The 138,626-nt window shown below is 50.1% G+C and overlaps 2 protein-coding genes across 3 annotated transcripts; both read left to right on the forward strand.

The window, feature by feature from the left end:
- The first annotated feature begins 29,632 nt into the window (after positions 1–29,632).
- On the forward strand, positions 29,633–62,221 carry LOC119089876 (MFS-type transporter SLC18B1). Its single transcript, XM_037212682.1, has 11 exons — positions 29,633–29,813; positions 41,359–41,498; positions 43,732–43,827; positions 45,543–45,616; positions 46,298–46,445; positions 47,610–47,760; positions 53,755–53,933; positions 54,862–55,052; positions 56,436–56,531; positions 58,477–58,645; positions 61,161–62,221. Exons 1-11 carry the CDS (start codon positions 29,663–29,665, stop codon positions 61,437–61,439), a joined length of 1,674 nt encoding a protein of 557 aa, XP_037068577.1. The 5' UTR covers positions 29,633–29,662; the 3' UTR covers positions 61,440–62,221.
- Positions 62,222–66,564: 4,343 nt separating this feature from the next.
- On the forward strand, positions 66,565–100,020 carry LOC119114857 (corrinoid adenosyltransferase). 2 transcript variants are annotated; one of them, XM_037238906.1, is made up of 5 exons: positions 66,565–66,690; positions 70,086–70,250; positions 75,965–76,199; positions 91,599–91,723; positions 99,707–99,933. In XM_037238906.1, exons 1-5 carry the CDS (start codon positions 66,575–66,577, stop codon positions 99,831–99,833), a joined length of 768 nt encoding a protein of 255 aa, XP_037094801.1. In that variant the 5' UTR covers positions 66,565–66,574; the 3' UTR covers positions 99,834–99,933. The 2 variants fall into 2 exon arrangements, with proteins under 2 accessions (XP_037094801.1, XP_037094802.1); XM_037238907.1 differs by lacking the exon at positions 91,599–91,723 and having other exon boundaries at positions 99,707–100,020.
- Positions 100,021–138,626: the final 38,606 nt, after the last annotated feature.

Below are 138,626 nucleotides of genomic sequence, written 5' to 3' on the forward strand. Positions count from 1 at the left end.
GCATTTTTAAAGACAAATCAAAGCATCTGATTCCAAAAAATAAATCCTGTCAAACCACTTTTCTAGTTGTGCATGAAAATGAATATCATATGTAATACTTACCTTAAATCAGATGTCGGGCAGTGATTGCGCATATATTTTTGCACTGCAGTGCCTATATAGAGTGAAATGTGAAAAATAGGTAATGTGAGGAAGGCAGGCGCCAAGGGTTTCGCTCTTGCTGTGCTATGATCTTCCTAGGTGTTGGTTAACTTGCAGATCTATAATGTTGAATGGGTTAGATAAAAATGGTGCGCAGAGAGTAATACTCCAACCACCCCAAAATATCTCTATTAGACTACTTCGGGCTGAGATGTGGGCCTCGACTCTTTGGCCGGCAGAAATTACAAAACTTGCTAGAAATCGGCCCATTTTACAAGAAGATTATGTTATTTGAACTGAAATGGCGCGCGCTGTATTTAAGCCCCCGGGGTTCACCACTCACTACCCCCATAAGAGTCGGCCAATTCTGCATCCACCATGACAACGCTCTCCCTAAGGCTACAGGATGTGCATTCCGGCTTCTCAATGCACGTCTTAGAGTGCTGCGACCCCATCTGGATCGCCGTATCTCATTTCCACCATATGTTGTTGCTGTTGCTGCATGTTATTCTTTTTTATACGGACTGTTTCTAAGCACACCGGTTAGAGTTCCTCGGGATAAATCACTGGTGAACGGGTAACGCCATCTGTCTGTCGGGGGCAGGCTGGAAGGGCATTTTAGCAATAATGTTGTGGCTCTGTTGCAAACCAACGCCACCTTCCAGCTGAAAATGTTTCATTGAATGTGCTAGGTAAAAAAAATAGGCTTTTGAACATATTTATACAGCCCGCAAAGAACAGCGTTTTCACACCGCCATAGCGTTGCCAAATGACTAAGTCTCATGATGACGTCACATCATCGCTTCCCAGAATGCAGTAGTGCGGGGGATTGCTAGACTACCGGCTGCCTCAAAATTATAGTTCACGTACAACTGCGGGACATGCACTCTCATCCAGCAAAATGAAAAAGTTGCGTCATTTTTGGACCAGACTGCAAAAGAAGGCCAGATGACCCCAGAAGCCCTTCTACTCATGCTGGAAAAATTATTTTTAGTTACAATCGCGCATTGTTCAGCTACACTGAGTTGCATTTACACACTTAAAAACTAATTTTTCAGACAAATATTGAAAATGTGCGCTATTTCGTATCCGTTGTTTGTGCTCAACAAGCAAAGATAGGTACCGTAGGAACTTTTTCGATGGCGCAACGTTTTGGTCATACCATGGAAGGCGTCGTCCGCCGCGAGTGCCTCAAATATAAACAAAGAAACTACCCATATTCACAAAACGTGGTGCAAGAGCCAGGTGCGTTTCGTCCGTCATCCGATATGTCATGGCCGCTGGCGCTTTGGCATGTCATGTATGTGCTAGCCACGTGCCAAGGGTTCTGGTGATAACCCATGCCACTTCATATCTAATCAAATCTTCATTTGAAGCATGAATGGATGGTCTGTGAAGGCAAGTTCACCCACGTTGATTTCCGCGGTCCTTTGCGTTAATTGTCTGAGATCTTCTAAATCATTACAAGAGAATCGGATTCATGCAAATGCATTGTTGGCTTCCAGTAGAATCGTTAAGACACAAATCGAGAAACACCTGCCTAACGCTATTTCTTTCTAGGTGCAGAGTACGTAACTCAAATGAAGCAGCTGACAGCTATGTGAGACAGCTACCTTTGGCTCCTGATTGCGTACAGTACAGCATGATCACGCTTTGAAGTACATACCTGGGGCGGGGAAATAAGGGCGAGGAACAGTCTTCGTTCTGGCGGACACCTAGAGATGGATCAGTTAACGCAGCATACTTAATTTGAAGCTGGTGTTAGGATCATAAATTTGGCTGACTGGTTAAACAAACAGAAACTTAAGTGCTGCGGTTAAGTTTATCTTTTAAGTTTTCTCACACATGAACTTGAATTTCAAAATCGTCTGGTGTGTTCCTACAAGCAAACTTCACTCCAGCCCAGTTTTTCAACTCTAAAATTCAATGCCACCCATCAGGTTTACATGGCATTGCCGACAAGACCAGGAGGAATGGAAATTGTTATCCTAGACAAGGTTAGCAGATCATGAGTCAGTTAGGCTACCGTGACAGGAACGAGACTCTAGCTTTCCATCACAGAATATATCAGTGCAACTCTTTCATATCGAGTTGGCCATATGATGTGTTCATCAGAAATTGTTTTGTGGAATTTGTGACTGAGTCACGTACTATGTAGTTTGATTGTGCATTGCTTGGAATTGAAAGTACTGTATTTTATTGCCTCAAAGGTTCTTTTGAGTTGCTGTCTCCATTGAGAATATCAGGAATCAGGAAGTGACAAGTTACGTTTGACTGTTTTCCAATCCGTTGATTCCGTGTGAGCCGTTCAATTTAAATTGCGGTCCAGTCCCAATCCATGTGTTGGAAACTTCCCATCCGGACCAATCCGGCCCGCGGATGGATCAACAACCCACGGATGGATCCAAACTGCAAAGTGCCCTAATCGCCGTACCGCTTGGTCGTGATAGCGTCTGTTTGCATGCCCCACATAAAGCGAGGCGCTTATTGCCGAGTAAACCCGGAATATTCGGAACAGGTCTTTGTGCGGCGCAGCGCTGCGGGACGACCGCTGAGGGCACGGGTGGACCGTCGTTGGTCAGTTGCCAGATGACCTTTCCATGTAGTCGGGCCGAACAATGCGCCTGGTAACGGCTACGTAGAGACACATTACAGCCTGCCCTGGGACCCTTAACCAATGCCAACGGACAGCAAACCGAGCACCTTTGGCTGATGTGGCGGCCTGAAGGAGAACGCGGTCGAACGAAAATTGCCATAAAAATACCCATTTGAAGTGTTTTTTCCGTCCGTGCCGAAACCTATCAGGGATAAATCCGAACATAATAGAGCGATGGAATGAACACGCTTGCTCGAACGTGTCCTAATACACGCCCATGCAGAGGTGCAGCTTGCGGGCAAATAGCAAAGAAAGGAAAATTGCAATAATGAGCTGCCCAAATGCTTGAAATTACGGAGAAAACGAGCACCTCAAACACGTGACTGTAAGCAAACGAATTAAAACAACCACCGGCGGCGTGGGCAGCTGTTCGGCGCAATAGCACACGAGAGCGTGTGATGTTGGCCGAGTGGGCCGGTAATCGCTGCAAAAAAACGGGATTAGGTTTGAGCGAGCGTGCCGCCGGGTGTTCCGATAATCGAATCAGGTGGTAGCGGCTTTTTCCAGCCCCATCGTCTATTTCCGAAACGTGACTGATCGCTGTTAACGAGGGCACCCTCCGCCTCGCCCCGGGTGCGCTGGGTCCGTGGCCTCCGCAGGCAAACTCGATTGGTCAAGAGCTGCAATCGACCATCTCCCGCCGAGGACGCCCCGATACTCGCGAGTAGAGGAGTCCCCCACGCCAACAGAGCCCTTCTACACCATATTGGTGACGCAGACATTTTCAGCGAGTCCTCCCGCAAGCTCCGTGACACCCACACCTTTTGAGAACAGGCTTGCAGGATCCGAGCGCCGACGAACGCCATCGAGGGCGTAGAACGGTGAAACTTAAGTGATACCATATGCTGCCAAGCATATGGCATCACATATCTATGGCATCTGTCACTTATGCTGTTACGTGATGCCATCCCGAAACGCCACACATGGCATAACGACCATCCACAGCACGATGAACATCAAGTGCGACCAGAATAATCTAATCTAATAATCTTGTTACACGGGTGCGACGTGGATAGTGTCGCAGGTGGCAAACATTGAGTGCGGCCAGCGTTCCTGCGCTCATGAGTTCGGCGCTTGTGTATGCTAATGATTGAAAGTACTCGTCGATGTTTGTCCCACTTTGGTGGCGCTTGTGTGGCTTTGTCCTCATTGATGATTGTGATGTACGCTATCGTTGTGTAAATGCAGCATGAGTTGTCTTATGACATTCATTTGACCGTTTTGACCTCCGCAGCACACCACCCATGAGGGCTATAAGGCTGAGCAGGGAACATGCATGCGTGGTATGGTGCCACTAGTCCTCTTTAGCACCATAGTGCTTAGTACTAGCGTTTTAGTGCCATAGCAGCGAGGAGCAAAGTGCCCAGGCAAAAAGAAGACACTCAGTTTGCCAAATGTTTATTTTTGGCATCTGCCATATGCTTGGGATAATGGCGGCATGCAAATTGTCGACAAGCCAAGAAGTCGAGTTGGCAAAATAGTGCACTGCAAAATGGCGGCATGGAATAAGGGCAACTTGACGGAATGGCAAACTGCCAAATAGCAAACTGCGACGCACAAACAGCGACACACCAAAAAGTCGATGTGCCGAAATGGCGAACGGCTAAATGGTAAACTGCAAAATGGCGACACAAAAATATCGACTTGTTAAATTGGCAAATGCTTAAATATCGGGGAATTGCTTAAGGATCATGTCTAGACAAGGGGCGACAAGGAAAGTGCTGTCATGCTAAGGCAACGAAAAGCAAATGAAAAAATGACATGAAAAATCACAAATCTGTTGGTAACAGCAAAAGCACGAGGCTCGCTAAGGCTTCCTGTGGATGATGCAAAGTGTTGTAATATCCTGCAGATGATGAGCCTGGGTAAACATTGCCACAGAAACACGTTAGAAATAAAGCCAGCAAAGTGGCACCAAAACGTCGCGTAGAAGGCAAGTCGCCTTGCATCACTAGTAGTAGTTACTGCCCATGCACTCATTGACAACAAAGCTAGATTATCTTATAGCTGAATTAAGTTGCAGGCATTCAACTTGACATCCTTGCATGGTTCATCTCGTCTAAAAATCCCGTAGAGAAAATAGGAGAGAGCCGAGCTCATAATATTAACATATTCCTCGCATGATAATGAAGTGACTAGGATGGGGATATAGATACGTTTTGCTAGAAGCATGCAGCTAAAATATACACCCATCTCCCCATTCTTCTGGTAATTCTACAAGGATTAAGGCTATTACTATTGTTACATATGCATGATGTTCTTCGCAATGCACTTCACAACTTACTGAATGTAACTACATTGAAATCAAAGGTCTCATAATGCCTTCAAGTTGCTATCATTCACGCTAAAAAAATGAGCTTCATCGACGTTGCATTGTTAGCTCGCTGCCACGCCACGTGCATCACTTTATGTGATCTTAAGTTCTTCCGGGAAGAAATAAAGCACCTTATTATCGTTATAGTACAGACGGATGAATAAAGATACTTCTAGCATCCCTGAATATCTATTACATTGATCGAGGAAACCGATAAACTGGCATTACGGTGTGATCTTTATAATGCATACACCCTGGTCAAAATCCACCCAGCTCTGCTTGGGATTACTGCTGCCACGTTTTAATATTAAAAATGAAAACATGAATCAAGGGGGCTACAATTGAGAGAAGACAGAAGAAATAGACTTATTCCTGGTAGAAAAAAACTCGTAGACTCTTTCTATTCGTTTGGATAAAGGCATGTTGCCGAAATACCAACACATTTATATCCACTCTCCTGGTTATTCGACGAGGAATAATGCTGATACTGCCGTCCTTTCTAGGTGGATAACGCTCACCGTAAATGCACTTCAAGGAAATGTTCCACCTTTACACGGGGTTTTGAATTAAAATAGCTATCTTGAGGACCCTTTTATGCATCTCAAGGCCACGCCCTTTTTGAGACCCAAAGCCGTCTGGTTCCTGAGTTGTACGCCCGCAAAAGTGCAAAAAGGTTTATTTGGAGCCTATTTCAAAGTTGCATCGGCATTAATGACATATTAGAAACGTTATGCAATCGCGGTCATACTACAAGCTGTTTTCTAGTTATGATCAAAACAGCATGGCCGCTGATACATTTGCAAGAGCGATGTTGTGGCACGTATGGTACAATTTGCGGAAGGTGCTGGCTGTTAGTAAAGATTTCGCTACTGAATGCGTGTCGCGAACGCAAGCCTTAGCATTTTCGGGTTGTGCGGCACTTGTCGCGAATGGGGTATTTTTCCTTTTTTTATAGACCATAGGTCAATGTTATAAGAAGAAAACGCCACTGCCTGCAAAAAAAAAAAATGAACAGCACCATAAAAAGAACGTCACTCTCACAAATGTTATAAAAAAGAAGACGCGACGGCATATCTGTTTTTTTTCTCCTGCTGGCGTTTTTTCTTCTACTGCCGTATTTCTTACATCCAGCTCGGCTGGTGCCTTGTGTATCGGAGCTAAGCACCTTGCAGGGGTTTATGGGTTAGGAAGGCATCGTAAAATTAGGGTCATATTACGATAAGCTTAGCTATATATTTTCCTAAATATTTAGCACACATTGTAGGACAAATTTAAATCTTGAACAAAAAATTGTGTCCTAAAAGGATAGCCTCTTGAGTTGCCTTACCGTGAACCCCCGTTGGGACCTTGTTTGGAAGAAAGCTGAAGGTGAAATGCGGTGCTATAACCGAAAACCTGAGCGAAAATTGCGAGAAACCTGCAATTTGATAGTCTCGCGGGTTGTACAAGTGTGTGGTCACACTTGTTTGACAATAGAGTGGGAATCAGGCGCTTGAAATGGGTGTGATCACTGGTGGTGCGTACCAGTGGCTTGTATTGATGATATTATGGGGAGTGTGCGTGCGAGGTTTGCACTTCTAAGAGAGAACACTGTTTTGGTATTCTTTAAATCTAATGACTCCCAATAAAATGTGATATATTGATACCTGCCTCCATCTCTAGACCTGTATGACAAGGTATTACAAGGACAACATGACAAGGTGTTGATGTCGGCAAAGTAAAAAAACACTAGCAACCGTGCTGGAGGGGTGTTCAAGGGCAACTTGCTACTTCATTTTGGTCTTGCCAACATTTTGAACCTATTGAGGTATCACAGCATGCAGTTATCCATTGCATGCAATTATATTAACAATTCATTTATGCAGTAGGGACGGGTCAACACAGCTCATTAATACGCATGCTTGGTATGCGCTCTCATGATCAGCTTTGCCAAATTGTCTGTCACTTAGAATTCTGGAAATATAGCGCTGTATTATAATGGATGCACACATGACTGACAAATTTTGAAAGGAGGCAAGCATTGCTTGCGAGTCATTATTGTCATAATCACTGCAAGTGGTGTGAGATGCTGGGTGCTGCGAAAGGTGGAGAAGTATTGCTGTTGGTTTATTGGATAGCACTTATACAATATAATTATACATGTGTCTAAAATACGCATGTGCTATTACTTGTGACAACGATATTTTTGAGAGACGCAGCCTGACAGCCGAGCATGTTGCATGTCTGTGGAAGCAGAAGACGTATCTGCATCTTTATCACCTATGTTTTGTGGATTCCCAAAACAGGCTGAGTAGGTGATGTCACTTCTTGGTTGTGTGCTTTGCTGAAAGTGATCTGTATATTGCATGATGTGCTTTTGGTCAGTCATAGGTCAGATGCGGAGTAATATAAGAATGCATGGTTGGCCCATCTTTTCATGGCGAAATTTATTATGCAAGTAGCAGGTATTGCGGTGCAAAAACCGTGTCATTGTTCGTCATGCCATGCCACCGTACAGCACTGGGGTAGTGTCACGATGGCACTGTCGACCTGTGCCGGTATACAACTAGAAAACAGCTTGTAGTATGACCGCGATTGCATGACGTTTCTAATACGTCATTAATGCCGATGCAACTTTGAAATACGCTCCAAATAAACCTACTTGCACTTTTGCGGGCGTACAACTCAGTAACCAGACGGCTTTGGGTCTCAAAAAGGGCATGGCCTTGAGATGCATCAAAGAGGCCTCAAGATAGCTATTTTAATTCAAAACCCCGTGCAAAGGTGCAACATTTCCTTTAAGCGCATTTACATTAAGTACATTGGTTGACTACTCTGTGTCAAGCCTATGAGATAACAGCTTACAATTTATGAATGACGTAACAACCGATTTAACAAAGCCAAAAGACTACCACCAGCGAGAATGCTGTTGCACCACAATGGTTAAATCAGGTTTAACTAGCAATTGTATGAATAATCCCAAGCAATAAAAATATTCTTGGAAGCTCAACCTTACCATCTTTATCATAGAAATAACAATGCTATGGCAATCAATTCAGATAAATATTACGGATTTCTTATTTTCTGCATGAAACTGCACTTCCAGTCACAAATGATAACGGAAGTAACTACCGTGCGCATACAATGATATCAATGTCAGTACTGCAGACAAGCATAAGTCGAAAATACAGTATTGACATTCTCAACAGTCCTGGACAGGTTTCGGTAAGTCATTAATGACGCTATATGACAGTCTTCACAGCATACCGTGCTTTGATACCAATAACCTGCCCTAAAAGCTGGCAGTCGCCACGTGGCGTATGTCAAACAGCCCACCAGACCTTCTGTTACGACCCGTACCAAGACAAAAGATCCACAAACAAGCCATTCACTAATCCATCTCCCAACACAGCGCCCGCGACGAGAACGGCCAGGTAGCGTCAGCTTTTGTACCTTTCGAGGCGTTCTTTAAGTCTGGCTGTCAGACAGTGTCCAAGTACTGCTGTCGTCACAAAAAAACACTCCATAACGCCATCAATGACGTAGCAAGGCGCGCTTAAAAAAAAAACTTCGAAATTTTGCTATTTAAGGTCGTTTTTGAACCTTGAAAGCTTGCCAATAATTACAAGTAAGCTTTCCCATCATATCTGATGCTTGTCTCAATATCTTCAAATGTGGGAAATTCCGTTTCATCGGTCCTGTTTACGCACAAAGAGGTCGTGCTGCATTGTGTTAACTACGACAATTGTCATGTTCAGCGGTGTTTGATAGCTGATCCAATATTCCATGGTGCAACTCAATTTAACTTGTACCAATGTGCTCCTGATGATACGCAACGTATCGAAACGCCGACGACTGCACAAATAATATTGACCGCTGTCCTTACCATTAAACTTCTGCTTCTTTGCTTTTGCTTCTACGCATATTTATCATTGTATCACAATTTCTTATGGACATGATGAAGTCACGTTAGTTAGCGCTGAACTTTTGCTAAACGTAAATAAGGACCCCCAAGATCCTCAAACCTAGGGTCGGATATATGCTGTCCGGGATACTAAAATTGGAAGCCAAAACTGGAATGTCACAAGTAACTGAATGTCCTGGTATGGGGAGGGGTCATGTTTTCACAACAATTTTCCCATTCAGATAGATTTACCTAAATGGTGCCGAATTTAACTGTGCAATTTCCGAAGGGTGGAAGCTATGTAGAATGCCTCACACGAGGAACAACTGAACTCAGCACAGCAGTCGATTGGCAGTATTTAGGTGACCTATCTTCATGGTTGAAGGATCCTGCTGAGAAGAAAGTGACCTGAATAATTTGTTGTTTAAAAATGGAAAGAATTTCGATGGGAAACTGATTAACTCACGTTTGAGGCATTTAGATTGCGGGCCGAAGTACAGCAGAACAAAAACCTTCAAAGGGCCTGGGCGAGAACAGATACTTATATTTGAAGAACCTATGAGTCAATAAATGAATGCTGCTTACGCGGAAACCGTTGTTCCGAAAATACCTCTTTACATGCTCGACTTCAGCATGGAAGAAGTGATTACCAGGGCTGGGATGGCATGACCTAAAGATGGCCCTCCATATGGATGTATGTTTGAAATATTCAGGACTAAAGCTGAAAAAGCCACGTGAACCCCGCAAAAGGCTTTCGGTACACCGAAGTGTGTAGCTGTCACCTTTCTGGACAATGACGCCCAGAAAGGAAATTTTGCCGTGTGACTCCTCTTTCGTCGTAAATCTAATGTTTGAATGCTTACTTTTCAGAAAGTGAAGGAATACAACAGCGTAAAACTGACCTTAAAAAGGAGAAAGCAATCGTCAACATGCCTACGATAAAAGAGGGAATTCGGTCGGGCGGGAACTAAGCCTGACCTATACGCCTGGTGTGTGGTAAGGTCATCTACATATTGCAGTCGGTTGTCAATATCAGTAGCGGCACCGTTAACCATAGCCAGGAAAGCAGCCGGGCTAACTAAGGTGACTTGTGGAGTGCCGCATGCTATGGTTCTCCAACGACTCATGGTTCCATCTGGTATCTTGATCCGCTGCTGTCAGTCCTGCAAAAAAGAGCATAGCCACTTTGCATAGCCGGAGCGAAGTCCCATTGCAAACGTGTTCTGGATAACTGTTGTGTGATCAATGAGGTCAAATCCCTTCTTAAAATCGTACATAACCATAGCAAATAATTTGTTTCGTTTAACTCCGTCAGCGAATCATGCAACAACCTAATTAAATAGTGTGACGTTAAAACACCTTTAATATTTCCGTACTAGTGCTTACCTATGCCTAGTTTTATACCCGCCAGAATTTGCGGAACAATATTTTTTCCAAAGCCTTGCTAAAAGTCGGTGTGAGGCTTAGCCGTCGCAGATCTCCTGGCAACTTGGGCGATGTTTTCATGGGCACAGGGGTTGCTCTCTTCCACACCGATGACACGCACCCTGCATGCGATAATCGGTTGAAAATATGAGTAAGTGGTACGGCCAGTTTCACAGAATATTCCTTTAGTAGCTGCACTGGAAGTTGTCCAGTGGGCACAGCCATATTTTCTCTCAACCGCGATAGCTGAAAGCCAACTTGCCACGACTGTATCTCAGCAGGAATGTTATCGGCAGGCAGATAGCTGGGAAGCTCTTCTGTGCGCAGCGGTCCATACGTCGTGCATATTTCTGCAAAAAACTGATTTACTAATTCCTTTTTGATTTATCGTTATTATCTTCCGCAAGATCCAGGCTCCATGGTTTTGGTTTTCGGTTGGTTAAGCTTGCTACTTGTCTGTACCAACACCCTCTTCGGTCAGAAGCAATTCATTGGATTCGTTTCCTGTGCCATGCCATTTTTGCACCTGCATTTTTCTAGGCATACATTGGCTCTAAGCTTTTATAGTCCGTCCATTTGATAACGACGGTGCGCCCTATTGCGTTTATTTACGAGTTCTTTCAGGCGCTTTGTTGTCCACTGTGGCTCACTTGTCTTGCATTTGTATTTAATTTCAGGGAAGTGCTCCTCAAGCATTTTGAAGTAGTAGTTCTAGTCGAGCAGCAGCTTGGTCTGTATCATTTATTGCTATGATATCTTGCCAGTCCTGGCAGCAGATCCATCTGCCAACACTTTTGATGGATCATTCCTTCAATGGCCGTACAAAACAATAGCCTTGAGATTGTTCTAATCGTTTCGCAGCCAACGATACGACAGTTTTGTGGTCTGTTGTGCCAATGGGTGACAGATTTAGTTGTGCGCTTGGGGAATCAAAATATAGCTTTTCCAGTACGGCTGAACCTCTTGCGGGTTCCGTAACTATTTGCAATAGACCCAGTTGATGCGGTAGCAATTCTGCATCAAAAGCTCCGTTAAAGTCTCCTACAAATACAGTTTTTGCTCTTGTCCTTGAGGGTCGAAGACGATCAAGTGTTTCCAGAAGGTGGTCAGATAGCATTTTCCGGCGACAGACTGATGCATCAGGAGGGAGGTAGACTCCAGCTATTATGATGCTGTCGGGTTGCAAAGGTCGAATGATGCTCCAGCATCTTCCAGCTCGTCCGGGACTTCAATTTTGGGCTCCGTGTATGGTAAGTTATTTATCATGTATATGGCGCCCTTACCTTACCCTTACTTTTGTTACCCTTACTCTACCCTTACTTTTGTTCGCAGCCAATGGGTTTCTGTCACGTCGTAGTACTTCACATCCGGCTTGGAAAATTTGGTTATCATGGACGGTCTTGCCTAAATGGGTTTCCGTGATCAGTGCTACGCCTATCTTCTCCTTGTGCAACATCATGCCAAGTTCAGCTTGCTTAGTGGTTGCATAAAGTTCATTCACGTTGGCTGTAAGAAAACTTAGATTTCCGGAGGGCTTCGAGTCAAGTGATTTGTTCTCATGGAATTGGTCAGAACCAGAGATCAACTTATCATCTAAAAATCCAGCACTTGGCTGATCACATGCTGCGATACGTTTCTGGCGCCTTGAAACGCGTATAAGATACCGGTCTTGTTCAGGCCTCCAAAAACGCAGGACATCACCCTTGGTCGCACATCTATGAATCCTACTCCATGGGTGGCACACAGCTGACTGAGTTCACTGCTGACGGCTTTTGCTGTTTCATAAACCATATTGCCAGCGTCCCGTATTTCTTCAAGCGAACAAATGAAGACTCGTTTGATATTTGTCAAGGACTGTGCATGGTTGAGTGCTGTTCATGCTCTCCAAAACATAATCTGCACGATGATTCAGCGCATCGTCGGCCCCAATATGAACCACAACGTTCACTTCCTTCGCTTTATTTCTTGTGACCACGCTCTTTAAACTCTCATGAAGTTCATCACTTGTCGTCGTAATAAAATATACATTTTGGTCGAAAATAAACTTCCATGACCGCTGCTTTTATCCGGTTCACGTTTCTTCCACCGATCAGAACTGCTCCACATTTTCATATATTCGGTTTCTTTGTCTTTCTATTCACTCTGGGCCATGCACCACCACCATCTGCGTTTCCTATGGCGTCTTCCACCTTTTTCCCCTGCACTAACCATCTTTACGTTTAGTCGATGTCCTTTGCTGCTTTCTTCCCCATAAGTACCTCGAGTGAGTTGGCTGCTTGGTTCCGCTTTTTCAACAACTGGTCTACCACTCCTTTCCTTCTCGCATGTTCTCGTGCCTCCCTCGTCTTTTCCACCTTCGTTTTCCTTTGATTCGAGCTCCACGGCGGAGATCGCTTCTAGTTTTCTTGCAACGTACGGTTCATTGCCGCACTTTGGTGTACCTGCATTGCCTAAATTCATCCTTGCATGTCTTGCCTGCATTTCAGCATCTAGCTTACTCCCAGCAGCTACCATGGTGGCTCCGCATGACACTCCCAGTTCATGAATGGTGTTTCTTTGGTGTTCACAATTTGTGTTGCCGTTTCAGAAAGTCAAGATCGTCGTCAATTTGTTTTACAGGAAACTGAAGGTCTTTCAGTCCTGGGTCTTTGCCATCAACCATCTTTTTCTACTTTTCTGCCTGCATGTCTTAAAATACGATGGCTACTTCGGCTAACTGCATTGTCAGACAGCTAATCATTCCTTCTTGGCTGTTTACTTGGTTTTGCAGCAGTTCAAGCTGGCTGTGCAATTCCACCGTTTCCATTTTGGTCATTATTTGAAGGCTTGCAGTTAACTAAATTGCCCTATCTTAAAAAATGAAGTGGCAACGCCGCGACGGCACGCTTTCTAAATCAATTTTGATCCATTCTTCCCCGGTTAAAAAAGGAGTAGCCTTTCCGTCTAATTTCACAAAGCTCACCGTTTTTTTAATCTTCAAAACCAGTTCAAATATCAAACAGCAATACCATATCCAGCGGCTACTGAGCTAAAATTCATTATTGCGCAATGCTAAACACAAATAACATTACCCGGGTACAAAAGACATTAATTAAACTGCCTCAAACACGGAATCACCCAAAGCTCAACCGTCAGCTGAACTATCGTTAACTGAACTGATGAGTCAGATGTCATATGACATGTCATGATAACATCTGTCAGATGTCGTATGATGGGCGATAACTATCTACCTAACTCTTGTGAATATGTAAAGATTCTATATTTGTGTCTAAGGCACTCACGGAGCATGAGAAATGGTGCACACTGACTAAAACCCTGCGCCAACTAGTGCAATATTCATTGTTACGCTGTTAGGCCGTTGGAAACAAGACAATGGATCCAACGTTACGCACTGTTACGTAAGTTGTTCAGTGCATTAGCGAGAAACATTAGTCACATAGATAAGACAGTAGTATTATCCTTATTCCTCGGAAAAACCAAAACAATAGCAGAAGTCTTGTCACTTCTGCCCTTCTTTCAAGAAAGACATGTTGCCGAAATATCAACCTAACTATATCTCCATTCTCCTGGTTTTTCCGAGGAATAAGTTACTATCTTATCTACGTTACACACTATTCTCAAAATCCGTGGCAAAATTGTTTTTGGACTGCGTGAATGTAATTTCACGTAGCGGTGCAATGTGCGATTACAAACCAAAATAGCTTTCTGATTTTTCCAGATGAGAAAAAGAGATCTGTTAGGATCTGATATTTTAGCCATAGGATTCAAAAATGACGCATCCGTTTCATTCCCCTGAATGAAAGTACACGTACCACATGCATTGGACAGTCGCACACGTTGATTACAATGTTAACGCAGCTGCTAATTTAGTAGGAAATAATTGTCGCGGTTGAGGTTATTTCATTAGTTGGTGCGTCCCAGAATGGACACACACTTCAAGTATTATATGTCAGGTGTGGCGGGCGTTGTCAATACCCAAGGTGTACTAGATGAGCATCGTCCTGCGCTTGTGAACCGGATGCCACTGAAACTGTGAAGTGGCATGTGTGAGTATTTTGCACTTAACCCGGAGTCTGAAGTTAACTGGTAATGCGCTTAGCGTGTAGACTATTGAAGCCAAAAGTGACTTTTTGCCCCTGCGATGTGGTAATAACTGCGAAATATTAGCCGAAACCATTGTGATGATAAAGATGTGATGAGCGCTGTTTGTTCTCATCTCCATGCAAAATCGCGTTCGCAACAGGCGATGAGGTGTGTTGAGTGTCATCACACACTGGCTTATGACAACGCACTGTACCGTTCCCCAATGAAAACATAGGTGTTATCAAAGATGGGGAACTCAGGTCAGCCAGGTTTGCCATGAAATGTTTCAAAAGTTCTGAATGTCGGAGCGGATTGGCACTGATCTGTACCGCCGGAGGGTGTCCGCAGTCTGGTGCTCTGCGGGCTGCCTATGCGTGGGGGCGGCCGGCCGTCTCGTGCTCGCGGGCACCGCTGGGTCCAAGGCGCCGAGCGGGCGACCGGCGGAGCGGGCGAAACTATAGCGATGTGTGTGAAACTATAGCGAGCGGGTGTGATTGACCACGGCTACATATTCAATTTATAATTTTTCTGCAAAGGTGAGCTGGACCGGATTGGATTGGGAAATAATGAAAAAAGCGGAATGGGCTGGGCGGATTGGATCTGGACTAGCCGGATTGGACTGGAACGAATTCTGAAAATTCAATCAGTGAAATGGCCCCGAGGGATCTGAACTGCACCGAATGCTCTTCAAGGTGGCGAGTGCAGTCCAAAAGTAGACACAACTGTGGAACACTCCCTTAAATGCACCCACCATTATACGGTAATTATCGAAAATAATGGCCTCATTCGGGATCTTTAGCGAGCATTAAACGCATTAAATTGGTAAAATATGTCTTCCTTTTCCAAGAACGAAGCGTGCTAAGAATTGTTCTCAGCAATCCCCAACACACATCCGCGAAGCACCTGGATAAGATTCACTGAAATCGTCTGCCTTTGATGCCGCACGTCCTGGGCGCCACACGCGGCATGGTGTAGGGGCTCTGTTCGGGATCTGCCGGATTTCATTGAGGCGGGCATCACGCTCGCTCCCAAACTGCCTCGGAACGCGCGATTTGCGGCACCACTGAAACAAAGTGCCACATGCTCCGGACAATTTGCGAGCGACGTCAAATTGCAGCTGGCCCGATTTACGACCACTTCGCATCGAACCAACTTTGATGGATGAAGAACTTGTGTTTGACGTTGTTCCGCAAAGCGGAGATGTTACGGCGCTGGCGGAGCGGAAGAGCATGTTGCCATACTCCAACAATCCCTCCCTGTCCACTTATGTCAACACAGCTTTCCAGAGTTTCGGGAACGAGAGGGGTAGAGAAGAGAGCAGCTCCTCCAGTATTTGTTACTCTGACTCCGTTGATCAGTGAACATCAGTGAACATCAGTGAACATCGGGATTGGATCAACTCTGAATGGACTGTTACGTGCGTGCTGCGGAAGTGGCCATCTTTATCTATCTATCTATCTATCTATCTATCTATCTATATATCTATCTACACGTGTGGATATACATATATATATATATATATATATATATATGTATATATATATATATCTATATATGAAAATGTACGTATAAATGTATACACGTGGTTGATTTTTGTAATCTTAAATATATCCAATGGTATAAGGATAATGGTGTAATTGGTAGGCAACCATAAGTCTACCATGTGCCTATGCCGATGCCTACCATATATGCTCATGAATCATACCTTTCTTATGCCGTATTAACACTATATCATTAAACCTATTTGACTGATACATATTCCATCAACCACATGCTACTGATAGGCATATGAATGAAAGGGCCACGTAGTAATAATCGGTATGAAATCGGTATGCATAATGCAGCCAGATATAACGTGGGCGTTTGGCGCAGCCTCCACTAGAGAGAGAGAGAGAGAGAGAGAGAGAGAGAGGAAGCGGGAGGCGTAAGTCGAGTCTTCTCACCAAGAACCATAACAAATAAACTAAAGCTGCCCCAGGAAGTTGGCACCACTCACACAATCTTATCGCGCATTCAGGAGAGTAAAATGACACAAACTTTCGTCCTATAAGCTAGTCCTGCTCCAGAAACTGTCAGAACTGTTTAGCCCAAAAGTGGCGTGTTGTTTTGCCTTCAGTCGCAACAACATTTCTGGTTAATTTTTTCCAAAATGCAAATGGCCGAATGACCAAAGTAATCATTTTGGTTGCCAAAGTGTCAAAAAGGAGCATTACGCCGGTATGGTGGGGCGTTTCTGGTTGTAGTTCAAGGAACAAACCGCAGTCAATTTTAACACATCTGGTTTTACCATGATGGAAAGGTCCCCACTCGCCAGAGATGGCTGCGACCTGACTGTGCGACCACCTCTGCGCATGCTCAGTTTTGCAGGCACTGTCTTGAAGGCTTCCAATACTTCTTCTGAAAGACCTGGACTTCCCTTTAAGACTTGAATCAAGTGCATCGCTGAATTAAGTGCATCACGCACTTGAAACGACTGAGAAACACTCGGTCAACGCATGGGGAGCTACTGCGGAGGGATCTTTCTTGTGAGGTGAACAAGGGGAACAAGAATCATTCATCTAAACATCAGGAATCTAACAACTATATATCATAACCTCAAGATTGGTTTCGCCGGCCTTCGCTTGAACAGCTCAGCGTTATTCCGGTGTCTTAGCACGTTTCGTAATAACGAAACGTTACGAAAGCTACATGAAACAATAGCAGTTTGCCATACGGCCAAAGTTCTTTCCAGAATTCTCGAATGACGTCAGACGCTCACGATATATATTTAACTCGGCATACGTATGTGATGCTCATCAAAATCATCACACCAACATATATAAGGTGAACACACACACACACACACACACACACACACACACACACACACACACACACACACACACACACACACATATATATATATATATATATATATATATATATATATATATATCTCGATGTACTCTGTCTAAAACAAAAACGTTTGCAGTATGTGGTCGGGCTACAATGTAAGAGGCACTTTCGTTCCGCCATATGTACATTAATTTTAATAATATAGGTGTCGTTTCATGACACTGGTTTCCATCCAGCAAGTGGATGCGACGCGGTGAAATACGCTGGCGCTTTGTAAGCCTCGGTCTTGTAGTTTGATAGGTTGCATTTATATTTGACTGAACCACAGTGCGTTCCACTAAGTAAGAACCACATAAACGTTGATTCTTATGGTGGCAGCCATTGTGAATAATAAATAATGTAACGATATCCATAATCTGGATGGTAACCAAAAATAGTAATCATCAAAACTTAATTGGAGAATTCCCGTTGACCCAGCTTAAAATATATTCATATCAGTCGGTAGCACACTAATCTCTTTCTAGAATGACTCACAGAAACCCGGCTGTCATTTTTATCTTGCATTTAGGAGTTTGCATGAGTGTGATCTTCATACTATGAATTTAGAGACATAACTGCAGCGGGCCAAAATCACAACAAGTAAAGGTTAGGTATGGATACGATGGTGCATAAGAGACGAAAAATGACATTAACAGGAAACAAATTTGCCTAAAAGCTTCAATTCCGAGCTCACGCATATGTCCAAAAGTGTTTCAGGCATTTCTGTTGCCGACACTAAGCGAAATCAGATTATATCCGCCTTCCCGGCCCTTCCCTTCCGCCCAGGAAAATTCCTAGTGCCTCTCTTAATATTGAATGCATTTGCTGCTGCCTTCTTTGTGGTTGCACACTCAAATATTTTCCTTCCATCGAACTGACCGCTTATACGTTTGAACGGTTTGAAGTAAGCCGTATCTGGACCGCGAGTCCAAAACGGCTTGTGATAGGGTGATAACCATTCCGGGACGCAGTTTGGTGCTGGAATACTTGACCAGCCGCAGCTGTGTAACCCCCGGGTATGACTAGAAATAATACTAACAAACGTTTTTGGACTCATCCAAAACCGAGCTCACTTGAAACCACCAAACATAAACGAAGCTTCACAGAATCTGGACACCTATGGCTGTGTCCTGCCTCACCTATATCTGAATCATGTCTATGTATGCACAGAGCAAGGGCGTCTGGTACCTCCAAGCCCAAGAACCCCAGCGACTCAAGCCGCTTGCACGTATTAAGTTTGGTTTGTGTACAAAATGCATTACAATCGGCAGCCAAATGCAAGGTTTTCACGCATCCCCTATTTTTTCGTCTCACCACCACACCACGAAAGCAGAGCCTGGTGCAAACACCAGCAAGGCCTGGTAGAGAATTTCACTCCACGTAGTTCTTTTTTCCCCAGGAAACTTGACCACTAAATTGCATCACTCCCGAAATGCATGAGCGATAAGTTCAAGAAATGTCTTCTAAATTAAACTTGCAGGATGAATATCACCATTTTATCATTTTATTAACAAATTTTAAGTGAAATCAGCTGATTACAAAATTTTGCGAGAAAAGTACCGGTCTTTATATTCATTTAGCTACTTTTGTTTTTCTTGGTATCATGCCAGTATCATACCACTTTATTCTTCCTTCCTTTTCGATTGTCTTTAGAGGTACCATCTGCTGCTTAAAATGTTGACCAATTTCTCTGAAAGATGCTCCAACAGCAAACTCGCACTATTTAATACATAAATTGGATTAATTCGCCAGCCGCCCAAACATGTTTGATATGCAACCAAGCGTGAATAATTCACAGGGAATGAAGGAGACAATTTGAAGCACGGAACTGATTTTTACCGCCCTTTTTGCCCTCTTCAACCTTCGGTTAACCATTTTCTTCGTTGATGGCGGTGCTCAATAATGATAAACCGAAGCATTTCGAGTGTCTAACTCACCAGGCTACCTGGCAAGGCTATTAAGGCAAGGCAAGGCTGCCATATAGAGCCTTGGGACAGACTTGACGCAGCTAATACAGAAGTGTTTGATGGCGAAATTCTGCCCTCTGATGGAGCTGTTTATCATGAACACCTCTCACTTGTTTCGCATTTTAACCCCGAAGGCTGGTGGGCATGATTGATATTTATATTTGGGGAGTGAGTTTGATGACTCTGTCTTCCAGCAGACCATGCAAAAGGTACTGAATTTTTGTTTTTGGGGGAGCAGGAAGAAGCCAGTAAGTCTTCTGCGGACCAGCAACAGCAAACACCAGGAAGACCTGGTAGATAACTTTACTGCACCCATTTCTTTTTCCTCGAGTAAACTTGGCCATCAAATTGCACCACTCCGAAAATGCAGGAGTTAGGGATCCAAAAATATCTTCCAAATCAAATTTACAAGATGGATGTCACCATTTGACCACCTATTTTAACATATTTTAAGTCAAATCAGCTGATTACAAAATTTTGTCAAAAAAGTGTCAGTCTTTATATTTACTTAACTACTTTTATTTTTCTTCGTATCATACGAGTGTGATACCACTTTATTCGTCCTTTCTTTTGATTTGCCTTTAGATGTACCATCTGTTGCCTAAAATGTTGACCAATTTCTCTGCAAGATTCTCCAACTGCAAACTTGTACGCATTTCATGCATAAATTGAATAAATTGGCCAGCCGCCAAAACATGTTTGATATGCACACAAGAGTGAACAATTCACAGGAAATGAAGAAGACAATTTCAAGCACGGAACTTATTTTTACCGCCATTTCTGCCCTGTTAAACCCCCGTTTAACCGTCTTATTGGTTCATAGCGATGCTCAATAATGATAAATCTAAGCATTTCGAGTGTCTAACTCACCACGCTACCTGACAAGGTCATCATAGTGGTGCCATACGGAGTTTTGGGACAAACCTGACGCAACTAATACAGAAGTGTTTGATGGCGAAATTCTGCCCTCTGGAGATGTTTGCCATGCAGACCTCTTACTTGCTTCGCATTTTAATCTCGTAGGGTGGTGAGCATGATTGATATTTATGTTTGGGGGGGGGGGGGGGTAAGTGGGACGACTTTGTCTTCCAGCAGACCATGCAGAAAGTACTGACTTTTTGTCCTGGGGGAGCAGGAGGAAGCCAGTAAGCCTCCTGTGAACCAAGTAATGGCTTGGCTTGCTTGCTTTCAACACATGATTGGTAACCAGAGTTAGCCATTTTCTGTTTCAATCAATCGAGTTTTGTCTAAGACAAATTATGATGCCACAATGCATGCAATGGGCTTATTTTGTTCCACATTCTTGATCATTTGCCCCAACTTTCTTGAAGTGTTCCCTCATGGTTGCTTTAACCAAATGTTTTCTATAGTTGTCATGGTTTGCTGGCTGGCAAATGACTACTGTTTATGTGAACTATATTGTTTAACACAGGGATACTCGAAGCTACACAGCAATTCTAATATGAGTTAAATATTAGTATGTAACAAATAGTCAGGCCATCTCATTTCAGATGTGAAGCTAGCATGTCAAACTTCGTCATTAAATATTATTAAATCAACCTAAATAGATGCCTTTGCTGCAGCTGAAAAGGCAAGCAGCAATACTGGCATGGTCAACTAAGGGCTACGTTACTTTTGGAGAGGAGAGATTGTTTTGTGGAGCATACCCACTATTGCCCTTTACATAGGTTAACCATGGCAATCAAAATAAGTTATTCAAAGTGATTTAAAGCATTCTGAATTGTGTGTTGTCAACTTTGTCTGATGTCAACAAGCATACACAAATAACCTAAATAAAAATGCACGTTGAAACCAGCCCAAAAATAGCCATAGCATGTTTTTATCACAAGTGCTGTTGTCAACAGATGGGAGGTTGAGATGGTGTACAACATATGGGGTTTTCTAAGTTAGGTTAAGTTGGTTAAATGCATGGCAAGTGACAATAGGAATTGTGCAAGAACCAGTAACCCACAATTGCTTCTGTGATACAAACAGGTTATACAGGATGAGATGATGTAAAGCCTCTTTAGGTTAGGCCTAGGCTACTTTCATGGAAATAAGCATTGGTATTTTGTAAGAAACAGTGACAAAATGTTTGTTTTCCCTGACCCCATCTTAACAGAAGCCAGAAGTATGTCTATTGTGTTTGACTTGGTGATGGGCTGATGTGTAAGAGTCCAAAGTTTTTGTGTTTGAGTGTGTTATGCTTGTTGAATTTTCTGTTGTTAGTTTGTTATTTAATTCCTTTGCTTAGTTTTGTTTTAAAAGTGCTGCGGAAGGGAATTGAAAAGTGCAGCATCAAATTATTGGTGTTGATAAACCTTGAAATATATGTCTTTGCTGAAGCATCAGTCACCAGCTCATAAGTTCCATCTTTTGTGAATTTATTTTTTCACTCCTGCACGGTCTTTTTGCGATGGAATTTTTACTCCCACCTAAGTTCAAAAGCAATTCTAGCACCCTGCATCATATCTGATGCCCACCTCAACATCTTGAAATGTGGAACATTCCCTTTAACGATTAAATGATAATTACTCGGCAATTGGAGGGAATTTTCTTTTAGGTCTTTTTGGGAGAAAGGAAATAGCTTATAAATCTAATAAAAACAGCAGTGAGCAGATGGACTGTGGTTGATAACGCAAGATTTAGGTTGGATGGATAATGCTCAGGATAAGAAAGTTATGTTTGGTTAGTTTATCACAGAACACAGATTGAGCGCCACCCATTAGGTCAGTGTTGAGCTGCACTTGAAGGCAGGGCATGATGCAAAAGTGCTGACCCACGGAGGGCCATTTGTTTATTTGGATCGGGGCAAAGAAATCCACGCCTTCCAATTGAAATACTTTTTCATAAATTTGGACAGAACCCTTTGAATGGATGTATTTCTGGGATCAGCGCTCACGCTAAGCAGCGCTTGTTGTGTGGGCCCTGAGTCCCACCATGCGATCGCGCAATTCCAGGCAACGGCAGAATTTAGTGGCGAAAGCTTTACGCGCCTCAATTGCGGGCACGGCGCGTCCTGTCCTCTGGCGTCAACTGACCTTTAGCGCGACCACTGCCACCGGCCGCAGGCCATACCTGCCAAGGGCAAATAGCGAGCGCCCTAAAGCGACCCGAGCCCGTCCCGCTACGGGTGGGTGGATCGGAATGCAGGCGCGCTAACCAACCAGGAGCCACCGGGACGGACGTTTCTTGTCCATATGTAGAGATTACAACGCTTGCGGCACGCCCGGGTGTCGCTAAATGGGACATTCTTCAAAAAATGAAACGCGCCTATACTCTTTTTTTACACGTCTCCAAAGTAATTTTTGCCGAAAACGACCAATTTACGAGGCATGCGGTAGACTGCTCAAAGGGTAGAGATGGATGCTAGGCGCAGATGAAAATGCGCAATGACGTCAAAAAGTCTATTTTTCATTTTGCTCTAACGGAAGTAGTTTGCGGGGCACGCAGTTTGGAAAAAGGGCAAACGAAATAACTGTAAATTTGGGAACGCGGGCCAAGATAGCAGTGAAGGTCAATGATGTACATACAGTGGTCTAGTTTGGCATTTGCCTCATTATCTAATAAAAAAATGGTGCCTTTGATTTTCTTAAAAGCGATACGCAAATGATGGCCAACTCATCACAATCCAGATTAATAAATAGATCAATAGGATCTCGTCTAGATCCATCGGAAACAAAATTTGAAAACTGGCGGATCACGTACGGCGGTACACAGTGCCAACGGATCGTATCAGGCGGTCAAACGCCACCGGCTCACCGTGTGGGAGATGTGACCGTGACTTCGAAACCATCTGTTTCGGTCTCAGAACCAGCCATTAAGCACTATTCCGGATTTGTAGGATAAGGTATGTCTGATGTCCCTGCTCAGGTAGCTCAGTCGACTAAGGCCCTGCCTTCCGTGTGGCCTTAGGCGCTCGCTGTTTGCCCTTGATATGCATGGACAGCGGCCGGCGGCAGCGGTCACGCTAATTCTGCCGTTGCACTGTATTGCACGATGGGATGGTATGAGTCAGGGCGCCTGCAACTGGGCAGTGTTTAGCAGTGAGCTCTGATGCCAGCCATCTACCCGTTAAAACTATTAGAATTGAAGCTTTAAAAAAGTACGTATATTGCAGACGCGTTTTAATCGACCTGCGTACCTGATCTTTGCGAAACGCGTAGAGGGCAACGGCGAGCCTTCCAAATCTTCTCAGCACATCACTACATAAAACTGAGCTAGAGCTCAACAAGAAAAGAAAGGAACCACTGGTTTTAAACCCCATTTTTCCCAGTCCTGACCGTGAGCCGGAGCAAAGCCGCCTGATGTGTGGCAGCACAGCACGCCTGGAAGAGCACATCTGGAATTCGATGCACCACTTACTCAGTTAGCGCTGGCCCCAGGGAAACCAGGCGAATGCCCGAGAGAGGGTTAGAAGTGCGTAGAACCGCGATGCCGGGAGGTCAGGAAAACGAAGGCCCGCTATTTTGCCGCCTTTAGCAGGGGTCACTGGGGAAAACACACTGGAAGGATACGGTAAAGTTAGTCGGAGGATAACAGAAATGTGGCGTACCGCTATTCCGGCGAGTGCGGTACAAACCATTTGTCATTATCACGAACAAGAAATGTTGGCTTCCTGATTGTAACAGATATGCAGAGCTGTCCTGCAAAACTGCTGGGCTTTGAAACAATTGTCCACTGGCCATGGCCATGGCAGTTTCTGATCATTATTATTTTTTATTGTACACGACGCGGTCCACAGCTACCATTGAGAAAACACTCAAGTAACCTCACATCCATTCACATCATTTAGCTATTCGTCTGAAGTCCGATTTGGGGAATGTCGGGGAATGCCTGAAGCCTCCACCCAGCGGAATATGAAACTAAACCCCTGAACCATACTTAAAATCTCGACCTGAATTTTCAACACCCTTCTTCGCGACCTTTCACGGAAAACACCCAAGCAGCGAGCTGGGAGGTACCGTCAGACGCCTGACAGCACTTCCTCTGAACAGCATTAAGTTCTGATGCCGTAGGACTCAATGCTCCGCTTCTGCTCCGACCACATTACAGGCTAGTGAACAGATGCATCAGGGACACGTTAGGATTATGCAATTTTTACGGAGCACCACACGCAGAAGAAGAAATTTGTGCGTTTCACTCCTTGCTTGTCTGTCATCCGTATACGTCGACACCTTTCTACGAATATTCCTGTAGCTTGTTGAAAAGTGTGTGGCCTTCCCTTTTCATTTCCGCTCGTTTAGGCGTAATCAAGCTTTGTGACAGCTGATGAGTTGGGCATCGCTTGGAAGAGACTTATACATATATATGGAAGATAGCGGCGACGCAGTTGCACAGCACTCACGGTACAGAATAAGAAGTCAAATGTTTGAATCTTTCTGTTTCACCTTTTTGTGCTCACACCAACGCACTTGACCAAATGACCAGTGGCATGTGTGACGACATAGCTACACAATGCTCACGGTGCAGAACAAGCAGCCGAGGCTTTTAATCTTGCTGTTTTACTTTGTTGCATCCACACCAACCAACATGACCTAATGATCAGTGACGGATTTGAGACAAACGAAGCGTTAGTAATTAATTATTTATGGATGCACAAAATGCCGTTATTGCGACTTTGGTGCGCCGAGGCCGCAATATTTTTGCCTAGGTGTAGGAAATTGAATAGTTAATTTTTGTCAAAAAAATGTATGTTTTCCTGGTAAGATCGCTAAACTACGGCAGGTGACAGTCAGGCCATGCCTTTCAGCAAAGGCAATTCCTAGGAAATAGTTCAATTTACTGCAACAATGGAGTTTTAAACGAAGTGATGCATCTTTAGTTTGTTTTTTAGACAATTACACAATTAAATGTAGGATCCCGACCAATTCCACTGACCTTTGGTCAAGTATAAATGTCAGGTCAAGGTCAAAACTAGGCCACTTGTAATAAGTTGTCAACAGGCATCTGAATTTGACTTCATAAAAGTCAGCGGAGGTCACCGACCTAACATGACCCCGACCAATCCTTTGCTTTTAAGAACATTCCGCTTAGGATAGGTCTTGACACTGACTTTAAATTCATCTGTGAAAACAGTATCGGCGGGTTTTTGATCACCTTGACCGTCTTAAGGCCGAACTAGGTCACTTGCCTGTGAAGAAAGACAGTGACCATTGGCTTAGAAAGGCATGTGGGTTAAAAGTCGTAGCATAATGCAGGGGCGGCACCACGACATTTGAGTTTGTGGGTAGGATACGCCGAGGGAGCCTTCTGAAAAAATGGGGCCTCCTCCAAGGGAGGGATCCCGGGTAGGTTTTATGTCCAAGGGCAGAGGCGCCAAAAGCAGTGACCCCTTGTCGAACTGTTGCATGTATTACGCCCAAGTAAGAAATGCCGATAGGTTCAAAATCTAAGCACGGGTGCTTCTCACTGTGCAGCAAATAGCCTTCCTAAGATAAAACAGGTCTTCCTCTTCCAAAAACGGGCCTCCCGATGCATAGAGGGACCTTCTAAGTTCTGACTCAGGACAGGATGCCTCCGATTCACGAAGGGACCCTCAAATATAGCCAAAGGGCTTCGTCATACCTAAACAGGGCATCAAAAGAGAATTTAGATGGCCTCATAATGATTATGTACGTTATATTCGTTAAGGTGGTTGCATCTTTGATGACCTTTGGTGGCGGACCTTGCTCACAGAATCAAAACGTTCCAGCGTAAAGCGGACTTGCTTGCCAGTGTTGACTACGGTATTGCCTAGGTATTGCCCCTAGCATACACGTGATCAAACTGCACCCATTTCCCACACTTTCACGGAACAAATTACAACAAATCACAGGTGGAGGTAAGAAGGACACCTCAATTCTCGTTTAATACTAACCATGCCTTACATGGTAAGCAAAGTAAGCATGTACGCGCGTTGCGGAAGCGTTGTACCATCTCCAAACAGGGCATCATCTTGATCCGGAACCACGGCCATCTGATGGATGAAAGGAACCTCCTGTTCCAGACATAGGGTCTCCTAACCCAGGACAGGGACCTCTTAGTTGTAACGGTGTCCCTCCGATCCAGCAAAGGAACCTCCTTAGGACAACACTGGGCCTCCCAATATAGAACATTGGGCCTCCTCATCTAGATCATTAGCTACCTCGGCCGTAAAGGTGTCCTCATGGTCCAGAAAACGGGTTCCTTTCTGCAGCAAGGTATCTTATGAGCCCGAATGATTGTTCCCTATCTTTGTTATGGTGGCCTCCTTGTTCTGAATTTTGATACTGTACGATGTCGGGTATCAAAACGTAAGAAAAGTTAGTGTACAATGTGCTCTACTCAAATAAGCTACAATGCCAGCTAGCTTCATTGGGTAACTACGATAGGTTTAGCTTGAGGAAAAGGGATCACAGGCTCCTTTTTGGGTGTCCCATTTTTGGGGGGCGGGGGAAACATCCTCCTACTTCCACAGCCGCCGATAGGGGGCACTGTTTGACCTTATTTGACCCAGAAATCCATGACCTAGGAAGCTCAAAATTGGAATCAAATGAGCTCATAGAGAGGTTTATCTACCCTGTGAACATGGTGTCTCTAACTCTTAAGTCTTTAAGATCTCAAGGGGGTCAAGTTAACCCTCCACCTCACAGCTCACCCCACCCCACCAGAGCACATCGCATTCAACCGGCATTCGGAGGCATGTCAATCAACCGTTTTTTTTATCTCGTTTAGTCAAGCACAAATGAAGCTTTTTCAAACAGCAAAGCAAAACCTGCCAGTACGCCGGCCTATTTCAGAACATCGCGGACACTCGCAGGCTGGAAGCCAGCTTGATGAGATCCGTGCTTACAGTTGTGGCGTTTACAGATGGCGGGACGAATGCGTTGTTTTCGTTGCGGCCTGGTCACGAATACACTACAATCTGTAGCTCTGAAAATAAGCCGCGCATATCTCCGGGGCTGACGTCGATCAGTGCGATGATAATGAAGCCATCCATGGAAAGCACAAACCAGTGGGGACCCATATGCAATGCATTAACTGGCTGGGTTGGGTACGGCCATGGTGGAACCTTAGGATGTCGACACGGCCAGGTGCAGTAACCTAAGAAAATCATGCTTGAATATTTGCAGAAATGGCATGCAAGCCTGTTGATTCTGCTGCCGGCGGGGTCGCCTGATCTCGTAGCTGTCAATAGTAGGGTAATGGGAAGAACAGGGAGCCGATATTTTTACCATTCTGATTAAAATTGCCCGACAGATTAAGTGTCCATGCCCGACCAATCACAAACAATTGCCGCCAATCACATGCTCTGAAAAGGTAAAAAGGAACAGAAAGTTAGCCCATAAGTCTTGAATCGTAAAGACGTCATTAGCCTAGCTACGTAAGCGTGCATCCTGCATGAAGCTAAATGAACACATAACGTACCAGTTGTCGGTGCATCACTCAGTTATCAAAGCATCCCTCACACTGATCTTTTTTTCTCCGCCAATTTTTTTTCTCCGCCATCTGTTTCATCAGTGCATTACATGCAGGTCCCATGAAGAAAAAACGGAGCTTTTTTAACCTTGCTTCACCTTTCCAGTGCTGGGCAAGGTCGTTGGCAGCCGCACGACGGCCCCTCTAGGCCTTGTGAAAGTTATTGATTATCCAAAGCCGGCGAGAACACTGCACTGATCAGGTAGCTCCGAAATGGGAGTGAATATGATTCGGGAGGTCGTCTCCGTTGACAGGAGTCAGTGGACGGAGGCTCAGGTGAGATGCGAGCTCTTGCAGGGTCACGGGCAACTCATCGCTCTACAGATGACACTCTTGTTGCGCGACCCTGAGCACATTTGTCGTCACTCCAACGAGGCGCACCCAGAACCTTGCTCACCAGGGGGTATCAATCTCAGGGATGCTGTGGTCGGGACGGACCGCGGCGCTTGTCCAAGCCAAGCACGCAACGGCATGGCGTTGCTGCTGACGATGTGAGAGGGTGTGCCACGGGGCGCGAAGAGGCGTTGCGGTGCGAAGATGACGCCGGCTGCACCTTGGGCTCGACTGGAGACGCGGCTTCCATCCAGGTGGTCAGCCTGTGACCCCCTGGACCCCCTCACGCCCTGACTTAAGTTTATCCAGCCCGCAAAAGCCCACGCTTTGCCTGGCTAACCCGGTCACACCCCGAACATTTTGCAAAGCGCACAGGGTTAGGGTAGCGTATGTCGACTTGCTACCCAAGTTCTTTGAAACCCAGCCAGTTGAATGAAAAGCGATCATTTTCATTTTCAACATAACACACTAACGGCATGAAAGATAAAAAACAAGCTAACAGGAGCATATTCAGATGAAAAATGTCGACATCTCCTGACATATGCCTGTAGCAGCGCCAGGTGGCTGTGACAGGTGAAGCAAATAAATAAGGCGCCAACCACGATGCGTGGTTTTATATCTCGTCCGCCATTTATATTGGCACTATAGAGCAGGCGCATTGAGGAGCCTGAGGACCGAACAGTAAGGACACTCCTTACATCTTCGGCAGGCGAGCCGTGGATAGGACACTACATGATCCGTCACCTTTCCTGCTCAAAGGCTGACAGTTTTTCGTTCCATCTCAAGGTGTTGAACGGCTGCCATTCCGGCGAAACGGGGGCGGAGCCCCCAGGTCGATCCGCAAGCGCTCGTATATGAGGGCTCACATATGAGGGCTAGTGTGGGTATAACTACCCCCGTGGTGTGACCTATAGGTATAGACCGTATGGTGCGAGAACATGCAAGCAGACTGCTGCACTGTGGTCCACTTCGGTCCTGGACCGCTACACTGGGGTCCACTTTGGTCCCGGACCGCTACAGTTGGGTCCACTTCGGTCCCTGACCGCTGCACCGTGCTCCACTTCGGTCCCGGACCGCTGCACTGTGGTCCACTCCGGTCCCGGACCGCTGCACTGTGGTCCACTCCCGTCCCGGACGGTCGCATGGGGTCCGCTTTGGTCCCGCACCAGCTTGGACGCTGTCATCAGAGGAGGCAAAGCATGGCTGACCTTTTTCGTTAGCCGTTCGGCTACGCTTGGTATTGACCATGTTCCGGCTGTTGGATCTGCAGCCTGTTACCCAAAATGGCTTGGAGCAATGCAAGTCACAGGCCATCATCCCAAGCGGCATATTACGCCAATAAGCGAGCTATAATTTGATCTCTGGCATTCTGTCCCGACGGTCAGGTCACAGTTTAGAGGCAAGCGGAATTTTTCCGTTGCGGTGCAGGGCACGCGGCCATTGGCTGGCCAGGTCACGTGACCCCTGGCCTGGGGCACGGCCGGCCAGGTCAACCGCTCAGTGCGCGGGCAGTGGGTGAGGTGGTGGCGGCGGCGGGGTCTGCTGCGATGCCGGGAGCGCGCGAGACCGAGGTGCTGGTGCCAGACGGCACCGGCGGGCGGCGCCCCTCCGGCTACGGCGCCTGCCCAGACGATGACCTCGGCTCGCAGGCCGACACCGAGTCGGGCAGTTCCAGTGAAGACCCGTACTACAAGCCAGGTGGGTGCGCCGCTTGCATGGCTGCTCCGTGATGCACACTGACGTGCATCGTCGGGCTATGGAAACTCCTGAGGTTTTCCAGATGTAATTCATGAGCTGGTGAACGTGCGTGCTGAAATTTTCGGTATTTGGATTTTACCATTTTCACAGCCAATTACCGCCGTTCCGGCGAGTCCCATTAAACCTAGTCTGCGCAGGAGGCGGGGCAGATTGCCCCCTCCCCAGGCCTCTGAGGGTGCTGAACTATTGAGATGATTATGAAAACCAAGTGCCCTTTATTTCTTGTCGCTGAGGCCAATGTTCCTGGAAGTGAAAAACTGATCGAGGCAACGTGGGGCAAAACCCATCATGTCTCTGGGAATTTGTGTACGATGCCGTCGTCCTGCTGTCATGTGACGCCCATGTTGTCGTGTTGTAATGTCAGGTTATTACTTAAAATGTCGCCCACTCGTTTAAGGAATGTCCTTGAGTTCCTTGACGTGCTTTCCACGTAGCAGCGTTTGCATTTCTTTGGACGAACGGCTTTTGCTTGGCAGGTCTTCTGCCCACCCGGTTACACAGTTTCGGAATGCAATTACAGATCGTAGTGTCCTCGGAATTACATGTGACAGTGATTAAGGTCGGGCGTGGAAGGGAATATCGTGCCAGCGGTTTTCTGTTACCATTTTTAGCTCCCGGATACACGGAGATCAATGCTGCTAAAATGGTAAGCTTCCCGAATGAGTTCAGGGCGGCCAACGATAAACCTAATACCACGACTTGTTTGCGGTCCTGAAGCAGCAAAAGGCCAGAACCATGATTAATTTACGACTGCCATTTACGATGCATTACTTATTGCCTCTCCTCCATGTTGTGTCTGGTAAATATCACATTTTGGCCTACATCGCCAGCACGCGTCACATGATATATCATCGGTTAATTAACAAAGCATAATAAATACAAGTTAAATGGTAACTCGTTGCAGTCACGTCGCTAAATGGCCTGTCACACCATAACAGAGATTGGTATAAACCACTTAAGTCTAGCTCTTATTACCTAGATAACTACCTAAGTTACCTAAGCATTACTAAGTTACCTAAGATAACTTGGTCAACAATATTGATACTGAAAATGTTTACCAACGCATGAAAAATTTTGAATGAAATGGACGAAGGCATGGGTGTGGGAACGGGAGGGGGTGGGAGAGGGCAAGAGGCCAAGTTCCCCTACTTTCAGGGTGGGTGGCCTTGTTACATTCATTGTTTCACCCCTGTCTTTCAGAATGTCTCTGTTTCGCTTTTGTTATGCTTGGCCTAGGCGCGTATGTCGCTTCGTCCCAGTCAGTTAGCAATCCCCCTCAATGCTCACTGGATAACATTACGTAATGTTGTAAATGACAAAACAATTTGCTATCATGCACAGCAGACGAATGACGGCATTTTGGGGTAAACTCCGGCACAGTCCAGTAATCAAATATACGCTCTGTCTGTAGTTATAGCCTTAAGTCTTCTGCCCGCCCACTTACTGTGCCTCCAGGCTGGGTTCGTGATGTTCAAGATGCATATTTTGTGGGCGTTTGGCGCGGTCCGGCATTTTAGAGAGAAAGGCTGAGTGCCTCATAAATACCGATGTCTCCAGCATGAATTCATAAAACCACTACGAACCTGAACATTGTGCGCGCCATTACGCTGGATGAAAATACCAGACGTTTGTTGGAATGCTCACGAGGACGCGAGCGTTTTCCGTAGGCACCATTATTCGCACACTTGCCTGGCGGGGGTAATGCAGATGAAAGTAAGCATTGTGTAGTCGTTTATAGTCTGGCTTTTCCGGAAAAAGGTGGGCGCTTCATGGTCATAATGCTGTATATCATTTTTACGCCGTTTGTGAACGTCCATAAAAAGTATGGGGCTTTCAACCCAAGCCTGACTGAACCGAGTATAGATCTTGTGGTGTCATTGCTTTATGCCTGCTGTTCCATGCTGATTGAATAATCGGTACCTTTTGTTCATTGTGATTTTCGCCTCTTCATTGTGCTTATTGCGTCTATCAGTAAAATCGTTTTGAAACCGTATTAGGATCTCAGTCTTGATATTCCGTGTGACCGTAGACTCTAGGGCACTTTCAGTACATACTGGTAAGTGTTTCAGCCTCATCTTTACAGAAAGTGCGTTTATCATCGTCCTTCGCCTTAATTACTTTCAGATATCTGTTGGTTGTAGGGATGCAACTGGTAAGAGTAAAGTAAAAAATTCTGGTAGTGTTGAATGTGTGGCATTTATGACTTTTGTCATGCTGTTCTCCTCGAAACATCCTATGTTCCCTACGAAACATCCTGCGTCCCATTTCTCATCCTGGCGTTCGTTTTCTCGACGTATGCTACTACGTTCAGACCGTATGTATGTATCATACGTTAATCGTGAAAATGCTGGATGGTTCATCACAAGATTTCTTCTGAATGGCAAGACGGGTTTTGCAATCACAGTAGACGATTTTTTTGACACACTGGGGAAGACTTCACATCAAGCCATCTAAGGTTCGCTTTGTATGAAGCTTTTACTTGTTCTCGTCTCCTAGGTCAATCGGGGACCTTTTCGGTCCCAGTCGCTGATAACCGTATGATTACATTTGTGTGGTTAGAGAACCAAATAGTTTCAAAGAAAATTTGTGTCATACGTGGAAAGTAGTCACGGTTGAAACATTTTAATTCGGTGGAAGTCTTTTGCATCTTTTTACCTCCGACACACAATATGTTCTAACAGAACGGTAATTCATTTGCTGCTATGTGTGCCGAGACTGCATTCACAGTAAGTAGTTTCTACAGCCATGTAAGTCTCAAACTGCATTTAAACGCCTATATGCCACCCATGCGCAATCCACCGTGTTCGAAATTTGGAATTACTTCGGCACGTTTTATGGGGTTTTGCTTGCATCCCCACAAAAAGGAATAGAAAAGACGTTGAATGTGCTTCAAAGTTTTAAGGGGTGGGCTTGGTAACGCGGTGAGCAGATGAACTGGGATCGGTTTGATAACGCGGTGAACAAATGAACTTAGAAATACGTAGGGTCTTTACCACCGTAAGCTCTCCTAAAGCAGTGAGCTTTCTCCTACGCCACTGGGTAAGCTCTTTTTCTATATGCAGCAGCTTTGGCCCGATGTTAGTTTGCGTTATGTTAGTGATACTGCCTGAAAACGTTATCCCCTAGACCTCCATCTGGTGCACATACGTAACACCGAGGCTGTTCTCAATGTCCCCTTGTAATGGCGCGTTAATTGTAAAGCATGACATGTTTTGTACGGTTGGCATCAAACTAGAAAACGACAAGTGTTTTTAACGTGTTTAACGCGCCGTCAAGCCAAGCAGATCATATATCAAGAGAATACCGTGTCGTTTGCATACTGCGATATTCATGCTTCAGTGTTCTCTGCTACCTGAATGCCGCTTAGTAGATTAAATTGCAATATTTGGCTGACAAGCACATGACTGCAAGGCTGAAAAGACGGTCCGAGGCTGGGTCTCCCTGTCGTATGTCGCATTTAGGTAGATTTTATCGCCCAGGCATCCCGTGAGAGTTATTCTTGAAAAGTTTTCAGAATTCAAATGCAATAGATTAATCAAAGTTCTGAAATATGCTGCAAAGCCGCATTTTTTGGGCACCGTAGAAACACAATCCCATGATAATGAATCCAACACCACTTCGAAATCAGCTGACATGATCAACCCAGACTACTCTTTTAATGACCATCTGCTAATTACATCAGATATCAAGCGCGTGTTTCTCCAATATATCGTCCCTTGATGTTTGCCGTTTGACATGGATAATATCGTCCCGTTTGACATGGATAAACGAGCGTACCTATGACGCAGCTGCGGCCTGGCTGCAATTGCGGCGGACATAATTTTGAAGTCGACATTTAGCAACGTGATTGGGCTCCACGGTTTTACGTCATCAGGTGGCTTACCAGCTTTCGATCACTGCTATGATGCCCTCTTCGTGAGGCCTCGGTGTGCTATGCGCCTAGGGAAAAGAGCACTAAAGCCTCCACGGAGGAATGGTCCTAATTTGTTCCAGAAGTATTTGAAGAAACATGATGTTTAACCATTCGAACCAGGTTATTTTTCTTTTTCATCTTTTGCAGTGATTCTGTAAACTCCTCAGAGGACGATGGCTGATCTAGGGAGCATGCTCTCTTCGGCATCTAATGATGTGCTTTTTCATCAAGAAATCTATCGAAGTCTTATGGTGTGCGATGCGCCTTGGTGTACTTTTAAAGATCCTAAGAGAAAGGTTTAAGTATTGGTCAGCTTCGTGACATTTTTGTTCACGAATCTCAAGAACAGACACCAATTGTCTCATGACACTTTCTTTTCCAAACTTAGAAAATATTTGGAATGTTTTTCACCATCTTCATGTCACACGGTTCTAGATCTTGCGATGAGCCCATCGATTTTAGGCTCCAGCGTTTTCAAGCTATTTTTCACATTCACGTAAGTGGAATGCATTTGCTTCCGATTTTATGCGGTAATATTTTGCGTGGGCATTGGCCATGCGGATAATGAGTCTTATTCCCTTTCATTCATTTATTTTGCTTTTCGTTTAGAAAACCTTACAGTTTCTCCACAGATCATCATCAGATGTGTTCTGTTAGAATAAATCATTGATGAAAAATTGGACATCTTTACAATTACGAATGTCCGGACAAGGAATTTGTGGAGTAAACGGATAGAGCATAATGTTCTTCTGTTTGTTCGATGCAGTGGCCTGCCACGTTTATGTATTCATCATCATTAAGGAGCGAGTCATTAAATTTTCATGACCCGCGACCTCGCTGCGACTCGCCGGCCTGCAGACTCATTTATGTGGTGCTACGGTCTGTTCGATAGCGAGGAAATAATAATGAACATTATGGCATGGACCTGACAAATGGTAACTAACGAAAAACATCTAATCTGGCTGCCTTGTTGGGAGCTGATTTAGTCCATGTGAATTACCGTTCGTTGGCTTTATGATGCCTCCACAGATTTACAATGTTGTGTTTATCGCAAACTGAAATAAACTTCCGACTGGCGCTAACGCTGTTTTCGCGGACGTAATTAAAGCTGTCTTTTTCTGAATCCATAATAAAGTTGAATTCTCCGCCAATAATAATTTGGTCGCGGGAATTTGCTCAGAATGTCTTCTAAACAGGCATAGAATTGTGGTTCATCCGGATGAGGGCCATATCTGCATCCAAGCACGTAAATATTGGCGCAAAGCTTGCATCCTAAGCTAACATAATTGCCTCTGTCACACGCGAACTGGAACCGAACGTCATGCTGACGATTTCTATAAATAAGAAGGCGTTCCTTCACTGTTGCTTGTATAAAACGCATGGTATGAAACGCCTTTCCAGAGAACATAAAAAGGTTATTTTATCTTTTAAGGAGAGTGTACCTTGAGGGAAGAGGATATCACAATTCATATTTCTCAGGTATCGCACTACGTCTCCACGCTTAAATTAGCCTGCCTAAGCCTCTGACGTTCATGGAAATAACGTTCAAATTAGTAATTTTGATTCCCCAAATTCAGCCGCATAAGCATCAATGTGACAGCACATTTGTAAAGCTGCACTCGTTTTCTTGGCTGTATGAGATTCCACTGTAGCAGTATGGTATATATGCGTGTTTGTGCATGTTTGTGTTAAATGAAATATATGTGCGTGTTTGTGTGCGCACGTGTGATCGTGTGTTGGCGTAGTTGGGTGTATCACGATGTCACGGACGAAAACACGCTTGACCAGCGTTCCTACAATGGCCGTCGGCGGCGACACGTGACTTTTGACCATGAACACGCTATATAAAGACTAAAAGATTAGGTAGATTAAAAGATTAGATAAAGGTGACCTTAGCGTCACGTCAATTGTGGCCTTAGACTTCATGGCCGCCAGAAAGCATACACTTTAGCGCTCTTTATAAATATCATTACTGAACAATTTATTACAACGCAGTGTGCTAAACAAAAATAACGAGGACAACACCACATTCAGGAGAGCTGCAATGAAAGACACAAAAACGTTTCGAGAAATAAGGACGAAATTCCTAGGAGCAATGCATCAGCAACTGTGCTCAATGAAAGTGTACTGATATTTGGCAGAATGGCAGCGACCTGCTACGGCCAGTGCAGGCCACGATCCATGAACGTCCGAGGGAAAAGACTCAACGGAACAGCTGCGCCAGCTGCCGCCACAACGACACATGGCACGGTAGCTAGGTCACTGGAGCTTCCGCAAACTGAAACCGGCGCCGGCAGCCGGCGCAAGCAGTACACAACGACCGTTGGATAATTTTGGACCGCCATGCATCGAAACACTCTATGCCTTTAGCACGGTAGCATGCTTGCTAAATTGGGATATATAGCTCAAGATTGCGTACTGACAGTAATAAAAAACAATACATAAGGAAAGACGAATTACATGTTAAACGACATTTAGAACGGATGAAATAAAGTAGAAAAATGAAGAGGCAGTGCGGGCAAACCTAAGCGTATGTACAGAACACAGCGTTTACACATTGGAAATAATTAAACACTCTTACGAACCAGCAGGCTCCGCTCCAGCCCGCGAAGATCAAGTAGCTGTCGCTGCATGACAGACGCCCCACTCTTGCGACGACCGCCCGCCTAAGTGTGGTGGGCGCATCTCCGGCGGACGTGGTAGCCACCAGCGTCAGGGCAGACGGCGAGCCAACTGCCGACGATCCACCGGCCACCAGCTCCGCAGACATACACCCGCCCAACGAAGAGCCTGCCGCCAGCACAGCAGCAGCGGCCACAGCAACACACGCGGACCCGGGTGACGAGGCTCCAGACCGCAGCGCAGCTGCAGGCACCAGGCGGGCCAGCCGGCGTAGCAGCGGTGGCCGCTGGGCTGGCCGGCGCCAGACCGCAATTATCCTGGGAGCGCGCCTGCAGAGCCAGGCGCCCGGCCGCAGACTGCGCCTGAGGCGTACCACGCGTAATGCTGTTCAGCTGTTCGTAGAGTGGACCCTTACGGGCGAGGAATCCTGGAACCTCTTGAACAGCAGAATGCCGTTCTACATTCAACTTCCCCAGCTTGAGCTGAGGAAATTGATTGTAGATGGCCTGCTTGTTTTTCGTGAGACTCGTTGAGGCTACACCCTTTTCTTGGGGTCGGATTAGTTTTTCATTTTTGTTGGCTGGTCGAATAATTCACTGTGCAGTTTTCCGTTGTTTAAGGCGCAGATCACGGTATTATTTCTCGGCAAGCCATGCATGACAGAGAAATCGTCCTCATTCATAGTCTTGGCCGGGAAACATTTTCGTAACGTTGAAATTGCCATATTCTGAATATCCTCTCCCTGACGCTGCTTACCGAAACGTTCACCCGTCACGATAAGGTTGACAGAACGACTGGCATTCAAGCTCTTCAGCTTGATTGGCGTACGCACCTGGCTGTTTTTTGCACTCATTCAGGTCTTTCTCCAAGCTTTTGATATGCTGGTCCCGTTCAAAGACTGCGCTCTCCAGTTTTTCAAATTTGGTCTCGTATGACGACAGCGTTGTCTCCATTTTACCCCAAAGGCCCAAAGCGCTGCCGATGGATAAATCCATCATTGCCTTGAATTCGTAAAAAATGTACCAGTTCTTTTCACATACATATGACTGTTGCGATGATGTTATTCGCTTTCTCTCGGACTCGGGCGATTTAGTCACTTCACCGACGGAGCGCTGCCGCTTCCGCTCAATGTCTGGTGACTGGTGCACAGGTCCTTCCTCCGTGTCGCTGAATGCAGATTCCGAGGCTGACGTTCTCGTAGATCCGGTGCATTGTCACAGCAACCTCACGCTAAACGTCCCGATCCGTGCACCACGAACTCCGCTAGCCTCGCCGCATCGAACCTGGACCGCCCGGAGCAACGCGGAGCGGGGCGCTGAGCGTCCGACCCGGCCGAGGTCAGAGTCAATACTTCGTTGGTGTCTGTTCGCTTAAGTTTATGTTAGCGGTATGTCCCTGTGTTTTGGTCTTTCTCGTGGTTATCTTGCATGTTTTGCTGCGACAACATATCTTCTTCGTTGAATTTGCCTTCTCGTCTGCGGTACTATTCTTACGTTATTCGATGTTCAGCCTTATGCTCTTCATAACTAGTGGAACCGTCTAAAAACCTGTGCTATGCATCACAAAAGCGATTCATGACGGAGGCATGCAACCAACGCATTACCACTGTGTTAGCCAAGGGCCGTGTGTTGATGCGGCAATGCATGCGGACGCACTCGAGACACGGGAATCCCTTATGTGATATTGTGTTGGCTTTGAACGCAACATGGCCTACTGCGGTGGGAGGTGGTTCAGTAACGATGTACATATCTGGGTAACCAAAAAGGCGGCCAAGAACAAGTTCGACAAGTTCGCGTGCGTCTAGCGAAAAACAAAACACAAGAGGATTTGAAGTCCTAAAAAGGGCATAACTGAACTGCAGGGATTGATATCGAAGTAAGTGATAAAATGAGTTAGGATCCCATAGAAATATGGGATAGTTCCTTTCTAAGGAATGTTTCACATTTGACGATGTTGAAGAAGCATCAGCTATAATGAAATAAACTCAGTTATAACGATTGATATATTTTTAAGTGAGGAACTGCTCCAGACAACACATTTTCCGTTTAGTGAATGTTCCCATCAATACGGCATTGTTTGATTGCATCTTGGAAGGATTGTGTGACTCTGAAGTGCTGCCAAAGTAGCCATTCAAAATTGCTGCCCTAGCGCTTACTTGCAATACTTCGAACTCTTATCAAACTCCTAACTTATGTTAAGTGAGGATGCGTTCCAGGGAAGGATGTTGTTTCTTAATCACATTTGAAAGGAGATTAAGTCGGCCCTCCCTAAACCTGGTCCCTGTACCCCCCTCCCTGTTCCAGCTTCGAAAAGAAAGTGGGTAAAACCCGGGGAAAACCCGTTTGATAACGTATTTTGGAGGTGTCTTGCGACATTTATCACTGCATATCTCCCCAGCACATTTTGCAGCCTTCATACCTGTTTCTGGACATCTCGAAGAAAGAGAAAAGTAATGTTAACAACTCTGGTAGCGTCAATAACCGAACAACACTGCATGTTATCGCAGCAGAATTAGTATAAAATGAGACCCAGGTTAGGAAGAAATGTCAGTTATAGGGAAAAGGCAGATACAATTGATGCTAAATACATGGTGTAACGGTGTAGGTAAACGTACCGTGCACAAACCGCTTAAGAAGATCAACAATAGCCGATCCACAAGCGTGCTTATCATGAAGGAACCAATCGACCAGTCATACTTCTGGATGGTACCACATGCCAATCCTACGGGGCCAGCAAACAATGACTCTCTATGCGATGCGCTGCAGTAAAAAGCGATTTCCAGGACATGGTGACTTGCCACGTGCGTGTAATTAGCACCCTTTTCTGGAGGCTCGTATTTTCAACAAAAAAATATCCGAACCCTTTGAATGGATGGATTTCAGGGATCAGAGCTCACGCCAAGCAGTGCTTGTTGTGTAAGCCCTGACCCCTACCACCCGATCGCGCAATTCCATGTCAACGGTAGACTTTGGTGGCGAAAGCTTAACGTGCCGCGATGCCCGGCACGGCCCGTCCTGCCCTCTGACGTCAACTGACCTTCAGCGCGACCGCTGCCACCGGCCGCAGGCCATACCTGTCAAGGGCAGATAGCGAGCGCCTTAAAGCAACTCGAACACACCCCGCCACGGGTGGGTGGATCAGAAGACAGACGCTTTAACCAACTGAGCCACTGGGAAGGACAAATTATCTGACGAACATTTACTCGGTCAAGTGAAAAATTATCAAAGAGGCCAGAGTACCAGCACAGACGAAGTACCAGTGCCAAAGTGGAGACGGGGCCGCGCTACGAGTTGGCGGGCCAGGTCGTCGCTAAACACTTTCTTCGGTGCTCCAGTCAATAGCGCGACGTCTCCAGGATATTCAGAACTTGGATCTGGTGTAAGTTTGCAAAACTGCAGAAAGCTACCAAAATTATCTGTGGATAATTCCACACTTTAAGCCCGTCGGACAGACTTCACCGGGCATCAATATTCGTTATTTCATTGTCGGTAACATACTCTGTCTAGGTTTTGGTGGCCATAGGATCGGTCAGAAATCACGAAAATGCCAACGAGTGCTGAGCCAAGCTGCAGGCAATCTCGTGTCATTGGCCAGTACGCAAATTTCACCACCAAACCCTGCTGTTCGGCACGCATTGCCTTCTCTGGAACGAACAGTTTTTGAGTATCATGTATCGGACAAGGAGGGCTTTTTAGTGCTCCGTGCCATACGCTCGGAGCATGGGATCGCCAGCAACATGCTTGATAGTTTTTGGCATTCTAGTCGTTTGACGTGCCGAAAGGGCACAGTGGTCTAGATGGGGGATATGAAGCTATGTCAGTGGAAAAGGGTTGATGAGCAGGGCATTGTATGCCACTGGTTGGGAAATCTTGTACATTTCGTAACATTTATGGTTTTCGGTGACCTCTGAGCTAACAGAACTTCAGCACATTGAGGACAGGGCACGCCATTGTTTATCATATAAAGTATGACGCCTTCTTCGGGGCGATCGGTCACTAAGGTGTTACCCACGAACCTGATTTCGGCAGCTTTTGCATTTTTTTGGCGACTCTTGGCCAAACCAAAGGCAACCGGATTTTGGGAAAAAATGATTGTCCAACTACTGTGCATCGGGTGGTCAAGAGGCGGTGGGGCTTGGTATCATGGGCTCGGAGGAAAGGCTCGTTAACAAGCGTCTTTTGTCCCTGTTCATGATAGGTCATTAGCCGTCGGCCACTAAGCAAGGCATACCACCTGTAAAATCTAGCGATTTCTGGCAGAAGCCGTCTCGGCATAAATCTTGTGAGACGGAGCAACGAAAGATGCGACCATGCAACGGAATCATTCGTAGTCAACATCCAAAAAAATTTTGTGAATGCCTTGACCACAAAAGTCGTACGTTTCAATTAGTGTAAATGTACTGCTCTTGGCCTGGATGTCCAGGAGTATCGTCCAGAAATATTCCAGCAATACTGCTTGTAAATAAGCACCAAAGCACTTGCTTAGTGAGCTCTCGATCTGACATTGTCCTAAATGACTGTCATGGCATATCTGTAAATAAGGCATATGTATGTCACGTCTATTTGTACGGATTCTAACGGAGTCTGGCTCATTCAGGTTTGGTATTACCAGTATGGTGGCATAAGCTCTGTCGTCATTTCGCTCGTCCCACGTCGAGTAAAGCTTCATGCTAACTACTTCTGATTTACATATCATGGCTCAGGGCTTTCGCTCTCTTGGTTCTATGCTGTTCTATCTCGTACTCAATAAATATTTATAGGCTAGAAGAGGCTCACCACGCCAACGTCACGGGTTCTGGTTCTCTATCTCGGCTATCTTTCAGTCAGCCGTCTGTTGACCTTGCCACAAACACCAGTGGTGGTCGAGGTGGCCTGGGAGGTGTGCCTGTCCACCTTCACGCCGCTCGATTAGCTGGACTGATCTCACACCAATCTCATTCCGTTCACACAGAAAGCGACCAGGAGTATGTCACGAAGAGACGGAAGCCTAAGTTCACCTGGCGTCAGCTGGTCTTCCTCGGCGCTCTGGCCTCGATCACGATGACATCGTCTCTGTCGCTGTGCATTTTCCCTCCGTTCTTCCCCAAAGTGGTACGTTTCCTTCCTGGTAAGTTTAACTTGAGATCGATGTGCGTGGCTGCAGGAGGTTGTCATGTGTATTTCACCTCTGAACGTAATCTGCTGACGTGGGATCAAGCGCTGTCATAATCAGTCTATTATTTTGCTGCTTCCTTTCACTGACCCGCCAGCTGCTGGAGACAGTGTTTCCATCTGTTGATTTCAGTAGTTCGGCCTTTCTTGTCTGGAAAGTTATCATACTGTGTCGTGTGTTGACGTGTCAGTTATGTGCTGTAAGGAGCAGTCAACTAATTTTGCTTGCGCTGCACCACGACACTGCAAGTGATTTCTTTGTCAACAACATGTGTGTTCTTTCGATAAACAGTCAAGCATTTTGCCGCTGCCTTTAGCTTTAAGAGTTGATAGGTAATAAATGGGAGAGCAGGTGCATAAAAATCGTCAGTGAGCCTCGTGTTTGAAATTATTTCATCAAATGCTAGACTTTATGGTCGGATGCAGCCGAAAACCTGCTTTCGTAAATAGATAGCAATTTGTGATTTGACCTAAGTCCACATCCCACCGTTTTTGTTTGCCGATTTGGTTATTGAAGAAGGTCATCATTCACCCGACAAGAATTTGGCGCAGGTTTGTTTTTAGGTGGCTTCCGAGGAAGGCTAGTGGCACTGGCGGTGCTGCCAGATATGGCGCTCTTTCGCCGCAGCTTAACGACGAGGTCAAAATACAGAAGATGTAGGTCCTCCAGTGTACAGCGTTTGTTCAGGCGTAAGCGAGCTTCTTGAATATCATGTTTTGCTTATTCCAGAGGAAATAGTTTGACAAATATTTTGTGAGGAGTATCCCCGTTAAGCCGCGCTCGAGGACCCCTTAAAGAAGGAGAGCGCGACACACTGTTTTATAAAGCGCCAAACACTGTCTGTGCCATATTAGCGCACAGAGACCGGGCGGCAACCGGGGCTCAGACCTGCCCCACCACCGATAGAACCACAAAAGGACCATGATGAGACGATGCCCCCCCCCCCCGTCTCGCTGGGGGCGCTAACCTTCCTGCCACGACGCCCCCACCCCTTCCCCGTTCGAAGCCTTCAATAGGTTTTGAATTCTCCCAAACAAAAACCCACAGTGTTCGCACAGACGGTAGAAATATACAAAAACCAACCGCAGCACAGTTAATTTTTTGGTTTTCAGAGCATCTAGTGGAAAACTTCAATCGATATGTTTCTGGGATCAGATTTGGACCCCTCGCTAAGTACGCTGGTTGTGTAAGACCTGACGCGATAATCCCATTGTAAAGTTTCAGGCCAACAGCAGACTTTCGTGCCGAAAGTTTACGCGTAGTTATGCTGAACCGGTCACGACTGTCCCCTTTGCCGCCCCACCTGGCCTTTTGCGCGGCTTCTGCCCCGGCTGCGGGTCATCTCAGTCAGGGATAAGAAGCGAGCACGTGAAGCGATTCGAACCCAACCCGACCCTGGTAGGTAAACTTGGAAGGCTCCATCTTTGAAATAATTGTGCAGAATGTTTTTGGCTTCGCATGTTCTAAGGAAACTTCCCGGAGTCCCACAAGATTGTAAATGCACTGAATGCGGCCTTAGGTATACGCCTTGTCTAAAAGGGTATTTCTTCTATTAAATGATTACTACTTTATTGTTTTGTACATTCGGATCGCCTGATAACGTCCGAAATTTTCAAAACCGTGTAGTTCAACGTGGATATTGTGATGATCTCATCACGGTCAAACGTGGTTATTGCAACAAAATGTTGGCGGAAGGTTATTTTCAGCCGCAAAGCCTCCCCAGACTAACTTGCGAAGAACCACCGCAGCCATCGCGGATAACTGGATCCCCGATGGCATTGCGAGTATCCATGTGACGCTGCACCCTGTTTGTGTGAGCGCCTGACCGCGGCCGGCGCCCCGCCTGACCGCGGCCGGCGCCCCGCCTAGCTGTGACCTCCGCCCCGCCTGACTGCGGTCGTGCCCCGCCTGACCGCGGCCGGCGCCCGCCTGACTGCAGTCGGCGCCCCGCCTGACTGTGGTCGGCGCCCGCCTGACTGCGGTCGGCGCCCCGCCTAGCTGTGACCTCCGCCCCGCCTGACTGTGGTCGGCGCCCGCCTGACTGTGGCCTCCGCCCCGCCTGACCGCGGCCGGCTCCCCGCCTGACTGTGGTCGGCGCCCGCCTGACTGTGGTCGGCGCCCGCCTGACCGCGGCCGGCTCCCCGCCTGACTGCAGCCGTCGCGCGTTCGCAGGCCGAGAGCAAGGGCTTCAGCGCCTCAGTGTACGGCGCCATAATCGGCACCAACTGCTTCGTCTCGTTCGTCGTCACCCCGTTCCTCGGCAAACACGTGAGACGGGACCGAGGCATCGCTCATCGCGCATCGCGCACCGGGCAGCGCACATCGCGCATCGACCGAGACGGCGCCCAAACCTTTGGGTTCAGGCCATGTGTGGTATTTGTTAGTTTGTGGTCTCCTGCTTTGGTGCATTCGACATGCTAACTTGACGTTGACATTGTGGTGTAGATGATGGGTCCACTCAAGTTTAAGTGATTGTTGAGTTGCTAAAATGCAAATGAGCAGCCATGACGTGGTGATGTCAGGCTTGGGTTGGGATGCGGGTCAACATGGAGGGCTGTAAAGGCAAAACCTGAAAAGGCATGCTTGCAAGGAAATTTTCAGGGGCTGAGGCGACATGCACGGCTGATTTAATCATAAAGATAGACAGTGGTTATCATTCGTTATATAACGATGATGGTGATTTATTGCGCTCCGTTTCATTAAAATATTTGTACGCTCATTTTATATCGGCGATGATTGTCAAGGCCACAGTCACCCGTGGGCATTGACTGTCTCTCTGATGTTACTGACCTTTCATGTCCGTTCAGGTAAAACGCATTAACGTGAAATAACACCATTAATGCCCACATGTCGAAAAACGCCACTTCAGTCGTGAACAGGATGAAGCGTAATCACGACAGCTATTACCGGTGCAAAACGTCAGGTTATGTGGTGTGATTGTGTGGGGTGTGCGCCCTCGTCCTCGCTGTTTTCCGAGCTCTGCATGTGACTGGGTGCCGGGGGGGGGGGGCGTCACGTGACTGCGGGTCTCCCGATTCGCCGGGGGTCAAGGGTCGGCCGCTGAGGCGCCGGCAGGACCCGACACTCGCAGGTGCCAGTCGGTTTTTGGACGAGTCCGGGCGAATACAGGCTACGTTGTCTTACAGGTTGCTAAAGTCAACCGAAGACAAAAATATAACCACAACATACAGCAGCATCTGGAGTATCACCAACTCTTCCCTGTCGAGATAAACTGGACGATTACTGGACATCACGCCTTACGAAGCCTACCTCTTTGCCATTTCTCCGCATCCTCCGCATTCTCCTCACCAAGATTGTTTTCATTCCATCCGTACCACCCTTCTGTTCTTCCACAAAACCGTTATTTTATCGCGCGTTTCGACGGTACAAGAAAAGGTATCCATGAAATGCGTGTGCCTCAAAGTATATATATATATATATATATATATATATATATATATATATATGTGTGTGTATGTTTAAAAAGTAAGGTGACGTTTCATGCTCAAGAGTATGTGAACCACTGAAAGAACGACGTTCGTTTGTTTGTTTACAAAAAAAAATGTGCTCGCCTTTGATTGTGTAGAACACACATTTGCTGAGCACTTCATCTTGTAGGCTTTGCATTAACGTCTCAACTCATCTATTGTGGCTGAACCATTATTGATAACATCGTCGGCAACTCTGTACGAGCCCTTCCCGGTTCACACTTAACGTGTCTCAGCAGTGAAATGTGAGTCACTCACGGCCCTTAATCTTCCGTCCTTCATCCTCACATAAACGATGTGTTTACCGCTACCCACAGCCCGTTCGCAATCTTAAATCACTCGAGTGCGTAACTGCGATAACGCTCTCCCAAGCAGTCTAGCACCTCTGGTGTCTGTTCAGTGACCCCAGTGTGACCTGGTGTCTGTGGCAGTACCTGCAGTGTAGCGTCTGCCGCTCAGAGCTCGCCATCGCGGTATGCCGTACCTGTGTTGCAGATTGAAACGATCGGCCTCTCCTTCACGCTGGTCAGCGGCGTCCTGGCCAGCGGCGTGAGCGGCGTGCTGTGCGGGTAGGTCCACTGTCGCGCGCTGGTCACTGCCTGCTGCCCACTGGCGCTGCCCACTGCCCGGTGCTCACTGGTCGCTGTAGCGCTGTCACTGGTCACCGTCCACTGGTCACTGGTCGCTGGGACGCTGTCACTGGTCGCTGTACACTGGTCTCTGGTCACTGCCTGCTGTCCACCCGTCACTGGGCGCGGTGCCTACTGCCCACTGTGCTACACTCGCTGGTCACTAAAGCGCTCTCACTGGTCACCGTTCACTGGTCGCTGATCACTCTGCATGTGTTCACCGGTCAAAGTAAGCTGATTGCTGGTCATAGGAATCAAACTGGTATTGGCATATGACCTTGCCAAGGGATTCAAACCGGTGTTGCCGTGGAAGGCAAAACAACGGCAACTGAGGATTGTAACTATGAATCCTCTTCTCTGGTCCTTGCCATCATCATCCTTTCGATGACGCAGGCCCCTTCAATTAGCCTCTCCGAGTACGGAGCTGTAGGCCAAGGAACGGCTGTGCGTGCGAGGTAAGTCAGGCCAGGTCAGGTCGGTGAGGACTATCGGCTGACGTCGGTCATTGTGTCAGTGTTTCCTCCACTGAACGTCTTGACACCCGACGCCGTGGTTCAGCAATCGGCTTACTTCCCTGCTGAACAGCCCGCAGCGAATCGTTGGACGTGTTTGCGCCGGCAGAATGTTGGACATGTTCCCAGCCGGCATGCCGTTCGTGTACACGGCCGTGGCGATCCGCGCCGTCCAGTCCATCGGCAACGCCGGCATCATCATCACCACCTTTACCTACACCAACCTGCAGTTCCCCACCAGCACCGGCATCATCTTCGTGAGTTTGCTTGGCGCAAAGTGGCGGCCGTAGTCGACGCGACCATAAAACCAATGTCGAGCTTGCTTGGTGTCTAGTTTGTTTAATAGTTTGCTCTCAAAATGGCCACATAAAATAAGCGCTAGTTGTGGCAAATAGATTTGTCGCTGTATTTCGATGAGTGGTGAATGTATGTGCGGTTTTCAAAAAATCCTGCAAAGCTCCCCTTTAGAACGTTTTCTTAAAACGCGTCAGGACGTCACCTGTTTCCTATTTATCGCCCATAGTCTCTTCAGAACAGCATGGGCAGCGAAAATCGCTGTGTTGACGGAACATGCTCCTGAGCAACATTCACTCGACGATTCCATCAACGGCATCAGTTACTGTCATCAATATCAACTTACTGCACAGAAGCGATCATCAATCACCAACTTACTACACAGAAGCGAATCCGTTTGAGTGTCTGCTTCGCTCCCATGCAGGCACCGGGCCGCGCCACGAGGAGTAGGTAACAGCTGCCGCCTCACACTCGCTACAACGGATGGTCACCCGCCGACCGGCGCTGTCCCCCACCTCACACTCGCTAGAACGCATGGTCACGCGGTGACCGGCGCTGTTCCCCGCCTCACACTCGCTAGGACGCATGGTCACGCGGTGACCGGCGCTGTCTCCCGCCTCACACTCGCTACAACGGGTGCTCACCTGGTGACCGGCACTGTCCCCCGCCTCACACTCGCTAGAACGCATGGCCACGCGGTGACCGGCGCTGTCCCCCGCCTCACACTCGCTAGAGCGCATGGTCACGCGGTGACCGGCGCTGTCCCCCGCCTCACACTCGCTACAACGGATGGTCACCCGCCGACCGGCGCTGTCCCTCACCTCACACTCGCTAGAACGCATGGTCACGCGGTGACCGGCGCTGTCCCCCACCCCACACTCGCTAGAGCGCATGGCCACGCGGTGACCGGCGCTGTCCCCCGCCTCACACTCGCTAGAACGCATGGTCACCCGGTGACCGGCGCTGTCCCCCGCCTCACACTCGCTAGAACGCATGGTCACACGGTGACCGGCGCTGTCCCCCGCCTCACACTCGCTGGAGCGCATGGCCACGCGGTGACCGGCGCTGTCCCCCGCCTCACACTCGCTAGAGCGCATGGTCACGCGGTGACCGGCGCCGTGCCGCAGGCGATGAACCGGACCGTGATGAGCGTGGCCCAGATGTTCGGTCCGGCGCTGGGCGGCGTCTTCTACGAGCTCGGCGGCTACTGCGCGCCGTTCGTCGTCTTCGGCGTGCTGCACATGGTGACGCTGGTGCCGCTGCTCTGCGTGCTCCCCGGTCAGTTCTCCAGCGTGTAAGCACGCGGCGACTCTTGCGCCTTTCTCCGCGCTCTCCTCTCGGTCCCTCGGTGCGTCGGCACACAAAGAAGGTCAGTCAGTCAGTCAGTCATAATCAGCCAGACAGTGTCAATCAGTCAGTGTCGGTCAGTCAAAGTTACCGGCTGTTTCTAGCCCTCAATTTAACCATCGTTTTGACCCTATGGCATCTGCTTGAACTCTGCCGTACGATATTGTCTCCGGAGACTACCTCCGCCCTCGAAACCTAAGCAAGCTTGAGCCACGCGAAAGAGAGCGGCATTGGCAGAAAGCACTGGTCTAACTGCATCAGATGGTGTAATTGAACGAGTGTGAAATGCCACCTTTGAGAGATAATATCAGGCCATGGTGTCAAATTAACACTTTTTAGTTATCTCGTTATCTCGTCACCTTTCCTGTTATCTCGGGTTCTGAGCATTGTACGGCAATGCGGCAAAGGAATTTTGAAGGGGACGTTTCACATTTTCATGGGGTTTTGAGCTGAAATAGTGATCCTGAAGATCATTGAGTGCAGCTCACAGCCCCGCCCTTCTTAAGACCTAAACTCATCTAGCGTCTGAGCTACACACCCGCGAAGATGTGCAGACTACTTCGTGCAGACGATTTCAAGGTCACCCAGGCATCCATGACGCCAGAATAACGTCATTCAAAACCTTCCATTCTTATGGGCATGCGGTGGTCAAAGCTGATAAAAATGTAATTGTGGGGTCTTTCATACCTAGCGTTCGTGAGCACGATTTCCGGGTATAATGGTCGTCAATTAGCTCTCAATCGGTGTTGTAAGTAATACGATGAAGAGATCAAACAATGAAGTATTGAGCAGCGTAATTACTTAACAGAGAAGTCGTCATCTAAGGCAGTCTTTTCCACAAGTATGCCAATAATTGTAAGGGAGCGTGTTTCATCATGTCTGATGCCTGCTTCAGTATCTTCAAATGTGGAACATTCCATTAAATAATCTCTAGGAGAGCTCTATCAGATAGAGATAGGGGAAAATCGACAGATTTGACCTGCGATCCGTCATGTCAGGTGGGTTAATCTGCATCGTCTCGCCCCATGTTATGGTGAAGCAGAAGTTGTGCTAACGACCGTCCCGTAACAGAATACATGCTGATTACGCGCTTACAGCATCTCGCAACCGATGATGTATCACAACAGCGGGCACCGAGACCAGTTAAGTCGGCTCAATTGACCTGAGGTCACCGAAGGACAGTCCGGTTCGCCAGCCCATCACTGTTCAGACGGCGGCCCCTTGACGCCACCTATTCCTGGCGTAGCGACACCAGCGCCGCGTCGCGGCCGGCTCACACACTGGTGGCAGCGCGGCGGCGCGCAACAGTTCGCTGGGCTTGTTGTGCCCGTTGTGCCCGTTGGGAGCTGGCCTAAGAAGTCATGCGTAAGTCGGGACGCGTAAAGTGATGACTGGTGTGGCTGACGACGCGAGCGGGACAGCACTTCGGGCATCACTGAACGCTGTCTGATCAGGGCCGTCAGCGAGGGGTGAGCTCCTCTGCAACGTCCTTGATCTAGTATGCGGTATATCTGGTATATGATCTGGTATTTTTAAGGTTAGGAAGTGGATGGTGCCCGACATCTGGACATCGCGGGGCGCCCTCAGCAAGAGTGCGTAGCAACCGTGCTTGTTGTCTGATCGCGTGCCATGAACGTCCCAACCGACTCCTGCGAGGAACCTACAGCGCCCTCTCCCGCGATACGCCCTCCCGACACCAGGTGGCAGTGCGCAGCTTCACGCCCTCCTGGACTGACGTTGCTGGTGGCCGGGCGGTACAGCTGCCTCGCCACCCTGCTCGTGTGCTCCATTGTGACGTGGAGGCGGCGCTCTGGCTGCAGGTGGACCGAGAGCTGCCGGCGGTTGCCAGAGATTGTGCATCGCCATCGGTGGAGCTCCGATTCCACTACTGAGTAGACTCTGAGCCAGAATCCGGCCAGGTCATTGGATTCGGCCAATTGACCTGGTCGGCCAGCAGTGGGCAGCGAAGCTCTGCTGCCTGTCGTCCTGGCTGTGGAGCGCTCGAGTGCCCAGATTCCGACCAGGTCGTCACACTCTCCTCCCCCCCGCAACAGCTGGCGGCGGCTCGGATTACAGTGCTCCGGCTACCGGCACCAAGCGCCAGCTCCTGGTGTTATCGTGGTTACTGGCTCTCCAGCTACCGGGCAAAGTCGTCACTGGCGCCGCCAGGCCGGCGAAGCAGGGGCGCTGCGTGCGCACTACGTGCGCCATCGGGAAGGCGTTGCCCACGATCGTGCTCAGCGCCTCCGTTTGCACGACCCGCTGTGTCCCCAGCCCTCCTCGTCGGCGGTCATATAGAGCTTGACACGGAACTGGTCGCACCCGTCCTCAGTCTTCTGCTTCAGCATGACCATAATGGCATCGTAGTGGTCCCTGTTGACAATTTGAGCTTATTTTTCCATGATCGCACATCGCTCTCTCCTTCGAACAAGGATTTCCTCCCCACGCAGCGGAAGGGCCTCCCCTCCCCACGTGGGGAACATCCACTGCCGTCGGTGGCATAAGCTGCGTGAACTCCATGCCTGATACACACCAAAACAAACACAAATATACAGCAATGGGATGCCCAATGTGTGATTGCAATGTTATGCCAGGAAAGTGATATAAGAGAGTCAAGTAGCATCAGTGCGATAAGTATTTAGTGGGTAAAGAATTGAGTTACCTTTTTACTAAATGTTACCAATTAGCGATGTTTAGGCGTTAAGTTAAGTTTTAGTAAGAAGAAAGCCAATTATACACACTGCTCGTTTACTTGCGAAACGAGTGAATGCAAGAAACACAATATATACCAGGTAAACTCTAGATAACCAATGTATAGATACCAGAAATCAGATAATAAAAGTCAGTCTGGCATATTCGGAGTGTTTAAGCATTAAGTTACGTTTTAGTGAGAAGAAAGTCAGTTATACACACAGCTCTTTTACTTGCGAAACGAGTAAATGCAAGAACACAATATAGACCAGAGAAACTCTAGATAATCAATGTATGGATACCAGAAATAAGATAACAGATGTCAAAGTCTGGCATATTTGGAGTGCTTTGCATTGCCTCTTGTCGCAGGTCAGTCTGTTTATGCATTTAAACACCCTTCTCCAGTGTATAATTCCGATATCAACTAAAATTCTTGACAATATGATGGATCAGATTTACTATTTAAATGAGTGTCTCTTCTACAAGAACGGCTAGAAGTTTGGCCACGTTTTGTAGTGCATTGCACACTGCATTGTCGTGCTGAACAAGGTGATGATTTTAGCATGACTTTACATGTGCTTGCGAAGCGTTTAACATAATTATTTGGTCGTCATTTAGTTACTTCATGTGTTGATATCTAATGTGTAGAGAGTGCCGAATATTGTAGCCCCACAACAGGGTGAGTGCTGCGCACCGGTCTGAAACATATACAGTCCTACCAACTCTTTATTGTTTCTTGGGTCTCTTCATCTAGGGCGCGACCAAGCTTTGTCTGACCGTAAACTACCTTTGCGACATTCAGCAACCTTTTAACTAATACGCAATTTGGAGAACTGAAGGGCTTCATTCTTCCTGGAGCCGTTAGTGGCAATCACAGGGTTGGTTGATGTACATTTCACCGTAATCCTGCAACATTTTGCAGCAACTTTGAAAGCTGGTTTCCCGAGCGTCGACATCACGCCAGGTCGATGATGACGTTGTTTCGTTTCTACGTGACCTTTTTATTCAACGCTAGTAGTGTACTCACTAGTGTATTCACGCAGCCTGGCCGTCTTGCAGACAAAGCTGCTCTTAGTAATGTGCTGCACCCCGTGCTCCTTTCAGAACGATATACAAGTGTGAGACTGACCAATGCCTCGTGAGACACAAGAGTACTTCACTGCTCAGGGCGAAGGCTGATAAGGAGCATACTAATATTGGGAGAAGTCCGGGAGTGGTTCTTCCCTGCTGCACCCGCCTGACACGGCTTGGGTCACGATGCACCCTGTTGGGTATCTCGCCTGCTCCCCCAGTATGTCTTCGGTATCAATATTGGTTGACTTTACTGCAATTATAATTTGATACTCCGAGCACTCCCCTATGTTGAGTAGCCATTTCTCCCACTGGCCCTTGCGAGTTAAGCCGTCGCATTCAGTTTCACGCATTCCATCCCACCCCCACGGCCATTCATGATGCAAAAACGTACAGCGAAAGGCCCTTGCCGTCAATGCAGGATGGTTCCCATCCTTAGTATCGCCAGGCAGCGTCCTGCCCCTAAGGAAAGCCTGCCTTCCCAATGTCAACCACTGACGGATTTTCTGGCTGGGATCTGTGTGCCGCATTCGCCGAGCACGACATCTTACGTAAACATCTTTACGAGAAACCTGTGATGACTTCGCCGAGTCGCATCTTCCTTAAAGTCTCCGGGGCACCGTTCCTGTACTGCGAGAGCTTCTCTGACTGGCTTTCCTTCCTCTTGAATGGGTTCAGCCCGTCTGTGTGATTACTTCTGCTCTGACGGTTCATATTCCCGTCTCCTCCATCCGCAAAGTTACCGGCGTCGGGAGACATCATGGCCATGGAAGGCCTGCATGCAGGTCGCCTTTGCCCTAGTCGCCCGCCAGGTTGCTAATAGCCTACCTAGATTGTCTCTTTGGCTTTGGTTGCAGATTGCAGAATCCCCGACAACCTGGCAACATTGAGAGAATGCTTCTTTTCCTTCACCCTCCCTTGACATGCATATTATGCCACCTTCAAATACCTGAATAGGCGGTGGACCTTAACAAGATTTGGGCCATCATTTGATCAAAGTCGACATCATTTTTCGCTCATGTCAATAAGTTCCTCGTCATTTGCATTGCATTCGGATCCCAGCCATAACGTAGGTTAACAGCGGGCTGCATACACCGGATTCAACGAAGTCGAGCTCATAATTTTTGTGCAAGATTAGAAATCTGTTAGATATGCACCTGTGTACTGGAAATGAGCTTTAATAAAACTTTGTCACCCTGGCACTGCGGGTACTGTCGCACAGATAGCTGTCATAGCGCAGATAGCAGATAGGTCATAATAGCTGCATCTCGAGTTGATGTGGGTGTCCAGCTATATGCACATGTGCGTCATTAAGCCAATCAGCTGCATGACCTGCATTGCTAACTTGTGTTATCGACGTATGTGTGACATATGTCTATCCTTTCGCGTCATGTCGCGTTGAAGTACATGGCATGTCCGCGCTTTCTGCACGAAAACTCAAGGAATTGAATGCTGCATTGCAATTACATCGGAAATAGGCCATTAACAATCAGTGCAACATTATGTATAGAACGCAGACGGAACAGTTCCTGGTCAGGTCCGGTTTTCAACACACGACGTACAAATTTTGTACCTAGCGCGTCACCGCATTCGCAATTAAAACCGTGACGTGCTCTGATTCTATGACTGCAGCAATGCTCGAGTCCCCTTGATTTAACCTTGTTGAAAAGTGGTCATCAACAAGCCAACCCGCTGAAGGCTACTTACAGCTGTCCTGAGCTTACTTTCCATGGTACAATATTCAGCTCCCCAGATCAGCAGAAACGCGCAAATGTTGTGATCTGGCCACGTTTGGTATCATCTGTGCACAGCTAGCGGCATCTAGTCCCATTTGGCCACATCTGGGGTCGTCTGGCCACGTTTAATGCCGTCTGTCCGCGTCTGGTGGCATCCAGTACCGTTTGGCCACCTCTGTGCAGTCTGGGGCCGTCTGGCCACGTCAAGGGCTGTCTCAACCTTCTGACCCTCTGACTACGGCTGAAGCCTATGACTGTGTACTACCAGACCCCATCTGACTCGCTTGACCCTCCTGACTCGCTGGACCCTCCTGACTCGCTTGACCCTCCTGACCCGTCTGCACCTCCTGACCCGTCTGCACCTCCTGACCCGTCAGCACCTTCCGACCCCGGTCTCACTCTCCTGACCCTGCCTCCGCCGTGGCAGGATCCATGCGACGGAAGAGCTCCTCGTGTCCCGCCGACCGAGATGCTGATAAGCAGACCGTGTCTGTCTGGCGCATGGTGCACATACCCGGCATCTGGGTGGCCTTCGTCAGCTTCTTCGTCGCCACCATGAGCACTGGCTTCCTCTCCGTCACACTGGAGGCGCAGATCCTCCGAAAGGTGGGTAACGCATGCGCCATATTAATCTTTGCGGGCTTGCCGGTATAGCAACGAGCTGTTGGTAGCGCTGACTCATATAACTTCATGTGATATGAATCAGTGCTGCCAACATATTCTTACAGGCGGCAGATCATGCAGCTACACGCTGACCTATTGTTTAATATGCCGTTGACGGTGATCGAATGGAATGCATTATGATTTCACCACAAATTGGCGCAGAAACGTACCTGTACATACATTGCTCTGTTTGCGAGGCGGTGATTGTTGTTTTCATTGTCATCTGTAAGCATTATTGTCATCTGTAAGCAATGTGAAGTAGTATTGTATCCTCCATGATATGCTTTCCGTGGGTTAGTAGATACGTGCGTACCTTACCATTCAGCTGGTGTTTGTGAGCTATTTCTGCGCCGGTCTTTTAGGCTTATTTCGGGCCTCAGCGCTGCGTCCCTCTGCGTTGTCTTGGTCCTGGTAAGCTCTACGTAGCCTTTTGTGTACCTGCAATTATGCGTGCTGGGAATGTTTATATCATTGTGCATAATATGTCAACGTAATGCTAACAAAAGCATTTATGTAACATGTCACACATTGCACTATCCATCTACTTGACTTGATTAATATGCCAATGGAACAATACATTAAAAAACACAATGGAATTAGAATGCATTGGGAATGCATTGAAATTATGGATAGAAAATCAGAAAAAGGAAAAGTGCATAGAAATTATGATCGTAAGCACTGGCTGCTGCAAACTGGGACGATAACGATAACGCAAAAGCGATTTAGCACCGGTATAGCTACCATCTTGCCATATTGCATCTGCCTCCACAGGTATCTCTGTTTTTCTTCAAGCTAACACAGGGATGCATGCATGGCACTCGCATGTATTACAAAGTGCTCGCGTCACCATTTCCATCTGGTCGGTTTTCAGTACAACCTGTCCCACATCCTGCTGGGTCTCATGTTCGGCCTGAAGGACGGCGCCAGCAGCCTCGCCTCGCCCATCTGGGGCCTGCTCTGCGACAAGTTCAGCTGCATCAAGGCCTACATTGTGGCCACGTCGCTGACCGCGGCCGCCTGCTTCGCCTTGTTCGGTCCGCTTCTCAACCTGCCAATCCACCAGTGAGATGCGGTCGCGTTGGCAGGACGCCAAGACTAGTCGTTATCTCCTAAACAGGATTTTTGTGGATGACATTTGGTAGCATTTGGTATGAATAGCAGTTTTTTTTCTCTGGTAAGCTGCTACCACACTTGCAAAGACCGGGTAGACCTGAACATGCGTGTTAAAAGCATACCATTCTGGGCGGATTATTTTTATAAAAGGGTTTTTGAATTTGTTCTAGAACGTAGCGCTTACGACGACCGTGCTTTTGTTTTGCTTTTATAATTGAGGTGCTCATAAGTGTTGATATCACAATTGATGTGTATTAAAGCTGACTAACTACATCGTACCGACGTTTTGTTTCTTGCCTTAGGCTGTTTTATTCAGCAACTCCAACTTTTAAGAGAGCATGAATTACCATGACCGCTCTGCTGTTGACGATATTGTTCGGCAAATAGTGCGGTTTTCTTTACTATTCGGTGCACAATGCCGCGAGACTGCAAAACGGCTGGGCCATTCTGGCGCATCGGATCTGTAGTATTGTATCAAAGTGATCATAGTGATCGGATCATCGTATTGGTATCATATAAATATTCCCTTATAAACGAATACCCTTGACATACTTAGCGGTCGCCGACATAACCAGCATCAAGAGCAGTGAAAAATGCAGTTAATTCGTTGGATATCTATGGTGTACTGGTTAAGGTAGCGGACCGGCATCCCAGAGTCCCGGCTGTCAAATATCCGTTCTGTCTGGCCAACAGTATCGTCAAGCTGCAAATGGGCCAGTCAGTTCCGAATCATCAAACTGTAATAGCTGAATGTAACAGCTCCATACAGACATTCCTATTTCCAAGTTGAAGAATCCCCTTAACAGGGTGCCTATTGTTCGGTAGCTTGAACACAGGTGTAGGGACGAGAGGTTCCGTGAGAGCCATGGCGCCCCATTTTTCTGAGCATTAACCCCGTGGCAACGCAGTGAAAATGAGCACAAAATCCGCCCAAAAATCAAAAAAGAAAAACAAAACTTTTTATCTATTAAATTTCATTTGCACCGATAAATCAAATTGGTACTGACCCTCGCACTTTCTGGGACGCCCCTGCACCTATGCTCGAACATGCCGCCTTGAACGGTGGAAACTACGAGTAGCCTGAAGCAATGCAAGCAGATGTCATCGCGGCCTTGCTAGCCGCCCGCAACTTTATTGCAAGCTCCTATTTCAAACTGCTGTGGAGACATGACATGTGTTTCACCAGAGCGCTGGGCCACATGAGAGGCTGGGCGGGGATCCGGTATTAGCATGTAGTCCTAGTGAGTCTGCAGTTGTCATGAGATCGGCCAGCTCGGCGCTTGCGAGACCGTGGGGCGCTGGCCGCGCTGGCAGTATGGTATGGCTTTTCAGGACACTATGGATGGTCGTGGTCAGCCTCTGCCTCTACGGAATGTCCATCGGCGGTATGCAGGTGGCCGGCGTGGTGGATGCCCTCCGGGAGGCCGTGTAAGTGGCTTACTCTGTGCACTGCAAGTGCATGGGTGTGGTTTCGGATGTACTTGCTATGAAACATTCGATTTCCTATCCGTTCTAGAACGTTATTTTCCAGCTCTTTTTGCCATTTGACGGGTACAGCGCGATGCACATGTTATTCATACCTTGAATGAGCGCAGGTTTCCAGTTGTGCTGCATATCCCAGGAAACAATTTTGGGGGAACCGCGCCAGTAACAACTGCGTCAGCTGCTCATTCGCATCTCCGGCGAAAGTGGCACCTCCGCTCATCTGGCACGTGATGGTGTGTAATGATGTTAGCAGCAGCTGGTGCCGCCCTCGTATTTCGTAACGAAGCTCATCAGGCCGCCGTGAAGCTACTCGGAAACATTCGATGAGAATGTGTCGGCGGCCCTGCAATCTGGCCAGGCAGCAGTGCAATGTTTCGGGATGGTTGTCGATGCTGTGTATTGCACATGGGTTTTCGAAGCATGGCTGTTCCTTCCACATCTTTCCCGGAGGAAGAAGTTAGCGTTTTATTTGGAGTTGCTGACCCCCACCTGCCCTAACCCCCTGGCGTGTGTGCTCAATTTGGACTCCAGCAATTGGTGTCGGCAGCTATGAAGCGATCAACCTTGAGCGTCTCGCAACCTTTTACTCGTTCCGTTTTTGACAAACCTTGGACGCCATATGTGCCCGCTGTCCAGACTTGTCACACTTTAGCCTTGTCCTTCGAAGTCCAAGACCGAGCCAGTGCGACTGCTGCTCTGATAATTGACGCGTCTTCCCTAAAAGAGACCGCTCCAATTGAATACAAAAAACTCGCTTGTGGTTATTGCTATGCTTCCAATTGCAAACATCTCTTACATATATAGAATTGTCACTTAATGGTAGATATGGTTCGGAATACGTCATCGCTTGATTATATCACGATTCGTTTTTACGACGCCCGGGTCACTGCGAGATCGTTGCGTCAGTTTCCGCTGTGGCGGACGGCGTGGCTTACTGTGGTGATGCTTCTCGTCGTGAGTTAGCGTTGTTGGTCTATGCGTGTGAATTTAACGTACAAACGTTATGTGCCTGTGCTTTTGCCTTGTTTAGTGCTAATCTTGTTTATTTTTGTCGTGAGAAAGGGAAAAAGTGACCGAGTGAAAGTTAATGGAGGTATTCCACAACTGCACAACTAGCATCGTAATCCAGGGCTGTCAGCTGTCTTGTTCAGAACCATCGTCGATAGTCGATGACGTATTATAATGACATGCCAAAGTTGTGTGTGATCGTGCACCTTACCTGCGCGCCTAATCGGTTTTGATATGGCGTCGGTAACGCTCACCTAGCGTGATATCAATGCCACGTTTTTCAATATTGTGAGGATATGGTGGGAGCTCAAGGTTTCTCAACTTTGAGCGTGCTCGTGCAACTCAAATCTTGAATGATGACTTACTTGTGAGACAACAGCAAGACGGATGTAAACTGACTGAAAGTACTTTACTTGTGTGCTTGTCAAATGTGTTAAAATCCAGGGAAGGGGTTACGCAGAGTACGAGTTTCCATTAATCCGACAATGTAATAAGTGGCCCATGTTACACGCCGGATGCGTCATGCAAAAAGATACAGGCTGTCCAGCCGCTGCTTATGCACGAAATGGTTGGATGGACGATGACGTCGCCAAATGAGCATTTTGTCTGTTGCTCCAACTCCGCATAGCTCGGAGGTACGCGTGTTCTTCCTAGCCTCGTAAACCAGGAGGCATGTTCTAGTGATCCGATTCGAGGTCTGACACTGATGGGCCGGCAGTACCGTTCCGTTCCCGCGTCCTCACTCGGACCAGATGTGACGGCACAGCTCCTCTTCCCTGTCCGACCCCGGCGGACGGGGCTCCGCGGCCACCATGCGCCCGCGACGCCGTGGTGTCCGCCTGTTGCCCCTAACCGCCCGCTGCCGCCGGCGCTCGGCCAGCGGCGGAGGACTGCATGACGACGCCACGACGCACGCTGTGGTGGCCGGCATGTGGAGCTCGCTGAGCGGCGCCGGACGCTTCATCTCCCGCTGCGGCGCCGGCATCCTCGTGGACACCATCGGCTTCCCTCTGGCGTCATCGGTCATCGTGCTGCTGCATATGGGCATGGTGAGGTCGCCTGCAGCGAACCGGGCCGGTCAGGAACTGCACTCTATCTGAACGTAAGGATACTGGCTCTTGACTGGTGCCTCTGATAGTGTTTTCCCACTAGCACCGCTTCATATTTTAGAGACTGCAACATACTCTGTAGTTTTGCTGTCTCGCCAAACTTGTTCCCCTTTACTTCACTAAGTAAACATGCATGATTAAGCTCTTGAACGAATAACCAACCCAAAAATGGTTTCGAGTCAATGTTATTTACTACATACTCATTTAGACCCAACATAAATAGCCCGCTCCAGCGGTAGCGTAAGCTTATGACGCGAATGAAGAGGCGAAAGTGTTGCATTTGTTTGAACCTTGTTTTCACTTGCATTAGCGCTGGAAAGAAGCAAAGGAAAGCAAAAAAGAACAAACACTTTGCTTTCGCGCCCGCGTCAAACAAAATGTTTTGAAAGGAAATATGGACAAATTACGCCCCATCTCGGCACGAAGCTCTTTTGCTCGCGTAATAAATTATAATACTCATATTCGCGGTATAGTATTCGCGAAAGACATTTTGCAGAACGTCGATTCAAAACATCGAAGGGAAGTACCCCGTGGTGACTTACGAGCGGGAACAAGTGAAAACAGATTTGTAACGTATAGGGAAAACTGATTAGAAATGGGTAGTTGGTCCATTAGTCCACGCATACAGGTCCATGCGTAGTGGGAATATTGGGTGAAAAACAAAATGAGCGTGACCGCCTACAGCATATAGCTTCCTGGCGCCTAACCCAATTTCAAACCAAACAAGAAAAAGGTCATACCAGTGTATGAACATAACACATCTGTGTATACCATCGATAGGGCGTCCTCACGCTCCAGTTCACTTAGTTGTCACATGAACATGAACGACATAAACGACATGAACGACATGTGCAGAACATTGCAGAGTGTGTAGGACACATTTACACGTTGTAACCGTTCGCAACTTTTTAAAACCATTGTATCATGTAACGCCAATGAATACTTCTCATTTAAACCGCAACAACGTCTGAGCGTTGGCAGCGGGCCGTAGGTGCGTGAACTTGTAAGTTCTCGTGCGACGCTTATCACCTGATCGAGCCAGACAGCCGCGAGAGGCGGCGCGCCCTCCTTCACACTGTGTGGTGAGATGCACTGGGCGGACCAGACTACTGTGTGGTGGGATACACTGGGCGGACCAGACTACTGTGTGGTGAGATACACTGGGCGGACCAGACTACTCTGTGGTGAGATGCACTGGGCGGACCAGACTACTGTGTGGTGAGATACACTGGGCGGACCAGACTGCTGTGTGGTGAGACGCACTGGGCGGACCAGACTACTGTGTGGTGAGACGCACTGGGCGGACCAGACTACTGTGTGGTGAGACGCACTGGGCGGACCAGACTACTGTGTGGTGAGACGCACTGGGCGGACCAGACTACTGTGTGGTGAGATACACTGGGCGGACCAGACTACTGTGTGTGAGACACTGGGCGGACCAGACTACTGTGTGGTGAGACGCAGGGCGGACCAGACTACTGTGTGGTGAGATACACTGGGCGGACCAGACTACTGTGTGGTGAGACGCACTGGGCGGACCAGACTACTGTGTGGTGAGATACACTGGGCGGACCAGACTACTGTGTGGTGAGATACACTGGGCGGACCAGACTACTGTGTGGTGAGACACACTGGGCGGACCAGACTACTGTGTGGTGAGATACACTGGGCGGCCCAGACTACTGTGTGGTGGGATACACTGGGCGGACCAGACTACTGTGTGGTGAGATACACTGGGCGGACAATGCTACTGTGTGGTGAGACACACTGGGCGGACCAGACTACTGTGTGGTGAGATACACTGGGCGGACAATGCTACTGTGTGGTGAGATACACTGGGCGGACCAGCTACTGTGTGGTGAGATACACTGGGCGGACCAGACTACTGTGTGGTGAGATACACTGGGCGGACCAGACTACTGTGTGGTGAGATACACTGGGCGGACCAGACTACTGTGTGGTGAGATACACTGGGCGGACCAGACTTCTGTGTGGTGAGATACACTGGGCGGACCATACTACTGGGTGGTGGAGTACACTGAACGGACCAGACTCCTGTGTGGTCAGATACACTGAGCGGACCAGACTACTGTATGGTGAGATACACTGAGCGGACCAGACTTCTGTATGGTGAGATACACTGAGTGGACCAGACTACTGTATAGTGAGATACACAGAGCGGACCAGACTTCTGTACGGTGAGATACACTGAGCGAACCAGGCTTCTGTATGGTGAGATACACTGAGCGCACCAGACTACAGTACGGTGAATTGTGACGAATGTCGTACCTTCCGCAGCCTATTTTCAAGGGACAAGCAGTCAAGCCATCGCGAAACCGGCTTACGCCAACTTCTTGGTAGGCAAAGCTGCAGACTGCGGGCCACGTTGTCTGGCAGCCGCCCGTTGCCGTGCAGCCGGAGCCGCGAGCGTTCACTGGCGCCGCCTCGCCGGCAGGCCCTGCTGGCTTCCGTCTACATGTGCCTGTCGGACGGCGGCGGCCGAGGGCGCGCTGACAAGCCCGTCCGCCGCCGGCTGCTGTCGGCGCCGGACTCGTCGCCGGAGCGCCACTGCTCGCCGGTCAGCTCGGACGGCGCGCCGCCGAGCGCCTCCCGCGCGCTGCAGGTGCCTGGCGCGCGCAGCCGCTACAGCAGCGAGGGCCCCGTCAACTACCTCACCCACTCGATGCCCGACTGCGGCGGTGCCGGCAGCTATAACGCACTGATGGGCGAGTGATGGCGGCTAGCGGCGGCGGAGCGGCCGGGTGGCTGGTGTCGGCCGGGTGGAAGGCACCACCACGCGGTGCGCTGCCTCATGTGGGGATGCAGGGAAGGCTCAGATACGGCTAAAAGTCGGATGCTGGGGAGGCTCAGGCATGTCAGAATTTCGGATGGCAGCAAGCTCTTCACTGTCTGTGTTTGTGACCCGCCGTTGTTGCCTGGCGGTGTCCGTGTTTGTGACGCGCCGTCGTTGTCTGGCGGCGCCTGTGTCTGTGACCCGTCATCTTTGTCTGGCGATGTCTGTGTTTATGACCCGTCTGGCGGTGTCTTTGTTTGCGACTCGCCACCTTTGTCTGATACTGTCTGTGCTTGTGATTCGCCATCTTTGTCTGACTCTGTCTGTGCTTGTGACTCGCCATCTTTGTCTGGCGGTGTCTGTGTTTGTGACACACCATCTTTGTCCGGCGGTATCTGCGTTTGTGACCCACCATCGTTGTCTGGCGGTGTCCGTGTTTGTGACCCGCCATCGTTGTCTGGCGGTGTCTGTGTTTGTGACCCGCCGCCGATGTCTGGCGAGTAATGGCTGAGTGCTCTGAGTATGCCGGTGGAAGGTGATGCCGGATATCTGCGTGACTGGCATTAGTCTCCGTATGTGCTGTGCTGCGCTTCAGTACCTCGGGTTACGAGCACCTGTGAGGAGGCGTTATGGTTCCGGTCGTAACAGACTGGATCCGCTGTTTGCGCAACTGCATCTTGTATCCGAGTGCCTGCAATACATGACGGGGCCGGATGGCCTGGCGCGGGCCCAGATTGGAATGCTCATTCCATTACATTGCTGCGGGGTACAGGAAAAACATTTCTGGCGGCATCCACTAATATATTCAGGTTTGAGGAAGCTGAATGAAGCAGATCACACACCATAATACTCAAATACAGAAATATCGACGCCGCAGCCTACGACGTAATTTGATAAGTGTCACTGAAGAGAAATGTGGGGAAATATGTTCGGTATGGTCTTCGAGGACTTCTCCCAGCAAGCCATGGCCTTTGGAAAACCGTCGTTGACCAGCCGAGGGACTCAGGCTTCCAGTAGCTCGGCTGTGCCTGCCCAGCTAGTGGACTAGTCATCCTCTTCTGTCGAACTCAAAATCGGAGCTGTCTGACCCGAGTCCGGGAAAGACGAGCCCGTCGGATCCGGATCCGGATCCGGATCCGGATTCATCGGGCCCGGGCGGTCCGGATCCGCTTGACTCCGAGATGTCAGATGATCCCTGGTACCTGTCGACGTTCAGCGGCCAGGCGCGGACGCAGCTCACGAGCATCAGCACGAGCACCAGCTTCATGATGGCTCCGCGGCGAGGAGGTTCCCAGATTCGGAGCGCAGCCCGACGCTTTTATGAGGCTGGAGCTAGGCGCAAGTCACGCAGAATCAATATCATCCGGCGCAATAACACGGCTGCCGGCCGAAGACGCCCCCGTGCCCGTGATACACCGTATCACATCCGGCTGTTTGCCAATGGGACACTTGCATGTCAGCTGACTATTATCTCCTGGCCTCATTGTCACCAACGAATGTCGCAAGAAAGCCTCTTTTACCGTGCGGAGCTTCACTTGACAGCTGTAGATCTCGCCTCCTCCCCTCCCCCGGGCAAACACCCCCGCTCTCCAGACAGCGGGGCGCCAAGAAAAAAACAAATACCGATGCCTGCTGTTGGAGTCCCCTCGGGTAGCGCGGCGTCGGCCAAGTGACTACATATGGGGCGGCTTCTTGCTGGCGGACGAAAACATGCATGCGTCAGAAAACAATGTGTTTGGCGTTGTGTCGTTGCGTCGTGTCATTTAGCGGAGCCTCTGTTGCTTGTGCCGTTCTTACCTTTATAAGTTCAGAGGGCAAGCCTCAAATAGTATGGATCAGAAGGCTCATTTTCCCATTTTAAAGCTACGACTCAATTTCGAAAGGTTTCTGGAGACCTTATTTCACGACCCATGGTCGTTCTCGCGGGCCCGGGCCTCAGCGCCTGGTGCTAGTAGCAGCGGCCAACGCCACTCTGTTGGATGAAAACCGTACCAACGGGCATCGGTTTTTCCGCTCTGAAGATTGCGAGTGCGCGTGCTGAAAAATAGAGAAGTTTTTGTTTCTTCTTCCCGAGTCCATTTCCATTAAAAGATGGATGTACTCTTGTAGACTTAGCTGGTCATGTCAGCACCAATGTTTGACCCAGTGTCGACCCACCCATTTGGAGGGCATATAATAACTTTTGCTGTTAGTTTCCCTTGTCTTTCCCATGCCCCTGTGGACAGAACACCAAACGGAAAATTCACGTTCTCACTTAGGAGCGGAAGGGCCCTTCCGTCTCAGTCCGGGTTGCCTACCGGGTGCCCTTCTGAAGACCGGGCCACTGGCTGATCCGGGGCTCCCAGAGGGGCCCTTCCGTCCCAACCAGAAGTACCTACCGCCTGTCCTGAAGACACGGGACGCTGGTCGATCCGGGGGCTCTCAGAAGAGCACTTCCGTCTCAGCCAGGGGTACGTACCGGCTGCCCATCTAAAGACATGGGCCACTGGTCGATCCGGGGCTCTTAGAGGGTTGCATCATGCATCGGCCCTTCCTTACGCGGAAGGCCCTCTGACCACCGCAGTTGTTTCCTGATCGATGCTGGGTCTCTCATTGAAGCAAACTACTCACTTATGGTGCATTATTTGGTGGTATATATTATAGACGGTGCATTCATATATTCATATATTATGCACGGTGCATAATATATTTGGCATATATTACACCCGGTACATTCATTTGGTGTCCAGTGCAGAAAACCCTCGACTCCCGTCCGCTCAGGGAGGGGGGAGGGGCATGCCAACACAGAAACCCGTGTTAACCATTGCGGGCCCGTGCACAGCACAGGGACTCCTCATTGTTTCAGGGGCCCCACCAACCTGTGCAAGTCACGGGCCCTGCCTTGTCCCTGCCTGGAGAATGGAGCACAGGGCCCAGTCCGATGCAGAGACGACTATCCGGCATTGGTGGTCTCTGATAGACATCCCCTGAGCTAAATATCTTCACCTTTTTCAAGACCAAAAGGTAGGTACAAAATGATGCATTTTTACAACACTGCACTCATTTTGGCGCTGGAATTTATCGTCCGACCGAGTAAGTTCGTGACAATGATTGCACATTGCCGTGCTGAATTAGTTCAATAAACGGACAAAAAAAGAAAACATTTGTATCGGTGGTTGACGCAAAACGCCCAGCATAACGTTCTTTCCCTACACACTAGAAATACAGCATTGGCGTATCTCACTGCATGCAGGAGAATGAGATAACATACGCCACGGTTGACACCATATGCGTTTCAAATACTTTGAGGCGTGTGCAAACACCTAGAACACGTGCTGTTATTTCTAAGTATCCCCAAGTGTTCTGAGATTACAATAAAGTGGACTAACTAGTACGTGCACAACAACACGACCACGTGCTACACTTACCACTTCCCAAGGCATGCAAGACGAGGCAAAAGGAATAAAACATGTGTGTGCAGGGGTGGTCCAGGATTTCGTCGAGAGTAAATAGCCACGTATCTCTGTAGTGCCCTTCGAACTTCGTGCCCGCTCCCATCACAAAAGTCCCCAGATTTCGGTCACTTTATGTTCACATTTTTATTTTTATCAGGTAACCATTTCCACTGGTCATCGTGGAAGGCTGAAAATAATAGGTACATATTAGCATGGCGCACATCATTCTTATTTCTTTTTGCTTAGCTCTGGCCAAGATTTTGGCGCTCCGCTCACACGTCTTACTTATATCGTATCTTGATGATGATTGCATGATGATTTGGGGTTTTAAGGCGAATCGACTGCTGTAGTTCATGCAGCGCCTCTATCGTATCTTGAATAAGGCAGTGCTACAGTGCCATCTGTCGGCCGGCAATACAAGTTTCTCATCGGCCGACATGACGGTTGTGGTCAAGGCTATAGAACAGAGTTGTCAAAAATCTCACCTTAACGTCGCATTGTGAACTGCCCGTAGCATGCTGGTCAGAGTACGTCGCGTCGACGAGAAGCGCGAAAGTGCACATGAGATAGCGCTAGCGCAGTTATCAGCTGCCAGTGCAACACACATCTCGTATTCCAGTTTCGATTTTATTCGGTCGAACTCCCGCCAGCGTTTCACTCTGGCAGTTTGTGCGCATCGGCGATCTGCAAAGATGAGGCGTCCAGTTTCAAATATTTTTGACCTTCACGGCGAGTGCAATCATGTGCATACTGTGCCATTATGGTAGTACTATCGGCCGGCAAAGAAAATCATACATGGGCAGATATGTCGTTTCTTTGTATTTAAATCTCCCCATGACGGCACATAGTGCGACTGTCCGTAGGGTGATGGCCAGAATACCACGGCTCGGAAGAAGAGACTTATAAATGTTTGCGAACAGTTTGTATGTGTGCATCCGATAGCATTGGGTCGTCATCTGCAAGTGCACCACACGTGTCTGAATAGGAAATCCCAGTTGTTCGGTTACCCCCCCCCCCCCAAGCATTTTTTCGCAATGCTGTGCACAGCGTCTATTTGCAAAGAAAGTGTTCAATTAAAAAGACCATCATGCGCGGATACAACTAAACGCGCACGACGTCATTGAGGGAGAACTACCGGTCTCTCATGTCAATTGCTAATCGGTTATAGGCAATCTAATCTAATTGCTAATCTAAAATGTGGTATATCGCGAAATTACGAAAATGCGGATGACACTCAAGGGAACTTGGTCAGAAATTATGAGTGAGCGAACTTCTTTTGCTAGGGACAGGGTACGCCGAGTCACAGCCCTGTCCTTCGACGCGAAATTCCCGATCCGCTATGCCCAATCTAACGTCGCCAATGGATCCCCCTCGGCGACTAGGACGTGAAAGGACCGGCCGAAAGTCGGCAAGACATCACCTTCAAAATTTCCCCATAAGTGCGAAGTGGACACGTGCTAGCGATAATGATGTCAGTGGTTCGGCCGTACACTTAATACACGAGCTCCAATGGTTTCCTTATGGTAGACAAAATAATAACGCCGCCGCTCGAACCACTGAATATATTTAGGACCTCACATCACGGGGCACATTATTGAAAAAAGAAACAGAAACATGGCAGCTCCCAGAGCCGCTGCTGCGATGATGCGGACGGTGCTCCGGAGTTCCGCGCTGTACCGCCTTTCAGCATTTTCCTATTCTCAAGACGTAGTGCCGAGAGGCGTCTCAGCACTTTATTGTAGCGTTAAAAACATTCAGTAAGTGTTTAAACATTTGCGTGAATGGTGGAGACAGTCCGTACGTGAGCGGCATCACCTACTGAGCCAGCCGAGTTAACAATTTTCAACCTGATGGCAGTGATGTGGGCGGTAAAGCTTGAAAGCATGATCAATGCAGAACATTCTGAACCGATAACTGATGACTGATGGAGGGATAGCAAGACAACAAAAAATGTTGCATGCTAGGCATTTTTGGTATTACCAAGGAACATCAAAGGTGGATGACACCAGTAATAAGGGTTGGTAAGGCCAAATTGGGATGATTATTTGCACACTGTTATTGGCAGATAGAGCACACATTTTGATAATGCATGTAAGGCCATATTTTGATTTGTTTTGCCCTCTCACCTACTGAGGGCAAGGGAGTTGAAGTTTCAGGGTAGGTAGCTGTAAGTTGTTCCAGATAGGTAGTTTCTAGTTGTAGCTTTCCACCTTGGACAGGATGTGTCATGGATCATTTAATTACCATCATAAAAAATAGATGATCAGCATCTGGTTTCCAGTATTTTCATTACATAGAAGACAACAGACAACAATTTCTTGATCTGAGCATTACAAATGAGAAGATAATAGTTTCTTGAGTTTCTACCAGATTATACCAGTCTTAGCCAGGAAAAACCCCAAGCAGAAAAATTGTTTCAGCTGGCAGAAATGCCAGCTTAGGTTGAGTGTGACAGAACAACCACTTGCACTGCCTATGATTTGGGCAATGCCTTGTTGCCATGTCAAATGCTCTGTTTCTCATTCTGGTTGACCTCTTCCATACCAGATTTAACCTCACAACTGCAGGCTTCATATATCCTTCTGCAATATAGGCTGTAAAGAGAGAGGTACACAAAAACAATATATGTTAACTTGACATGCAGAGTAGATAGGTAAACCCTCTTAGATTATTTATCATCAATATATGTTTTCCCATTTGTCCAGGTCATGATGAGTGTTAAAGTGCACAAATGCAAACTTCTCAGATGTTTTGAACTTGTTAAGTTTGTGAGGTCAGCTATTGACATTTTATTTTTGTGCAGATTTTGAGGAAGTGTACTTCAGCTGCTTGAGCAGGCATGACCCATTCATGAAGGCTGCGAGGATAATATGCTATCAGTGTGAAATGAATATGAAGACTAGCCTAATCTAGCTGTACCTAGTTTGACATGAAACTGTGAATCTGTGTTATGTGATAAAGAAGACATATGTCTCATAATTTTAAAACATGCCTAGGTATATGTTAGTATCATAAACATCACTTTGTCATAAATTTAACAAAATCACAGCTGATGCTAGCTGAGGGGGAAGGTAACACCTGCAGCTCCATGTGTTAGCATTAATAATTATTCAAACATTGAGTTGTGTAATGAACAATTTGAACACTTTCTCTTGTGAAGGATGCTTTAAGAATGCCTGAGACATCTGAATTTGTCAGAATTTGAATCTAGATGCTAAATTTTGTACTTAAGTTAATGTGAGATTTGACTGGTGTAAAAATGTCCATGCTGTAAAGCAAGGGTGTGTTCTGTGAGCTGTTTGTAACATGTATATTTATATTTTCATTTATCAGGCATGAACTTAATCCCCATCACTCTGGTATTAAGGCCACTTTGATCAAGCAAAAATCATGGACAGTGGTGTCAACACCTCAACCTACTAGGAGGCCCTTGTGTTATCCAGAGGAGGGCCTGCTACCTGACATGTCATTTTCTGTATGTTGAGTCAATCCTGGCTAATTCTAGGTATTCTGGGGCAGAGGCCTGGGATGCATCTAATGTGGTAGGAAATATCCCTCCCAGCCTCCAGAAACTATATGACAAGGACAGTGTTAGCCATCACCACACCTGGGTTGCCCATCTGGTTACAACATAGTGGCACAGGTAGCCCTGTTGGCACTTTACCCCCAGGGGAGAACATCACCCATGCAGAGCTCCAGAGCAGTGGCATTGTTGCCCGCAGCGTCGCCTATATCACTAGTGTCCATCTAGAAAGTGCCCGTAACAGCTACACCAAAGACAGTGCCATCTAGAGCAGGAGTGCGCAGCACCGCTCGCGGTGTGCGCCGGTGGCGCCATCTGAGGCGGGCAGAGCGCCATCTGAGGCGGGCCGAGCGCCATCTGGCGCGAGCCGGGCGCCATCTGAAACGGGCCAAGGCACCATCTGAAACGGACCGGCCGCCATCCGGCGCGCGGCACGGCGGCCGCGCCTCGACGTAATTTAGTCCGCTGGGAGCAGTCGTCTGTCCAAACGGCGAATAGTCCAGACAAATGCCTCGTGTCCGTCACCCTGGCTTATGCATGAGTTGCTTCTTGAGCCGTTCTCGCCCATGGCTGGATGTAACGTGTGCCTTAAGTATGCCACTGCGGCATTTGCTCCTTCACAGTGATGTGCGGCGACATAGCAACGGTGTACCGATCCTGGTTTTTGATGACCTGCGTAATGGTCGTATCACATCTGCAGTATTCCACGCATCGGACACCCGTACAAAGACCCAGACTATAAGCCGTGCGTCTGCGAACGTCATACTTTTGCCGAATGCGCCGCTCTTTTTAACAGCTTGCGGCCGAGCATACAGCACATCATATATTCTGCCATTCACTGCCTGGCCACGCTGAATATGCCTTTTTGTCGGGAATAGGAGCAGAATCAATTCTGACTGGATTTTTCAATGCCAAGCACGCAACATTTTGTCTTATATCTATTGGTAATGAACTGTCTATAGACGATCTTGATTAGCGATGCTTTATCGACCGCAGGCCTCACATATGCCAGGATATTTAATGTTATGTAAGCAAACATACCGTAGGTATGATCTACACTATGAAGAGTACATTGTTTTAGATCCGAATTTGAGCACCCCTTGGTGTGCATGACACGTTATCCTTTTCCTCATGACGTCGCCTGAACTTGACGCCCGTCCGGCGTGCTGAAAAACTCCTGAGTGAACAGACCATTACGGTAGGCAGGTAAATCCTTCGGCCTGCTATCGGTGTGTCATCCGTGGTACGAAACTCACCCTTCCAATAGGAGACTGGCTGGGAGGCACTGTTGTCGTAATGTAAATGTTGTTATGGGAGAATCAGACACCAAATGACACCTCATTTTGTCGCAATGCAGCGCACAGAAGGAGGCAGTCCGGTCACCTCAGCCCGCTGTTGCCACCGCCGGCCGTCGGCAGCGAGCAACGGCGCACTGTGACGCCCTCCTTCTGCGGCCAAAGCTGTCTCCAGCCCTCCTCGACTAGCCCGCCGCGCGAGACCTGTCTCAGCGCTGGCCGACACTCGCTGACGGGCGGCGCCGCGCTGACGCTGCCACCCTGTAGCCCGACCTGTCAGCGTGCACCGCTGACCTGGTCCGCTGGCCTGTGACACCGGCCGGGACTGTTGCAGCGAGGGCCGGGGCCTGCGGGCGGACGGCCGGCGCGCCTTCCCGGCCATCTACACGCGCACCGGCGACGCCGGCACGTCGGCCACGTTCACCGGCGAGCGTCGGCCCAAGGACGACTGCCTGTTTGAGGCGCTGGGTACCGTCGATGAGCTCTCGGCTACCATCGGGTGAGCCTGGCTGATACATGATCAACGGCGTGAAACGTCACTGCCTGCTGTGGTAATGCACATGTCATTGCTTGTGAAAAAGTACTTGGAATTGCTTGTAAGATCATTATTTTGTGAGCGCTACAAATCTGAATAATTGTTTAATGGTCGAATCGAATAGCATTTTCAAGGAATATTCAGTTGCCACTGTATGCTAGATGCATGAGGATTTCTGTCAATTTCAGCCGCCAAGTTTGTTTCCATCAGTCCCGTATTACGAACGGGCATCCTATCCCGCCGATCATGGCACGATCCCAAACTACGCCACTACAGCTGCCGACCGAGGTTATCCCGCCAGGCCTGACCGTCCAGCCCCGCCCCGTTGCCTCCAACTTCGCTGGACAAACTCCGCCTGGCAGGCGCTGTGCTTAAATCTCTGTGGCCGCCGGCCGGATGCGCGGTAGTTGGCTTGGTGCGACGCCGGAGCTTTGATCCCGCCGCCGACGATGTCATTGTACGCCGCTTCCCAAGCGGCCGCATCTGTTGTAATGTTAAACTGCAGTCACACGACAGCTAACAGCACGTGGATAGCACAACAGTATGGTGGAAATATGTGGTATCTGCTGAAGGTTAGAAAGCCTCAACACTTCCAGCCGTTTGCTTTTGTGCACTGTGATGTTTAAAACAAGCGTTCATTATAATGCTAAGATGGACTGGGCTATTTAAGTATGTGGAGCAGCCATGGAAATACATTGTGGAAAAGCCCAACACTTCTGGCATCGTTCCGCGGTGAACGAAACGTTGTGATTTCAAACACTTTGAGACACGTATTGATTTTTGCTCTCTTTAAAGGTATGCACAAAACATGACATGCCAATAAAAGCGATGATCATGATCTCTGCTGTAGGTCCTATCAGTGCGGAGCAGCATATTTTGTTGCAAATTGGTGCTCCATTTGAGACGGCCATTTGTGTTGTCTAAACTGTACAAAGATAGCCCATTTAGCTGCCATAGAAATCTATCACGTTGTGACCTGTTTCATGTGCTATTTTCTATGTGATGGGTAAAGAAAACGTCCTTTACCATGCATGCTCATCAGCCTACAACAGCTACCATGTACGATATTGTTGGCCAAGCAACACCTCTCACCAATAATCGTTGTTCCAGTCCAAATCACATCGGGCTGGACATGCCTTTGTATTGTGTTAGTGTTGCCGGCATTCCGAATTTTCGCTACATTGGTGCCAGACAGTCTTTCTACGTTTTATTGTTTTGCTGGTTTCTGCCGGTTTTCTCACCAGTACTGTGCGACTGCCAATTTTAACAACCGGCTCACAGAAACTTTCATTCGCCACCAGCCGTAGGGCCCGGCCGCCTCCGACAGTGTAAGAACTCCAATGGAACCGCTTAGTACAGTACGATACATGGCTTACAGTACATTCATGGCCTAACCCCACATACAAAGGTAGTTGTTTTCGAGTGGGTGGAAAGTGGCCTCAACACCACACCACACCACACCACACCACACCACACCACACCACACCACGCACGCACACACGCACCCACGCACACACGCACGCACGCACGCACGCACGCACGCACGCACGCAAACGCACACACGACCTCCGGCAGGCGGTCGATCTCGGGCGTCAGCAGGCGCTTCGGTTCGTGGGCCGATGCGGAGCGTGCGGAGGCGGCAGAGCTGGCAGAAGTGAAGGACGCGTGGAAAGCTTTTGTCGGGCCCACGGTCCCGGCTAGTGGCTTCCGCAGGGGAAGCTGCGAACGTGGTCTCCCTGCCTAGACATAAGAGTTGCGGAGTGAGCTGTGGACGGCTGCCATCAGTAAAGGATTGCTGTTTTTTGGTTCAGTGCAGGAAGAGCTCAAGACTCGGAGACTACCGGAACAACGTTTCTTACTCCGTGTGTTCAAATATTTAGATGTTTTGCCTATAGCGACGACCGAGAGAGAGCTGAAAGCCATTACAGGCTCACCGAATACCACGCTCAGCCCTTCGTGACTAGAGCTAATGTTTCCAGTTGGGCTGTCATACTGCCCCAGACGCGTCGAAGCCACGCTACCGGCCTTGCGCACGATAGATAAACGAACTCATTTCCAGGGCCCCGACCGCATTGCACACCAGAAACCATTCTTGTGCGGATCATGGGTGCTGAAGTCAGCTGCACTCCGTCTTTCGCAGGCGTCGTGGATAGTTTTTCGTCTGGCTATTCGCTTGCCTTCTGAGTTGAAGGATCCGACGGTACAAGGTGGCAGCGGCCGCATCTTGCGGTGGCTAGACATCAGCCTGACCTGCCTTGTCAACCACCAAGTCCTGCCTGGGCCCGTGCCACGTGAGGTGGCAGGTGCCTGCCGTTTCTGACCCGGGATAGGGAGGTTAGGTTGACCCGCACCCAGTCACGCCTGAGCTCGTGCCGCATTGGCTGGCAGGTGCCTGTCGTTTCTGACCCAGGGAGGGGAGATCAGCTTGACCTGCGCCCAGTCACGCCTGAGCTCGTGCCGGGCGGGGTGGCAGATGCCTGCCGTCTCTGACCCGGGAGAGGGGGAGGTTAGCTTGACCTGCGCCCAGTCACGCCTGAGCTCGTGCCGGGCGGGGTGGCAGATGCCTGCCGTCTCTGACCCGGGAGAGGGGGAGGTTAGCTTGACCTGCGCCTAGTCACGCCTGAGCCCGTGCCGCGTGGGATGGCAGGTGCCTGCCGTCTCTGACCCGGGGGAGGGGAGGCTAGCTTGACCTGCGCCCAGTCACGCCTGAGCTCGTGCCGCGCGGGGTGGCAGGTGCGGCCATTAGCGCAGGTCCGGCCGGCGGACGCCGCCGCGCTGCCATTAGTCCGTATGTCAGGCGTCGTCCCCGGCCAGCCACGGGCGCCGCCGGCAGTGGCAGCGCCGGGCAGACAGACCGGGCAACGCCTCCGTCGGGCTAAGACTTCCTGGAGTCATGAGTCGAGGGCACGGGATGACTAGGAGAGGATGGGCTCGAGAGCGGGGCTTTGACTGACCGTCACAGCCGAGTCGATGTGGGACTGGCGGCGGCCAACTTTCTGAGGACGATGTTCCGTTTTCAGACACGACGCCATCAGGCGGAGGAATTCATTGGGTGAAGTTTGCGGAGCAGTCTTTCAGTCAGCCAGTCGTTACCCCGGAAACTTGACGTGGGGAGGGGAGATTGCTGCAGGTACCACTGCCGCGCGCTGTAGAACCATGGGAGACGACGATCAAACTTGTACCAATCACAGTATCTCTTTAAGAGAAATCTGCCGGCTTTTCCCGCAAGGCTCCAGCTTTCCTAGTTTGCGAACGACAGGAGGTGCGGGCGGCATCGCCACCTCCATCAGTCCTTAATTATGAAAAACGGCTGGCCTGGGTGAAGGTTAACTTGAATCGGCAGTGCTCTAAAGTTTTGGCCAGCCGAGGACCGCGGTGATGCTCCACGTTTTGAGAACGGTATTTCGTGAGTGATGTTCAGGTGCTTTCGGGCAGAGGGTGTGCACGACAGTCGTGCATCCGTGGCTGAGAGCACCGCAGGCTCCCATTGAGAACAACGGCTGCGTCATCAAGTAAAAGAACACACACGTTCATTGTAAACCATGGTGGTTTAAAATTCCCACAGACAAACTGAAAATACTGCAAACGAACATGCAATGACACACGAAAACCCCAACGGGTTATATGGGTCATATATCATTGGATGTGCGTGTACGGTATCTCCAACGTGTTTGTCGTACTTTTTACCTTGGTTTACTCGACGTGTGTCTGAAAACCGAACTGAGAACCTCAGACGGTTGCAGGGCGGCGAAAAGGACTGGGTTATGAACCATAGTGTATGTGTTTTGGGTTTAAGATAATATAAAAATCGGATATGCTCTCTACAGACAAATGTGTGATGTTTAATGAATTACACAGGCCTGGATCAAGGTAAACCATGTGTAGGAGGCGCCAGTAGCATTGCTTTTCTTCGTTTACCCACCACTTGCCTCCCCCATCTTTGAGTACGTGAGTGCGCTTCAGGAGGGTAGCTCGGATGCATATCCAACATGATACATGCATAATGATCTGCGACTGGATTTCGCATATTTACTTCACCCTTACCTACGGCATAGATATACCGCAAGTCCTCGCTCCCTTTCAGCCGCATGCCACGCAGATGGCCCAGAATGATTCTCATCCTTCTGGGAGCTGGCAGTCGCCTGCAATGGTCATTCTCTTCATGTGGTGAGCTTGCTTCGACGCACACATTATGGAGCAGAACTAAATATACGCTGGTAGCACCTGCGATGCATAGTTGGCAAGTAATGCAACAGTGTGCGCCCCATTTTTGGTTCAGTCGCCCCTGCCAAAGAAAAACTGTACACACGGGTTTATGATATCTATAATTATGATCTGTTCGCATATGAATGGACTTGCTATCTATGTTGCCCTACAATGCACCGGAGATGTGCTGTACATTCTTGTACGTTGTGCCTTGTAAGGTCGCTGACCCATGGCAGGTAAAAGTCAGACCATAGCTTCAGCGAAGGCAGTTTTTATAGAATCGTTCAATCTAATCCAGCAACGGAGTGTTGGACGAAGCCATACATGTCTGAGATGCTTATTTAGGCAACACGACAATGGAATGAACAAATTACATTGACCTAGGGCCAGGTATGAAGGTCAGACCAAGGTCAAAACCAGCCTGTGGTATTTCTCTAGAGCTTGCTGCATGGGGTAGTTTCTGGAGTCCATCTCGAATTTATTGATAACAGGAACCACATTATACACTTTCCATGGGCTTCTTAAAGGGCAGAATAGGTCACTGACATACAATGACACTGGTTAGCATTTGGTTTTTAGGAACATACTGCCTAGCTTAATCTTTGTCGCTTTTTCAAATGCAAAACTCAATGCAGCCCTGTATGATTTTGGTCACCATGACCTTTAAAAGGTCATACAAGGTCGCTGACCTTAAATGAGCTTGTGACAGTCTGCTTAGAGCAAGGTCCTAGGGGCCCTTTGAAGGCCAACCCGGAAATTAACCTTGCGTGACCTTGTGTGACCTTGTATGACCCGAAGGTCATAACCTAGGAACCTCAACCTTTGATCTGAGTGAGTTCACGCACAGGTCAATACACCTTGTGAATTTGGTGTATCTAGCTCTCTTAGTTCCTGAGATCTCAGAGAGGATCAAATTGACCCACCCACCGGAGCGAAGGGTATCCAACCGGCCACCCTGGCGCGTGTTAAACCGCCTCAGCGCCACTGCTGTCATTGACATTTTCACAAAGGCGTGCACGTCATTTCCATGTAAATTTACGGCATTTCGTGACGCTGCAACGAACATTTCAGGAGCAGCGAGCAAAACAAACATGAAATATGAAAATCTGCCCCCAGAGCGATTAGGTTTACACAACATTAACTCGTCATCGCTTATGTCATGCCACAACCCAGATCGCAGGTCCTGCTACGACGGTCGACGCGCTGGAGCGGCGCGCGCGGTCGTGGCACCAAGCATCGCTGACACCAACCCTGTCGACAGTGCTGGTGCCCAGGTTCTGGCCTCGCTCGGTCGCCTCTGTAACACCGGCCGGACTGCCGGCAGGCTGGCACGCGTGCTGGTGGCACGGCTCCGCCCGCGCTCGGCCGCCGCTGTGACCCCGGCCGGACTGCCGGCAGGCTGGCGCGCGTGCTGGTGGCACGGCTCCGCCTGCGCTCGGCCGCCGCTGTGACCCCGGCCGGACTGCCGGCAGGCTGGCGCGCGTGCTGGCCAGGGACGCCGGCCACCCGTACGTGGCGCGGCTGGAGCGGCTGCAGTGCGCGCTGCAGGACGTCGGCTCGCTGGTGGCCACGCCGCGCTCGTCGGCGCGGCCTGCGCACACGCGCCGCACCGGCGCCGCCGTGCCGGCCGCATGGGTCACCGAGCTCGAGCACTGGATCGACGAGTATACCCAGCAGCTGCCGCCGCTCGACAACTTCATACTGCCGGTACGGTGGCGCCCAGCCGGCGCAGGGTCACGCACAGGGATCCACGAGGTCGACGTCGGGAATACGTGAGGGGGGCTCGCCAAAAGGCCAGCTGAGGGATCCGTAAGCTATGGTAAGGGTTCAAATTCCAGACAGAATATGGTGATGGATTTAATGCAGGATATGGGGATGAGTGACAACAGAGGGCATGCCCAGTGCTGATCCTGATGTGCATGGCGATTGGTGAGGGCTCGCAAAGTGGCGTGACACGGACCCACCCTACAGCGCATTGTGCGTGGTCACACTAGGTCATATGTTGGGGGCTCGCAATAATAGCAATATGGCGAGTGTTCGCAGCAGAGGATGTATTGAGCAGTCACACCCCAGGATAGGACCAGCGATCACGCAATATATCGGAGCGGACACGTTAGCGCGCACGATCGGGTGCTCGCATGCAAAGGTTCTGTGGAAGAGTCGCACTCAACGAAGTGGCGAGAAACGACAACAAATGATAATGAAACGGCTGACACTGGATGAGTTGGTGCGAAATTAGGCCGAAGGAAGGCTGATATCGTAAATGAGGCGAGGGATATCATTGAAGGGGACGGTTAGAGCCCGCAGTTAGTGGAGTCAGTGAGAGCTCGAAGCGAAGAGGTTTCGTGTTTAAGTAAACGATGTGCGCTCACACTGCCGTGGTGGTGGATAAGGGAGGGCTAATGCAGGTTCGTATTACAGATGCTCAACTTTAGGCTGTTGTATGCTGATGCGATCCTAAGTGCGCAGAGTGTTGGCGGAGGCTGCGGGAAAGTACAGAAACTTCACCTACCCGGCATGAGTTGGTGGGAAATGGGCGTGTGCTGGGAATGGACTCCATGAATCCTGGCTTCGTTTAGTCTTCCGCCTCTTGTCCAGAAACCTGCAGTATTGATAGCTCTCATAAATCATTGCTACCTCGGAGCGATGCGGCGGCTTCTTCCGCATCATGAGAATGACTTAGATTTCCTGAAGCGGCTGCAGCAGTGACGGCGGGAACTGGCAGGGGGAGCGGGTCACGGAGGAGAGTGGGATGTGCTTACGTTACTATGGCATTATTCGTGTTGGTTTGGATCTGCGTGACCTTTTCTCCTTGAGGGAATCAACCGCACATTCAGTGTTAGGGAAGGTGAGAATGGGGATGCCATTCGTTGCTAGAATCGATCCAAGGTATTTTAATTTGTTGGAGAGGTGAGAATGAATATGTATGTCAGAATGTGTATCTAATATGAGATAGTGATATCGGATGTCACTATCGGATCATGGATGCGTGCAAGTCCTGCGCATCACAGACCTTTGGGTGGCTTATCTCCCAACACCTTGACTGTGAGTGCAGACGTTTCTGTCTGCCGCGGTTGGCCCTCTGACAAGGGTAGCAAATGCCGGCCATGTGCCCGTCACACTGCCGCGCACTGTCGTACGTGGCGTGTCGGACCAAGCCGACCCGGCAATTCTACTGGCGCCACCACCTTCTGTCCCACGTGCTCTGTGGCTGGAACTGGACCTGGATTACCCATCGGGCTATCTCGCGCCGGGTCGTCAGTCAGCGGCGCTGTGAGGTGACTAGGGTTGTCACGTGACCTCTGTGCTGTCAGTCAGCAGCTCTTTGAAGCAGCAAGGAGTCATTGCATGACCTGTGTGCCGTCAGCCGACAGCTCTATTAGGCGGCAGGGGGCCATCCCATGACCTCTCGGCAGCCAGTCAACAGCTCTAAGGTGTCAGGGGTCGTCCGTCGACCTCTGGGAGTCCACAGCCGGCGGGCTGGCGTTCCACAACCTCCGTACAACCTTTTGTTTACTGCTATGTCAAGTCCGGTGTCAGGAGGCCATTCCGTGACCTCTGGCGTACTCTGTTCATTGTGTTGCAAATCCGGGGGTAGGTGGCCATTCCGTGGCCTTTTGGGCACTATCTTGCTAGGTCCAGAGGTCGGGTGGTCGTAGCGTGACCTCTGCGGCCCCTGGCCGCTGATGTACCCAAGTCCCTTGGTAGGGAGTCATTCGATGGCCTCCAGGAGACTGTCCAAGGTCTGGCCAGATCCGGCGGCCGCGAGTCGCACCGTGACCGCTGAGGTCACCCTGTCCGCTGCGCTGCTGTGCCAGATCCCTAGGTGGGGATCACCTTGTGACCTTTGGGAGGATGCCGGCATGCCAGGTCCAGCGGCACGCTGTCCTCCCGTAATGCCATGTAGAACAGGCCGCCACCAGGTGCTTCGGGTGGCACCCGTGGGCTGTGGAGGACGTTCCACCGTAGCGGTATGACGCTGTGTTAATCCTCCTCATATGGTGGCTTCGGGACCCTTTGACGGGAACCTCTCCATCGGCCGGTCGATAGTGCCGCCCGGCCGACCGGGCGGCCGGGGAACTCTGGCCGCTGTCGATGGAAGCCTCGGTCCGCAGATTGCGCGCCGCTCTGGCCGTCGCTTGCGCCAGCGGGCTCTGATAGACCACTGGGAAGCCGAGCGAGCTCTTACCAGACGCTGGGAAGCCAAGCAGGCTTTGACCAGACGCAGAAAAGCCGGGCGCGCTCTGACCAGGCGCTGGAAGCCGAGCGAGCTCTGACCAGACGCTGGGAAGCCAAGGAGGCTCTGACAAGACGCAGAGAAGCTGGGCGAGCTCTGACCAGGCGCTGGGAAGCTGAGCAGTCTCTGACAAGACGTAGGGAAGCTGGGCGAGCTCTGACCAGGCGCTGGGAAGCCGAGCGAGCTCTGACCGGCTGCTGGGAAGCCGGGCAAGCTCTGACCAGGCGCAGGGAAGCCGAGCAGGCTCTGACCAGACGCAGGGAAGCCGGGTGAGCTCTGACCGGCCATTGAGAAGCCGAGCGAGCTCTGACCAGCCCCTGGGGAGCCACGTGAGCTCTGACCAGCCACTGGAGAGCCAGGCGAGCTCTGACCGGCTGCTGGAGATCTGGGTGAGCTTTGACCAGTCGCCGGGGAGCCGAACGAGCTCTGACCAGCCGTTGAGCTGGGCGAGCTCTGACCTGCCATTATGGAGCTGGGTGAGCTCTCACCAGTCACTGGGGAGCTGGGCGAGCTCTGAACAGCTGCTGGTGAGCCGGGCGAGGTCTCACCATCTGCTGGGGAGCTGGGCGCGGGCTCTGTTGATGTTCAGGTGTGGCCCGGTACGGACAAGATCTCCGCCGTCTTGTTTGGGTGCGACAACCAGTCAGACAGATGGCTTTCATTGGCCGGCTTGTGAGACGCCCGCCGCCTGAGTATGGCGATCATCCGCTCCGGCAGGCCTCTAGCGCCGCACGTCGCGCCCGAGCGTTGCTGGTCGGCTCCGGGGACGTACACTGGCGCTCGGGCTGACACGTGCTCGTGCGGTGAACGTGGGCCGTGGCCGCGGGGCGGCGACCCCGCTGGATCGGGGGCGGCCGGTCCGCGCGCGCACTGCCGCCTGTCGCCAGGCCGGCCCGCACTTCTGGTCTGCGAGCGCCCCGCTGATAGCGCTCCGATCCGCTGAAGTGCGCCGCTGAGAGCGAATGCATTAGAACGACGGTGGATGGTGCTGATGCGTGTCCCATTGTTTGCACTTGCGGCGGTCTCGCTGGAGTTGGCTCCCTCGGCGTGCTGGCGCATTTTGTGCGCGAGGAGTCCCTTGCCGTGAAATCCCGGCGTGGGGGCCTGAATCTGCGACGCGCTGGGAAGTGTGGAGCGTAGGGTGGCGAAGATGTTGTATTTTTCGACTACGGCTCGGGCTTCTGCCCGGCGATCACTAGGCATCGCTTGGCGCGGCAGGATATGAGCGAAGCGCTGCATAGTACTGCACAGCAATTTCCGTGGCTTCAACCCATCTAAAATATGAAATCATGATATGAAACAATAAAGCAATGTTTTATATCACGTCGTGCGAAGAAATAGGCTGGCACTCTGGGAATGAACTTTACTTGAATAAGCACGTATCATCAGGTTACCAAAACGCCGAGGAAAACTGCTGGAAACAATGCTGCTGTAAAAGCAAAAAAGGCAAATTGCTACGATGCGTGTTTCATAGCTCATGTTGCATCCTTACTTGGCAGGCATATATTATCTATGTTTAGCCCTTTTATTCCCTTGCGAACAAGTAATTGGGAGAAGAGGAAATTGACTCACACCAAACATTTAGGAATATAGTTGCCCGATCCGAACAGGTGCATCCCTCAAGACAAGGACAAGGCTTCCTAAACATGTTCTGGCTCGCTGACAGATCTTTGTGACCTTCGATGTCATTCCTTCCATATCCACCGCACACCTCATGTCATAAATGCCACACTGAGGGTCGTATGCCTCCCTCGCCCGCCTACGACGGGACGCAGCGGCGGCGCCCAGCGGCGGCGCCCAGCGGCGGCGCCCGGCGGCGGCGACCAGCGGCGGCGCCCGGCGGCGGCGTCCGGCGGCGGGGGAGCAGACCGCTACTCGTGACGGGGCGGGCGGCGGCTGGGGAGAGGTCTCTGACCGGCGGGCATGCGAGCGGGCCCGCGCCGGCCGGCCGTCGCCCGGACGGCGATCGACCGGTGTCTCACGACGGCCGACGCGTTGACCCCGATCACCCATGCACGGCAAAAAACTCGGCCGTCGATCGGGCGGCACGCGACGGGCCCATCCTCCGGCCCGACCCGCCTGTTGCTGGGCATCCCCCCCCCGCCCTCCCGCCCCCCCCCCATATCATTCTCCGGTGCTCGTCGACGGCCCGTCGGTTTCGGCGGGCCACCGTCACGCGGCCCGTGCGATCCCCAGTCTGCCGTCCCGTCGGGATTTCGGTCCGAGTCACGCGCCAGGTCGGTCGCGACCAAGCGCGGCGTCAGTAAGTGGTGGGCGTACCCCGATAGGGTCATTGTTGTACACCTGAACCAGACGAGTCAGGGGTCGGAGTCAGGCCGGGATTCGCTGCCGCCTCGGAGCTCCAGCTCTGGGGCCGATCCGTTCCCAACTCCAGCTCTGCAGCCGATCCGTCTCCAGCTCCAGCTCTGGAGCCGATCCGTCCCCAGCACCAGCTCTGGAGCCGATCCGTCCCCAATTCCAGCTCTGGAGCCGATCCGTCCCTAGCCCCAGCTCTGGAGCCGCCCCATCCCCAGCCCCAGCTCTGGAGCCGCCCCGTCTCCGTCTCCAGCTCTGGGGCCGCCTCGTCCCCAGTTCCAGCTCTGGGGCCGCTCCGTCCCCAGCTCCAGCTCTGGAGCCGATCCGTCTCCAGCTCCAGCTCTGGAGCCGATCCCTCTCCAGCTCCAGATCCGGAGTCCTCAGCTCCAGCTCTGGAGCCTCAGCTCCTCAGTCCTCAGCTCCAACCCTGGAGCCGCTCCGTCTCCAGCTCCAGCTCTGGGACCGATCCGTCCCCAGCTCCAGCTCTGGAGCCAATCCGTCCCCAGCTCCAGTTCTGGAGCCGCTCCGTTCCCATCTCCAGCTCTGGAGCCGCACCGTCCCCAGCTCCAGCTCTGGAGCCGCTCCGTCCCCAGCTCCAGCTCGGGAGCCGCTCCGTCCCCAGCTCCAGCTCCGGAGCCGCCCCGTCCTCAGCTCGAGCTCGGGAGTCCCCGGGCGCCGCTGACGGATGGTGTCGGCCGGTCGCAGCCGCGGCCGGGCGCTGAGCGAGTCGGACGGTTATTGGAGGTCGGCGCGCCGGCTGATGAGGCTGCTCTCCGTGACGACGCCGCCGTATTGACCTGTGCACGTGGCCCGCGCGGCCCCCGAGCCGCCGGCGCCGCCGGCGCCGCCGGGACACCGGCTGACTTCGTCTGCCGACAGCACTGCCGGTGCGGGGCTCCACCAGGGACGCGAGTTCGTCTCGGGTCGTCACCCCATCGATAAAGGAAACTGTTTGTCCGGCAATGCTAACAGGTTAACTTGTTTTATAATGTGATTAACGTCGACGTCAGTGCCGTAATCCGTGTCTTGTCGTCGGGTGCTTGACTTCTACTTCGCTAAAGGATCCAGTTGTTATTAACGTTCAGTTGTAATTATGTTGGCAGTTGTTAGGGGAAATATTGCATGTATTGTTCTCGGTCTCATTGAAACGTACTTCCAGGTCAGTGCCTTCGATGCTGCAGATACAAATGGACAACTTGAGACGCTACGTTTTGTTTACTGTGAAATAATATGATAATTGAACGATTTAATTGCGTTGTTCTTATAATTCGTAAATTTGTGTAATGTTGACGGAAGTTTGCTGTGAATATGCTTGTTGGTTTTCATCCCCAAGTTGTGTATGTATATTCCACACGTGGGATATTTTTCGAATAGTAGCAACTTATTTGGATGAAGCGTTGCATCTCTTTGAGGAACCTTGCTTTCCCCAAAAGTTGTCTCCGCTCCATCAGCGCGTGACGCAAGTTACCAAGAATCGCTGAGGACGCCTTAAAGCCTTCAGACAACGGGGAAATCTGGTCATGACCCCAATTTATTTTTTGTCAACCTCCGATTACACTAAGGTTGTTGCCTTCTTACCACAAAACTGAGCACTGTTCTGGGAATTTCCGAGAAAAGTAATTGCAACTTATTGTGACAAATCACTTTTGTAAGACTTTTACGGACACTCATTATATTGATCTAGTATCACGATCCTATTATGTTGCCTTATAAGCCGTGGCAGCAGAGATGGTTGAGACTTGATCTCGACGAGTAAGACTTGACACAAGCTCAATTAGTAAGACTTGACTGGAGCTTGACGATTAAGACTTGGCATAGGCTCAATAAGTAAGACTTGACTCGAGCTTGACGAATAAGACTTGACTTGGGCTCGACGAGCAAGACTAGATATGAGCTCCACAAATAAGACGTGACTCGAGCTCGACGATTAACACGCGCCCGGATGGCCAGCTGGATACCCTCGCTCTGGTGGGTGGATTAATTTGACCCCCCTGAGATCTCTGGAACTAAGAGAGGTGCAAACACCAAATTCACATGGTGTATTGACCTGTACGTGAACTCATTTAGGTCAAATTTTTAGGTTCCTAGGCCGTGACCTTCGGGGCGAATAAGGTAAAACAAGGTCAAATTCCAGGTTGGTCTTCAAAGTGCCCACAGAACCTGGATAACTGTTTCTAAGCAAAACGTCACATGCTCATTTAAGATCGATGACCTTGTTTGACCTTTTGAAGGTCATGGTGACCAAAATCATACAAGACTGCTCTAAGTTTTGCACTTGAATAAACGACAAAGATCACGCTAGACAATATGTTTCCAATAACAAAATGCTGACCTTATAGGTCAATGATCTATTCTGACCCTAAGAAGTCCATGGAAAATATATGCGTTTCCTGCTATCAATCGGTTCGAAGTGAGCACCAGCAACTATCCCATACAGGAAGCCCTAGATAAAAAAACAGGTTGGTTTTGACCTTGGTCTGACCTTCATACCTGACCTAAGGTCAGCGCAATTTGCTCGTTCAATATTTGTGTTGCCTAAGAAAACATCTCAGAAATGAATGGCTTCGTCTAACACTCCGTTGTGGCATCAGAATGAACGATTCTCAAGAAATTGACTTCGCTGAAACCGTGGCCTGACTTTGACCTGCCATAGGTCAGCAACCTTACAAAGTACGTCTAATGTTTTATGTCCAACGATCCGCTGTTCAGTTGTCTACAGCTGTGCAAAATTTGGCGCGGCTGTGCCGCGGCGTTCGGAAACCATTCCGGAAAAACATTCGGGGGTCAATTTGACCCCCACCCGAGCGCGTGTTAGGACTTGACCTGAGCTCGACGAGCAAGACTTGACTTGAGCTCGACGAGCAAGACTTGACTTGGCCGAATTCCTGGCACGACAGCGGCAGCCTCGACTCCGTTGACTGGAACGACTGGAGAAAACTGATATGGATAAAGCTGAAATGACCGGTCGACGCGTATGGCCGGGACGGAGGTGGCCGGGATGTCTGGTGTACCGAGCCCATTAACCGGCCGGAGGGGCAGCGTCGACGGCCGTGCAGCCCGCATTGGCTGCTTTCAGTTCACCTGGCGCGAGCTAGAGAGTACGCCGCGACCCGGCCGGCGGCTGCCCGGCTCGGTGGACCACCGCACGTACCTGTCAAACTCGGCCACGGAGTTACCCGAGTCGCTCTGCCGTCTCTCAGCTGCTCTGCTCACAGTGTCGGCTCAGCCCTGTTTTCCGCTCAGCCCTTCAGGACATGCTCCATTGCCGGCTCAACTCCTCAAGGCACGCTCTGTTGCCAGCTGAGCCCTGCAGGGCATGCTCTGTTTCTCTTCCAAGGCTTGGGCCACAGTCTGCCGTCCCTCAGCTGTTCGAGTCACATTCTACTGTACTCGGATTGGGCTGTTCGGGATGCGCCATGCCGTCTTTCAGCTCTTAAGGTGTGACTACTGTCTGAGTTTCCCGTGCCCCACCCCTGCTGTTTGTCGGCTCTCCGTGCCGCACCTTTTGCGGTCTCGTGGCTCTCTGAGCCGGACCGCTAGCTCTCATGTCTGGCGGTCAGACCTCGTGTCTGCTCAGACAGCTCTGCTCGTCGGACTTCGCGTGTGGGCTCTCTGTGTTAGACCGTGTGCCGTCACTCAGCTCTCCGGACCAGACTGCCGCCGCTCATCCTGTTGAGCCCGCCGCTCCCGACTCGCTGACGAGGCTCTGGCGTCCTCCGCACATATCGCGCATCGCTCTGCTGAAGCAGAGTATTGGACGATTCCTGGAACCTGACATCGATATGAGCTGTATCCCAGTTCTGAATAACATGGCATACTCCCGTTCAGATTTCCAGCCGCTTCCTTATTTTCCGAGCCGAGTCCGTCCGCCTCCCAGCTCCTTCCCGCACCTGTCTCCCGATACTCGTCGACCAACCAGCTCTACTCTACAGCTCTACTCCAGCTCTACTACTCTGTCCGTCAGCTCCGGCATTCGTCCGTCCTGTATCCGGCGTTGCTAGTTCCAGCTCAGCTCGCATTTTCTCCCTATCCCAGTTGTGTGTGTCCGCCCAAGTATTTGTTTTTTCCTCTGTCTGTCTCGTTTTCACGCTTACTCTTTCCCAGCCACAGCTTTCGTTTTCGCTTTAAGTCTCCCGTTTTCTCCCACTCTGGCGCTGTTATCCCATTTTACCCGCTATTTCACCCCATTCTTATTCCCCGCCTTTTTATCGCTATTTCTCTCCCGTCATCCCCCCCTCTCTTTCCTCCACTACCGGTGTCCCTCCCCTGCTCTTTCCTCTTATCTCTTTGTCCCACCCTGTTCTCCCTTGAGCTCCCGTGTTTGAGTCAGACGCTGCTCCTGTGCGAGTCATGCCGCCATTCGGCGAGATCAGACATGTGACCCGGTTTTTGCTAGACATTCAGGACGACCGGCCGGCTCGGCTGTGACTGACAGGCCCGACGACGGCCGGAGAGCGCTCCCGTGCAGCCTCCCTGTCGGCCGGGCCGGCGTCTGCCTCTGACGCCGCGCCCAGCAGCCACGTGCTGCGACTGCCCGGTACTACGTGCGGGCCCTGCACAGTACGCCGCACTGCTCCCGCCGCCCCCTAAGCCTGTAGATGACGCTGGTGTGTGGTTTGTGAGACGGCTGGGCAGCATTGACTCGAGGCGTTGCCGTCTGGGTGACGCGTAAATCAAGCCTGGGCTTCCGCACGCCCCGCCACGCGTGAACCTGCGCTGACCCCAGAGCAGGTCGCCTGTTGTAATGGATTTGTCGAATATTCCCTTCCGACTTCTTAAAGAGATGATGTGCCTCGGAATGAGCGTGGCGTTAAGGTCTTAATCCAGATACTATAGAGAGATCGGCAGAAAGTTGGAGTGTATACGTCGTGTACGGGGGCGAATGCTGGGTATATTAACTGGGTTTACTTGCTTACTGGTCTCACTCCTCGTCGGGCGCCTCTTTCAACTTTGCAGTGTACTAGTGATTGACTGCGGTTGCTCAGACTCTGTTCTGTCTTGCAAAGCCAACCAGTCGTTTGGGTGAGTGCAGTTCGGTCCGTCCCGAGGCGTCCATCTAGGACTCCTCGTGCCTCGGGCGGTTGTATGGTCCAGGGGGGTCAGGGCGTGGGGTGGAGTACTTTTTCACCCGCGTGGCGTTCGGGATTACCCCAATACGGCTCTTCGACATTAGTGCTGCAACAAAAAACTCCTACCGACAAGAGTGCTGCGACATTACTTTTGCCTCCAATGCTTACACACGACTTACTTCTACTGCAAAAGCTTATACGCGACTTTAGTGCTACACGGCAAACCTCATACTTAGAAAATTACGCTCGTCGTTATTTCTACTGCAAAAGCATGTACGGTCATTAATTTTACATGACTTTACTTCTGCTACGAAGAATTATACGCGGCATTAGTGCTACACGGCAAGACTGCTCCAAAAGCTGATGGTCGCAGTTACGTCTACTGCAAAGAACTTGCACGCGGCGTTAGTGCTACAACAAAACTTGTTAGTCAAGTGTTTTCCGTGTGTAGAACTGACTGGCATATGTTTTTGCAACCTAAGTTTTGTCGTGTACGAGTTTTTGCAATAGAAGTAATGTCGTTTGTACGTTAAGACCATAAGTTGTTACGGTAGATGTGCTAGCGAGATGTTTTTTGCAGCACAAGTTTTGTCGTGCAGCCTTATGTCGTGTGTGAGTTTTTGCAGCAGAAGTAATGTCGCGTATGAGTTAAGTCTGTATAAGCCCTTGCAGCATAAGGGATGTCGCGTAAAGCGGATGTCGTAACAGGTCCTGTCGGTAGGAGGTTTTGCCGTAGCACTGATGTGACACCGCTTCGGCACTGTCCCAGCCCCTCGCGCCTGCCTCGAACGGCGCGTGAGGCCACTACGAAGGTGACGTGCCGAATCGCGTGCGGGGTTCAGCGCGCACCCATCACGAGCGTCCGTCTCTCGCGGATTGGCCGATGGCGCGCGCCCTTCTGTCGGTCCTGCCTTGGGCGCCACCCTCTCGCCTCCCGCCGCATTGATTGAGGCACCGGCGAGATGGAGCGGCCGCCGAGCACCGCACCGGCTCCGGCTCCGTCCGCCGGCGGTGGGATGGAACAGGGTGGCGTTGTGTTACCATGAAGCTAGTGCCGGGTGTCGGGGATCACAAGCGATCAATACGTCAGAGCGGTAAAACGTTATTGCTGCGTCGAGGTCTGCCGGTATCGGGGTTATCACCGGCGTGTCAGACTAGGGCGTGGCAGTCCGCCTTGTGCCGCGTTGATGCCTGCCGGCCCCTCCCTGCAGCTCGTGTTCGCGCCAAAATTAAACGGGCGCTGGATTTCGTTTCGATTCGGAATTGACGTCACACGTGGCGTTCGGGAGGTCCTTTGTGTATCAGAGGATCACCTAGAACTGAAGCTGCGACGGGACTGTCTGTTCCTCTCCCGGCCCAAACCTTCACCACCGAGCTTTACCAGAACGGGTGTGCTCTTTGGTGGCGTGCAGATGAAGGTTCGAGTGAAATACAAGGGGAGTGTGCGCTAGCCACGGGGCATGATCCTGTCGGTTACCGGTATTCAGCCATTGGCTTGTCCTGGCAGTTTGCCGGGGCGGTTTGTAGTCCCAGCTGCGGGCTGCAGTCGCCGGGGCTGTGCTGTGGGACAGTCTGCCGAGGCTGTGTCCGGTCCCAGCTGCAGGCTGAAGCCGCTGGGGCTGTGGGACAGTCTGCCGAGGCTGTGTCTAGTCCCAGCTGCAGGCCGAGGCCGCTGGGGCTGTACCGTGGGACAGTCTGCCGAGGCTGTGTCTGGTCCCAGCTGCAGGCTGAAGCCGCCGGGGCTGTGGGACAGTCTGCCGAGGCTGTGTCTGGTTCCAGCTGCAGGCTGAAGCCGCCGGGGCTGTGGGACAGTCTGCCGGGACTGTGTCTGGTCCCAGCTGCAGGCTGAAGCCGCCGGGGCTGTGGAACAGTCTGCCGGGACTGTGTCCGGTCCCAGCTGCAGGCTGAAGCCGCCGGAAGCCGCTGGGGCTGTGCTGTGGGGCAGTCTGCCGGGGCTGTGTCTGGTCCCAGCTGCAGGCTGAAGCCGCTGGGGCTGTACCGTGGGACAGTCTGCCGGGCTGTGTCTGGTCCCAGCTGCGGGCTGAAGCCGCCGGGGCTGTGGGACAGTCTGCCGGGGCTGTGTCTGGTCCCAGCTGCAGGCTGAAACCGCCGGGGCTGTGGGACAGTCTGCCGAGGCGGTGTCTGGTCCCTGCTGCAGGCTGAAGCCGCCGGGGCTGTGCTATGGGACAGTCTGCCGGGGCTGTGTCTGGTCTTAGCTGCAGGCTGAAGCCGCCGGGGCTGTGGGACAGTCTGCCGAGGCTGTGTCTGGTCCCAGCTGCAGGCTGAAGCCACTGGGGCTGTGCTGTGGGGCAGTCTGCCGGGGCTGTGTCTGGTTCCAGCTTCAGGCTGAAGCCGCTGAAGCTGTGCTGTGGGGCAGTCTGCCGAGGCTGTGTCTGGTCCCAGCTGCAGGCTGAAGCCGCCGGGGCTGTGTCTGATCCCAGCTGCAGGCTGAAGCCGCCGGGGCTGTGGGACAGTCTGCCGGGGCTGTCTGGTCCCAGCTGCAAGCTGAAGCCGCTGGGGCTGTGCCGTGGGACCGTCGCCAGCCGCGGCCGACGTGGTCGGTCACCGGCTGACCACTCATCAATCACATCAGCTGAGCAATGACCAACTGAGATGGTGTCGTAGGGTAACAGAGTTTAACAGAGTGGGCATCAGAGAGTTTGAGACGAGTAACAAAATCTGGTTAATGGGTGGTGATCATTAGCTATCATTAAACTCGATACGAATAGCTTCAAATTCATCTTTAAGCATGGCATCGTTAGATGCTCTAAACTTTTACTCCGCATCGTCATTGAAGCAGGCTGCTCGAGACTTGGTGACAAAGCTCGCCTAAACCACTTGTGGCCTACATCCAGTGCTGTTTTGGGGACATGGGCTTGTCTCTGTCGGCAGTGTACAATATCCTGAAAAGCTTAGATGAGAGAGGGCGCATAAAACACTAGCCATAAAACCTGAGGTAGGCTCACCACAGAGTTAATTGGCTCCCTAATGCGGAAAAATGTGTTCAGAAATGTTATGCTGACGATAATCGACCTTCATTAGACAAGCAGGTACTGGTTAAAAGCTGTTTGGAGGCAATCATCGGTTGTACTATCGGCACTCGACGTTTTAAGCCGTGCTAATTTTACGACTATGCTGTTGTCCGAGACCTCCGTGTGTCCAAAACAGCGCTGGGTTTCGGCAGTGGTCTTTGGCCTTGCGCTCGCCACCAAGCCTTGACGTGTCCAGCTAGACTTTCAAGCTGTGCTCATGGTCACTCGAGACCATGAGCCTCCGACTATTGACGAGCATTGACAATTAATTGAGACGTCCAGTGTTGACAATACAACTAATCTTCGCTCCGTTAACTAATCCCTGGTGCTTTTTCACAAATGACGGGTGAGCACAGCTGAGAAATTGTCTCTGAAAACCTAGTTTGCCGTGCCGGAGACGCATCTGATCTCCTGCGTGTCGTAAAACAACGTTGCATGTTCTTTATCATATTGGTAACGATATTTTTAATCCACTTGTTCGTCACTTTGAAATGTACGTCATGTACATTTAAATCCTTACCATGCATTTGCTTAAGAGAGGACACGCTCTCGTAGGCTACGTGCTTGCGCCCCTGGTGTTGTGCTCTGTATCTCTTTGTGCGTGTGTGCGTACGCACACCCCTGTTGACAACGCTTAAAGGAAGTATTCCACCTTGCTTTTCACTCATTGTATGATCAGACGTGTCCGATTTTCTCGGTAATGCCAGTGTTCTCAAAATTTTCTGAGTAGTTCGGAGGCTCAATATGAATACCCGGCTCGGCTGGAGAAATGCAACTAAAAGTCCTGTTCATGACTTTGAAAGTAGACATTTTCAGGTCATTTGCTTTTTCCAACGTGCGTTTTCTGTAATGTTTTACGTACACTTATTGGTGAAAGCACTTGCGCGAAAGCTTCGAACGCTGTTTAAGAAAAATGTACCCAAATATCAGGTTATGTGAGGTCAAATAAGGTCATATAAGGCCACGTGACGTATGGCCTGTTGACGTCTCTGTCGTTCATGAAAGCGAGCCATTCGCGAACGTGTATGCCGAGTTTTAACGTGTAAAAACCCACGTTCGGAGCGCACCTGATCTAGACATCCCAGACGGCATGCGCCATGTTTGGAACAGCGCCAGTTTGCCCAGCCTTCGGGCGCGCGTCTCGTGGGCACAGCTAACCTGTCCAAGCGCCGCGGCTTGACGTTATAAGAGGCTTGCCGCTGGGACGGGTCGACCGTCGCCTCACCCCCGGGACCCGCTGGCGCCACCTGGTGCCGGCCCCGCTCGGCCGAGGCGGCGGCACGGGGTCCAACTGTGTCTGGCATCACGCTTGGCAGGCCCGAGCCGCCTACTACCGAACACACCGTCAACGGCTGATGCGCCGTAGGCAGGGCGTCAGTCAGGTGCTGCCGTGTGGGACGTTGGCGTCAGTCAGGCGTCAGTCAGGTGCTACCGTGTGGGACGTTGGCGTCAGTCGGGCGTCAGTCAGGCGCTACCGTGTGGGACGTTGGCGTCAGTCAGGCATCAGTCGGGTGCTACCATGTGGAACGTTGGCGTCAGTCAGGTGCTACCATGTTGGACGTTGGCGTCAGCCAGGTGCTACCATGTGGAACGCTGGCGTCAGTCAGGTGTTACCGTGTTGGGCGTTGGCGTCGGTCAGGGTTGCACCATAGCCCGGAGCTGTGGGCGTGCTATTCTGAGCACGCAGGGCTGTGGACGCGCTTGGGACAGGATGTTTGCGCCCATTTTCAGAAATTAAATGGCTGAAAACGTTAATGAAACCCGACAGGTAGCGTCCCAGCCGGCCGTATACTTGCTTTGGTCGACGTGTTAGAGAGCTGCTGATGAGGGCTGGAAGCGGAGGGGTTAGATAAGGTGCCCTGCAGTATCCCGAAATATGCCTCGTATGCCGAAAGACCAGGCAGCCGTACCGGTTTTGGGTAACATGGGAAACGATTTGTACCCGCCTCAGGGCGTCCCAAATTATGGCCGTGCGTAGACATCGTGCCTTAGCGACGATGAGGTGCACTAACTACCACCGACTTTGATCTCAAACTTGCTTGATAAATGACGCCAAGTTTCTGGGGTTAGTCCATACGCCGTTGGTGCCCGTCGGCTCTCTGTCAGGTGCTGGTGTGTTTCAGGGCGGCGGTATCAGGTGCTGGTGTGTTTCAGGGCGGCGGTATCAGGTGCTGGTGTGTTTCAGGTTCGCGTGCTGTCGGTGCTCCTCGGCTCTCTGTCAGGTGCTGGTGTGTTTCAGGGCGGCGGTATCAGGTGCTGGTGTGTTTCAGGTTCGCGTGCCGTCGGTGCTCCTCGGCTCTCTGTCAGGTGCTGTTGTGTTTCAGGGCGGTGGTATCGGTTCGCTTGCCGTCGGTGCTTCTCGGCTCCGTGTCAGGTGCTGGTGTGTTTCAGGGCGGTGGTATCAGGTGCTGGTGTGTTTCAGGCGGCGGTATCAGGTGCTGGTGTGTTTCAGGGCGGCGGGGTGGCGAGCGCCACGCTTCACCTGGCACGCACCGTCTGCCGGCGGGCTGAGCGGGCCCTGACTCCGCTCACCAGGGTTGGCGAGGTGGACCCCAGCGTCGCCGTCTACCTCAACAGGTAACAGCGGCTCGACGCGCTGCCGATCTGATCCAAACTGACACGATACACCAGGTGTCTGGACCGGGCTGGACTGGACTGGAGCCAGACTATGACTCAACCCCGACCCAGGCCTGAACTCAAACTCGAACTCGATGTCAAGTAAAGTAGAAGCCGAAGTCGAAGTCGAAGCCGAAGCCGAAGCCGAACCGAACCCGAACCCGAACCCGAACCCGAACCCGAACCCGAACCCGAACCCGAACCGAACCGAACCGAACCGAACCGAACTGAACCGAACCGAACCTTCGCTTCGGTCGGAGCCCGGCCACGGAGCGGGCTCGGCGCACGGCCCCTCGGAGCGGTGCGGCGGCCGGAAATGCGCGGCTTCCTGTCCCGGGCGGCGGCGGCGGCGACCTTTGCTGGGCGCGCCTGCGGGACTGGCCGCCCGCTCCCCGGGTATCGACCATTCCAGGTGGGCATCGACCGGACCTGAGAAGGCTCGAGAGGCGGCTGGCGTGCGCTCCACGCGGGGCACATTATCTCCGAGGAGAGGGCCCCGCCCCGCTCGTGACGGCCGCCCCCAGGCGGCGCCGACCGCCGCTCGCGCGCTCTCCTGTTGACTCGGATGCGCCGTCGGCCGCCGGCGGCCGGCCGCGACTGGGCGTGACAGTTTAATGGGACCGGCCGGAGGCCGGAACTGTTTCGGTCCCGAGCAAATGAAGCGGGACGAGGTGCGAAGCCGGCTCTTTGACTCGCCGCAGCGCCGCCGCCTTTCAGGTGGGGTCGCGCGACACGCCGCCTCTCTGGTGAACGCTGCCTGGATTGGAAGGCGGGTCCAATGCCGGCCGGGAATGAAATGGAATGGAATGAAACTGCGGCGGCGGACGGCGATGCCGGTGTCAGTCGGCGGGCGGACGCGGCGGCTGTCCTCGGATCGGTGGCGGCGCTCGGGTCTGGCTAGGACCGCCGGCCGGCCTCGGTCGAAATGGACTAGAATAGTCCGTGACCTGCGCTGCACCCAATAAGACCGGCAGCGCGGGGCCGAGCGGCTACGATGGTCGCGAAGGTGACCGTCGCCAGGTTTTCGGCCGCGGTCTAGCTGCAGTCTCCGGGCGGGAAAGGGTCGCCACTCCAGATCAGCTGTCGATATCGGTTGGCCCATTTGCCGGGAACGCTAAAACGGAGCGCAGCCCGCTACCAAACCAGCATGAGGTCACGGGCCCGTCGTCGATCGGGGCGATGGTGCATCGTGACAAGGGACTGGTCTGCGATTTTTTGACGAGTTAGCTATTTAGTCCGACGTGAGCTCTAAAACACTGGTATGTTTTTGGACAGCCCATGTTTGTCCAAGATGGCGGTACTTGGTAATCATCATACGATGACATTAAATGGACCCATGAAATAACACGATGTCAACATCATGATCAAGATGATCAGTCAAGAAGAAGCTAATTTTTCGATGGAGAAGGTACCGTCCTCCGTCCGTGTGCATATCGACGAACGACGAAATCAGACTCCAGGATCCACTGATCGAGTGATTTATGACCCCCATTGTCTGAGGCTCAGAAGTCATTTCGGATATGCGCACGTCTTCCAGATAAGGACAGGTAGATGCAGCCCTGGTTTATACAGGTATGGTTCCACCATCAGAGTTATTTGTTGCACCCCCCCCCCATTTTTTTCACACGTTTCAAGCAAGAATATCAGTGGGATATGATAAGATATCAGCAAGAATATGACTCCTCACTCATGGCCCCCAATATGAAAAGACGCCCCTGACAACCGCGCCTAACGCTCACTGTCCGAAGCGTCTTCTTGTACTATTGGGGCAGGTCCGAGCACCCCTGAATGCTGACTTCAGCCTCCCCCAATTCTCTCATGAGACCCCTCAATGCAGTATGACCAAAAGAGGAATACCTGGCCTAAGAAATACAGAGCAGTTCTCGCGTAGCGGTTGCGCCAGGTACCCAGACGCATACACTATCAGTAGCATGTTCCGTTTGTACCGAATAGTGTCCTGCAGGTACCTAACGTTAATGTCATGCAAACTCGACAAGTCTGGCCTTCCTGCAAATATTGACAAGATCTCCACATGAGAACACGTATATTGGGGTAAATAACAACTGCCTGCAACATGCGGCAGATTTTTTAAGTATAGGATGACCCAGATCAAAGTTAACCCACGTTTTCCTCAGCAGCGGCAAGCTTATTTGTCGCACAATCGTACCTGTGGTGGCATTCTATTGCCAAATGAATGGCAACACATGTCCAGTGATAGCGGTGGTCATCAGCGATTCCATACTCGTCAAATCGAGACAACAAAAGGTGCTCCAGGTGGCGCCCTGGCAGCCTGGGATGCGCAACAGCTGAACCTGCTGCACGGAGTCCTTTGGCCGGCCGGTTGCCCACCCAGAAATGGGCTTCATGGCCGTCCAGAAGGGCATCTTGGCGGTAACGATGCAGCGCTCTCGTGTTGATGACTAGGTACTCGCTCTCGTTCTCAGAGATATCCTTTGTAGAGTCATGAGGTGACGAATGTGAGGTGGCTGATGACGAATGCTGCGTTTTGCCACGTTTTGCCATTGAAATGCCATTCTAATGCCACCGCTGTCTTGATTGTACGAGAAATACACTTGCTGCTGTTGAGTGAAACATGGTTAACGTTTATCCGGGCCATCTTATGTTAACGGTGATTTCATACAGACACAGTCCGCTTATTTCACCTTTCTACGACGTCTTTGCGAGCCTAATGTTTCGTTAAACCGATAATTTGGAGCACAATCGGGAGGCCTCACTCATGTATCCGTGTCTTCGTTCTCACGGAAAGAAGGGACGCTTCATCGCGTCTACGTGTACGCGATTCAGGATCAGAAGCTGTACGCACCGCTCTCCCCAGTTGTGATATATAGACCGTTTTTTAGGGCGTGTTCAGCCAAGGGAAACTTTTTCAACAAACAAGTATTCTTCCTGTAATCAAGCACGGAGATTCTAAATTTACGCTCGGCAGAGCCGGAAATTGCCCCTCAGGCTTGTCTCCCATGCGCCATGCACAATCAGCGGTTAAAGCCGTGCGTAGCGAAAAAGATGCTCCGTCTGGACCGTGCTCTGAAAACTTTTCCAAGGTTCTGCCTCGCAACGGGAAATTATCTGGGATAGTTGCCCTTATCAGCATTGCCGAATGCCATTCCGGACAATGTCTCCAACATTCCGAATAACTTCCAGAGCTTATCCGCCGATGGAACGCGCCTGTAGCAACCACTGGGTTTGCGGAGTTGTAATGCGCCCACTACAGGCAGAGCGTGCGTGGTGGGCTCTAACCCTGCGTCAGAACCATTTAAGTGCGTTTCTTATGTGACTGGTCGATATTTAGCGGTTCAGCGGTGTATCTCCCACCTGGTTGTACCACAAAAATGGTGTCGAGGAATGGAATCGTGCTACCGGCAGTGCAGTGCTTAAGCTGTGTGTCCAGAAACCAGAGGTACGGGGTTCGATTCTCCGCGATACCCACCCTTTTTGCCGGGATGAGAAGCAGGCGGCGCCACCTATCCCCAGCCGCTGGGCACGTTGTAAGGTTCCGATGCCGAGGGGTGGAATCAAAACATTCTGTGCAATGCATTCTTGAGTGGAGTAATTATGGGGGCGGTATTGATCAACCTTTGCGAATAAATCTGACCATGAGCACAGCTTCGAAACGTCGAGTTTCGTATTCCTACCCAATTCGTTTTGGTAACGTCGTTTAATTGCCACCCTCCGGCATACTTAATGTTAATTTTTTAACGTGAGAAACCCCGACTCATCACCCAGGACCACAAAGATTCAAGGCCTAATAGGCTTATATCAACATCCAACGCGTGTATCAGAGCTTCTGGCGAGCTGTTTTTTAAGGCAGCCAGCACTGGAGACCCCGCCAGTCTTAAGCTATTCTAGCTTTTCAGGTATCAATATTTCCGTTGAGAAGGTCGTACAAGTTCAATTTTGAAGTGGACGAAATCCGAGGAGAAATCAGGTCTTGGGGGTAGGTTTATTCAACCTCATCGGATCCCACCAGTCAATTTAAGTGACCCCCTTCCTCACTATATGTATAATTTTTGTACTGACCACTACAAAATGTATAACACAATGAAGGCATCAGTCAGGAAACAAGCCGGCAATTGTGTAAAACACTTGCGTGTCATTAACGAGCGGCCAACTTTGTACGATATTGCCTGCACAACGTATCTGGGTTATCTGACAATTTCATTACTTTCTTCAACAAGCACTGTTGCTAAGGTTTCGGCGGAAAAAGCTTCAGAATTACGTTAAATCCGTCAGGGTAAATGATACGCCCAACATGCTCTTACAATATCCAACGGCTACACGCAAAGTACTAGCCTCTAAGCTGCCTGCGCTTGCCTATTGCACCTCGAGTTGCCTATTACACCTCCAGGCGTACGCTCTTCGCCTTGCTGTGAACAATGCGCCAAACCCGGCTGGCCCCACGCCTCCACCCGATTTATCCGGGGCCTCCAGCCGGCTACTGAAGGGTGAGATCTGTGAGCCTGCGAGTTCCGGGTCTCCATCTGGAGAGCTCTGGGTTCTGGCGATTCCTGAGTCTCTACCGTTCGTTAAGTACCCCCCCCCCCCCCCCCTCATCACTCCGAGGCGCTCTCCCATCACTCCGAGACGCTCTCACTCAAAATTCCTTACCGGTGGTGTCTGTCTTTTAACGTACCTTGCGACGCTGTAATTGTGTTGAAGAAACTCTTCTCCGGGTTATCCATTTAGATGCATGTTTCTTGCCGTCTTATCCGCTCCATCTCCGTCTCATCTCTATACTATCTCCGTATCATCTCCATATCCTCTCCGTATCATCTCCGCACCATCTCCGCACTATTTTGGTATCATCCCATTGTCATCTCCGTATCATCTCCGTGTCATCTTCGCATCATTCTGGCCGGAGACAGTGACTGTGAGCCCTCGAAACATTGAATTATGCAACGTCAGATACCGCCTTCATTCCCACTGGCATCTGAATGATAACTTGCGACACAAAGCATAATTAGGCAATTCAAAATCAATGGCATTCAACATAAAACAGTGTCACAATATAACCGTAGTGTCCACAAATGACGAAAGGTAAACTGACACTGAATGACGTTAACTGAAAAGACGACAGGATGAAGTGATGCACAAAGCCACGAAGCCACGAAGTCTGAGATAGGTTCTATCGCCGCCGAATCCAATCCAATGGAGAGCGAACTTTCGTCCAAGGCTGCGACAAAAACACGCCCGCGCGCGGCGAGTCGCCCAGCTACCAGATCTCAACTGACTCAACGCAAATTACGTCATGATATACTACAATAATACATGCACCAAACATAGCTTCCACGCGACCTATTGTCACCACATGTCATAGAAACAACCAAGAAGAGATTAGATCGCAGGCGAGAAACACGTAGGCACCCATTTTGTACCCGTACAGTGCAAGTTATTACTATTTATGGAGGTCAACCCGTCATGACAACAGGCGCATCCAGATGCTAATCAAAGCCCATATGAAAGCTCCCAGTCCAAAACTACGGTCGGAAATTGCTGTGGGCATCCAGGATGAAGCGGGGTCCTGTTACGGCACGCTGGTCGAATTCGTTCTCTGAAGTGGCGAACTAGTGGATGGTTCTAAAGAAATTCGATTGCAGGACCTGAGTGGTCATTCAGACCGCGAAATGTCAAGTGTGATAAGTGTATATCGCCAGCTGCGTTGCGAATTTCGCTAGTGGTGCTGTACCACTCGCCGCTGATTGGTTGGCGTTCTGCGGTGCTTCCCCAGAACATGATCTTTCGCAACACCAGTGCCATTTGACACTCCCTGCCTTTGGCTTAGTCTCGCGTGTGTAGCGCGTGGCTTAAAACAGACTGTTCGTGTCAGCGTAATGTTCCAGTAACGGAGACAAAGGAAAGCATACGACATTGCCTGACAGTTCGCCCACGCGGCCAGCACGCCCTGGCTCTTGTTCGTTGGCTGCCGTTGTGTGTGTGTGTGTGTCGGTGTGTGCGCGTGCTGCCGCTGGCGGCTGGACGGCCGGACACGCGGCGTGCCTCTCCGGACAGTCCGCTGCTGGTCTGATCGACGGAAGACTGACGTCTCACGGACTCTCATCGCGCCCCGCCTCAATCGATGCCCATTACGGTGGTCCGCCAGGCGACGGACAGCGGCGGCGGCGGCGGCGGCAGCGGCGGCGGCCGATCGCACACCGCTCCGGCCATCGATCAGAGCCGCGTGCCGCCTGCGTGTGCGGGCCGCGCCGCCGCCGCCGCCGCCGCATCGGGGACAAGGTCCGCGTGCGCCGCTCCGACCCGAAAGCCGAGCTGCAGCCGCGCCGGCCTACATCGGCGACATGTGTCAGGGTCGCCATGCCGCCCCGCCTCGCGCTGGTGGAGCGAGGTGGTCGATGCGCCGCCGGAGCAGAGGACGCCGAGTGGGGACAGCTGGGCTGGGGACCGTAGACGTCTGGGAAGAGGACGGGGTATATATGGGCGGGGGACGAGGAACACCTGGGCAGGGGACGGGCGACACCTGGGCAGGGATTATGTGCCTGGTCACGGGACGGAACACCTGGAGAGAATCCATAGACTTGGGCAGGAGAAGGGGTTGTTTGGGCGGGGCGGGCAACACCTGGGGGAGGGGAGGGGGGGGGGGGGGCGCAGACGTCTGGACAGTGGACAGATGATACCTGGCGGGGACCATGTGTCCGGGCACAGGGCGGTGAACACCTGGGCGGGAGCCGTAGACGTCTGGACAGTGGACAGATGATACCTGGCGGGGACCATGTGTCCGGGCACAGGGCGGTGAACACCTGGGGGAGGGGGGGGGGGGCGCAGACGTCTGGACAGTGGACAGATGATACCTGGCGGGGACCATGTGTCCGGGCACAGGGCGGTGAACACCTGGGCGGGAGCCGTAGACGTCTGGACCAAAGAAGGGATAATATATATATATATATATATATATATATATATATATATACAATATATATAGCACCATATATATGATATGTATAACACCATACATATATATATATATATATATATATATATATATATATATATATATATGGGGGGATCACCTGACTGGGGGACTGTATGCGCCTGGGCGGGGTGCGGCAGACATCTGCGTTTGTAGGACGGGGCACCTGGGCGGGGACTGAAGACATGTGGGTAAGAGACAGTGGACATGTGAAAAGCTACCAGATGATGTGTCGCTGAGTTTCTCCGAGCGGGAAATCGCGTCCATTAGCTTTTGAGAAATTTACTGTCACTTCTCCGCTTCATGTTTAAATTCATGTTAGAAGCCATTTCGCCAACCTGCCGTTCAGTACCATAACACCCAAAAATAAAGATCATCTGACAAAGTGGGGCACCTCTGTCGGTGCAGATTCTTATGAACGTACCATGCAGGTTTGGCCCATTGCTGGCGAAAATGTATTTGTCGTGCGTGGGGTGGGAGCTATGTGAAGAATGGTGTGCTGGAGCTGGAATCTCGCTGTATCCAACGGTGCGATTGTGCTCCACGTGTTTGTTTTGGCTACCGTGGAAGCCCAACAGAACGCAGCATTACCGGAGCGTTCATGATATTTCAAAATCCCTGTAGCTTATAAGTGGCATCAAATGGTGCGCAAGCTCTATTCCCACGGCGTTAGCGGCTTTCTTTTGCGGAAATAAACACCATATTTATTGCATGACATTGTGCCAGTCTGCCACGCTGATGCCGCTGCCCTGTCTGTTTGCTGCGGCACGGTGTGGCACATGTTGTAATTATTCTATTTTTGTGAATTTCACATGCCGCTTAATTCTCTTCCTTCATTATATGCCTCGTCTTCCCCTTCCATCCCTCTTCTCTCTTTATGAGTGTCGTCTCCATTCAGCTCGTCTCTCCCCTCGCCGCCCTCAGTTTTCCGACACCACATTTTCACGTTGGCTGAGGATGATATTGCCGGGCCGTTACGTCGTCTTCTCCGCCTCTTTCAGATTGGGGGATTTCCTATTCACTGTGGCACGCGCCGCTGCCCAGGCGGACGGCGTCGACGAAGAGATTTACGTCCGTCCGAAAACGGATTCCACTGCCGACAATGCGGAGGAGAGGTGTGGCGAGTAAATGCCTTCGTATCCGTCGTATCGTCAGGTGTCGTGGAGTCCGGCGGCTTCATGGAGCCTCGAAGACGGTCGCTGAAGATCGTGGACTACCATGGCGGGGCGTGGAGTGATTAGTCGCGGCACAAGTGTCGTAGTGTCACCGAGCGCCGGAGAGTATCAGACGGTGAGCGGCGGCCGACGAGTTCAGAAGTTGGAGGTTGCGGGTCTCTGTGTTAGCAAGTCGAGACTGAGCTGTGTGTCCGGGCGAACGCGTGAGCTGAGCACGCTCGCCGGGGTGGCGGGGATCACGGGCTCCCCACCGGCGGCGTGGAGGGAAACACCGCGCCTGGTCGCAGGGAAGGCATGTGACTGGCGGCCGGCGGCTCCACACGATGACGCAGATCGGGTTTTGACGCCGAATTGTGGAGTCGCGGCCGCATGAGAATAGTCTGTATGCGTTTGTGACGAGGGCGAAGGGGACGACAGGTGGTGTGGAGATCGGATTCGGTTGATCCCCGGGCCGGCTTACCTTGCCGGCTGGCTGTGTTCCTGGACGCTATGCGAGGTGGTCCGGCCGCAGGAAATGGGCCCCCTGGGTGCTCTCAGGTGCTGCCCCTTCACTTCGATGGCCTCGGGAAGCTGGCGCCGGCGCCGCACATGAGCTTTGACCCCGCGAAATGTATGTGTGGAAGTCGAGCCCAATAGTGTCTTGGCTGAGAGCGCAAAGTGCTGGATTATTATTAAACGCAGTGGAGGGGGTGGAGGGGGGGGGGGGGGCAAATCCGCACGCTTAGGCTTTTCGTGAAAATCGCCGGAATGAATGGGCCGAACTGTATCTTTTTCTATCGAATAAAGCACCAGCACGTCACATAAGGCACAACAAAAACAACTCTATCGGACAACTAGAAATTAAGGCTGGCGAAGTCAACAACGTAGTCAGCGTCAGAACGCGGAGGTTGGTGCTGATACACTGCCAACATGTCTGCTGCAAAGGATGTTTCTGGCAAAGTTGGCGACTTGTTAGTATATTGCTGTCTCTTGCTATGCCAAGGGCATTCTGAGTCACTGGTTAAAGGTCAGTTCTAGTCGAGTTCATGCTAGGTCGATGTTAGTTCTCGGTAGTTAGCACCTAGTTCTACAATTTGTCCGCACTTTTGCGGCTTTCCCTTCGTATTACGCACTGTATTCCGTATATAGTAGCCTTTTAATTTATTAGCGGCCTAGGCCAAATGCATGTTACATCGTAATTGTGTCATTTATCATCCAACAATAAGGCGTGTCCCATTTCGTCTAATTTGAGCAATCACAGCACTGAACAATGATGAAAAGCCGAGCCACGCACAATGTTTGAAATTCTATGTATTTAACCACATTTCACGTTCAACATATGTTAGGAGCATGAATTTGCACAATATAGATCGCTATAGCACCCACCTACGCTGAAAGTGCCGTTACTCCGCCTCCTACGGCTCTCAGAATGATAGGGGCGGAGCGACCCCCCCCCCCTCCCTCCTCAGAGGCCTTCACTGCCCGTGCTAATGATAGCGGTCATGCCAGTGGGAGTCAGCATGTCGCGACGCTGACGAATGAACTGGATTAGTGGTTGCATGGTGTGTTTAGCACCGGTTTCCTTTGGGCGCTCCGTGAGGCTTCCCTGCGCTATCAAGTCGTGTCTGTTTTCTGAAATGTTCTGAATCTGGGCGGTGTGCAATACATTTCCCTTGTCATGGTTTCTAATTCGGTAGGGACAAGCGAAATACTCTTCATGCATATTCGCTTTGTGTATGCATTGTATGTACGACTGATATGCAGTGTAATCTTGAATAAAAGTATAGAGACAATGCTAAGAATGTTCTCTCTTGCATGAATGAAGTCCACAAAGCACACCGACCTGCTGGCATTCTCAACTGATGGCGTGACCTTCAGCCGCACCACACGGCATCACACTCAAGCCCGACAGAGCTTCATGGCTCACGAACACTTCTGCCGCATGCTTTCGCGCATTTCACATCTCCTGGCATACTCCTTGTTGCGACAGCGGAATGTCGTGGCTGGGTTTGTCGCCCGATGCCGTCAACGCCTGCGGAGCGCGCCTCGTGGCCGCCAAGGTCCAATGCTCCCCGGACCGCCGGTTCAGCTGGCGCGCGCCCAAGTTTCATCATAAAGATAATGCCCGAATAGTTGCGGAACTCTTTAATCTTGCGCCCGGTGGCGGCCGGCGACGGCTCGGACGGCCTTGCCGGGTGGGCCGGTGTGTGAGGGCGGCCAGCGCGCCGCAGCTCGCGCCTCTCTTGGCGGGAAGAGTTCAGACCACCCCCGGAGAAGCAGATCTGGCTGTCATGCTCGGTGCTACGTTCCTATTCAGTTGATTTTTAGCCCGACCTCTCCGTCGATGCCAAGTGCTCTTTTTTAGCATTGTCAGCATTTACGCATACTTGCATTCACACACTCATATGCAGGTTTCGGGTCATGTCTGAAAACAACTAACATCACGCTGACGCTATGCTAGCAGATTTGTGTAAAAATGGGTATATCGTTTGGACATTTTCGCACGTCTGACAGGAAGTGAGCATGTGTTTGAACACCCCTGACAACCCCTTTACCCCTTGCCATTTGTGTTTAGTCTCCAGCGTTGTTTTTTCAGACGAGCAGGCCTTGCACAACGGAAGTTAATCTCCGTTAAGTCATTTCACGATGCACGCAATTTCTTTTGGCTCAGTCGAACCAGGGTCGGGGAGGGCGACAAAACGTTTGAGAAGTTCCGCTTAAATTTGCGTTGTGGCGTACGCTTGTGGGCGTACCATCTGGCCGATTGTCCTACCTAGCCCCACATTTGCCATCCCACTGCTCACTTTGGCAGCCGTCTTTTACGCCATGATTAATAAATTGTTTGTCGCCTGGTGCTGCACTGCTCAATCACCGTACCCGGGTGCTTTTTGCTGGCCGCATTCCCATCTGCACTCCCCGCAAGCAGGTAGCAACGACTCACCCTGGAAATACCTGTCCAAAACGCAGTCTGAACTTCTAATGGCGAGGGCGGCGGCCGCGGTCTGAACCTCCAATGGCGAGGGCGGCGGCCGCACTCTGAACCTCCAATGGCGAGGGCGGCGGCCGCACTCTGAACCCTATATATATATATATATATATATATATATATATATATATATATATATATATATATATATATATCTCTCTCTCTCTCTCTCTCTCTCTCTCTCTCTCTCTCTCTCTCTCTCTCTCTCTCTCTCTGTCTCTTCTCTCTCTCTCTCTCTCTCTCTCTCCTCTCTCTCTCTCTCTCTCTCTCTCTCTCTCTCTCTCTCTCTCTCTCTCTCTCTGTCTCTATCCCTATCCCTACCCCTCATCTCTCTTAGCGTTTGTAGCAGCGACGCGCCTTCTCTCGCGGCCCGTCGTCGAACAGCGGCGGCGGCTGGCGCTCCGATGGTGACCGATGACGGCGTCGTCGCCAGACCACGTAAATTGAGGCCGACTGCTGGCAGATGGCTCGTGGATCCGTCACCCTGGCCGCGTGCAAAGCGTTATCAGATCAGCATGAAATGCAGACATGCCTGCAGGGGTGTCGGCGATATTGGCGCAATCCACCACTTGTCCCCAATTAAGCCAACTCCATGTGTCTCAGCTCTCATTACACGTCACATAATAGGGCACTCCAACTCTAACGAAGGACCTTAAACTTCTTGATCAGGTCCGTTGGTGTTGTTCTACGAGGGCGTGCATCTCCATCACCTTAGTTTTTGACAACGTCTACCTGATAGCGCCTGGCCATGTGATACGCTGCGCCTCGCTCATCCCATATCACACAGTGCGTTTTACCGGCTACTTTTGCCGTGGTATGCGGGCAAATTGTGTCCGAGGACGAAGCTCATACCACGTTACCCATCAGTGTTTTTGACTTTTTAAGGCCATATTGATAAGTCATCTTGCTTGCAACTCGACACGTCATTCAACTCGATTCCTGTCCGGTCTCAAGGTACTTCCCCGCGTATCCGATTCACAGTGGGAATCCCCCCCTGGGACCGTCTCGACATCCAGAGAATGCCATGCTCTGGGCTTCGACAAGCCGCTGTACTGGCCACCTCTGCAAGTCGGTGAAAACTGCATGGTTGCACGGAAAACCCTCCGCAAGGGCGGTGCTCGTGAAATATAAGCCGCGTTGCTTGCAATGTCTAATGTGATATTAAAAGCACTGTTTTTTTTTAACCAGATAAGCAGATTAATTATCATCGTAATTCCTCACTGAATCCGCCCAAGCTCGGAAACCTGAAATCCGTTTTTTATCTGAATGGTTCTATTTTTAAGCCGTCCGCCGCGTCGCGGAAAATACTGCTACGCGTGTATCGGACTGGGATACACATGGGTATGCAAATGGGATCCGAAATGGCTTTTCAGGGAGCCATAGCCGCAACACGGAATGACTTTTCAGAAAGTCACAGACAAAATTCGAAATGACATTTGGGAAAACCGTGGACGCAATGCTTCGCATGTCGTCGCGTCCGTTAGGATTCCGTTTGTCTCGTACAGCGAACGTGACGCTTTTTACTCCACACATGGCCAAATTTTACATTTTCTAGCCAGTGTGTACAGCGCAGTGATTAGCCAGAAAACTGGATAAACGCAAACAAAATGTCTGAGGAATCGACTCACGCGCTGACGCCGCCGTCAGCCTGGGGCCGAGCGGTCCCCGCGGCGACCAACAGCTGTACCTCTCGACAGAACGGCTGTGCCTGTCGACTGAACGGCTGTACGTGATGACAGAACGGCTGAACCTGTCAAATGAACGGCTGTACGTGCTGACAGAGCAGCGGTACCCGTCGGCAGAGCGGCTGCACCTGTCGACAGAACGGCTGTACCTCCTGACAAAACGGCAAAACGGCTGTACCTGTCGACAGAACGTCTGTTCCTGTTGACGACACGACACGGCGGCAGGGGCTCTCATGTTCGCTGACCCATACAACACACCGTGACACCTGAGACACGGCAGGGGCTGTGCTGCCCGGTAACCAACACAGAACACCGTGACTCCTGAGACACGACAGAGGCTGTGCTGCCAGCTGACCCACACAGCACACCGTGACTCCTGAAACACGGCAGAGGCTGTGCTGCCAGCTGACCCATACAACACACCGTGACACCTGAGACACGGCAGAGTCTGTGCTGCCAGCTGACCAACACAGCAGGACATCACTCCCGAGACACGGCAGTGACTGTGCTGCCCGCTGACCAGCACAACAGAACATCACTCCCGAGACATGGCAGTGGCTGTGCTGCCAGCTGACCCACACAGCACACCATGACTCCTGAGACATGACAGAGGCTGTGCTGCCAGCTGACCCACACAGCACACCGTGACTCCTGAGACACGGCAGAGGCAGTGCTGCCCGCTGTCCCACACAGCACACCGTGACTCCTAAGACACGACAGAGGCTGTGCTGCTCGCTGACCCACACAGCAGAATATCACTCCCGAGACACGGCAGTGGCTGTGCTGCCAGCTGACCAACACAGCAGAACATCACTTCCGAGACATGGCAGTGACTGTACTGCCCGCGGACCCACACAGCAGAACATCACTCCCGAGACACGGCAGTGACTGTGCTGCCCGCTGACCAGCACAGCAGAACATCACTCCCGAGACATGGCAGTGGCTCTACTGCCCGCCGACCCACACAGCAGAATATCACTCCCGAGACATGGCAGTGGCTGTACTGCCCGCTGACCCACACAGCAGAACATCACTCCTGAGAATATGACGAGACCGGGCATTACCGGCCGGTATGCTGATTTATGCCGGCACATGTGTAGCGCCGATCTGGAGGCGGCCAGCCAGAACGCTCTTAACATTACCGACAATTTTGCCCGACGTGAACAAATGTTGGACATAGCTCACACCCCGCGCCTCGCTGCGTGTGAGGTGGTGCGCGGCGCTCAGTAGGGCAGTGGGAATGTGGGCCAGCAGTGTTCTTCAAGACCCGAGCCGGCCCTATGGACCATGGGCTTGCTACGGACGTATTAGGTCACGGAAAAGGCTGTGAGGTCTGGGCTGGGCTTCTGAGTAATGCCAAAGTAACACCGTATGTTAATATTTTTCCTCATGTTGTTCTGCTATCAAATCGTCGCCGATGCATTTTAATTCACATGAACGATTTTTTATGGCTTGCCTTCTTGTCATGTTAGACCATAGACCCATGCTCTGAAGTTGTCATGAACTCCTCAGATCCGGGATAAACAGCTGTTGTCCCACCCGCAGTCCCCCAGGAGCTTCGAGACAACGGTGAGCGACAATGAAGGAAGATAAACGGTGTCAGGCAACCCAGCGTGTACGGCGACCAGGGGTTTCCCCCAGCACGAGAGCACGCTTGCTTGCGGCTTGCCGATTTTCGGGTCCGCAGCTAGCCAACCCAGCACTGGCGGCTTGCCGACCAGCCAATTTTGAGACCAGCTGATTGTAAATGACTAATGCAGGGCCTACAGCCGATCACGTTTCTCAGTGTGGAGTGAACCTATATCTTGACATAGTTCCAATCAATCAAATGAATTCCAGGTTATCCCAAAATCTCGCGAGCAAAGCCGATCCACAAGATCTTTGTAACCTACCAAGGTGTTCCGGGACTTAGGAAATTTCACAAAGTCGTGCTGTTGTCCGGACACAAAGCCGAAAGGGAAAGAGTCGAACGACAACCTCTTAGAAGGAGTAAAGTCAGATATGGTTAAGGACGAAGGTGACAACAGTCGAGTGGCATAAGGGTCGAATGGGATAAAAGTCGAAAGGAATGCTTGTCGAATAATAAGAAAGTCGAAGGACAGAAAGCTTACGGGATCGAATTTAACAGACATATAAGTCGAATCGGAAAAAGTTGATAGGGTTAAAAGCCAAATCGGTAAAAATGCCAAAGGAAAAAAGGCGACGGAGAACTCTACGACTAAAAGTCAACAGGGATTGGAGCGGACAGGGATAAGTCGAAGTAGAAAAGTCAAAAGACGGAACTCCCAGGGGACAAAAGCCGGCAAGGAGTCCACGAAGTACTACTGAGTGCTTATGATAAGACAGCAGTTATCACAGGCGCAGCTTGAAACGCCGTGTACTGAATATGCTGAACGTTTGAATGAATATACTGAATGACGTGAATATACTGAAACGCCGTGAATATACTGAACGTTTGCCATGTAACGTCGTTTAACCGTACGTGCTAGCATATTGGAGGTCGATAAATGGGCAAAGTAGCTTTGGGCTCATAACACCGAACACAGGGATGAAGTTTTCTGCTCCGTTAGAGGAGAGATGGTAGCCCAGCCCCAACTTTGAGAGGACGGTCGATTCCGAGTAAAAGTATTGGGGTCTTGACACGGGTAGCGTGATTTTCTTCTGTTCATTCCCCGTCCCTCTCCCCCCAACTCATTTTGCAAAAATAAGCCCCTGGCCGAACGACTAGAAATTGAAAGTGTGTGCTCCACCTTTGGAACAAATTTCGTAAGCATGATCTGGCAAGCTATCAGGACCTGCCATTAATGTAAATGACAAGGCCGAATTACGCGGTTGGCATTTCGGAGCACCACTGTAATGCATTTCTAAGGTTTTGGACGATTCCAGCGCATGCGAGATGGCGCTCAGCTTTGTGAAGTTCCTGGTCCTTTCAAACGATTGTTGGATTTCGCGCACCATATTCAAATTGAGAATGAATGCTTTTAAGATGTCAAAACAGCCCTGTTCCTGGTCTTTGGTCCCGAGACCAGGAGTAGGCTAGGGATCCATCTGAAAAAGGCGACGTAATTCAGCAGGAACCAGGATCAAGCTAGATGTGAAGGCAAATGATCTAGCAAAAATCGGGGCCTGCGATACAGCCTGCGAATAAGCCGAAAGATCCAGCAAGAACCAAGATCCGGCAAGAGCCATGATCTAGCATGAAACTAACGTGAAATACAGCTATGGATCCAACATGAAGTAATCAGCTTGCAAATGTTGCAGACATGTCAGTTGACCTTGTCACCCGACGGTCTGTATACATTTGCTACGAGGCTAGGTAGCTCCGTGGCCATCTGAGTGGATTTTGAAGAAGGTCCGTACTAATTGTATACGCTACTTATTGTTTCACAGGTAAAATGATCAAAGAAAATGATAACTGCGATTTCACGAACAGTTGAATGCGGCTGACTGGGCTAATACAGCTTTTAAAGCTTTTGGTTTGTACAGTATTTGCTTAATTTTCCCATCTTTTCCCGCATGCTGCTTTTTCAACTACACGATCGATGTGTCTTATAGACTTTGGTCTAGTTTCATCTACACGATCAATATGTCTTAAAGACTTCGGTCTAGTTTTGTGCTGGTGTGAGTGTTTTGGCATTATTCAGCAATATTTCATGTCCTACACACTGCAGGAAGTTGCGTTATTTTGCCACCACCTCACTCAGAAAGTAAAAGCAAAATCGATCCAATATTTCTATCCAAAAACGTAACCAAGCTACCAGCCGTCCACATTCCGGAGAACCTCTGAAATGTTCCGACCTCCACTTCGACGTGAATGTTCGATGACGCAGTTACAAAACCCGAAGATCGACATCAGCCGACTAAACCGATAGCGGTAATCAGCCGACATTGATCACCAAACTAGCACTAGCTGTGTCAAACATGCCCAACGCGAGTGCTGTGTTCCAGTTTGCACCTCGCCTTGCGGTAGCCAGCCGATTTCTGTGCCAGACATTAAAGGGAGAGTTCCAAATTTGTGTGGGGTTTTGAGCTGAGGTAGCAATTTTGAACATCATTCGGTGCAGCACACAGCCCTGCCCTATTAAAAATGTAAAACCGCCTGGTTGCTGAGCCACACGCCCGCGAAGATGTGTTAACTATTTCGTGCAAACTATTTCAAGATCATTCAGGCATGCATTACGCCGTCGCAACGCCACTCAAATCCTGTCAGCCTGTGGGCCACGTGACGTTTAAGACCGGGAAGAATATTATCGAGGAGCCATTCAGATCTGGCGTCCGTCAGCACGATCTTCAAACACACTGGGCGTTAATTGGCTCCCAATCAATGCTGAGCAGGCTGCGCAATTTTTAATCACGAGCTGGTTATCGATTTGTTAATTTAGAGCCCTTTCGACCAGAAGTGATCACCTCAGCTCTCGCCGTGTGACGCCTGAAGGATCTTTGACGTCGACCTTGGCAGGATTCGCGATGCGAAATGCGACAGCGAAATATTATACAAAAGCATCAAACAAAACTTATCGACATGCAAAGGACGGACCTGACGGACGGGGTGAAATGCCTCGAGTGCGTCCTCGCATGCTCGCACGGTTTTGAGCCGAGTACTGCGTTCCGACGGCGGGCAAGATGCATCGTCACTCATCCGCAAACAGCACGGTTACGTCCCGTGCCGGGCTCCGTTGGTGCGATGATTGCTACGAAGTGTGAGACGAGGCTAGCAGCCGCTTGTCAATAACCACGCGCGACCCTCTCGCATAACTGGCACGAACCTGTACCAGGTTGCACGAAACTGACGGAAACTGGACGAATCACAGCAGGGTAACTCAATGGTAAACGCTTGCATAAGCACAGGCCGCAAGAAGTAAGTGATTACATTGCCATCCGTGCGAGCACATCCGCATCATATGAGAGCTGAACAGTACCAGGGATCTTTCCCGGATGCGTGTGGGATGTACGTGATTCCACGGTGGGTGTCGCTGGCCGGCCGGCTGATTTAGAACTGCTGGAGCGGACCGTCAGGGATCTGTTCCGGATGCGTGTGGGGTGTGCATGATTCCACGGTGGGTGTCGCTGGCCGGCCGGCTGATTCAGAAATGCTGGAGCGGGCCGTCAGGGATCTTTCCCGGATACGTGTGGGATGTACGTAATTCCACGGTGGGTGTCGCCAGCCGGCCGGCTGATTCAGAACTGCTGGAGCGGACCGTCAGGGATCTGTTCCGGATGCGTGTGGGGTGTGCATGATTCCACGGTGGGTGTCGCCAGCCGGCCGGCTGATTCGAAACTGCTGTGGTGGGCCGTCAGAGGCGCCGGTCGAAGCACCATCGCGCATTGATTATTGCTTTTCGTGCTGCTTGTACTTAGCAATTCTCGCAAGGCCGGATTTGTCCGGGCCTGCCTGCGTTCGTTAGTCCTCAATGCTTTTTTGATGAACCACGCCACGGTTTGAACCAGCTGCCTTTGATGGTGTTCTTACGAGATGAGTTTTTTGTTAACTCTCGTTTTTGTCTTGGCTCTTTCAGTAATAGACCTAACAAGCATACAGCGGAGCACGCCCACATCATGCGCACAAATGCGTGCTGTAAAAAACCGTGTGTAAAATATCGGTATGTTAGCACGGTATTCAGAAAATGGTACGCTGGGGAGGCAATCGGCGGCAGCTGTCGCCGCTGCCAGTCGTAGTTACAGCCGGACAATTACTGTATGGGGACCTTGTCACACGTAATCCACTCCTTACCTGGTGTCCCTAAATAACAAAGCACCCACTTCCCCAAACCTCCCAGGCGCGGCTCACGTCCACTAAGTGCAAGCAAGTTTGTTATCACTTTCCTCCTTCTCTTCCACGAAACCGGAGCTGGCAGCGAGATGGCAGTCTGCAGGGAACGTGCCTACAGTGGGTCACCAGCCAACTGACAGGTCACGGGTCGGCTCTTCAGAGACCCTCAGACGACGCTGGGATGATGGGCTCGGCGCCAATTGAGTGATCCTCGCCATTGTAAAACGTGATTCCGAATCGTTCGAACTTTGCCAGCTCAGCAGCTGCGATGACGGTTAGATCTTGACGTCCCAAAAATGGCGCGAAGTGCAGCAGCGCTTAGCACATCCCCGAGAGAAGACGTTTGAGGCCGTTTCGTTGCAAAGTGGTGAGAAAACTGCCAGGGTGGCCATGTTTTCGTATGCTTTTAGATCAGAACAACACCCTGGAGGGAATACGGGTCTCGCCAGACATTACAGGCTAAGCGCTACGAAAGAATGCCGAGAAAACTTGCTGCAGTAGCAATGGGTATCAGCGAACCATGCCATTTGTAACTGGATTGGTCTTGGTGCAGACGGTGTTCTTTTTAAAAGAAAAAAACTGCCGAGATGGTGAATCTATGTCTTGAAAAATGTGACATTTCACGCACGCATCCGTCAACAAGGGCGTCACGTCACGCCAAGGGCGTCAAGGACGTCTGCGATGTCATTCTGTCACTGGGAATAGCACACCAGGTGACACTTGCCGCGGCATGCTGAACGCACCAGTGAGCTGTCAAATGTATTTGAAGATTTATGATAGGGCGACATCTGACCCTGCCACAAAATGCTGGAAGTGCGCCACTAAGCTGCGACTGCATGAAGCTGCGTCACTAAGCCGCGTCCCACATGGAGAGGCGTCACTAAATTGCGTATCGCATGGAGCTGCATCAGACGCAACGCACCAGCTGTTGCTTCTACGAACGCTGCCCACATCTGACAGAAGCTGCCCGACTCTCGGACGCGCTTGCGCAATCCACCTCTCCAGTACTCCTGCGCACGGATGGTTTCTGTCGCGCAGGTGGCTGCGACCCTCGCACCGCAGGAGGCGGAACCAACGCACGTGTCCCAGGGGGCAGCACGGTCGAGACTTCTCGGCAGCAAAAACAGCTGGAAAATATTAAAAACACGTGCTTTATGAACTCAGTGCTGAAATGTCGGAGAAACACCCGTCCTGAGTAACAGTAGCACGTGTTCACGACTTCATCCAGCGAGGACGGTTGGAGCCGACATCGGCATCACTACCTCCGTAATGATGTGCGCAGTCGTGTAAGTGTTTGCCAGTTCGAAACAGTGCATGTAGAAGAGGAGCGAAAAGACAGAAGATCTGGCCATGACGCTCTTTAAAGGGACTGCTCGACATTTGTATAGTGTTTTGAACTAAGGGGGCCATTTGCAAGATCATTCTCTCGCGCCGCCTGGTTTGAGATGTGCCAGACAGGTATGACATAAAAGCGTCACGCAAAGTCCGCCTCCTCAATGGCCACATGGCGTTCAGGATCGAGAAACGGACCGGACTGGCTGCTACGTGTCCCACGGTCCAAACTTAAAGCTAGCAAATACCGCCAATGTTTGAGAGCGCCCGGGCTGTGCAGCCGGCCTCCGACTGAACTCGGTCGGAGGCATGGGAGTTTCCAGCCCGCATGAAAACGCTGGATGGTTACCCCACAGCCCAATATATCGGTGTGGCATAACGCACGGCTTGTATGCGAGTGATTCTGAACGTTTTTTTTCTGTGAATGCATGTATTTTCCATCTATGAACCCTCTGAATCGGGCTTCATAGCTATTGTTGCTGTGGGTCACCCTCCAAACGAAACGACATGCAAACATACATGTTAGCTCCAGCCAGCGCTATGGTGCGCTGTTTGCGGGCACTCGTCGGTGACCTTTGATCTGTCACGTGACCTCAGCCTGCCCATCCCAGCCACACTCGGCCAGATGCAGCTATAAGCCTACTAAGCCCACCACCACCTCTTCAATATGAAACAGGTGGTGAATGGAGACGAAAAACGTGCTGTACCTAGTGTTACAAGCGGCAGAGGTGCACCAAGAAGATATCGATCCAGACGTTCTCGCTCATCCTGATGTGCCACCTGAAACTTTTATTGCCGATGGGACAGCACTGAGATGCTGGTCGACCTCGCCCAACTGCAAGGCCGACTTTTCTTTGTGCGGACTGGACTTTCAGCCCTGCTGCGAGAATCAGGGTACCTGCAGGTACAATCCGTACTGCACTGTGAACCACTCAGGTACGCTGTACTCGTGGTCACCACGCGTTGCACTACCGGCAGCTGTATCCGGGCAGATGCATGAACACGCCGGCATACGCCACCCCTGGATGGGGAGGAGCTTGGTCGTCAACGAAGCCTAGGCGCTGTTGCTTGAGCAGGACAGGACCTTCAGCTCCCAGCGACTGGATCAGAGGAAGTCGAGCCCAACGACAACGTTACTAATGGCGTGCATGCACGATAAGCTGACCAGAGAGTGAGAGCGAGAGCGTGTGTTATATGTTTAACCCTCGGAGCTTGTTGCAATATTTTGCGTTGTATGGCGGCATGATTGATGTGCTGAATCAAACGTGTTCAGTCTTGAAAATGACCCCCATTCATTTGGGGAGTGCCGACGCAACCGCCATAATTGCCCTGCCATATGCTCAACGATCGAGATGGATGAAAGCCCGCCTCCACAATATGACAGCGCCACACGTGTGACGCTTCATCTTCAGTTATGCAGCTATTCCAGGCGGGGTGTTTCGGTCTGAACTCATGCAAGTATATTCCATTTTGCTGAGAATCCATGCAAACTATACCACGTCTCAAAGTCTTGAACCTATGGTGAGCTGAACAGGCCCGTCTTTGTCACTACTTGCAGTGACCTCAGAAACCACCGTCCTTACCTCAGAAGCGCCACCGTTCAGAACGGGGTCATGTGCGTTCAGTTCAGCTAAATGACCGCCGGCGGTGATGGCAGATTTTTAAAAATCCTCCAGGCCCTGAAGAAAGCAATCGGGAAATTCCTGGCACACTCGCTGCCAGCGTTCAGGACACCGCGAACATCACGTAAAGGTCACAGACGTGGTGATCACATCGCCCGCTCGCCAGAACCACGAGTTTTCAACTCAAGATCAATCGAAAATCCAGACAGGCCTGACCGTGAGTAGACAGCTTAACGAACGGGATTTGGATCTCAAACGGTGGCAACTGCTATCTGAGGCTAAATTAATCCCCAGTCCGCCCGGGGTCACGCGCGGCAGGTGATGGAACCAGAGCAATAACTCACAACGCGCATTAACCTTTTGCAGATTGCGGTCCTTCTAGAAAATGTAATCGGCCAAAGCTGGATAAATGAAATTTTGATGTTGCCGTGTAACAGATGGCCGGCTAAGCAGCTTCCCGGTAGAACAATCTAGTCGGCAAAAGTGCGACATGCAGGCTCGGTGACTGCAGGAGACCCTTAGCGGCGGTGATTAGGTTCTCATCGATGTTGTTCATTAATATCGATGGAAATGAGGGCTAATTGTAGTTACCATCAGACACGCTCAGACCCTGAGATCTCCTAGGCTTCTTGATTACCTTTCTATATGAACTTCCTTACCCATGAACCATCAAGTATTTGCCATCCTCTAGTGCAGATCGAAAGAGAAAGAGAGTTTAACATATTGGTCCGATTTCCCTTCCTCGTTTGCTTGCAAACATCGTTGGTAGAAAACAGACAACGTTTGGCCACACAACCCAACACAAAACGTTAAATATGTCAACTAAGTATAGACTTGTACGACAAGCTTCTGCATGGAGGCACAAGCAGGTCAGCAATGAGCGAAACCGGTTCGGACAACTCAGCAGAATGCGTTGAATCTCGCTAAAAAGCATGCTTTTCTCGGCAAGAGTCGTACACAGCTCGTAGCAGCGCTATCGATGCCAGTGTTCTGCCATGTTTCTGCACCAACACCTGCCTATTGCAAGCAGCGGTAAAAATTTTGCTTTCACTACACGCTCTAGTCAGATTCTAAGTAACTAACATCAATAGACTTGCTGTTAGTCATGTAAGGCAAAGCACGCGGTTTTCGACTTTAGGACTTATGGTGCGGCTTTCTTTTACTGTCGCTGTGGTTATCGAGAGACACGAACGAGTGTCTCAGGAGAGTTATCAAGTGTCCAGGTTGCCATCAGAAACAGAACTTTATAAATCCGTCATGGTTTCCGTGGAGAAGTCTTCAAAAATGCATCTTTGCACTTTTTTTTGTCAGCCGCACGAGGAAACTCAGACAAACATTGCCGGCGGAGACATGACCCCCGTCAGGTGCGACGCTCACGTGCGCTGAACTTTGTGTCTTAAGCTACTATATACTACCAACTGAGCTTCGCTTTACTCGCGCTTTGTCACTTAGATGGGCTTTGTACCTGAAGGTACCCATGAGTAAGGTGTTATGGTTACGATCGGCGCCAATATGTGCTGTTGGATAAGGTGTGTCATGCTTTTGCGCCGAACTTTGAAAACGATAAGTCTCTAAAGCGTAACATTGAAAGCCCTACGTAACAATAGTTTTATTCTCGGATAAAATGTTCTTCACCTGTCGCAATAACTAGGAGCATAACGCATCTTTGGCTATATTTCGAATCAACTTAAACTAATGAACAATTCATCCAGCCTCATTGGGGCTCAACAGAACCGAACCAAACTCGTTTCCCCGATTTTGCAAATTTTAGTCGGGATTTGGATGTGGACTTGCGCACCATAATAGTCATTCACGAATACGACGAATACCATGCTTGGTAAAAGCCTGATGGCGTGAGTCCACCGGGAGCTGGTAAGGGCAATGCGTGGATCCAAACCCTGGACTTCAACATTGTTACATACTTTTGCCCCACTCTAGGCGGGGAAAGGGGGTTCCGCCCCCTCCCCTTCATATCTCAGGGTTTTCGTTGGTTGCTGCGATACGGATCACAGCAGTTCGTTGAAATTTTCTGACCTTTTCTTAATATCATGGCTGCGTATTGAGTCAATATTTCGATACCCGGCGGGCGCAGGGACGGCTTCAGGAATCGGTATTGATAGGAGCTCCAGCAAAATGTGGGGGTCATGCCAATATGGTGATGCTCCGGAACTATACGGAATACTGTGCGCTTACAAGGGAAACTGACTATTCCGGTGAATACGACTGTTGCAACGTGGGCAAGTTTATTGCAGTATTGCAAACCAGTGTGAAAATGGCGGCTCCAGCGCTCGAAACATGAAGTTTCCAAACAATGTGAAATGCGAAACGGGTAGGCAATACTGCACATAAAGGAGATTCTTGTGTGTCTTGATACAAAACTTTGTACTAATGCCTTATGGGCATACGCATGTTAGGTACATATGTATATATGCGATAACAAACGCGTATTCAGTTTTTGCGAAAGGGGGTGCACAAGAAAATAGCCTCAAACCTATGCCAGCACTACGGTACTTTGAATGTGTGCATTAGAAAGATTTGCACATGTTCAGCTCCTGGAAAGGAAATTTTTCATGCTTCATTAAAGCGTGTAGCAGCAACGTAGGCGACACAGATATACACTATCTCGCAATCTGCCTTTACATCTACCGAAATAAACCGCAAGCTAGTTATCAGTCTGCGTCGGTCGCGTCAAAAGCGGTTCATACACATGGCAACTGCACTGGATCAAAATGTTTCAATTTTTATTTTGGCCCTCCCTGCTGCCTTCCATGAGGAATTCCTGAGAATGTTTTTTTAATCCAGATCTCGTCGACCGAAATCAACTGTTGCTCGTTTTTTTCGAAGGCGTCCCGGAAGCTCCACTGATTTCGTGCAGAGCCCGTTTCGTCCGGAGTGTGTATAATGACATCACGTTTCCCAGGTTTGTCACTGGCTTACCTGGATCTATATCTAATTCAAATTAATGGCATGGAAACCAGTCTAAGACTTAATCAACATTTACCGTTGTCAGGTGGGCGTCTGTCACGCTTTTCAACCCAGGAAGCTCAAGCTAGTGAGCGCGACCCGGGAAGCTCAGGCTAGGCCACACGTGAGATAGCTAATCTGGACAACCGTTAAGGTATCTCGCGGGGCCACTTGTTCTCATTTCCGGCCAATACGAAATGCGTGCCGCCTAACAAGAGCTCCAATCGCTATTTTCCGGACGGTCATTCGTCACCATTAGCACTAGTGCTGAGTCGGCCGGTTCTTTTCTCGAGTGGCAGAACCGACTGAGGGCGGCCTCCTCGGGCACCCAACTTCTGATGAATCGGCGGTCGACTCCGAGGCGAGCAGTCCCGCCTCAGGGACCCAGCCGATTGATTATTCGGCTCACTTTTCCGTAGGCAGCGCGGCGGGGCCGGAAGGATGCAGTCATTAGCAGCTGTTGGTCACGCGCGAGATGATGTGCGCTGGGGCACTGGGCCGTCGTGGTCCTGCTGGAATCTTGGGTGCACCCAATACTCGCGCCAAAGTTGCGACCAGCAGTGATAACGACCGATCGCTTTCCGAATTGTTCCAGTGGACTTGTCGGTCAAGCACGCTGGCTGGGCAGCAGCACAACTGACTGACATTTCCCAGCTTTGTCGGCCGAATGTGAGATGCATCGTTCTCAAACGCGACCGGTCAGCGCACCAAGTAGGAAACGACATCAGTTTGCCTGTGAACAGCGGACAAGCTCGCTGTCTCACAGCTGGACACCAACTGGTTCTGTGGCTAGGGACGGAACTGAAGGCGCAGCCGGAGCCGGAACCGGAGCCGAAGCCAAAGCCGAAGCCAAAGTCGAAGCTGGAACCGAAACCGAAGCCGACGCCGAAGTCGAGTCGGAGCTGGAGCCAGACTCAGAGCCAAAACTGAAGCTAGAATCAGAGTTAGAACCAGAGGCATAGCAAGCCGGAGTCAGAGTCGGCTCCGGCACTCCACTAACTGCCACTTACAAGGCCGCGGCGGCAGAAGCGGCGGGGCCAAAGTGCTCCGGTAGGCGGGGCGCGCGGCGTGTCACCCAGAGCCGGCATCGGGATGACATCTGGAGTCGGGTTACGCCGTGATTCGCCTGCACGTCGTGCCGGCTGTCGTGGGCTCCGGTGCTTCACGTGTTGGGCAGCGGGCCCATGAATGGACTGCGTGGCATAGGGCTGTGCTGTTGGGCGCCTTGCTTGGGAATGAGTTTGAAAGCCCAGCGTACCCACGTGATGGCGCGCGTCTATTGACTGTGATAGCAACTGACCACCGGCGAACTTGTGTCTTACGTCATCCGGCAAACCAGCGGACTCACCGGCCAGACTCCTTGATGTCCAAGTTTACCAAGTTTGCTTGATGTCCGGTCCGACCGATCTGACCTCACCTGACCCGGTCCGCACGCCTCGCACTCTGACCAGAGCCACGTGCGAAACTTTGTACGTCCCTGAGGAAGCCAGGGCCCCCTAACCCCAATTTTAAGCCACCACCCACGCTTGGCCCTGCCTCCCCCCCCCCCCCCCCGCTGAGCCATCCCGCAATGTTGAGCCGCTTCCACCCTAAAGCTGGGAGGCATTCCCGGTTTGCTCAGTTGGTAGAGCGCTATACTCATAGTTAAAAGACCCTGATCCGAATGCCAGGTGTTGAAAAGATTCAAGTTGGGTTATAACACATACGTGATTGAAAGTCAAACGCCATACGTCCCCTCTCAGGACTCAATAGCTACTGGTAACGGCCGGCGAATTAGCTGGTCGAAATGGTGTCCACAGACTAAACGAGAACGGTTATCCGAACAGTTCCTCCACCCGTGATACTTTCAGCTCGTCTCAATCTTTCCGTAAAACTCTGCTCAACATCAAAATACACCCCACGTTTGGTTGGCAAAAGGCCAGGTAACCCTTACAGCACGCGGGCTGCTGTATAGTACCGCAGACCTGCTTGCTGAGGTTCGTAGGTCGAGCCAAAGCAAGTTCAGCTTCCTCATTCCGATGAAAAGTTTTGCTTTTTCCGTGCCAGCGCTGACCCTTGGAAGCACAAACGTGCGGAATGTGTCTGATATTTGCTCTGGACGTCCTGTGGGGTGCGTGGTTGTGCGACATGACGGGGCTGTTGCTGGGGTGGAGGTTAGCCGCAGTGGAGAACCGAGTGAAGTCTCCGCTCGAGGACATACCCTTTCCTAAAATGTCATCGGCAGCAAACATCACTTTCACTCTCTCAGCTACCGCCAGCGCTCGCAGTCTGCACCGAGCGGCAGCGTTCCACATCTGAAGCTGACTGACGCGGGTTTCCACACATGTGTGCAAATATGGCTATTGCGTATTGATCTTCAGAGCGAGATGCAAAACAAATTGGGTGAGCGAGAAACGGCATGAACAAGAGCGGACAAAGCAAGCAACTCATACATCATGACACACATTCGGCATTAACTCACTCTGCATCGCGGCATATGGCAACCACTTGAACAACAGTTCCCTAAGCCAACGTTAAGCAGCCCAAATGGAAGACCACTGAACCTGGCACGACGTGTCTTGTGAACAATGATAGTCTCACACAAATGTCTAGAATAAAGACAGGCAATGTATATCGCACTCCATAGTCGAAGAGGCCAGTCTTCGTGCTAACAGATGCAGCACGTTCCAGCATTCCCTTTCATGTTCCATTACATCAAGCTTGTCCCTGTCCTCGTCAACCTTGCGCTCAGCCAGCGGATTTTGAAAATGCAGTATAGATGTATTTTATGAACAAGTATGAGGCAATCAAGGGTGTAGAAACGGGGGGAGGGGTGGGGTGGGGAGTGGGGGACAAGAGGGCTATGACCCCCACTTTTCAAGGTGGAGGGCAACAATGTTAACCGGCCCCTCACTTTTCAGCTTAAAGTTGAGTTTAGCTTACTTTTGCACCACATTAAACATGCATGCGGATTTGCCTAGTTCACTAGCCATCTTCCTCAATTTGTGCCATATTTTTCGTTTGCTTATCGGCTATCGCTTAGTGTCCAGCCACAGGCCGACGCTGCGCGGCCTATGGAGGCTGTAGCGCCGGGGGCCGAGGCTATTATTGCTATGACCTGCGAGCGCGCACGCTGTAAACCATGTGACATAGTTTATTTTTATCAATAATTAATTCAGACTGAACCTTGAACATTTCAAGACGAACATGGATTAGCCATGCTAAGACAGATTTGGGACCCCCATCTCATCTACATTCTACGTTCGAGGAGTCCTCAATATCTATGAAGAACGTTGAAAAACATGACACTGTGGTCTATGTGACAATCATTGGACCACCTGCGGGCGATCAGGCATGCTGTTGCGTCAATGAGAGTTCCTGTGCTGATCCGGTGTCGGCTGCGCGGGTCAGAGGACCTCCTGTGTCAGGGACGGGAACAACACGGTATAATACATCCTTCTAGTGGCTTCCGGATCGACAGGGAGATCCCACCCCGTGTCGCCACAATGGCAGCCAGAAGACACTTTGCGATGAGACAGAATGGCCCTTCAGCCCTTGATCGGAAACCGTAAGGTACCCCTGGTGTTCTACTCAACGCCCCCTTGCCCGTAATGATATAAGAGGTCTCATTATTGCTGAGTGAAGTGGGGTTCTCATTATTGTTGAATAGATAGGGTCGAAATGAATTGAAAGCAAAACGAGCAAGGTCATCCCATGTTTGCCTGAGAACGTTCATTTTTTCAGAATGGATTAGTTTAAAAAAATACATCAAAAGGTTTGAACGTGCTCGCCCGCAACCTCGAGAGCAAGGACAGCGATGGCCTGGGTTGCAGCTTCCGTAAAACCGAACGGCGTCAGCCACTGCAAGTGCCGCCAGACGGCGGGCGCCGTGTTTATCTGTCTTCTGGACAGATAAGGCCTGTAAAAACACGAAAAATAGAAATTCTGCATTTACTCTTCCAGTTCCACCAGCAGATTCCAGCACCCCATCGCGGTGCTGTAAGGGCCACTCCGTTCTTATCATCGATCTAAAAATAGCACACATGAAATATACCCCCAGACTGCCTTCTAAACGTAAGATTTGATGTCCTACAACCTTCAAAGGTACCTCTTTTAGGAGCGTTATCATTTTCGTCCGCCCGCTGACCACGGCTCAGTATTGGCTACTGGGCTGATGCTGCGCGGCTTATGGGAACTGCGACGCCTAGCGTCGAGGTTTTTTTGCTTAGATTTGCGAGCGTGCACGTTAAAAACCGCACTACATAAATTGTGTCACAAAACGAATCTGACTGAATGTTAAATACTCCCAGACAAACATGGCTTGGCCATGTTGATACGTATTGTTGACCACTCGATCTACGATCAAATTTTCATGTTCAAATTTCGATCAAGCATATCGATCTACAATCGAACTTTGCAAAGTCCTTAATGTTTGTAAAACCCAGGTAAAGCATTCTGACAAAGCTTCTGAATCCTATCGGTTTATTGAGAGCCCAATAAACCATTGTAAGTTAGGGACACCGGTGATTTATTCCACGCGATCGTTCGGCGCCTGATGTCTGCAGTTCATTGACCTCAAAATACAGACAGAATTAATTTTATGGTGGCTTATGGCTTCTGTTCTGGTTGCAAGGTAAAAATAGCAATGAAACGAAGAAAACTGCATCTGTTGTTAACAAGTAAGCTGTATCTTACTAATTTTATGTAACGCCGTATCCCTTGTTAACAAGTCGGCTATATCAGGGGGATTTGCTGGGCGTCACCATAAGACCGGCTTTTGTCGGCCCCGTGCTCCCCATTAGCAAGGCTCTGGCTACGCCCCTGCCTACGCAGAAAAGCGGATTAAGTTGTCTACGGTGAACGATGGACAATTAAATAGCCGTTGAGCCAATTCATGCCTAAGGCAGACAACTTCCCGGAGTTTTTTCAGGAGTGGTGTGGGGTAAGGAGAGATAATTTGGAAAAAAGATACTGTTGCAAGTATCCAATTTGTTTTACACACCAATTACGAGCAGTGGTGATCCAGAGGTATGCAACAGAGCAGCCATACGATCAGTTCGCAATCAGCCATTCAGGACACAGCCGGGCCTGGGCAGTGGCCGCCGACGGCGGACGGGAGCAGGGCTCAGATAAGGGGTATATGACAGAAGGACCTTCATCCTGTGGCTTGGCAGTTGAAGGAAAATCTCCAGTTTTATGGCTTTCGTCACGTTGTCTTCGGCAGTTTCAAGCTTCCGAATTTGCTTCCGCCTAAAATGTTCTGACAAACATTATCTCTTGAAAAGCAGCCAGCGAAATGAAGACGCATGAAAAATCTGTCGCCCTGTGAGCCATCGATTCACTTTCAAAATTCTTACCAGCCGATGTCCAGTCTGTGTGTTGGTACCTACCTTGTGGAGACAGATGCCTCTTCAATGACCCAAAATGCCTACCCGCCCGTGGAATTACGCGTCCCAGGAAAGATAATGTTGAAATGAAAGAATGATTTTGGGAAGCCGCATAACCTTACTTCCCGAATGGCATAGATGGGTCGTATAGGCGAGATTGTGCAGCAGTCAGAAACAGCTCTAGAAGCATATCTAGTATAGCAGCCATACCACTTGAATAAAGAGTGAAAACAACTTCCACTTTTAACTCCCCCCTCCGGTCACCGGCCTTTCTTTTTAGAAAAGTTCCTGAAGTAAGCCCTGAGGTTGACCCCCCCCACACACACACACTATTTGAAACGTTCCTACGCCTACTGGAGGCAACGACGAAATCGATGTGCACCAAGCCGCCGCACGCCTTATATAACCTGACCTGACCAGAGTCAAGTTCAGGGTGATGCTCCTGCCCATACGTGTATGTATGGGCAGGAGCGGCCCCACGGATTTTGAGTGGGGGGGGGGGGAAGCAGAATATTCTAGGGGCCTCCCAGACAAAATGGCCTCTCCTAGCAGGGTGGACATCTGTAAAGCGTTGTTTGTAAGGGGTGTGGACACCGGGCGCAAGCGTCCCCATATCCAACTGTTACACGCACCATGTCCAAGTAAATGCATGTTCATCTGCAATTGGGCCCCTAACTATCCAGGGAAAGGCCTAGCTAACCTAACAGGCCGGGATTTCCTGCTCCAGAAAAGGGCATCTTGATTTGTTGATGGGCTTCCGTATTCATAACGAAATGCTAGCGATTCACGTAGTTGGCTTCCAAGTCTAAGCAACGGGCCTCGTTTTCCCAAAACAGGGCATCCTGATCCGGAGCCTCGGCCATCTGACACATGAAGCGGGCATTCTTTTCCAGAAATGAGCCTCCTGAATATTGAGGGTGCCTCCTAAACCAGCACAGCGGTCTCCTGGCCTGAAGCGGGGCCTCCGGAGCGAGCGAAGCGTCCTCCTTAACACAAAATTGATCTTCCTGATCTAGAAAATTGGCTACCTTATTCATTAGGGTGACATCGGGACCCGGAAAACGGGTCTCTTGGCGTAACAAAAGGTCTTCTGATTTGTTTCTCCCCAGTTCAGCTATGGGGACCCCCTTGGTCTAAACTTTGGTGCTCGCGAGGATATGAGGAAAGTAAAAAAAAAAAACAATACAGCATGTTCTTTGAGCCTGCGTGACGGTGGAATCGGCTGGACTGGCCAGAACTGCTGTGGAAACCACTTGACAAAAATAAAGGTGCATACAGCTTATGGCACACCTCTTCTGGCTGCTTGAAAGATATCGATTAGCGGCGGCGGCAGTTTCTGACAAACGCCATCGGTGCATCGGGTTGGATCGGAAACCACCATCGCTTAGTTGTGTTTGAGGGGTCTGCAGCATGGTTCCGCTCGGTTTTGACCGGGTGTTATGTTTAACGCCATATGTCGGTAGCCAGGGCAGGCAACGACGCGAATCCAGTTTCAAAGCGTAGGCCAACGTACCGTCTGCAATGCGCTGCAACTACACGAGTTTGTGAGACGCACGGTTGGGCCAGTCATTGTCCAGCGGACCGGGAATGTTGGCATGTCGAAAAACGGTCCCAAACGCGACACGATGACGTCAAAACTGTACCCAGGGTTGTAGCGAAATTTACGTCGCCACATCTGCCGATTAAGCTCATTTGGAACGCATTTCCTGCGACAAATAGGCATTGGTGCTCAATAAGCAACAAAATGCCACACAAATGACCTGGATAACAAAATCACAGACCATGAGACCAGAGCCGTCAAGACCAGAAACTTCTCTTTTTACCAAAAACAAGAAAGGAAAAAAATATTGACATTAAATCAGGTGCTTGAATTTCAACACCGTGCTCAGAACGGGTTAGAAGTTATTCCTGAAAAAACCACTGGCATTGTTCTGACCTCTCCCCGGCCCTTCTAAGAATCAGAGTATCATGGGGGTGAGCTTATCATTTGGCTGCTTATGAGGCATTGAACTCCAAACAAGAGCAGAGATTAGCAGTGCTCCAAAGGCACCCAACTCCACTAGCGGAAAGCCCTCAGTTGACGGAAGTGAGCCGGGTGGTCCGTAGAGGGGGGCAAAGCCGTTCAGACCGCGGAGCAGGGCAGAGCCGTTCAGTCCTCAGAGCAGGGCAGAGCTGTTCAGTCCTCAGAGCAGGGTAGAGCCATTCAGTCCCCGGAGCAGGGTAGAGCCGTTCAGTCCGCAGAGCAGGGTAGAGCCGTTCAGCCCGCGGAGCAGGGCAGAGCCGTTCGGTCCGCGGAGCAGGGCAGAGCCGTTCAGCCCGCGGAGCAGGGCAGAGCCGCTCGGTCTGCGGAGCAGGGCAGAGCCGTTCAGTCCTCAGAGCAGGGCAGAGCTGTTCAGTCCTCAGAGCAGGGCAGAGCCGTTCAGCCCCCGGAGCAGGGCAGAGCCGTTCGGTCCGCGGAGCAGGGCAGAACCATTCAGTCCGCAGAGCAGGGTAGAGCCGTTCAGCCCGCGGAGCAGGGCAGAGCCGTTCAGCCCGCGGAGCAGAGCAGAGCCGTTCGGTCCGCGGAGCAGGGCAGAACCGTTCAGTCCGCGGAGCAGGGTAGAGCCGTTCGGTCCGCGGAGCAGGGCAGAGCCGTTCGGTTCTCTGAGCAGGGCAGAGGCATTCAGCCCGCGGAGCAGGGTAGAGGCGCTCGCGACCACGCACACTATCAGCCGTCACCGGACCTTCTCTCCGCCGACGGTCACCTATCTGCATAATGTGCAATGCATAACGCATAGTGTTTCTCCGCATTGGATTGCTTTCATCCGGCACGTCCAATTGCTTCCTCCCTGCGTCAGACATCGTAGTGCTGTCGTTGTTTTTGTTGTGTTTCGTACGTGTTGTTATGCTTTCATGGGACGGCTGACGTCCCCCATGCGTGTGCACGATTCACGTACGCCCGGACTGCGGCTGCTCGCTTTGGAGGCCAGCAGTAATTGACTTTACGACTTTGTTTGTCCGGACAACTCCGTTAATTGAAGCGGCTCTCGCTGAAAAAAATAGGCAGACGTTATTCCGCCGAGCTGATACCGACGGGCTCCGCCAATCGTTAGGACGTTTGAGGAGGGGTGAGATGAACTCTCAACTGGCATTAGACGGTGAATAGGATTATCATGAGACTTTGAAGCACCAGGGAGCAACTCCTTCCCCACTAACAGCAGCTGGAAGGTCACGTGGCCTGCCAACTGAGAAGAAATCAATTTCTTGACTTTAGTACGGCCAGCTTGAAGCACCTATCCATTCCAAGGCGCTGTCCAGCATAAATCATCGACGCCCACGCCCTCGCGCCTGAAGGCCACCTGAAGGTAGAGCGACCTGTAACCTTATTCACTGCTCCCCCGCCACGGACAGCGGGTCGAAAGGACGTCGTTTTGCGACGAATGAGCCCGACGGTGCCGGCTGGAATTCCACAGCTGGGTTACAGAAGTGGTGAACAGACTATGCTTGTTGTGTATATTCATATCGGTGATTGCAACTGTTCCAACATGTTGTCCAAACCTGCGCCGACTTGTCTGGTGACACTGTGGCCGAAAACTAGCTCACGACGAAAGCTGAGAAGTGACGAAAACTCAAAACTGACTCGGTTCAATATCGAACAACCGTACAACGGATTAAAACATCGACATTCATCATTGATCTAAGGCGTTTTGCAGTGGTTTTGGATGCTGAAACGCCATGCGCTTTTGAAGAACACGAAACGGTTAATATGCATGGAATTCCAATATCAGCTGAATCGCGGCGCTAAAGAGCTGCTTTCGAATTTCAAACAGCTCACTGAATGCTCCTCCCAACAGCTGTTCAGTACAGTGGGGATTTCGGCACAACGGTTCTCTATTTGAGCTGAGTACCTTTCAGTTCTTTTTTACATTCTCAGCTTCCGGTTTTGAGACAGCTGCTAGCAACTGCTTATCCCTGCAGCCATTTATCTCCACATTCTGCTTCCCTTTAAAAATGAAAGATACAAGTTGTCTGTGCTCCTACCTGAGCAAATGTAATCACGATTTTTATATAGCGTGAATATGGCATGTGCCACGTTCAGTATAACATTTTGACCTTTCATGCCTGCATACCATATATTACCTTCCACTCTCTTAATTTGCATGTGCAGCTGGCTACGACTGAAAGCACACTTTAATTGATGTTGATGGCGATGTCTTAAAATTGTAAATATTTGGGAAATGCACAGCCGGCATCATTTGTTCATTACTTGGCATTTAATCAATAAGCACAATTATTGTCGTCCATACACCCCGTTCAACACACATTATTTAGCGTTGGTGCTGAAACCACCAATGACATTGCTTACGGTGCCGGGCTTGTTGGTTGACCAACGGAGTCACGCCGGACTTTGATAGTGATTTATGGGCATCGGTCGCACTACGCTCAATTTCCCGAGGCCGTCTTGCTGTAAGCTTCAAACCGTTTGCACTCAACATCGTGGTCTATAGGTTATAAAATGCCTTGGCCATGGCACAACACTTATTCATAATTACGGATTTATCCATACTTCTAAGATATTGAATGTGTTGCAATGTGCGCTGTCTTTGATCATGGCCTGTCCCCAGGGACACCCGATATATTTATGTGACAGAACCAAACCCGACCGATTTACCTTGATTGTCGGCGGATTAAACTTTTGTACTGCGATTTCATTGACTGATGCATGTCATTGATACCGGTGATAACGAGCAAATCCTAACGAATTTCCCACTTGTACGTGCTGACGGTCGTGTTGACGCAGAACGCTAAGAAACATTCCGAATTGACAAATTCCCAACGAACTTCAGTTTCCGCGAATCTCTCCGCATTCTGGCATCAACCCAGCTTGCACTGAAGACGTGTCCGAAGTTTCGAGCAGCGAGGGAAGGCTTGCGGACCGGCACCAGTGCGAGAGAGCGGGATCGGGCTGCAGCGGACTCGCCGACAGGTGGCGCAATATGCAGACCGTCTGCGGAACGCTGCGCCGAATGATAAACCGGCCATCCTTTCGCAAACTGGGTCACGACCTCCACCGGGAGTCCGCACGCTTTATTGCCGGCGGTAGCGGCTCGACGCGGTGATGCACGACCGGCGCTCTGCCCCCACGTGCGCGACGCATACGGACGAGCGGCCGCCGCCGCCCTGATTTGTTCCCCAGGGACTCGCTGTCGCAGCCCAGTGGCGGCCGGCCGCTGCCGGGTCCATTCGTCGCCCACGAGTCACGCGCAAGCCGCTGGTGGACGGCAGCGCCCGACGGCAGCGGTGATCGGGTGCTCCCGGGTCCACTCGCCGTCCACTAGCCACGCGCCGCTGCTGGTGGACGGCAGAGCCGACGGCAGCGGTGATCGGGTGCTCCCGGGTCCACTCGCCGTCCACCAGTCACACTCGCCGCTGGTGGACGGCAGGGCCGACGGCAGCGGTGATCGGGTGCTCCCGAGTCCACTCGCCGTGCACTAGCCACACGCCGCCGCCGGTGGACGGCAGCGCCAGCGGCCGGCTGCACAGTCGCCTAACGGTGTTCAGACGAGTCGCGGTTCGAATAGCCACGAACTACGCCATGGTGTTTGCTCTGCATTTCTTCTTTGGATTCTGTCACGAGTAGAATGGTCTCCTGAATTTAAGACAAGACCGGTTTTTGAAACACGTTGCGTCGATGTAGAGGACAGCTTGTCCAACACAGAATCTACATGCCACTCAATGCAAAATTGAACGCCACAAAGTCATTTCATGATGATTGTATATTGCCTTATGTCGTCTGCACACACTTATGAATATACAGGTTTGAAACATTTACAAAAATCAAACAGCATACGACTTAAATTTCAGAAGTTTCCAAACATTAGTTGGTGAAACAAGCCGAAAATATTATTCAAACCCTGGCAGATTAAACCCACGCCCGCCAATGGATTGAATTATTAAATTTTCCGGTGCCTGCGATCGCTTAGTAAACACTTTTAGTTTTTTTTTCTGTTCGCTCCGTGGACTTACCCTATACCTGAGCTCTGAAAGCAAAATACGTGAAATCTGTTGCTAAGTGCCAGTCGCGTTATACGACTGGAGCCGAAGTGAAAGGAATGAAATGGCTTTTATGGCGTGATGAGCAGGAAGCTAAAATGCTGTTGTTCTTTCTAACGTTGTCAGTGTCTGAGTTTCTAAGATACCATTTCATTCGATAGTCAAAAAGCATATGATTCCAGTAGTCGCAAACTACCCATACACACACATGCTTCACGTACACACGCACACACAAAACACATATTTTTGGTCTAAGCACAAAAATTCTGGCATTAATGAAAACGTCTTTTATCCCTCGTCACGCGAGGCGGGGACTTAGAAACCCCACTTGAGTATATCTAGCATAACTTGCGAACAGTTTTGAGCACTTAACTGAATTTTGGGGCATGGAGTCCCTCGAACGCTTATGTGGCCAATGCAGTCGCTGACGCTCCATAAAAGGCTACGTGACGACGTGCGTCACTTTTCCTTTAAAACAAAACCAAAACAAGACAAACAGCGTACTCCGATGTAACGCGTGACATGGCCGGATGCATACCGGTGGGAGAGGAGCCGTGCTGTGCTGTGCCCATGACAAGACAGGACAACAGCGCAGGACAGATAAGAGAACAGGGGACAGTGTTTAACTAAAGAGCACATGGCAGGGGACAGGACAGAGGACAGGACAGAGAGCGGGACAGAGGGCAGGAGCTATAACAAATCGGATTGCACAGAGGGCAGGACATGAAATTGATGAACAAACTTCCGATTTACTGAACATGATCGGTGACAAAAAAATAACGCTTTTGCTCAGCATTTGTTGGCAACATTGGGGAAGTTCAAACAACTCACAACAGACCATGTCAGTTATACCAAACCCAAAGCTTAGTATTGTTTTGTACCCGCTAACGCTTACAGCGGGTGTTCGTGTAGAACATATGTCAAAACATTGACGTTTTGAGGTATGGGCAGGCTTAGCGACAAAGTGCATAGTAGTAGTAATAGCTTTAACATAGCGGCTTAAAACAGGATCGTTTTGAACGGGTGACAAATATGCTACAAACTACGCTATAACAATGCAAATGTCACGGATCAGTGGCGACACAGTTTTTCCAATTCCTGTCAGATCATTGCTTTTGAGAGATTTATTTCTGCCAAGCTTGACTTCACGTACTACACAGTACAAAATGCCAAATAGCTCGGCTTATTACTAGCCATAAGAAACGTAGATGACCTCAGCACTTTGCGACGAACATTTCAAGACGTTGAAACAAGTATGAGGTGTGATGAAATTAGATCACTTATATTTTTGTATACTTTTTAGAAGAAAAGGCTGCTCTCAACAACAGAACCATTTCTCTATTTATTTAACATTCTCCTCAATGCGTCATTGCTTGATTGCATCCCAGTACGTCTGTATGACGTTGAGGTGCTGCCAAATTAGCCGTGCAAATTTCCACCCTACGTGAATTGAGACATGGTCTAGTGACCGTCTGAAAATACACAATGGGCGTGGGGCAAACAATCTAAAACTAGCCCACCACCCTACGAGTGAATTATGAACTACACGGAGGCACGACGTCATCAGCAGCTCCGATCGGTCAAATTGATCTGTAAAATCGTCAACGCCCTCAAACTGAAAAATATTCGGGCACAGGGGCGCAGTTTCGCGAAATGAATTGGGTGGAAGCAGCTGAAAAGCAGAAAATGACTCAACCCACTTCTAAAGAACAATATCTACGCTGTGCCAGGCATGGATGTAACAGGCAACTTTCGTTATTGGCTTCGGCTGAAAATTAGCACTGATAGCGCTGTCTAAGAGATGCTCATGGTTAATGTTTGTTATGTATTACCATGCAATACGGATACATACTCAAAAATAGCTTAAAAGGGAGCGTTCGACAAGCCATCAAACACCCTTTTGTTCAGTGCCACAGATTGCAAAAGTGGAACCTGAACCTGGCCTAGCCTGAATCAGCGCTCATGGACCATGTGCATACTGGGATTTGAACCCGGTCCCCCGCGTGTAAGCCTAGTGTACTAACCACTCTGCCATTGCACCCCCAATAAGGCTGCTTTATTGTAGTTAACTTTGCTATTTTTATGAACTTTGTTCATGCATTGCGGTCATTTATGTTTGTGATCACCTTTAGCGATGGTTGAGATGATGACGAAGTGATGATGATGATACATTTGAAAGTAGGTTGTGCTGCCCGTTTACCTCATGTTGTAAAAAGGTCAGTCCATTGTCTCATGTCCCCTACCCTCCACTACCCCCCCCCCCCCCCCCCCACACACACACCTTATATTGTCTAACCACGCCGCTGGTTTTCTTTGCAGACATCTTCTCGGTTTTCAAGGGCATGGTTTATACCTAGAATCGTCCTGGCTTTACCATGTGTAACCTGTTTACCAGCTTTAGGCGCGTTGCTCCAACAGAAAACGCCCGGGAGTTCGGACCCCGGCAACACATTTCATCTCTGAAGGGCGGGCCCGCCTTGGCATGTCTGTCCTTTGCAGATATCAAACCAGTGTTTCAATGATACCGTTGTTTTATTAAAGGGCTTTCGGCTCTTTACACTCACTAACACGCTGCCGATGCCAGCATGTCTTTTACCGCGTATTGATTCTCGAAGTGCGTTCGTCATGGCATGCTGTACAGCCTGTGCAATGCACGTGGTATAAGCTGTCGCCTTAGCCACCAACAAGACTGCGACAAAGGCAAGGCAGGACAAAAGTGCTGTACAAATCAAAACTTCGGACCTTGGCGATTGATGATCATGGCCTCTCTTTTGGGTCTTGTTGGTGGTGTTTTTCTCCGTGACAAAATAACGTCTATTTCTCGCAGGAAACCCACTACAGGGGGTTTCCTAGATCCCCCTCCTCACAAATATCTCTTTTAACTATATAGCTATAGTTTTGGTGAATTTTGCACGGTCAGGTCATCCAAGGCCAGGGTTGGACAAACTTGAGCATTTTAGACCGGATTGCACTCTTTGAACGTCACAGGATTTAAACCTTAATGTTGCACATTTTACTGTTTTGGGACGCCTTTCAGTCAATGTTCTCCTCATCGTTGTGGTTTGCCACTGAGGGTAACACAGTAATCGGATCTACCGTTTTGACCTGACATGACACATCCCAGGTCGCATGCGTTCTTTTCGTGACACCTATGTGATAACGTCTTTTTGGAAGCATCTTGAACCTTTCGCGTTGTCAAAACTGCTCAGGTCTTCAGATAAGAGGAGGGGTTTATAAAGTGTTAATTTGGCCCATTCGGCCTAATTTGAACTGTCAGAGGTCACATTCACCATTGCTCAGGCACGCCTGCCTGATTAAGTGTGACGAGAGGTTTCCAATGTCGTCTTCTGCGCGGCTCTAGCTTGCCTAGTTTGGGTATCTGAGGGGACCTCTGAAGCCCTTCCATTGTATGGCGAAGGTAAAACCTCCCCTGCCGGGCCAGAGTTAGTGTTTATGATTTAACTATTCGAATGTCTGAAGACAGGTGACAAATAAACGATGAAGACTTGAGGGATCTTTACAGATAAGTTTACCCGTGTTAAGGTTCATGCTATTATTTAACATAACAAAGCATCTAATTAAATCCTGATGACCTATTTGCGGTGTTGATGCCATTATGCAATAATTTCAAGGTTGGCTACGATCATCACGCTGAACTAATTTAGATAAGTTTGCTTTAATCGACTTAGTTGAATAAGATGCAGCCCAGCTGCCAAACAACACCGCCTGCGAACCCCGCAGCGGCTGTTTGCCCAAGTCCTGATCTTGAGGCTCGAGCTCCCAGCCCGAGGCGTTGAACCTCTTAGTACCAGGCGGTGCGAGATAATCCGTTGCCAGGGAAGTAGCGTGTAACATCTGTATGTGATAGCATTATTTCCAGCTCTGCGGGTTTTTAATAAGTCTGGTTAACAGGCTCGATGCTGCTGATGTTCGCTGGTTTTTGCGGTGAAGTATCGTGGAACCCTGGTTGTATCGTTTGCTACATCTTGCTAGGTTAGTATTCGTAAAAGATATATACTACCCAACGCAATAGCTATATTCACAAGATGTGAAATGAAACAGACTGCGTACCTGTGCATTTTATAAAATAAGAAGGGAATTCGACACAAAAGCATAGATTTGCCACTGTTCGGGGTCAGTTCTATATTTTAATGGCGACCCGTTCAGCTTCATAATTGCTTCTGAACGTGTCATCGTTTCGCCACTGGCATACTTAAACAGGTATTTCTTCCAAACAGACGCATCTAAACCACGTTCCACATGATTTTTGCAAGGCCTCTGCATGGTGCCAAAATCTGTCGACTTTTAGATACAAGGCCAAACCTGTTTAATGCAAAGCGCTCAGCGTGGTGAGGGCTGTAATGGGCTGGGCGAAGAAGAGCGTGGGTGGCGGCGCTCCAATCCACGCCCATCGGCCGGCCACGCCAATCTGCGGCGGTAATCGGTCTTCCCGACATGGAGCGTCGACACCGACGAAACCGACACTGCCCCGTCCCGTCGCGGTCGTTAGACGGCGAACGGCCGGCCGAGCGACCGTGTTCGATCGGGAGGCGTTGCTGTCGTCTGTTTCAGGACGGTCGATCAGAGGAGACTGCGCCCCTTCGCGTCCCCGCCGTGTCCTGGTCGTGCTCCGTCTACTGCCTGTGCTCTGTTGACTCCGGCTGTACTGCATTGTGCTTATTGGATATGCGTTGTGATGATCAAATAAAGCCGTGAAAGAATGCTGGACATGGCACTAGGGCTGTGTGACTGGATTGAGTCGCGGATGCTGTGCGGTGTAAATTATCAGTTGCGTTGATTCAAACGTGCGTCCACCGCTGCTCAGTGCTGTCCTTCCTTTGTTTAAGACGGCACGCAAGTTATGGTCACTGGGGGTGCGGGATTTTGATGACTGCATCTGTTGCAGCATGTTTTGAAGGAAAGAACGGACACGTTTCAAGCCTCCGTTGAACGCGATGTTGGGTGATTACCGCGCCTCAGAACGCCCCCAAAGTCGTCTCCGTACCCATTTGCGGAAAAGTGAATCTGATTGGCCGGGGCAACCGGGTGTACAGATCGGGGCCCGGGAGTACACGCTGAAACTCACGTAGAATAGCATTGATGTCATGGGCTTGAAAACATCTCGAGACCCGCCAGCAGCGTTCGCCACGGGTCGGGCTGACCAGATGACAATAGGTGCGTTTGTTCTGGGGTCACGCACGCATTGGTAGACATTGTTGGTATATATGCTACACTCCTCGGAAAAAAACATAATTTCGATTCTGACACTATTTATTGGTTGACAATACGGATCGTATACATTTGTTTTGGCAGGTCAATGCCAAACTTGATTATGAAATGAAATATATCCAATATCTGTCACATGAAAAATAACCGCACTACGACGACCAGGCGAACAATATTCGACGCAATCTGACGAACATTTTTTGGATGACTTATATCTGACATCTTGTAAAAGCTTTGTGCCAGGTCAAACGAAGTCACAGAGTTTGCAGTGCATTTTATAATGCAAGAAGAAATGGTCATGCTACGTAATGTAAGGAGGAGGCTGAACAACCCCGTCAAACTGTACTAATCACGTATGTCAAAGGCAGCCACGATTCGCAGGCAATAACATGGCAGGATAGATGCTGCATGCAGAGACTTATAATTTAAGATCAAGAGCTGTCTTGACATTTGAAAGAACAGTGCGACTTGCATACAAAAAACCACAAGCCAAATTAGTTGCAAAAAACGAAAATTAACAATACAGTATACATGGACCAACCACGGCGCAAAATATGCCTGGCGGTATTTACCTGTTGGCATTTCTCTCTTCCAGAATGACTTAAATAGAGCAAACGCATTGCCATTGGTCGCACGGTATCTGTCAACATGAAGTACTTGTGATGTACCTCCAACAGAACATTCTTGCAAAGGTAGGTTCCATAAATATCGCATACATGAGCGATGGGCCAAGTCTGACACCGCTTGACCTCTGATAAACTGACCACCCACCCACAGACACAAACAGGCCTGATACCACTGACGTCGAAATCAATTACATTTATACTAAAACCGGCCACATATCCCAATTGCCAACAAGTGAACCGTATTGTAAGTCCTGCGCTGCAATGCCGTCTCGATGACTTAGTTGGGTAGAGCGCCTCCCTTCCAAACCACCCATCCGTAGCGGGGTGGGTTCCAGCCGCTTTAGGCGTTCATTATTCGCCCTTTGCAGATATGGCCCGCGGCCGGTGTCAGCGACCGCGCTAAAGGTCAGGTGACTTCAGAGGGTGGCGTGGTCCGTGCGAGTATTGCGGCACGTTCAACTTTTGCCACTAGGTTCGGTTATTGACTTGGAATTATGCGATTGGATGACAGGGGTCCGAATTCATACGACAAGCACTGCTTAGCGAGATCTCTGGCCCAGAAATCCATCTGTTCAATACGTTCAGATCAAATCTTGAGAACAACATTGTCGATTTGGTGAGAAACTTTACTGACGTGACCTCCATACATGTACGACAGGTCACGACCTACTGGAAAAAGTGTTAAAAGATTGACAGGGTAGGTAACAGCGTCATGAAGTCAGCTTCTGAAAGGATCAGCATGCTTTATTTAATATCTGTGTCTGTAAGGTGCCCCGATAGGCGAGAGCTAAATGTACAAGCTGAGGAAAATGGGTTTGATGAGTTTAAGCGCACCCGGGTGGCCGGTTGGACACCTTCGCTCAGGTGGAGGAGGGGAGTCAATTTGACCCACAGAGATTTCAGTAACTGAGAGACCTAGAGACACCAAGTTCACAGGATGTGTTGGCCTATATATGATCTCATTTATGTCACATTTTGAGGTTCCTAGACTATGACCTTTGGGTCAGATAAGATCAAACTACATCGAACTCCAGGTTGGTCTCCAAAGTGCCCCCAGAAACTAGATACCCCTTCAAAGCAAAAGGTCACATGCTTATTAAAGGTCGGTTACCTTGTTTGACCTTTTGGAAGTCAAAGTTTCCAAATTTATGCGACACTGCTCTGAATTTTGCATTTGGATAAGCGACAAAGATTTCGCCATGCAGTATGGTAAACAAATCAAATGTTGACCTGGGCCATTTTAGGTCAGTGACCTTTCTGACCTTTGAGAAGTCCGTGGATGATGTTGATGCGGTTCCTGTTAGTAATAAATTCGAAATGAGCACTAGAAACTACCTCATACAACAAACCCTGGCGTGATAAAACAGGCTGGCTCTGATCTCGGTCTGACCTTTAATCTTGAACTTAGGTCAATGGATTTGTTCATTCAATTATTGTGTTGCCTAAGAAAGCATCTCAGAGATGTACAGCTTCGTTTAACACTTCGTTGTTGCATCATATCGAACGATTTCCTTAAAACTGACTGCTGAATCCATGGCCTAATTTTGACCTGCCGTAGGCAAGAGACTTTACGGCGTACATTTATGTTTTTGATACCAAGCTATCTGCTATTCAATTGTCTACAACTATGCGAAATTTGGCGCGGCTACTCCCACCGTTTGGATACCATTCCTGAGAAACCTTCGGGAGGGGGGTCAATTTGACACCCGAGCGCGTGTTGAGACATGTGAATAAAAGGCAACATAGCTGAGGCGAATCCCCAACATCATGCCATTAGGAAAATAAATCAAGGCGTGGTTTGGGCCACCCATCCCCAAAAGTCAGACCCGACTAGAATTGCTATTAAAGTGTACGATTGTCACCAATGATGCACTTTTAAGTGGAAAAACCGCCATAGACAACACAGTTTCTCTGTTCAGTAAATATGCTGCTCATTAAGTCATTATTTGATAACATCATCATACCATGCACAATGCAAATTGCCAGACAACTGACGGCCGTCTTATCTGGAAATCTCCACACGAACGCCGGATATGAACGATTCGACCATCACATCGTTTTGGTCTTGATCGCCGCATGAGTAATGAAATGACAGGATTTGAATGACATTATTACATATGCAGAAGCATGAGTAACCTTTAAATAGTCTTCCAGAAAAAGTCTGCACATCCTCGCGTCGCGTAGCTAAGGGTTTAGGTCATAAGAAGGGCAGAACTGTGAACCACACCAAATGTTCTTCAAGATGTTTAGCTTAATTCGAAACCCGACACAAACGTGGAACACTCCTTTCAAGGCAGGCATAGCATGTATGCAATGAATGCAATGTTAGGAGCAGATATCGCAAAATCTTCCAAAACTCTGGTGTTGGTACCTTGCGGACACCAGTACAGATGCACATGAGAGCCGCCTAGATCAGATAATGTTTTGCTGGTACCGACATCACTATCATTTTTTGCTGTGTCCGTTGCGGCCCGCCTCCCACGGTGTGAGCGAGCCTCGATATTTCAAGCAGCAGCCTGACTTTCTCGGCAAAGTCGCCCATTCGCAACAAAGTAAGCGTGAAAGTATGAATACCCTGAAGGCAAGCAAGCGTAAGTAAGAGAGAAACTAAGAGCGCGTGTTGATGCCAGGAGATTCTATCTCAAAGGACTATGACCCGATGTCAGTACAGCAGTATGGCTGATCCTGTATCTCCAGGTCATGCCATTTTAATCCAGTAGCTCCTCATTCGGTGTTTCCCAATAAGCCCAGACAAACACAGACACGTTTTCTTTGATCAGGTAAGCAAGTGCGTGTTATATAATGAATACTGCATTTCCCAAAATGCGCACGACAAAGAACAAACGACATCGACATGGACTGATGTAAGTAGAGTACTAATACAACAAGAAGTTAATAACATAATCCTGCCAAATAGCAATGACTTATCAAAAGTCCTGTACAAGTTTCTTGTTCTTGGAAGCATCCTGCCGTTAGTGTCTGCCAACATTTGCAAGCATTATATAACAAGGGGTTCTCTTCAGAGAAGCTTTTGTGCTTTGTCATCTAAATTCCTGCTGAGAATGAGCTCAGGTCGCGGGCTAGCGAGTGTAATGTTTTCGGGAGCTAATGCGCCCGCCGGTAGGGAATTCTGATCACCCACTAAAGGCGTCCGGATGTGTAAAATGGCCCAAGAACTGCTGCAGCGACGTCACCCCCGGAAGCGCTTCGACCCCAAATCAGCTCACCGAGCGGGCAAACAATCTGCGGCAATCAGCGCCTCCTATCCGCCTAAGACTTGTGACCGATCACGGTAATCCAGCGTCTTGAGGACCACTCGCCCGAATAGAAGCGGCTCCGAGGGGAACGGGCACCCTCCGCTTCCGAGTGCCTCGACCTGGCGGAGCTCGCCCGAACAGTGGCGGCTCCGAGGGAGACGGGCGCCTCTACTTCCGAGCGCCCCGACATGGCGGGACTCGCCAGAGTAGTAGCAGCTCCGAGGGGAACGGGTCTCCCGAGCTGACAGGACTCGCCCGAATAGTCACGGCTCCGAGGGGAACGGACGCCTCCCCTTCCGGGTGCCCGATCTGGCAGAACTCGCCCGAACATCGGCGGTGTTCCGCGCGTGTTCCGCACCGCATGCAGTCCCTGCTGCGTGCATAGATGTCGGCCATGACCAGGTGTGCCGCCTTTTAAAATCAGTTGGGGCTGAGCCGATAAGCTTTGCCTAATCTTCCCCATAACCTGATTTCTCCCACGATGGTGTCCGCTTTAATTTCCTCCCGATGCTGACATTTGGAGGAAAACTTTGTTGCGATGTCTTGTTGCTTTCAAAATTGCTTTGATGTGGAAGAACAACTTCCCATTTAGAAACAATGTTAAGTTAAATTTTTCGGCAAAGCTTGGAGTGTGGTGTAATTCACCATAAAATAGTTGGCAAATCAAATCCCGGCGATCAACGAAAAAGGTGCCGTTCATCGTTCATCGAACGTACAAAAGGGGGACGGGCGCCTCCACTTCCGAGTGCCCCGACCTGGCAGAACTCGCCCGAATATCGACTGGTGTTCCGCGCGTGCTCCGCGCCGAAGGTACGTCGAGGTACAAAAACATAACTCATGTCGAATGGCGTGACCTGACACTCGCGCCCCGTCCCTAGAGCTAAGATACTCGGAAGAGGCGAGAGTCATGGGGAAGACGCCTCACACTCGGGACATAACTCCTCACCGGGAGCACATAAGACAAGCACGTCCTGGAATTAAGCATAAGGTCAGCGCTTGTTGGCTATGGGGCGTGGGAGGCAGCACACGTGGTCACGGTCAGCTGCTGCGGCGGACGACGCTGGCGCTGACTGCGGCGCGAGGGAGTGGCGCCGTCAGGCTGGGGTCCTCTTGATCAGCGGCCTGCCACTGCTAGGCAAACGCACAGTGATGCGCCGGGACGGCCGAGCGCAGGGTGTGTCCGTAGACGGTCCGAGCAGAGACCGACCGTCAGCTGGCGAAATATTCCGCAGCTCGAGGAAGCCCCGGGCATATGCGTCGGTGTCGAGGTCGCCAGACGCTGCGACGTCGGAGGAGCCACTGACGGCTTTGACGGTCGCCGCAGCGTGCCCATTGGATTGGTGGTAGTGTGACGCAGATGTCTCATGGTTGACACTCCACAGCCGGACAAAGTTTCGCGTGATGCGTCCCTATTATTGAGGCCCGCCGTCGCTGTGGACCACGGTCAGAACGCCGCTGCTCGCGAAGATTTCCCGCAGCTCGCGAATCAGTGTACGACAGGGTCAGTGTAATTCTTCGATGGTCATTAAGCTATAAGAACTCAGAGCTAATACGGACTCGAAACTCAAGATCCAGCACAATATATCGATTTTTAATGATTTTGATATGGCTTTAACAGGTATTGCCTCCAACGGTATGTTCGGTTGTTCGGTATTATTTCAGCCATGGCTTCAACGGCACACTCAAGCTTTTGATTGGTTATAGCTCTACTGCGACACTTTTCCGGAAAATCTAATTTACGCGTAGTTGGCCTTGCGATGTTGCAATCCAAACCAATCACAGATCGCCAGAACGCAAGACCACAAGACGCACGCACAAATATCGCGGGCAGCTACTGGATTAAGGTCTACTTTTACAGGAGACAGTTGTCACGGCAGAGGCCGTTCGTCGAGGTTGTCTT

This window comes from Pollicipes pollicipes, unplaced genomic scaffold, assembly GCF_011947565.3.
Source record: "Pollicipes pollicipes isolate AB1234 unplaced genomic scaffold, Ppol_2.1 Scaffold_3087;HRSCAF=3621_pilon_pilon_pilon, whole genome shotgun sequence".
NCBI lineage: Eukaryota > Metazoa > Arthropoda > Thecostraca > Pollicipedomorpha > Pollicipedidae > Pollicipes > Pollicipes pollicipes.

Bases quoted from the DNA above. Each gene is read 5' to 3' on its own strand.
- LOC119089876 (XM_037212682.1), top strand. From the start codon at position 29,663: ATGCCGGGAGCGCGCGAGACCGAGGTGCTGGTGCCAGACGGCACCGGC. The intron at 41,499-43,731 runs GTACGTTTCCTT...GCGCGTTCGCAG, and splicing joins CTCCGTTCTTCCCCAAAGTG to GCCGAGAGCAAGGGCTTCAG. The intron at 45,617-46,297 runs GTAGGTCCACTG...TTGCGCCGGCAG, and splicing joins GTGAGCGGCGTGCTGTGCGG to AATGTTGGACATGTTCCCAG.
- LOC119114857 (XM_037238906.1), top strand. From the start codon at position 66,575: ATGATGCGGACGGTGCTCCGGAGTTCCGCGCTGTACCGCCTTTCAGCA. The intron at 70,251-75,964 runs GTGAGCCTGGCT...GACTGCCGGCAG, and splicing joins GAGCTCTCGGCTACCATCGG to GCTGGCGCGCGTGCTGGCCA. The intron at 91,724-99,706 runs GTAACAGCGGCT...CGCCTCTTTCAG, and splicing joins GTCGCCGTCTACCTCAACAG to ATTGGGGGATTTCCTATTCA.